This window comes from Leptinotarsa decemlineata, unplaced genomic scaffold (assembly GCF_025532065.1).
Source record: "Leptinotarsa decemlineata unplaced genomic scaffold, Ldec_3_MD MMD2_tig00000505_RagTag_RagTag, whole genome shotgun sequence".
Classification (NCBI taxonomy): domain Eukaryota; kingdom Metazoa; phylum Arthropoda; class Insecta; order Coleoptera; family Chrysomelidae; genus Leptinotarsa; species Leptinotarsa decemlineata.
In genome coordinates this window covers 3,098,063-3,242,241 of record NW_027412549.1, presented here as the reverse complement: position 1 = coordinate 3,242,241, position 144,179 = coordinate 3,098,063, and the positions used below count along the sequence as shown (strand labels likewise).

Below are 144,179 nucleotides of genomic sequence, written 5' to 3'. Positions count from 1 at the left end.
AGATCACTCTGTCAAGATGGTCGTTCTGATTGTTGGAGTCCTTGGTGGAATGATGTCTTCTCTACTCTCGAATCTAAAAATCATACTGGCTTGCCGCACTAAGGCAGAAATGTTAGCCGCACAGATGCAGAAGGCTGTCATTCTTGGCTCACTGCGTTTGCTCAGGGCACATGATTCTCGGACCCAATGATCACTTACTCCACGGTGTGGGGAGTGGTCATTGGTTGATTATGCTGGCGCGCCCTCCCGAATGTGTCGGGGCTTCGGGGGATAGGGCCTGACCAGCGCACACTACGGTGAAAAAAAAAATATTCCGCTCCTCTCCGACAACAGGGAGGCTGTGGACTTTTGAGTTTGGAGTATCTACATGACAGATTGGTACTGCATGGAGCCTGTGAAGTCGTCAGGAGTTCGGATACCCTTCTATGCATAGTCCGCGACCATGAGAGAGCAGCAATTGGATCATATCTCTTAAGAGCAGCTGTCCCAGCAGCTGGTGAACTTAGTGGCGAGATTAGTTTTCGACACTGAACGAGGTGTTCACAGCTCTGTCACCGAGTTGGAACCCATTCAGCAAAAGACCCATATAAAAGCCGCAGAGTCTTCTTCAACAAGATTGAAGACCTTGACTTATCAACGCGCCTGACCTTCGCTTTCCTCAGGTCGAGTGGGCTGAAGTCAGGAACTGAAGCTGGTGACTTTAACACCTTAGTCTACCACAGTCGCGTGATGGGTATATAGGTTCCTGACACAACGTGTAGGGCCTGCCGAGAGGCGTCTGAGACCCTAATGCACTTGCATGTCCAGCATATGCGGTCTTAGCCTAAATCCATAGATTAACGCAGCCCTGAGATTACTTCATTCCACCTACGCACTTTTACGGTATTGACGAGACAACGGGTTTGCCCTATGCTCCAGGAGATATTGAATCCGTTGTGAGGAACGAGAAGTCCAACATTTTTAGAAACTATTTATTTTCCACCCTCAGACTCATACAAGCTGATAAGCCTGATGTAGTCCTTCTCAACCACCAGAGCAAGACGATATTCTGGTGTGAAGAGGAGGAAAAACAGATAAAATATCGAGATTTTCTCTTCTAACTCCACGAACTCTATCCAGACCATTATGTAAAGATGGTTGTTCTGATTATTGGAGTCATTGATGAGAAGATGCTTTCTCTACTCTCGAATCTCAATATAATGCCGGCTTGCCGCACCAAGGACAAATGCAGAAGGCTGTTATTTTAGGCTCACTGTGCTCACTTGAAGCACATGATTCTCAGACCCAATGTCCACTTACTCCACGGTATGGACAGTGGTCGTTGGTTGATAATGCTGGCACGCCTCCTGAATGTATCGTGATTTCGGGTGATATGGCCTGACCAGCGCAAATTTAGATCATAAGAAATAATAATAATAATAATAAAATTTATATTGATGTTTATTAGCCAAATATAAGTAAACGGTATATATAATTCACAAATTCAAAAAAGTAGTCACTAAACAACGGCATCACAGAAGGATCATCGTTGTAGGCAGTTCCTTGTAGGCAGTACGTGATGTAGCCATTTCAATAAACGGTAAAAAAATTAGTACATATGAGGTAAGTCAAAATTCATGTAATATAAAATTCATTTCAAAAAATCATTGAAATACACGTAAGACTAAATTGTGAAATAATGCTTATGATTGGGATGATATTTACAGTAGTTCAGCGACAATAATTATTGACGGTTGACGGTTGAACGTTGACGGTTTGTATATGATGAAATAACTAAGTTTCGGAAAACAGTGTAAACTAGTATGAGAAGTGATAAAAGAGTATAGAATAATTAGAACAATAGGTTGAGTAAAGTTATTGTGTTACGTGGAAGGTTCTGAATATAGCCGCTATAATCTTTGTACATTAGCGATCTGTTTTATCCGTTTTTCCTCTCAAACAGTTGTGTTTGAAAAAATTGTATTTGCCGTATTTCTATATTTCCAAAACTTATATCATAGATATAAATAATGAGTAAACAATCTGCTTTTTCCTGTATTTGAAATTAAAAGTTTCTGTTATGAAAATTGCTCATTTGAATCTCAGGTCAATATTTATAGGTTTTAATGACCTCGTTGCACTTATACATGAGAACAAATTTGACATTGTAATGGTCTCTGAAATGTGGCTGACCGATCAATTTGACTCTCACTTGATTCAAATCTATGGTTACAAGTTGCTCCGTGAGGATAGAAAAGGGAGAGAAAATAACTTTTGATTTCGTGGTTGAAGGATCTCTTGAATTTATTTTCATTGAAGTGAAACTTGGATGTAGGAGTCTGGCCCTCCAAATACAAATTTTTTGAGCATACCTAATCTCCTACTCAACTGCTTTGAATGTTACAATTTAAAACAAATTCTAATGAGCCTACTAGAATCACCAACGTTTCTAGCATGCTCATTGACCGAATTTTTGTTAGTAATAATAATCATGTCATAAGATCATTCCAAGGTATTTTAGATCGCAGGCTAATTACGTTGAATATTTAACAAATACATTCAAAATAGAGCCCAAGTTTGTAACATACCGCTGTTTCGACAATTTCACTTTGCATACTTTTTCATCAGATTTATACCAGTTGTCGTGGTTCGAAATTATAAGTGAAAATGATATTGAAAATGAGTTATACAATTTCAATTCATTTTTAATCTCTACTTTTGACAGACATGCCCCTCTTGAAAATGTTAGAATCACCAAACCTCCCGCTCCTTGGCTCACTCAAAATCTCAGATTTCTAATTGTTTTGACTCACGATTGTTTTATCGTGAGTATGAATGCTCAATGCACACAAGAATTATCATAATTCTTGTGAAAAGATAGGATGAGCAAAATGAGTAGCTCGATGTACTGTAGACAAGACAAGATTTAATTCTAACTGTACTGTTACGAGGTTTGAAACGTAATGAATGAATTTTACACAAATGCAATGTTTCACATCGATAGTTAGAGAAGGGGTCAGATTGGTCTTTGGAGGGATAAACAAAGGTTTGGATTAACATAAGTAGGAGAGATCACAATAGCGGGTAATTCTCAAGATAAGGGATACAAGGAATAATTACGGAATTAAAAATGTACGGGTTGCTTGAGAAGAAATATTTGGGAATATTGAATTTTATGAGCATAAGTGGATTAGAAAGACCCGTAAATTTGAGACCAACTGGAAAACCCCGATTAAGAATAATGAAAAATTAAATAACATAAACAAGATTAGTTAACAATACATAAAATAAAAATAATTCCATAAAACAGTCTGTTTTGTTGTACAAATCATACTAAAAAATTAGGATTCTCTTGAAAAACATAATAATTTCGATAGTGAGATTTTGAGACCGAACACTAATGAAAGAACGTGATAAAGCCTTTCAAAAATTAAAAAAAAACAAAACCTGTTAATGATCGTATGAGGTACAAAGAATTGAGAAATTATACCTTGTCAATAGATAGAACTGAAAAAAGAACATATCTCAAGTCTGTCTATTCTGAAAAAATACCACGCAAAACCTGGAAAATTCTCTCTAACCTCAATGTTCGTTCAAAAAAACAATATTCACTACTCAATCACCTCTCGAATCCCGATGAAATGAACAACTATTTTGCCCAATTTGTACAAAATGTTTCTAATAATTGTAATGAAAATATTTAATTATTTTAATCAGGCAAGATAACTTCTCATTTCGATTCGCTACTGAAGAAGCTATTCATGAAATTCATGTTGAAATTTTGTAGCCCGTTTATAGATAAATATATCACACATATCATGAATTGTTGTTTTGAACGTTCATATTTTTCGGACCTGTGGAAAATTGCCGTTGGGAAACTCATTCATAAGAATAATGATCCAGCTAGTTATTCTGATTTCAGAATTATCAGTATACTCCCAACCATGAGTAAAACTTTTGAAAGAGGTATTTATTAATAAATCAATTAATATTTCAATATCAATAATCTGTTATCACCATGGCAATGTGGTTTTAGGCAGGGTTTCAGTACGGCTAAAGCTCTTGCTACTGTTACACAAGACATTGTTGAGGGATTTGATAAGGGAATGATTAGCATTCTGGTTCTACTAGATTTTTCGATAGCATTCGATACCATCAATCATGAAACTCAAATATTATGGTTTTGATGGTGCTGCTTTATTTCTCATCTGGTCTTATTTACTTGGTCGACCTCAAAAAGTTGTTGATAGTCATCACTCCTTATCTCTTGATTTTCCATCAGTAGTACCACAGGGTTCCTTTTTGGGACCTTTACGACATTAATACTACTGACATTATCTCGTCCATAAAGAAATGTAAAATACAGTTGTATGCTGATGACATACAATTATACAGGCACTTTAAATCAATGAGTATGCTGAGTCATAAAATCCCTTCAACACTGATCTTGATTTGATCAATGAAATATCAAGTGAACATGATTTGGAAGTTAATCCTAATAAAACAATGATGCATTTTGGATCACAGAAGAACCGTAGATTTGTAGAAAACAATTTCCATTTAGAACTAGGTCATACTCTCTTGACTCCTGTCAATACAGCTAAAAACTTATAGGTGATACTGATCTTAGATTTACTAGTCATGTTGAAAAATTAATGAAAAAAGCTTATAGTTATCCCTCTTCATGAAGGAGGAGATTTAGATAATCCCTCTAATCTTCGCCCTATTTCTCTAATACCAACTATATCGAAAGCCATCGAAAAACTAGTTAAGATTCGAATGAATGATTTCTTGTTTTTACATCATATCATAAGTAAAGATCAATTAGGGTTCCAGGCCGGAAAAAGCACTCATGATGCAATTTTTTCTTTTCTGTACGATCTTTATTCAGAAATAAATGCTGGTGATGCAGCCGCAGCAGTTTTCTTCGATCTCTCTAAAGCATTCGATTGCGTTAATCACAATATACTGCTTAGAAAACTCAATCGTTATGGGTTCAAGGGCACAACTTATCGATGGTTTGAATCATATCTCACAGGACGAGATTAAATGGTCCGAACAACAGAAATCTCAGAAAGAAGGGCAATCGATAGTGGTGTACCACAGGGATCCGTGCTGGGACCTGTTCTCTTTCTATTATATGTAAATGATTGAACGAAGATCAACATATCGGGCAGCTTGACACTTTTCGCGGATGACACCACCATCTTGTGGAAAGAGAAAAATGAAATCGAACTACATAAAATAATAACTTCTGACTTGGAAAAAATTGAAATGTGGTGTGACGCTAATTTGCTTTCTCTGAATGTTACTAAAACAAATATAATATCATTCAAATGCGTGCTTGACGAACTTCATATGAACGGTGGTGTCCTGCAAAATAAATCTAACACATAATTTTTGGGTGTATTGATTGATCATAGGCTTAAGTTTGATGATCACGTCCGACAGCTCATAAGTAAAATTTCCTCTGAGTGTCCTCCAACCCTCTTGTCTTCTATATTGATTATACAGAAAAGAGCTGTAAGATACCTCTGTAAGGTAAAACCAAGGGACTCTTGCAGAGAACTCTTTATTAATAATCAAATATTAACTGTCATTGCACTTCTCATCTTGGAGACAGTATGCTTGGTGAATAAACACAAATCAAGATATAATATAGCGACCTTACCCTATTCAATTCGAAATACGGAGTTTAGCCTTAGGCTTCCAATTTCCACCTCTAACTCAGTCAAGGATTCAATATTTTATAATGGTGCTAAAATTTGCAATCATCTGCCAGTCAATGTAAGGTCCTCTAATTTGACAGGCAAGCGTTTTAGAAAGGCTGTAAAGAAATTTTTAGTAGATGAGCCCTATTACAGCCTACAATAATACTTTGTAGATACCTTTTAGCATGTTTATTGTATATGTTATGGTTTGACCATGTATTGTGTGTGGATTTTAGTCGAAAAGTTATATTATAACTTGATTATTTTTCAAGTTTATTCGATAATTTTTTTTTATCATCTTTTTAACTTGATTTTTATTTATATTGATCAGTTATATTTAATTGTCCTCATTGCTTGAACTATTATCTACTATGACTTGCGATTTTACTTATATTAATAATTGAGTTATATGAATTGTCCTATTGCTCAAGCTTTGTCAAAAAGTTGCTCTTAAGACAATAAAGCATATTTATTATTATTATTGAAATTGGTATACTGTAATCGTTTTATTTTGAGCCAATCTCTATGAAGAATGATCTGTGATAGTTTGGTGCTAAGCCATTTCAACTACTGCGACTTCATATATGGTCCATACGTATATGATTCAGATAAAAAAGAACACAAAAAGTACAAAATTCTTGTTGCCGACTAATTTATGGACTTCGTGAGTATGATTCAATTTCTGAAGCCTTTAAAAACTCCCGCTGGCTCAGTATAAAAAACCGAATCATTCATCCTTTGGGTTGTTTTGTTAATAAATTGATTACCCCTCCTCATTCTCCCCTGAAACTGAAAACTCCATGACAAATATCGTCTTGCTCTGGTGGTCGAGAAGGACTACATCAGGCTTATCAGCTTGTATGAGCCTGAGGGTGTGGAACGAATAGTTCCAATAAATTCGGCACTTCTCGTTCCCCACAACGGATTCAATATCCTCCAGAGCGATATTATTATTAGTATTAAAATTTGTTTTCCTTTTTTTCTAGTTCATTGAGAGGTTTGGAAAGAGAAAATTCTGTTTATATTTTCAATAGCGTTGTCAGCCAATTTCCGGAAAATGGACCTTTGGGTAAGCAATATGCAATTCTTAACTTTTTTCATGGAACTTTTGTTATTATGATTGTCTTTGATTACATCGAGTATTATCTTATAAATTTGTGGTCCCTGATAAGAGGCATTTTCCTTTCCTTTTCTTACAATGAAGGGTGATCACAGAATTATTTCTGCTCCTTGTTCGATAGGGGTGCTCAGCTATGTTCAATTGAATATTTCATTTTTGAATAAATGCGTCATGTCAGATTTTAATTTTTTTTTTCACCAAATAACAATCTTTAACTCCTTTCCATTCTATTATCCCGTATGACAACTGGAAATGAACAAGTGCAGAATATAGGGTTTTCAAATATTCGATGTCTAGAAATTCTCTGAGATATTTGAGTTTAGAAGGTGTACCTCTCATCTTTTTTACTGTTTCCTTCATCAGTAAGTCCTAACGAAGGTGTCCATTAATCGTTATCAATCCTAAATATTCAATCGTATCACTTTCAGTTAGTATACAATAATTATTGTTAATATTAGGTTGTCCAATATCACGCAATCTGTTCGAAAGTGGTTAACAATGTTTCAGGGTGAATTTCATTAGTTCGGACTTCCATTGAAATCTCAAAAAGAACAAATATAATTGAAACTTAAAATGAATAGCTGACAATAACAATTATATTAAGCAAGAAACCCTGGAATGAAATTGCAGTGAAATAAATTACAAGCAGAAATTGAGAATTGAACAATTAAACAAAACAGGAAGTTACTGAGTAACTTCACGACGTTTCGATTGTTAGTATCTACAGTCATTTCCGGGTGATGACAATGGAATTCCGAACTTATGAAGTTCATCAGGCAATCTATTGAGGTATGACGTAAATGATAAGTATTTTGTTTTATCGAAGGTAACTGTAAGTTTGTTCTGTTTGGTCTGTCGAAACCATCTTTCGAGCATGAACACTGCATTGAATCAAATCCATCGCGAAGCTTTATTATAAGGACAAAAAACTGATGCACCTCACTATCGTTAAATCGATTGAGTCAAAACTGACCGACTCACGGTAGAGACGGAGTGAGAGCTAAAGAAATCCTTCGCCACAGTGTAACAGAAAAACAGTGATAAACATTTCCGATCGGATAAGTTTAGCATATCTCGCTATATCTCCAATTGAAGATACAGCGGCATAAGCTGGAAACGCTGAATCTGCAACCAAGGTACCCATAAGGATATCATTGTGAATGTGGAATCAGGTATTTGTACTTTGCTTGATGACATTGCTGAGGAGATTCGCATCTGAAAGTAGAATAACCCAAGACAAATACAAGGCTAGAAAGAGATGCGCTGGAAAATCTCAATATCGATAGTGGCATCACCGTCGTAATGAACACCAAGGATAACAAAGAGAAAATTTTTGTCTTTCATTATCCAGGGACTTTTAAAAGAATAAGTGGCGATCCTACCGTCAAGATGTTGAGAAAAATGAACTTTCTCAACCGATCAAGTCCAACAAAAACATGAAGAATGTGCCTCTGAGACTTATCGTGAATGCACTAGGTTCATCTATTCATGAAGTGACCAAATACTTGCGGATCCTATTATAGCCGCTCAAAGGAAAAACAGAATTATTTATCAAGGACTCGTGACATTTCATCGAGAAGATTGGAAGTATGAAGTCGAATCCAGAATACATACTAGTAACATTTGTTTGAAGGTAGTTGACAATGTTTCTTGGTGCGTTTCATTAGTTTGGACTTCCATTGTCTAATATGATATAAATTGATTTGAAATCCCTGAAAGAATATGTAAAAAATTAAAAAGTTAGCTGAAAAAACAATTGAATTGAGCAAAAAAAAAACAAAAATTACAATGAAATGAGTTACAAGCAACAACCAGAAACTTGAACTATGATGAAACACGAGATGAAAATTGGAAAATTATTTACAAGTAATGAAAAATAAAATTAAAAGTTTCCAAAACAAGTTACTACACGACATTTCGATTGTTAGTATCCACAATCGTCCGAAATCCACGTTTCCACAATAGAGTTATCACCCGAAGACGATTGTGCATACTAACAATCGAAACGTCGTGAATTAACTTGGTTTGGAACCTTTCCAATTTTTAATTTTCATCTCTTCTTGATAATTTTTACTTTTCGTCTCGTGTTGACTGTTTAATTTTTTTTGTATTTTTTGGTTGTTGCTTATATTTTATTTCATTGTAATTCCAGTTTTTCTGTTTGATATAATAGTTATTTTTCAGCTAACCTATTTTTTAATTCTATACAGATTCTTTCAGATATTTGAAATCAATTCATATCATATTACACAATCGAAGTCCGAACTAATGAAACTCATACTGGTTTTGACGTGGTCTTCTTGTACACGATGCTTCTGGTTGAAAACACTATACGTGTAATTGCCGAAGTATTTCCAACAGAAATAACAGCTCTGTTCGCTCATTTTTTATCATCGACGTTATTCCCTGCGGGCTATGAGAATTTACACTTTTTGAATAACATATTTGATATGATTGATATCGTAGTCGTCTAAATTGATTTTCAGTTATCACATTGTGTGTGACCTTTTTTCAGACAACGGGTATTGTAAGATAAACCATGCCATTGCCAGCTTTTCTGTTCGCATTTGAATCAGGCTATGAGGCAGACGCGGCAGGATAACTTAATTCTTTAATAATGATTATTAAAATAATAATGTGTTTCATTCCGAAATAAGTACAAGTAAATAAATAATATCAATCAAGGAGCCGGCATTCAACCAAGTTGCTCTTCTATGCAACCCCCAATGTTACTCAAAAATAAATTAACTTATACTATAACAATGTAGGTACGTAGAGAACAAGCATTCGCAAAAAAGTGTGAAACATCAAACAAATATGTTTGACATATCTTTCGAAAACAGTTATGCAGAGAGACACGCACATTCGCAGAATTGTATGAAAATAATTTTTCGAACGAAATATTTCGATGTGAGGAAACAGCATACATTTCTCTTTAGCTTTAAAAAAAATGTCGCATCTCATAAATGAAAGATGCAAATTGCAATATAAAACCACTTTTGAATTATAACCTTTTGAATTTCTCGAATCATTCACTAATATGATTAAATTTTCTAATATTGAAGAATATTCTAATGTAAAAGTTTTGAACTGCAATACTGTACCTTTCGAACCAGTCCAGTAGACTATTTTACAATGAGCAGGCAAAAATAAGTAATTAGCAAAATTTGAGGTTTATTTCAGTATTCAAAATATCGTTTTGCGTGTACTCTGTTTTCAATATCGCATAGTATTTGCGAAATAGGTTGTTCACGTGCTTGTTGATTTTTGAATCTTTTCAAAATGAACACCCAGGTTCTTACATTCACTTGATACCTCCAGTTTACTTTTACTATTTTATGTGTTCAAATGTGGATGTTTCATAGACTCATGCAGAAGGGGATTGTGCGATTGAAAAGTGAAAGATATAATTGGGATCAGAAATTATTGCTGCACAAATAAGTTTCAATTCAAAAGTTTAGAAATATTCATGAAGTTGATGTCTTCGACGTACTGATGACTCCTTTGAAAATATTTTCAAAAGTCTGCCGTATATGTCATAAATAGCCAAGAATGCTACCTTGTGCAACACTTTTGTGTTCTGACTCTTAGAGGCAATTCCAACATTCAGCGTTTTCTGCCGACGGTTTTTCAAATAACTCAACATGAATTTGAGTACCGATTCAATTTGACTACCAGTCCAAAAATTCAGTTTTGCCATAGTCTACCAAAATAATTTCCGTGATGTGCTTTTGATCCCAAGCTTTGAAAATATCACTTATTCCAGCAAATGCATTCGTGGTATTGAGTGGCAAGTAATACCAACTCAAAAGTATCTCTTTTTTGATAAATATTTTTGTAGTCATTATGTGCATGTTTTTATTTGGAAAACTGTATTTATTTGATAATATCTTTTAGTACCCACGAATGAAATAAATGTGTTAGTATAATCAAACTATTCATTTTATCTTCCATCAATCCATCTTTCACTTAAGACTTAAGTCAAAAGTTTCGAGTGGGATTTGAGAAACGAGTTAATGATGATTACTATCGATATCACTTTATCAGAAACATAAAAAAGTTTATCTCCTATTTTTATTGTGATGTAATTCATGAGGAGGTAATTTATTTGTTTCATTGAAAAACGGGAAATGAAGTATACTCGTATAATTCGAGGAAATTACTGATAAAAAGAACAATGTCAGAAAATCTTTATAGTGAGATTTTCACTAGAGAGTTTTTCGGGCGTGTCTTTACTAACTAAATTCTAAATATTCAATGCTTTATCTACCAAGTTTTACAATTTGAAGTAGGGTAGATTAGCCGGTAGTCAGCCATTTGAGCAACATCTCACTTCGAGATCAAGATAAAAAATAAAACTCGAAGGAAAGTTACCGAAAATTCTACATAGTAAAATATCTTGAGGTTTTCTTTGTTAGATAGATAATATAATTTTTATCAATTCGTTACATTAAAATTGATATTAAACTTTTTCTGAAGATACTCGAAAAATCCTATAGTCAGCCGTTAAGATTTTAATTTCAGCCACCACGCATCCAGTTGTCAGCCACAATTACTGAAGGGTGGAATGATATACCTATAGTAGGTATTTGGATGGAACATTTATATTTGTACATTTGCTTCGAAAAAGAATATATATAAAAACATCAACAAAAAATAAAATCCTAGATAACTCTCTGATACTTGAAAAAAAAACTTATTTTTAAAATGAAATCACTATTCTCAGTATACCTAACTGTAAATCTAAACATTTGCATTGAAAAAATATGCGACAGCATCAACACAAAATAAATAAAATCATAGATCACTATTTAAAACTTAGGAAAAAATCAACAATATTTACAAATGAAATCACTATTCTCAATATCACTGTAAATGGTACCTTGAAATGTGGTACATTTCAAATGGTACCATTTGGGGCATTTGTCACAGCCAACATGCCTTTCATTATTAATTTCAGTATTACTATCTAGTTCTGAATTGCAGTTCACACATACTTCTTTTCTTTTCCTTATTTTTGAATAATTCACTTTTCTACCCATCTCTTTAGCTGACTGTTTGTTATTGGCCTTTTTTTTTGGCTGGTTGGTTTGAACTGTTGTCCTTAATTCTTTTCCTTTTCAGAATTTGCTGCTTTTTTTCACTATTTTTCTTAATTCTTTCTTCTCTCCTCTTTTTCTTCTCATTTTCGAATTTTTCTTCTTTATCAATATTTTCTTGGAGATGCTTGCGAAATTTTTCCGACGAAATTGCAGCTGGTAATTTTTCTTTGGTCGACTTGGGTGTCCGTGTCTTCGTTGATGCTATGGCGCTGGGATAAAACAGGTGGGTTTTTATTGAATGAGATAATTCATTTGTAATCGGACTTGTATTTCGATTAGTTAATAGATTTGTGACATCTTTCAAAATATGATCATTTCCGGAAACAACATTTATATTATCTCTTAACTTGTCTTCAGCTTCGATAGTTTCACTACCATTTGTTTCAGCTGCTCTATCATCTTCTTCCACATATGTGTTGATTTCATTTAGGTCGTTCCCATTATGAAAATTACAACATTTCATTTTTATTGTTTTTGGCTGGTTGATTGGTACAGGCTTCTCAGTTCCTGAATTTGCTATCAGTTCATCAAAATCTGCTGAATTATGAACCATTACTGAAACAAGAATTTTCTGTGTAAAAGATACGTTGCTTGAAGCTTCAGTTGTACTGTTACTATGATCAGACTGTTCACATTCATTCTGATTAATTAATATTTCATTATTGTTTTCAGCCTGGATTTCATGTCCACCTATTTCAATAATCTCTTCCAGATTCTGAACCAGTGGCATTATAACAGATTCTTGCTCTCAGACTTGCTAGGTAATACTGTAATATTTTCTAAATTATTATTTTTGGAGCAACTTCATTCTCATTTGGCGCTTTCTCGTTAAGAAAATCGTTAGCCATAAATTCTTCAAAGTCGAAGATCATAAAATCATGCGTTGGGGTTGCCGAGGGCAAGGCAATTAAATCATTTGTTTTCGTGGGAGTTTTCTTCTGAGATGTTTTGGAATATTCCTCCTTTATAATTTTGATTGTTCGATAACGTTTATAATATTTTCTACACCCTTCTCGAACAGTTTATGTCTCATAGAAGAACATTTTCTGTAATGTTGATTTTGTCTTCTGTGACTACAAATTCCTGATCTGCTGTATCACTCAAATTTTCCAAGTGGTTCTGGACGCACTTCGAAAAGTCTACTGCTTCCGGATCGAATGGGAAAAGTCTACATTTTCTGAACCCGTTCTTGATAGTCTGTGGAAGAGATTTGTTATTAAGAACATCTCTCAACATCGGACAAAAAGTGGATTTAGTCAGCACACAATTGAGATTCTGGGGATTGCCATGGCCGTACTGTTTTTTCTAATTTGATTTCAGTGGCTTGAATAAGCTAACATCAGCGGGCTGCAGAATATGGGTAGTATTAGGAGGAAGCGCGTATACAATTATTTGATTATCACTACAAAACTGACTAAGTTCCAATGATAAGTGTGATTTATGGCCATCGACCAGAAGCAAAATTGTCTTCTTTACGTGGTTATCGATAACCCACTTGTTGAGCGCATTGGCAATATATTCAAAGAAAGTGTCACTCTTTATCCAACCACTCTCTGATCGACCTATGAACCATTCTGATGGAACACCATCCACTCTAGCTTTGTTAGGCCTCACAAATGGAAAGACAACCATTGGGGACACAGTTTTTCCGTCCGCGAGAAAACCAATAATACGGCGATGGTCTCTTTTTCACTACCTCTTCTGATTTCGTAAACAATTTTGTAGCCTTTCGGAGCTAAAACTTTCCCAGATTTTGGACACATCGCGAAGCTAGTTTCATCACCATTGAAAATGCGTGACCCATCCGTTAAAATATCAGATGCTTCAGCACTTTGGAGGTAAATTTCCAATTCCCGGAACCATTTTCTTATAGATTCTACAGTGATAATGGCCCTTGATTTTGAAAGTCCTTCAGCTTCCCGTAATGCTATATTTTTATTCCTCTTCAGGAAAAATTGGTACCACGTTTCTCCAGGTTTATTATTTTTGAAAGGGTTTTTTTTTTCTCATCTTTACTAACAATTTTCTCAACTGCATTAAGGAGATCTTGTTTCCTCTGTAGAAAACCACATTTTGGGAACTCTATTAGCCAGGTGACCAGTTCGTCTTCTTTACCAGTTAGAACCGTGCTGGGTCCCATTTTCCGTGGTCCCTCTTTAACCCTTCCATGCAGCCTATCTTGTATGGTACCACGGGGTACACCATATTTTCTACTGGCCTCTCTTATCCCCAAATTATTTACACGAATAGCATGTAGAGCGTTCTTGAGCGATTCTCCTGGATAGTTATGCACCTCGTGACTTCTGTACCTGTCCATTTTTCTGGTTAAGGAAAAATATAAAAATGAACACTTTGCAGTTTGTAGGTGTCAGGTGGCTGAGAACTGGAATATTGTGACCTGGAGTCAGCTATCAACTAACCTGTAGAAGTTTTATGGGGCTGAGTACTGGTAAAATTTGAAATAATCAATGATTTTGATACACACTATGCAAAGGGGAGACGCCTGTATTCTTATCATGCATAGGGTTCATATTTGAAATTTTCATCATCCTTCCTAAAGTCAGCCGCCTGGCTGTCTTTAGGAATTCTGCCAATTTTTTTAACCAGTTCTCAGCCACCAAGAAATTTCGATGAAAAACGCCTATTACAACCTCAAAAGCTTAAAAACGTGTTCAATATACATTTATACAATGATTAAATAAATAAACTTTTTTATATTCATTATTGTTCAAGCTTTGGAGCTTAATAATGAAGGATTCAACCACTGAGAAAATCTTAGGGTTTCTTACCCAATTGTCAGCCAACACAGCACACTATATTTCACATGCACGCCATTAATATATGTTTAAGGTTGTATTCGAATCATGTACGCGGTTACCGCCAAAAAGGTGGCTGAGTTCAAGAAGCTCATAATGTACTATTTTATGTTACTCATTCACCTATTATTTGAATAAGAATGCCTAGGTGGCTGACCACTGGAAGTGGCTGGGATTAGACGCATTTACCCTACCTAAATTTCAAGTACCTGGCCATTTAATGTTTTATGTATACCTTTTAGTTTGTAATGAATTGATACCTTTTTATTTTTCGCCTTTATTGTTGAGATGTCTGAAGCTGCTAACTCAAACTTGGAAAGTAGTACATAAGATCAGGTCATTTAATTCATAACAAACTCAGCTACAAATAAAACATTGAATGGACAGGGAAAATTCAGGTACTTAAAATTTAGGTACTTCAAATTGTGAAATGGTTCAGTGAAAATCTCACCAAAAAGTGTTTTGGGATTTTGTTAGTTATGAATTTTCATCAAGTATCGGCCAATTACATCGTATATAAGAACAATGTCGGCAGAATCCAACTTGGATGTTTACGATTTTGATTTCGTGTTTTCAATCCTCCAAAATGAAAAAAATCTTCATGCATGCATTGATGTGAAACTGATAAGAAGTATAGTTAGTGAGAGAAACTGTAAAATAAGGGTCAGTTGCCAACTGCGCCAGATTCCATTCAGCGAACATACGTCGTTGTCTATGCTCGTTTACCTTCAATTCCTGGTTCTCTTGAAATTTAGTACCGATGCAGGCTCAAGTCACTACGCGAAATTCGCCAAGTTGTGGGCTGCGAAAGGCCGAATTCTTTGGATTCTTCTGCACACTCTCATGGACAGCGACGATAAATTCGGCAGAACTTGCGTTTCGTCAACGGACGGGTGTTGCTCGATCATTTACTGAACTAGAGGATTCAAATTTATCCATCACATTGCGAATAGTCCTCTTGGTAGGACGATTATGGCGACCGTAAAGTGAGTGAAGCGCGCGGTACGTTGTCCGAACAGAACACTCATTTTTATAAAACAATTTTTTTTAATTGCACGTATTGTTGAATGCTATATTCATCCAAGGCGATTTGGCAGAACAGACTGAATGATTAACAAAAAATTTGACAGATGTAGCTTTAACAAGATGGCCATTATCATATATTTATCATTATATTTATATATATATATATATATATATATATATATATATATATATATATATATATATATATATATATATATATATATATATATATATATATATATATATATATATATATAAATTGCTATTAAAAATACAGCTCTCTTTCTCAAAGTAGAATTCTTGGAAAGGTTTAATGAATAAAATTTTGTATATCTGTGTTTTTGAAAATATAACTTTGTCTCAAAGTTTAAAAAAAATATAATGAATGTAAAATTTTGTAAATGTTTTGTCAAACCAAACTTAAATTACCCTAATTACCCTAATTATTATTTATACTCTGGCTCCTATTGATGGTTTCATATTGATAAGAACATGCAAAACGGCCTTTAATCTTTCTTTTCCCTTTTTATTTCAAACAGCTCTTCAAAAAAATTCGCGTCTGGACAATTCAAAAGCTTCTCTCCCCCTCTTTTCTTGATTCACTCCTGGCAACCAGACAAAATTTTCCTGCCTGCTACTCTTCATGACAATAATTTTGAAATTTCTTCAATTTTGACACTTTTCACTGTTCACACATATTATCTATGATTTCGGTTACCCAATTTTCACTAATACTAATAATGATTAATTTTGATTACATCACATTTAGTTTTGAATTTTTCTAATTTTGAATCCAAAATTCATCATTTTTCAGAAGTTAACACCTCCTTTTCAATTTATCAATCTGATTGGCTACTCTTCAGTTGCATCCAAATCATGTACTGAGTGTTCTTACCATTTTTCAGATAAAATTCCTAATGTCAGTGTTAATTGAATTTTTGTTATTAATTTGTAGTGTAAATCTGTTTTATTGTATGTTATTATGTTGTATTAATGTCTTTACTGTTTTCAGTGTATTTATCCCGATGATTAATGGTTTCTGGTTAGTTGTGCTGTTTGGAAATGATCTGAAATACTCTAATACTGATAAGTCACAACTTTGCCTGATCTGGGCATGAACATTACTCCAAATTATACAGATAAGAATTTGAATAAAGGTAAAGTATCTGGCTTTCTAATAAAATTAAACATCTAAGAATAACTTTTGATTTTCACAAACTTTCAACACTGAACTAACAAAATATGTGAACTTTTAACATCAAATTAATAGTAATATGAAAAACTTTTAATATCGAACTATCAAAATAAATACAAACTTTTAACTTTCAACTACTAAAATAAATGCAAACTTTTAACATTCAACTAATTAAAATATGAAAATCTTTAACTTTGAAAACAGAATAATCTTATAAAAAACTTATCATAACAATATATATATATATATATATATATATATATATATATATATATATATATTTATATTTCGATATTAAATTCTACGAAAAGGATTTATATAAAGAGGCAGACAACAGGATGACCAGTTCAGTTTGAGGAGTGTCTAGAAGATGACAGTACTACCAACTGTCGAAAGCGCTCGCAGATAATTAAGAGAAGATATATAGCTTCAAATCCTTTTTGTAGAATTTGATATTGAAATAATCAAAATAAAGGAAAATTAGTTGCGTCAAAAAAAATATTTATATATATATATATATATATATATATATATATATATATATAAATCGGTTCAATTTGTGAGGTTGCAGTCAATAGCTGGGCTGTTTATATACATATATATATATATATATATATATATATATATATATATATATATATATATATATATATATATATATATATATATATGAATGAATAGATGGTACTTTTTGATCATTCCCATTAAGAGCCACCGGTAAACAGCTGTTTCAGCCTATTGGGCATCGTCAGTACCAGACAGGCGGTCCTCGATTGAAGACAAAATGAGAAAAACCAAGAAAGTACTTGATAAAAATAGCTGCGTAAACGCAAGCGAAACAAGTGGAACCTCCTATTGGTGTGACCCCCAAGTCAACTTGCCAAGTTTTTATGTCAGTGTTGGTGGTTTGACCAATCAACCGACAACTGCGGTAGCAGAAATTTGGGAAGCTAATTATTTTCCAGCAGCGTGACTGCATTAACCTTTCTAGATTTCATATCATTTCTAGAAACATGTGGATTCGTTTTCCGATGGCATTTCAGGTTAGCTTCCCATTAACACGGTCTCTCAGTCAAAAAATCAAAAATCAAACTCTGCTTTACTTTGCCAAGCTTTCGCTTCTAATGGGAAGCTTCTTCAGGGCAGTAAAAATGAATGAAAAACAATAAATTGAAAATATAAATGGACGTAAAAGTTAACATGTAAGTTTTATCTTCCTCTTGAAGATGATCAATTGGTGATCGAAACACGTGTCGATGTGTAAAAATAACGATTTGGTGTTGGGAAAAAACTCCAGTAATATTCATTACTACACCAAAGGTTCCAAACAGTACATCATAAGAACATGTAAACATGTTTTACACAAAAAAATCGTACACATGTTAACTTTTACGTCAAGTTATATCTTCACTTTATTGTTTTTCACTCATTTTTACTGCCCTGAGAAGCTTCAGAACATGTTATACACAAAAAAATCGTATACATGTGACACAATAAACTCGCCAGAGTTTATTTTGTCTCACACTCAGATTCATGTTAGGCGAAGATCACTCCGTGTTAGGAATCACACGTTAAAAGGTAAAACCTCGTTAGTCCTTAGCTCGTACAAGTTTCTCAACTTCTGATAGTTGTCGTTCGTATGGGGGCGACAGTTGATTACCGGAAAAACAGATTTTCAACAGATTCAAACAGATTCAAGAAAAGGCAATAGGCTGAGCTTGCAACTTCAAATAACGATAGTGATACTACAAAATTTTCTTTGTAGTCTAACTGTGACAGAATTGAATCGGTTAAATAAATACGTCTTTAGTAAGAGTTGAATATATTTATATATTTGACATGTGCTTATGCAGAAACAATACAGAACAACGAACCAAAAGATATTTTCAAGGGAGTATAAGAATTCAAACCCAAAAATCACACTTCAACAAAACTTGAAAGCAGTATTATCAAAAAGGCTGCTTCGACAGTTTCGAGCTCGTAAAACTTTTTTAATTAATACTCTAGGTTGTTTACATACGTTGAAGTGTCCAGCAATGGCGTAGCGCTGCGAAAAGAGGGCTAAGATAAACACGCTGAACGTGACAAAAAGTAATTGCATGCATAGACTTGGTGAAAAATGAAGTGATATTGCAACAAGAACTGGTATTTTATGTTCAATTGGGTCAAGTTTGTTTCTTGATAATTGAGCACTTTCCAATCAAGATACTAATTATTTCCGAAGCACCCTTCGCGAGAATGAAGACGATGGAACTTGAATTTTGTCGAATGGTAAATTTTGGTGGATTTTATAGGAATGATTCAATTTCTAAAGTACACAAAGTGACAATTTTGAATGATCGCAGTTTGATCCAACAAGTATTTATGCTTCTGATAAAGGCATCGAATGTTTGGATGGATAGGGAATAAATCTGCTCCTGCTCGAAAATAAAAATTAAAATGTTAGTCCGATTTCAACCTTCGATACTCACTATACAGTCCATTCTAGTAAGAACAACCCACCCCGAGAATAAGTCATTCAATATTTGATATCGAGAATGTGAAATAACCGTGAAACATGCCGAACTAAGGTTTCAAGAGGACACATTTCTAAGGAAAACATCAAGCCCTTGTCAGCCATCCCTTCGTATAACAATCATCACGTCAAACATTTCAAATGACAATAATGACTGAGTGATACCCTATTTGGAAGCTCTTTCAATTCTGTATCCAACACTGTGAAATATTTAATAATACAACGACGTGCAAAGTTGAAAAAACATAATATTTTTCAAATTTGTACTCAGTTTCGAACCAGAAACTAGATTCAACAGAAAAATGTACTGGGTCGAATGTTTGACCTGAGCACCGTCAAATTACATACAATGTTATGAATGAACGACCATTTTCTTCTTTATATATGCAGAAGAATATGAGGAGCTACAGCACCTGGTAATTTTTTCCGTAAATTATCTGAACTTTCAAAAAAGTTCAGTGAAGTCAAATAGAAGAATCTGGGTGGCCATTCTGTAGAACCTCTTCTTTCAATTTAATGCTTCGTATAACTTGATTATTCGGCAATTTGAAATCCTGCTCCAGAGCTCTTAGGAAGAGACAGTTAGAGTCTCTCATAAGTACGTCTATGTAATACCTTCTCTGAAGTCCGGAAAATAATTGTCAAGAACCTCCAGATATTGTTTATGATGAGATATAATCTTTTTTTTTTTCGTTAAAGACTTCAGCCGTTCTTTCTATCAAGCCTAGAATTGCTTTCTTTCAACTCGATTTTTTCTTAAATCCAAATTGACTTTCAGGTATTATATTCCACTTATCAAAAAATTGTCTTTCGATTTTTGATTGCATGTTCGAATATTTTGTCAAAGTTTCCGTAGATGTTCCCGACACAAGATGCAGGGCCTACCGCGACTCGTAGAATGAAAGGTGGAATATTGATTAAAACTATTCATTTCCTATCCCCACTTCAATTCAAGCCAATAATAATACTCCTTGAACATCAGTAAGACAATATTGGCTATGGGTTTTCAGCTCCGGGTGAGGCGAATAACTTCCAAAAAGAAGGAAAAAATGGAATATCGCGATCTTCTCTTCGAGCCCGGAGACTCTGACTTGAAATGTTTTTCCTCATTGTTGGAGTAGTCCTTGATGGAACGATATCCTCTTTACTCTCAAATCTCATGATCATGCCGGCTTGTCGTACTAAGGCAGAAATCTTAGGCGGACAAATGCAGGATCTGTCATCTTTGGCTCATTGCATCTGCTTAGAGCACATGCTTCTCGTACCCGATGATCACTCACCCCACGGTGTGGGGAGTGGTCATTAGTTGATGATGTTGGCGCGTCTCTCAGAGCTTCAGCGACAGGCAAGACCAGCTTAACCTTCGGTAAAAAAATATCTTCATCGATTCAAATTCAACACAATAGAGTGTAACAAATAGAAGAACTCGAAAGATGTTCAGATTGTGTGTCAATATTATCATACTGTCCCACGTTTGCTCTTCCACCTAAAGTTTTCTATTAACAATATGCCGTTGAGAAAGTTTTAAAATTCCGAGTATATCCGGAGATATCCGGAAAAAACAGATATTTCTGAAAATGGTTTTTATTTTTTCTGGCTTTATTTTTCGACAAATTTAGAAATAAATTGCACTTACACATTACCACTTTTCTCCTGCTATATAATAGTGTTTTCAGATTTGTTATCCGACGTTTCGTCTTTCGACCACCATCATTAGCTTTATTTTTTCTTATAGGCGCTACATTGGATTCTTTCTGTTTTCAATAGAACCAGATTTCACCTTTTCAATAATGTATCATAAGTTAACGTTCTTTTCCGAAAAATTGGGGATCTTGAAAAAAATTAATTCTTATCATAATAGGCTTTGACTTTGATGTTTCTAAATTTGACTTTCAATTTTATACCCAATGACATTTTGTAATTGTACAAGTCATTGAATTTTTGGCGAAAAATGGCTTTCACGAATGAAGCAAAAAAAGATATGATACAAATTTATTACATATACGATAGAAACAGTGTTAGGACATCGAAAATGTATTTAAACTTGTAATCCGAAAGACGAAACCACATCGAACTATGTTCAAGTTATTGGATCTCACCAAGTTTGGTGCGTTTGAAAAGTCAGAATCAACAATCAAAATTTGATAAATGAGGTGTGTGTGTGTATGAGGTGAATTAGACATTGTGCCCTTTTCAATGAAAATAAAACTTTGAACAAATAACAATAATTAACTAAAATGTAGAGACAAAAGTAAATCACAGCAAATGCTCAAAATGTTGGCCTTGTTCATGGTAACACAACTGATAACCGTCCTCCTCAATCTTCCAAACTCTCTAACAACGCTGTGTTGAAGGTCCTCAATATTTTGATATTCCCTCTGACCATAAACTCTATTTTTCAGTGTACCCCATAAGAATGTATCCATAACACTTAAGTCTGGAGACCTAGCTGGCCACCTCACCGGCCCATTATTCCCTATCCATTTATCACTAAACCTTTCATTCAGGTAATTAGATACTCGTCTGGTGATGTGCAGCACCATCATGTTGAAATCAGATGTTGTTATAGTTAGCCAAAGGTAGATCATCCAAATAGTCTTCGAAAATTGACATTAAAAACTGGTGATGGGTTCCTCCATACAGAATTCCGTCAATTGAATGAGGACCCAAAATTCTATCTATTCACACGTTAATACTAAATCGCACTTTGAGGTCGAATTTCTCGGAACTGCCTGGGGTTGTTTATACCCCAAACGTGTTATAGGAAAATCGGGTTTTCTTATTAGACAAATACAAAATTCCAATCGCCTTTCGGGATCACCCGGATGCAATTTTTAAGATATGTGTATTTTGTAACATCTCAAACCGCTATTTTGAGATGTCTCCAAGCACTTGTATGACAAATTTTAATTTCGGAAGAAATTTGCCGTGTAGATTTTCCTGGGATCATGTTAATCTAAAAATTATTAATTTTTATTGAATAGGACACAATGTCTAACTAACCTCATACATTACTCATTTTTCAAATTTTCATCAGTTTCCTGGTCCATTCTGTCTCCGTATTTTTTCTTCGGCTATTCAAATGAACCGAATTCGATGAGATTTTGATCCAATAACTTGAACATAGTTGTATTCGGTTGTCGTCTTCCGGGATACAAGTTTAAATACATTTCCGATGTCCTAACACTGTCTATCGTATTTGTAATAAATTTTTATCATATCTCTTTTTTATTCATTCGTGAAAGCCACTTTTTGCTATAAATTCAATGACTTCTACAATAACAAAATATCATTGAGTGTAACAATTTTTCGATAACTTATGATACATCATTGAAAAGATTAAATCTGATTCTATTCAAAACAGAAAGAATCAAAGGTAGCCCCCTTAAATAATAAAATTGATGATGGTGGCCGGAGGACGAAACGTCGGATATTATATCTGAAAACACCATTATGTAGCAGAGAAAAAGTGACAATGTTAAAGTGCAATTTATTTTCGAATCCTTCGAAAAATAAAGCCAAAAAAACTAAAACCATTTTCCGAAATTTCTGTTTTTTCGGTATATCTCCGGATATACTCGGAATTTCAGAATTATTTCAACGGCATATTATTAGTCAGGTGAAGGCGCAACTTTGCTCTTCGTATCTCTCATAGTTTCCGAGATCCCAATGGTGAGGATCGAATTTGAGACACTTTGTCTGTTAACATTGATCCATTATGTTTCGAACGACCTTCCGTACGTTTCAAAAGTCAGCTCTCTTCTAACAACATCAAAACCTCAAATGCGCATGCAGACGATAAATTAGCAGTTACCACAAATCCTCCATAATGAAATTGTCTACTGCCAACTCAAAATTGATAAACTTTTTTCCCCAGCCGCCAAGTTTCCGTGAATGTGAACTTGATGAACTTTCTAATTAGAATTTATTTTCATCTAGTACGAAATTAAACTTAAGAAAGAAAAAACAATATAATCATTCCATCATTGGCTTCTTGATAAATACGAACAAAGTCCCTTTATTACTTTGAGATATTACAGTTTGAAGCGTTTCATATTGTTTTTTGTTAAATATTAAGGTGAAGCGATATAGCACTCATAAATCACAGTATGCGAAGCAATGCTGGGCTTTGAACTATTTAATTACATTCCCGTATTGAATTCTTTATCAACCCTCGAAATAATTTTCTTCCAGAAGGTCTCGGAGAATACCTATTAGAAATGCGAATGGAGCTTGCTTTTAAAACTGATATTTGGTTAGAATTTTGTTTTTCGAAAACAATGGAATGACCTTCACAATTCGAGCAAGTCTGTGGTTGATTTGGTTTGGTATTTTACCATGAACCATCTCATGTCTTAAAAAAGGTTGCAAATTGCGTACATTCGTTTCGAAAATCATAACTAAATTCGCTCAACTTAACATTTTGCGACCCAATCGGTCATCAGAGTATCGGAGCATCGAATACCAATCCTCATCTTCAGAGAAGACGTAACGAAGAGTTTTTAGTCCGGTCAATTTAGACATTTGAAGCTACCTAAATTCTCACCAAACTGAAAATCAGTAGAATTGTTTGAAATATGATTAAAAATAAAAATCGAAAGTTCCCCATCTTTCCCCTCTGTGAAAAAAAATTGATTCAAGGTCAAATGTCAAAAAAATAAGTTTTTTGCGATTTTACCATAAAAATACTCCAGACAAAAATTACAGACTATAAAATTATCTACAAAAAATGAATCAATACTTTTTTTCCTACAAGCCACCGTTTTTGAGATATTACCCTCCAAAAAGTTATAATCCTTATAATATGCACACCTATGAGGTATCACGGAAAAAAAAGATTTGTTACTTCAAAGAAATTTATTTAGTCTAATTTATTTCATCACTTTGATTAAATATCATTCATTTCAAACGACGTGTGTATTGTATCGATTAGATGATAATTTTGCGGAGACAAAATGAAATTCTCATTTTAATTTCTCTAATATTTCAATTCAAGAGGTCTTTTACTTAGTCAAATGAAATGTGGATCATTTCAAGAATAACATTTATTGAGTTCTCAAAATAATTCGGTTGAGTCAAACAATATAATTTCTTCAAATCAAAAGTACGTCTGTTGAATGAAAACTTTCCAATTCAGTTTAACACTATGGGGTGCTGTTTTGACACTAATATATAATTGAATCAACTGAATATTTATTTTCACTTCAATAATACATATCAATACCTTTAACTAATTTTGGAAATAATTTCAAGATTATTGAAATTCCATTTCAATATTTTTATTATTTGTTGGTTTGAAAAATTGAATTGTTTTCTTTAAAGAGATAATATAGTTGAAATACTTCTAAGGAATAGAGTGCCGGTCGGCACCATTTGCATTTTCGCAAGAACCGTAAACTAATCACGAATGGAATAAGAATTAAAAATGTGTTTTGTGTTTTTCAAGGAAATGACGAAGAGGTTTACAGTTTCTTTTTGATTATACGTGGATTGAAGTTTTTCAGTGTTTTCACAGGTATGTTGATAATATACTTTGTTTCATTCCATATTTTGAAATAATTATGAATAGCATGTATTGGATAAACGGACATCGTTTTTTTCAAGCACGTGCCCATACATTTTTCTCGACAGCTATCTATAAAAGTGGCTTGAAATTCTTATTGTTTAATGTAATGACTGAAAGAAAGCTTCCATGTTTTCAATTCTGTTTTTAAGAAAGTAGAAGTTGTCGAGTGAAATGATTATCATTGAGAGGTAGGTAGGTATGCATACACTGGGTACCTAGTTGACCTTTGATCTTTGGATACGAAGGAATTGGACATTTTCAGAGTAAATACAATTGAGGTGTTTGCCACAAAAATAGGTGTAGATATACAATGTCGGCGAAGAGCTGTACCTTTATTTTGAATTGTAAATTTCTTACATCATAAATAATTGAATGGTGCCGTAAACAATGATTTCATTTTCATCATGATAGTATATACTGAATCCTTGAAGGAACCTCTTTTTAAGATTTTTCTTTCAAAGAACATTGTGAAATAATCACAGTTTTCTCTTGTATTACTTTATTAAAATCAGTAATACCGAAAAAGGAAAGTTATTTGTAACATATTTACAGAAATGATGACATCCAACAACACTGCACGAACTCAAAACATGCAATATAAGCTCTTTTATTTTTAGACATGGAAGAATTTCTTAATAACTTGGGATTAAATGACCTAATTGGCATTTTTAAAGGTAAAAAAATACATATATTATTTATCTCCTAATAATATACTTAAAACACATACTTTTCAGACAGAAAATGATGTAACCTTAGACATAGCTAAAAGGCTCACTGATGAAGAAATGACTCCCCCAATTGGCGAAAGAAAAATATTCAATCAAGGAAGCAATTGATGGAATAAATTAAGAATCATATATAACAGAGGTATGTCTTTTATTCATAACTTTAATAATGAATATGTATACCATTACAATTAAAAACATATTCAGTTTTCTCAAATAACTATATATTTTTGCGATTTGCTGTAGATACTTATTATTATTCAGGTCTATACCTAAGTAAATAAATGCTAGAATTCTCAAATCTAATAGATTTGAAGGCCTGGAAGTTATGATTGGAGACCTAGGTAAATTTTGTCATCACAGTCATATTTCTAATCAAATTTTTCTGTGATGAAGTACGTCATTGTTTTTTCCTATTATCAAAAAATAAGGGTATCTCCTTTTGTTAAATTGGATGTGTACAAAAAAAAATAATCATATTTTTATATTTCTATGGGATAATATCTAAGCTAGTTAGTAGAAATTGATCCAATAGTATTATTGCGAAAATGTAGACTATCACTAATCTCTGTTCTCTTTCATTTTAGATCATTACTTCAGTGATAGGTTTCGGAATCAACTCTAATTATTTTTTAGTAGATATCACCAATAATAATAATAGATAATAAAATATGTTAATGTTTTATATTAGGATTAACCATTTGTGAAAAATTTATATTTTCATTTAAATATTTGTAGAAGTCTATTATAATTTATTAATTGTTTGAATAAATTTGGTACTAAAATTTCTCGATTTTTATTTATATTTTGCTCATTCTCACGTTGAACAATTTTCCATGGCATTTACATAATCAGTATTGAATATGAAATATTATCCGCAAGACTCCCATCAGCAGCTGATTGAAAAATCGTGATACGTAAGTAGATCAATCATCCAGTTGAGAAAATGATACAAAGTGTATTTAATGTATTGAGAAATCGGGTTGTTGAACAAACTATAATATATTCTCACAATTATTCAATAACTTGATCTATTTTGATTAGAGATTCATGTAAATTCAATCACTGACTCAGTATTTCTGATTCTGCCGAAAAGTAATTTTCTCAATATACTAAAACTATACGTAATGCCTTTTATCTACAAACCTAAAAAACATATTGAAGTTTTGGAGAAGAGAAAAGTAATTTTCAGTAGAACTGAAAATTACTACCAACAAGATGCTGGTACTCAGATTAGTATAATATTTGGTTAATTGAATCCAATAACCAAATTCAAACAAGAGAGAAGGATTTTGATTTGTATAACTATATTTCATTTGGTACATCATTATTCATACTTATTTTGAACTTTCGAAATTCTTTACTCTATCAGAAAGATACTCACAATGAGGTATAAACATTGTTCGTTCAACTACTATTCATTATTTGTTCAGCAAAATCATTACTTTAGTGGAAATTTTCCCATTATCAAAACAAGCAAAGTTCTCCATCATCCTGCAGATATATTATGTTTCTTCAACATAACTTTTACTCAAATAGAAAATACATTTGATTATTTCAATTAGATCCACTATTTCACCCATCTTTAAATTTTGTTTGTTCAATAGAATATTCGAATTACTCTAAATCATTCTCGCTATCAATTAGACAAAATATTACTTGAATTCAATTCTTCTTTGAATTGAAATAACTAATGGATGCGATTGTTTCAATGAAATATTTGTTTGATACAATGAACATATGCTTGAAGAAATAGTTAGGAGTCAAAAATTCTTTTTACTTGCATCAACAAAATATTTTGTCGTGCATATATGACACTTTTATTTCTTTGAATGAAGTGAATTTTATTTCATTCAACAAATCTTTTTTTTCCGTGAGTGTACTTAGCGCGTGTTTTTACATGGTTTCCCCAGTAGGTTATTATATGGGTCAGTTGTGATCATGTTCAATTTGAAACTACTGCAAAATAATGGATATTAGCGAAGATTCAAAAGATAAAAGCAATTTGAGTTGAAAAAATTAAATTTAATCGTCCCAGTCGTAACTTTCAAACCCTTATTTTTGTTCTTCTTCTTGTTCTTCTTCTTGTTCTTGTTCTTCTTTTTCTTCTTCATCTTCATCCTGAGTACATGTAAACTGCGTTAATATCGATGTATCGCATGTCGCCTCGTTGGATTCAAATGGAACCTCCACTGTTGGTGATTCAATATTAGAGCACGACCGGCCTTGACAATGTGTACAGTTACAGAAAATTGTGTTCAGCAGTTTTTCCGGAGCAAGTGAAAGAAAGTTTGGACTGGTTCTAATGACTGGACTGGTTCTAATGAACTCACAACCCCAGTCTGTAGGGTCTAGCTGATAACCAAGCAACACTTGTACTTGGTAATATACCAGAGAAAATGTTGATGAGCAGCAACTGAGCTTGAAGGAAGACAAGGTAATTGTACATGTTTTTTACTTTTGGTATTTTTAACGAAACATGCATATCTATACTTATCTAAGCAGGTAGTTTTTTAAGGAGCTGCGTACGTAGAAAGAAGAAAGCGAATGCCGTTAGTGATAATTTTTTGTCGAGTCGAATTACTATAGTTATAACTTATCTATGTTTTATATTATAAATGTAAGTTACAGTGACCGATAGAAAAATATTTTAACATGTATTACAACTAGAGAGATGTATATACGTGGCGTACTCATGCATATAATGACTATTACAAAATTTACAACTTTTTGAATCGCTTGAGGATAGATTGAATTCAAACGAACCAATTATATTCCTTCGAATCAATTATTTTCTTTCTTTCCGTCAAAAACGGTGACTCCTAGGAAAAAAAGAGTCGATACAGTTTTTGTAGATATATTTATGATCTACAATTTTTGTCTGAAGTATTTTTATGATAAAACTCACCAGTTTGCTGAAAATCGCGAAAAACTAATTTTTTTCTTTAGTGTTGAGAAGAATCCGAATAGGTTGATTTGCCATCGTGCAATCATAGTTGTGTTCATCTACGTTATGGGAAATTTCGGGGAGAAATCTTGGTTGGAAACTCCACGAGATTCAGCTCGTACAAGGATTGAAGCCGTTGGACCATCACATGCATCGTACGTTTTGAAGAATAAACCAAAAACGCGATATGTAGTTATCCTGAGTTTCACTATAAAATGTTGTTCAGTGACGACGCATATTTTTTATCAAGTGGTTACGTGAATGAACAGAATTGCCGCATGATGGAAATTTCTAGCACATAAACTACTTAGAAAAAATTCATGGTTTGTGCTTTAAGGTGGCTATACACCTTCCTGCAGGCTTGACAAGTATGCATCAATATTTTTTGTAGGAGCATGCATGGACGTCTGTAAGATTATTTTCAAATTCAAACAATTATACTCGTAAAAGCAGCTTGAGGATAGATTGAATTCAATCGAACCAATTCCTTCGAATCAATTATTTTCTTTCTTTCCGAAATTTTTATCGAAAAGTAAACATAATAGTCGGTTAATGAATAAATTCGCATAGTGATGAAAATTTATGAATAATGGTGTCAGGAAAAAACCTCACAAATAGAGAAATTTGTTGAAAATTCATTATTTCATTAAATAAATCCCATCAATCTGATGACCATGAAAGTAATTATTAAACATTATTTTCCATTTTCCGCAAAACTTATTTATATTTTGACGATGTCATACATGATTTGTCGACACATTCATATCAATATAAAGTAGGAGCACATGGTAGAATTATTCACAAACTGTTAAGTATTACACTTTCAGAAAATGATTTTTAAAGAGAAATGAGTCATGAAACAAATCGCTATAAAACTGGTTCACCCGATTTCAAGAAATTAAGATGAACCTTGAAGGGATTAATTTTTATTAGGGAAGGTTTTGACTTTCTTGTTCGCCACCTTTATACAACGAAACGTGGGAATCTACCAACAAAAGGAAGGAAGCAACCAATTTCAAAAAATTAACTCCGTTCAAAGATGTGTGCAAAAAAGTAACTTTCAAATTGATTTTCCAATAACTCTCTTGTGCTGAATGTGTTCTATGTTCTTCGCTAATTTCGCACAGAGCGGTGCCTGTGCGAAAGTAGCGACTCACATTGGATTTGAATCGCTGAAGATTGAATCCATTTATTCCACATAAACGCAGTTATCCAGATCAAAGAACACTTAAATAGTGAAGTTTGAGGTGTACTGAGTTGAACCTCAAATCGATGAGCACCCACAGTCCGTTCTTGGTGGAATCAATGTGCCAAGTCACTTGAATGCTTTCCGTGAAAATATCTATAGAAGAGAGACAAATCTTTACCCTTTCTTAAATTTTCCAGGCTATTAAATTTGCACTAGCAACCTTAATAGCTTGGAATAGCCTGGTCTCCAATCAGGCGGATGGTTTTTTCTTAATGAAATCCCGCAACTTCCGGGTATGAGCTCCTTACACCTTACAAAGAAAGTCTGATATGAGCCATATATTGGATTCTCAATTTTTTCCAATTGGTCGTTGATATAGGTACAATAAAACGAGGGTTGGGAACAATTTGGATACCTGGGGAATATCAGCGTTGATGGTGAAAGTATTTGAGGGACATCCATCGACTGACACTTGCAGGGAACATTCTTCCAGGAAGCTGAAGAGCCATACACAAAAATGATCTGACAAGCCATAGTATCGAAGTTCGGCCAGCAAACCCCCATGCTACACACATTCAAAGACCTTAGAAATATCAAGCGCAACATCTCTTGATTCTCCATGTTTCTCGATTGCGTTATTTCAAATATGGGTGAGATACGACAGAAGGTCGCCTGTTGATCTTTGTTTCCGAAAGCCATATTGATGATCGCTCAAGACATTGAAACCTTTGGAATATTTGAGGATATGGTGGTTCGCGACTTTCTTCATGAATTTTGGTATCACTGATAGCAAAGCGACTTGTCTATAGTTATATGGAAGATTTTTCTTGCCTTTTTTGGGAAAAAACTCAACGCCAGGTTGAAAAGTCTGCAGAATACTGGTGCCTGTTCATTTGTGCACTTTTTAAATACGGTGACGTGCACTTCATCAGGACCAGACGCTTTGATATTGAGCTGTTTCAAAATTCGCCTAACTAGATCTTATCGCATAGTAATTCATGGCATTGTGGATCCTATTGTGAGGATAGTTGGTGTTGCCTTTCCCAGAAAATCCACTGTGGAGTGGGACGCAAATTGTTCAGCTAGTAGATATGTTTTTTCTATGGCTGTTGTTGCAATTGAACCATTCGCTTGTGTTAGTGGTGCCCTTGCCTTTTTTTTGGGAATGGGCTGAACGCGAGCAATCTTTCCCTTTCTCATTAGATAGGTTGAAAAGTCTGCAAAGTACTAGTGCGAGATCATTTACCCTTCTTCAAATACGATAACGGGCACTTCATCACCTTATTGATATTGACTTATTTCAAAATTAGCCTGACAAGACGCTGTCGAAAAGTGATCTCTGGAATTGTGGATTCTAGTTTGGGAATAGTGGTTGGTGCCTTTCCCAGAAAATCGACTGTGGATATTCATATATTCCAAACCTGCCTTTGTGAAAATGGTAACTTTTTACACATTCAGCAATCAGAGTAATGAAGAATGAACAATTTACAAAACTAAAACCTTTTCTGGATTCCTGGATTTCAAGCTGGTTTCACTGTACCAGTATATATTGAAAAGTCTGCTTAGAATTTCCAATTCTCTTTGTGAATTCTGAGAACAGAAATACATTTTTCGTAGAATATCAGTTATTCGTCAAAAGCTGATAGTAAATGAAATGTATGAAATATGTCGTAATTGCTTTAAAAATTGCCTGTGAGAAATAGATACACTCAGATAGCGTAATGAAGTTTGATTAATTCTTTTATGGAAAAATCACTAATGATTTCTGTAGTTTCATATTGGCATAGATATTTTAAAGAAAAATTGCATTCTCAGATAATTTGCCATCAACAGAACTGTTCATCTCTGTATTTTTGTCGTGTTACCTAAATTTTACGATATTTAAAAAACATAATTATGTTGGCATATTGCGAACGGCATCTCTCCGAATTTTTTCAAATACATATTCAAAGCATGCAAAAAAAACATAGAAACCGTTACCACAATAGGAAACTGAAGTCAAAGAAAAGTGGAAAAATCAATGAATTGAAAAATTCTTGATATCTAATTAGTAATCATATTGATTTCAATAACTCTTCTGTGCTGAATGTGTCTAAGTATGACTACCTGTCTTACTTAGACCCTCTAAAATAATCAATATGCAATAATTATCAATTTCTTGAACTGTTTTCGCCTATTTTTACTAGTAAATTAAGAATTATATCAATATTTTCAGATATAGTTGAATCTAGCCAAAAATTCATCATCTGAATTGACTGCAAGGTAGTAGATAATAAAAGTGTCCGGTGTTTTTTCGGTAATTCCATTCCCCAATTGAAATTCATGTCTTTTTTCTTCAAAGCATGCAAATGAAAACTTATTTTTCAAAATGTTTATTTTAGTATCAATCGTTTTCAAATATTTTGGTTACCACATTCCTTATTTTGTTCATTTTAGTCAATGTATCATGGCAGCAAATCATTAGATACTCCCATAATGGAAAAGCATTCCGCCAATTTGGGTGGTCCGCCATACTGAATTCAAAACTCTAGTTTTTGTATTTCGCTCATCAACCCTTTCGTTTAATAATCACACCTCATGAGTTACTATGGATATGAAAAATCACCATTTTGTTACATCCGCCATATTGGATTAAAATGGCGGCATATAGAGAATCGTGCTTCGCCTGGAGAACAAAACATATGTGCCAAATTCTGTCTCGACCAGACACTGGAAGGTGAGTCAAATTTAACTTGCAAGATTAGATTACAGATACCGGGGTAGGTGGAAATAAATAAATAAAAGTTTGCAAGTGAATACAAAAACTTAGCAGTGATTGTGCAACACTATAAACGAAAATTATTTCATTCAAATTGATGAAATTGCATCATGAAGCTCAAAATTTCAAAAAGCAGTTGTCTGTTACTCCAAAGAAGTGTAACACTGCTACAAAATGGATTTCAACCTCCTCGCAGATCTTGAACAAAAGAGCATACGACGCAACTCTGCTTTGAGGAAGTTCCCAAAGGATAGCAACCCGATCCTGTCTTTTGGTTACCATGGAATCTTACTTAAATCTCACTCGTTTGGGAGAGCCAATTTCTGGCGTCATATAAATATAACATAACCTGAATCGTATTTACGTCTCGTACAATACATAAAAGATGTGATGTAAATTTCAAGTATTTCAAAAGTGATAATAATAATGAAAGTAATAATAATAGCCTTCATTACCCAACAGTTAAAAACCATTAACAGGGTTAACTAAGTATGTTAGAAAAGTAATATGGGACCTTGTAATCACAAAGTTACAATTTGAGGAAATAAATAACAAAATTATAATATAATAAAATAAAATCAAGTAAAACTATACCAGAAAATTGAAAATTCTCCATGAAATACTGAGATGCAGTGTCAAAAATATATTCTAGGAAATTTAAATTATTGCAAATGCTAAAGATAGGTGACTTGAGGTACAAGTTGGATCCGGCCAGTCGGTTGTAAAAAGTTGTACTTCTAGTTCTGAAATGAGGCACACAGAAATTCATACGAGATAACACCTCCATAGCATCCACATTGTTGTGCAGTAATTTATACAGAAAAATTATTCCAGTAAGTTTTCTGCGTGCTTCAAGGATTTCAATATCGGATGTTATCGTAAGAGATTCATATGGAATACCTCTATCAGGATAGATGCCATAAGATTTGAAGTGAATGAACTTTAGGAAACGACGTTGAACGTTTTCAATTAATGTATTATAGCAATTATAGAATGGAGATCATATAATAAAGCCATATTCCAATTTTGACCTTACGTAGGCTACATAAAGAGTAAATATTTTTGAAAAAGATCTACAGTGAAGTATGAAGCCATAAGCTCCCAATGCTTCACTTAATTTTGATCTGATGTGGTTGGATAAAGACAAATTTTGATCAAAATATACACCAAGATCTTCAATTGACTTACTTCGTGATAGTGAAATGGTATCTACTCGATAATTGTACTTGATGACTGACATTTTCCTACTATAAGATACTACTTTACATTAGGATGCATTGAGATATAGTTTGTTAACTTCACATCATGTCTGTATATTTTCTAACTGTCATTGCAATGTATAACAGTCTTCGATAGTTTCGACAGGCAAAAAATAACTTATCACAATCGATATAATTACTGGAATCAATGAAGTCGCCCCGGAGCGCCAATTAATTTTTATTGTTGTTTTTATTTTATTTTTATCGTTGTTTCATTAATAAAATATTCAATATAAAAATATAAAAAAAAAATTACTGAAGTCATCAATAAATAATAAGAATAGAAGAGGCCCAAGATTCGACCCTCCAGATGAAGGATTGTAATAAAAAGAATCAAACAAACATACAAACTGTTTGCGTTGAAGTAAATAGGATTTAATGAAAAGTATTGCTGAATTATGGAAACCACATTGGTCAAATTTTTGTAGAAGGACCATGTAATCAAGTCGATCAAATATGCTTTACCAAAATCAGTTTTTATCACATCAACGACCATTATTATCTAAAACATCAGTAACATTTTGGGTCAATACAATTTAATTTGTTATGGAGAATCTGTTTGACATAAATCCATGTTGTTGCGGAGATATGATATTACGAAATGAGGACTGAACGCGATTGTAGATGACAATTTCTAGAAGTTTAGCAAAGTTCGATAGGATTGAGATAGGATGATAATTCCTAATATCAGATGGATCTCCAGACTCCAAAATGGGACAAACACCTGATATCTTCCATAATTCAGGAAAATTATCATTTTTAACTGCAAGATTGAAACGTGTCACTAAGGGATAGACCAATACACCGATGCAATCTTTTATAAAAAAGGATGGTATCTTATCAGGACCAGCAGTGAATTTATGTTTAAAATTGCGTGCTGCAATCACGATCTCCTGTTCGCTGATGTTTTCAAAGTTTATATTTTTATAAAAACAATTTGAATTTGATAAGCATGGATGCAAAGTATTTTCATCAACTGCAGAGTGTGAATATATATTTAAAAAAAAAATTTGCAAAACTATTTACAATTTCATCTGGAGAATCAATAGTGAAGTCATCATATTTCATCCTATCTGGAATATGGGAGGTTATATTCTTGGAATTTACGTATATGACCACAATAATTCGGGATTAGATACTACAGATTGCTGTATAGAATTTAAATGAATATCATATGCAGCTTTGATTTGGTTTTTGATGACAAGTCTACGGCTCTTGAATTCATAAGTGTACATACATGTCACCACTCTTCACTATTTTTATATTTTAACGAAACTTTTCAATGTGAATAACCGATGGACATTATCTGAAAAATAAACTCCACTGTGCTGAACAACCTTAATAACTGGGGAAAGCATCCAGAATGGAAATAGCATCGAGAAAGGGGGAAGCACTTACTCAACCAATGCTTAGGTTTATTAAAACGTATACCAAAGTTTTTCAGTTTTCTCCTTCATTTTCTTCTTCATCATTTAAAAAAATACGGTAATTCAATGTTTACATGATAGTAAATGAATAGCAAAAAAATGTATTCTCGGGAACCCAGAAGTTTCAATCGTGATTGAAATTAATGGATTTTTTGCGGATAAAATACCTCGTTTCAAGAAGTTTAAAGTCACACATAGGCTCTGTAGATATTAACACTCTGATAAATGGCATGAATATAACGATTCACATGTGTCACCAATTTAATCACCATTTAATCACCAATTTAGCAGATGTAAATTGAGAACGCCGACTTTGCAGAAAACCTTTCGATAACTGGTAGAATCTTCTGGAATTTCCCTTTCTCATATTATTTAAGTACAATAAAAATTACAGTAGTTTTTCTTGAAGGCTACATTCAGTTGCATGCAATTTCGCAATCATCAGACCATTTGCAAACAATAGACAAATGAACCAACGGCCATCCCTCTCTACCGTGGGATTCGCTTCATACCCTCCAATTCTAAAACAACAATTACACTCGGAATTGATTTCGAATCCAGATGCCAAATGAGCAATTTTAATTCCAATTACCAAGAAATCTTATTTGTTTGCGGTTTGCATAATCCTCTGTGCGCTACGGCATACAGTGGATTAATTTCTGATTCTAATTTGTTAAATTGGAATCATTCGGCAGAATGCGGAGGGTGCAGGGTAATTGAGCACGTAGAGCTGAGTGGATGTTTGTTGCATCGTAGATTTTTTAGGAATGTAATTGCTATTTGTTGAAATCAGACACGGTTGTTATGAAATATTGAAAATTTTTCAATGACCTCTGCGATTTTTCAGCTTCCACAATCCGAAAAAAGAAACAATTTCTAATATGAAACTCCCTACGGTTGTATAAAGGGCTTCAACCTCACTTTGGTAAGTTATTGCATAAATCCAGTTTCCCATAAACAAAAATGTTCTGTTTATCAGTAACTTGTCGTATTTGATAATCCTAAAAACGAACTGGGACATTTCTGAGACCGAAACATGAAATCGTTCCATCCTGAGTTCTCCTGTTCGTTTCCAAGTCATTTTCATATCGATATCACGTTAGTGAGTGTTCTACAGGGTGTTTCATCATTGAATGCTGATCCTGATGGGCGATAATCTTTGGCTGCTTTCGAAATAAAAAAAAAATATGATGGACGTAGGTCCGCAACCGCTCCATTTCTAAGATAAGTACAGAATTTCGGAATTTAACAAAAAAGTAATTTTTTTCCTGATACCCCTAAAACTTTTTTCACAATTTTGGTACATGCAAAGTGAGCATAAAAATACATTCCTAAATGGTAGAGGTTTTTCTTGATCAGTGGCATCCCTGTTAACATGCCCTGCCATATTTTTTAATCAAAATAATGATACGCCACTGTCGTGCTCCAAAATAAATATCATTTTTTTAATGGCCCTCTATCTTTTCATATATTTTTTGCGTTCGACTAACGGGTTTTGAGGTTGAAAATTAAATGCATTCATTTACTTGTCCCTATTGAATTTTACAACTGTGGTAACCAAAGAATATGGACAAAATAAATGGAATTTGTTCAGTGTCACCAACATATTAAACAAACTGTTTTGAGGTAGCTTCTTTGAGGTAGCAACTCTTCATTCCAGTTACCGAATTTTATATCTAGTTTTCAATTACTTTTTCATGCGGAAATTTTTTGAAATGAAGTTTTTTGGGGTATAATTTCCTGTTCCCTAACAAAATCATTATATAATTACTGTCTAATCATAGTGAAATCAATACTCATTTTCTGCACTGGTTTGTTTTTGTGAAACGACATTTATGCATCCATATATTTCAAATATTCCTAAACAGCTTGACTACTGTTTTTGGAATGCTCTTTTTATTAACATATTTTCATTAGCTTGACCTGTATCTATGTATGTATATTTGTTTGTTTGCTTGTAACTCTCAAACTCGGGATCTGTATTTGACAGACTTATCAACATTATTGCTTCATCCATTCGCAGGCAGATGACGCTGTACGGAACCTACTTGATATATCGACATTATTGCCTGATATATTCGCGAGCAAATAGCGCTGTACGCAACCTCCTTGATGTAATCGAATCACTTAACATGCATTCCAGTGGAGTTGGCCGCGGTGGTAGTTCGCCCGACTCACGATCGGTAGACCGTGGGTTCGATTCCTTCCTCGATCAGATATTTTTCTCGAGAGAATTCATCTGGTTGAAGCTGGGATGATTCTGCAACCGTGTTAGGAATCACACGTTGAAAGGTAAGACCTCGTTAGTCCTTAGCTCGCACAAGTTTCTCAACTTCTGAGAGTTGCCGTTCGTATGGGGGCCACAGCTGATTAACGGAAAAACAGATTTTAAACATATTTTTAAAACAATTCAAACAGATTTCTTCATTTGAAAAAAGTATTTTTTTTATTAGGACTCGCGCCTGCTGCCTCATTTGTAACCCTCCTTTGCGCGCCTGCTGCCTTGGGCTTGGTAGCTGATTTTCAGGCTCTCCCTCTTCGGAATCGGAAAATTTCTAAACAATATACGGCTGATCGATTCCAAAGTTTACATAAAATAAATATGGTTCAAAAAGACTGAAAAACACGTTTTTATAGCATACGAAACTAAAAAATGAAAAATAAATATAGTCTAAAAAAATAAAAAGCACGCTTTTAAAGAACGTTGAACTAAAATTGATTTTTTTTTAAATATGCTCGAAACAATAACGAACGAAAAATACTGATATTATTGTGAAAAAATTGTGGGCGCTTCGTGCCATATTTTTTGTATATCAAGCGCCCATCGCTTTTTTCACAATAATACTAGTATTCTCCGTTCGTTATTATTTTAAGCTTATTAAAAACATATTTTTAACTTTTCAGTTCGATGTTCTTTAAAAGCGTGTTTTCAAGTTTTTTAAACTATATGTATTCATTCTGAATAATAATTTAGTGACAACCAGCAAAATGATAAAGACAAAATATAAAATTTGAAGTTTAGACTCGTTGCATTCTTTTTTATTTCGGTAACAAGTTTATTGTAACTAAAGAGTGGTCCCCGAAAGTACCCAGCCCAACAGAGAAAACACAGATAGTTTGGAAAAAATATATTTATAATTTTCAACACAGGTACTCTCTTTGCAGCTCTATACACTTTTCCAATAATTTCTAAACTGTTTTTATAATAAGAACTGTCTTGCTTCTCAAAATCATTTCTTCATCGTTGGAAAATGTTTGACCACTGACCCATTTTCCCAAATTTGGCAACAGAACATGATCCAAGAGGGCTAAATCTGTCGAATAGGGTGCTGAGGTAGCAATTCAAAGTTCACTTCGTTGATTTCAGTCATTGTGATTATGAATTTGTGAGCTGGTGCAATGCCTTGATGAAACAACATTTTGTTTTCAGCCAAATGCGGCTGTTTTTGCTTGATTTCTTCACTCAAACGTTGCAATATTTTCGCATTATACTTGCCGTTCATAGTTTTACTTTTTTCAAGATGGCCAATGAAAATTATCTCAAACGCATCCCAAAAATCTGATTTCATGACCTTGCCTGCAGATAAAAACGGTCTTCGCCTTCTTTGGAGCCGGTTCTCATTTGAGTCCACTGTATTGATTTTTTTTATCCTGAGTGTGAAGTGATGGACTCATGTTTCTTCCATGGTTATGAAACGATGGAAGAATTCTACTTTGTTGCTGTGAAACTTCTCTCAACACTCAATTGAAACATCTCGAGTGTGAGCAAACGCGGCACACATCTTGCACACATCTTTCTCATGTCCGGATTTTCAGATAATACATGTACCGCACTTTTTGAGATGCCTACTAAGTCCTCTAGTCCGAGCACTTTCAGTCGACGATCATTCAGTACCGCTTTGTTGATTTTTTTCACCGTTTCTGAAGTCGTCTCCTCATTTGGTCGACCACTGCGATGCTCATCTTGGTAGACCGTATGACCTCGCTTAAACTCTGCTACCCAATATTTTACTGTTGTAAAGGAAAGTAGAATCCAGTTCAACTTATATTGGCTGGGCTGAGTTCTTCGAAATGAAAGTATGATACCACATAACGGTGACCGATTTCTTTCATTTTCACAAATTGAATGAAAACTTTCGTTATTGATGGCTAGAACCACCGTCCTATAGTTTGAGTGATAGAATAAAAAAATTATCTCCTACTCTAGCTAATTATTGCTTGGATATCTGTTAAATCTGTTTTTCTGTTAAACAGACATATTTGAATCGAAGTCATTTCATTAATCGTACTCCAAATGTACGGAAAAACTGGGTTAACGAAATTGGAAAAGTCAATATACCGTATTTTAAATAACACCAAAAGTAAACCTAAAATTATCCCTAAAGTTCACTCAATCACTATTTGAGAATTATTTTCCGAAGGTGATATTTACCAATGGACATCCATCACAACAAAAAAAATACTTGTAACTTCAGAGCTTGTAAAACTATTTGTTCCATTCTCCATGTTTGGCATTTGGAATAAGGAATAGTGTTAAGTTGATGCATTTATTATTCAGTCCTTTCAGTGTCACTGTTTTTTGAGTTTGCAAGCCGTCGATTTTTGTAATTTCTTCCAAAAATCCACGGCTTTCAAACTCGAAAAACAGTGAGACAGAAAACCTCAACCGCGAAAGTCTAAACCATTTTGTCATTCAGTCCATTATCGGCAAAGTATTTCCAACATCTTGAATAGCTTCAATTCCACAAGCATAGATAACATGTATTCCCCCTATTTAGTGGAATGATACTGTTGAAGTATGGAAGCCACAAGGAAAATTCCAGTGCATAGCACGTTCCGCTGTTGAGCTGTAATTATCTCTTCAACCCTTATTATATCGACTCAGAAATTCAGGTACAGGGTAGAATTGGTTCAAATTCTAATGTAACTGATGGTATTGATCCGAAGCATTTGACTGGAAATGACAGAATTCGAAAAACTTATTGAAATGAACTTTGCGATTGCAAACAACTACTTTCCTCAATAGAAAGAAAATCACTTATCTTCGAACGAAAAGCCATCCCAAGCAGCAAACCTAAGTTGAATGAACGTTTTATAAACAAAATTTTGATGAAGAAAAGCTTTAGTTATGAATTTCAAACGTATATTTCAATCAAACAATAGATGTTTCAACGAAAAAACTTATTATAAACATTTTCATCTTCGTATTCTTTCAACGTTTATTTTGTTAATCATTCAAAATGTTAAGTTCATATTTATTTCTTTCATGTAATTGAGTGTCGTGTGAAACGGGACTTATGTTGAATACATTGACTAACACTGAGTTTACTGTGTTGAATAAACGTGAAAAAATACGCGAACAATATGTTTTATATTGCGGTTTTAGATTTGTCGTCTTCATTTCTGAGTTTATGTTTTTATTTTTATAGACGGTAATGACAAAACTGTTCATCCCATACGTAAGGTGCGGCCAGACTGGATCATTTCTAAGATTCTACGCCTATCTCTGGCTTCGATTGTAACCATAAAGGATAAGTGCAGGTACCTGTATTGAGGTTTCTCTAGTTCTTGTGAAATGAAGTGTTTGCTGAGTGTAAAACATTCTGAGATATTTCTGAATGATTTGATATAATGATTTTCCTTCATTGTCACCATCACCGTGTTAGGAATCACACGTTAAAAGGTAAGACCTCGTTGGTCCTTAGCTCGCACAAGTTTCTCAACTTCTGAGAGTTGTCGTTCGTTAGGAGGCGACAGCTGATTAACGGAAAAACAGATTCTAGACAGATTTTTAAACAGAAACAGTAGTAGGGGTTTATCTAATTAGAACATACGAAATGGGGGGTTTGACAGAGTTCGGCACGACGGACTTCTACCCAAAATCAGCAATTTTGGCTACTCGAAACAAATGATAAGACTAATCGAATATTTTCTAGCAGACCGACCATGACGTTGCAGAGTAGGACACGAACTCTCTACCGTGCGACTTCTGAAACAGGAGTCCCATAAGAAGCAGTTTTTTCCCACACCTCTTCTCGGTATATATAGCAGACGTGCCCAAGCCAGAGAACAACTACAACAAGTTGGCATTCTACGCTGACGACACATCCCTACTGGCGTGATCTACCAGCCACGCGCAAATAACCACATATTTGCAACAGCAAGCGGACATATTAGAGAAATGTCCTAACCTTTGAAAAGTCAGTATGAACCCTAACAAGAGTCTGGCAATACTGTTCACCCTGACGCTGGTACACTCGAAAGGATCTTCAAAGGTCAAAAGATTCCGTGGACCAACGAAGCAAAATATCTGAGAGTCACTCTCGACAGGAGACTGACGTTCAGGTCCCACATACGGCAGAGACTAGGGCTGGCAAGAGCCGCCCGACAAAACATATACCCAATCATAGGCCGCAGGAGTAGCCTGGGTCTCCATGTGAAACTGCTTCTCTTCAAGACCGAACTACTTCCCGCATCATTCTGTATGCCTCCACTGCCTGGGCCAATGCCAGCGACATATAGACGCAATTTCCAGACGTTCAAGAACACTTGCTCACGAACGGTTGTGAACGCTCCAAGATACATGCCGGGACCTGGACCTCAACATCCACAACGTATATGCTCACATGAGAGAGCACGCCGAAAACGTATTCGAAAGAATGCGAACACACGCCAGCCCAGCGCTCCGTGACTCACATGAAACACTCAACAGGGACGACCCCGGATTTCGCGAAAGGGATAAACAACATGAGGCCCACGAAGCAAAACCGACGACCACCTCCGAGAGTCGCTGTCAGGCGGCTCCGGTAAGTTGAAACTTATACACAGATACATACGCACAAACATAATTCTCGACCGAAAGACACTTGTCTCCGATAAGGTTAAGAGGACCCTAATGCATACATTACTTGTCACATCCATTCATACATCACGACAAATAAATTCAATAGATCACTAAAGTTGAAGCACCTAAAGGCTGAGTTTCGACGGCAGGAGGTCAGATGTCAATCTTGCTGAAGTGGCCATCAGCAGGTTGAGGTCCACTAAGAGATAAGTGGGGGTGGATGGACGAGATTTTAGCTTCTGCACACAGTAACCTTGTGGGGGAACTCAACCCCGGACAGGCATGGGGTGAATATGTCCAGTCATCACCCGAAGACTATTGCGGATACTAACAATCGAAATGTCGTGAAGTAATTTGGTTTGGAATTTTTTTGAAACTTTTTGATTTCATTTGTAAGAGTTTGATTTTCAATGTTTTGCTCAATTCTAGTTTATTGTGACAACTTTTCAATTTTATCAGACAATGGAAGTCCAAACCTATAAAATTTACCATGAAACATTGTCAACTATTTTCAAATACTGAGTATGACATTCAAAAATTGATATGCTGGTTTGTCAAGAAATCAAATTATTGCGTCTTTGAATGAAACACTACAAAATAATAAAAGAATATTCCGAATCAAACTATTTCTCATCCGTTTGGTTGTCAGTATCGATTTTTTTTTTGGTAGCAAATTGTCTTAGAAAGTTTTGTACTGCCGTCAGGCAGTACAAAACTTTCCTGCTCTTGAATATATAAACTTTGACAGCTAGTAACTTTTTCTTCAACAAATAAATTCCGCATTTCCTTGATAACGAATATAATCCAATTATTATATGATCTAATAATAAAACCATATCAAAATATGTGCAATTTTTTGTTTCAAGCCAACGCTTTCGTATATGAATTTTTCGTTATTTTTTTTTCAGATATACCGATCGTATTTGATTAAACTTGGGATATATTTGGAATATTATTAAGGATATAATCCTACAGAGAACTTTCCCTCCTGAAATTTTCTGGTAAACATTGCTAATTTTTTTCAGGATTCCAACCCTGTCCTATATAACTCATGCATCCTATCAACAAAGAGATCATGCAGAGAATGTCAGGTGAAGAGGGTGTCTGTGCGAGACTGAAGTGGATTCATGAATGGAAAAAAACGCTGCTGTTCTGAGGGTTTATTACTTTTTTCAGGTTGACTTCTCGGCATATTTTATGAAAGTATTTTGATAGCGAGAGAGGCGCGTTTAAGTTGCTTTCTGGGAATTGTGACGATGATTTTGGTTGTGGATTATGAAACTATTTACATGATATGGAGTTTCTTTTTTGAGCTGGAATTCAGTTCCATACTTCAATAATCACTTAAAATGCTTATTTGCTTATGACATATTTCAATTTTGAAGATGATTATTTAGAAGTGGTTTTTTGTAATTTGAAATGCAGATATATGTTTGATTTTGTTTTGGGGTAGATAACCTGTGTCCTTTTTCACTTCGTTTTCTATCGTAACTAATAAGCTAGATTATGGATAATATTTGATATGCGGCCTGTTTGAAAATAGATTAGTAACACAATACAAGATTGAGTAACATTTATCATTTAAACGAAAAAAAAGTACTTATAGTGTCTACAAAACCTGATCTTTAATAAAACCACACTGTAACTGAAATTCCTTCGACATTGTTTCTCTGATTATTGCAATATTGGGCAATGCAGTTTTTGCGTCACTGTCGATAAACTTACTCGCATTTTTCATTTAGCATGATTGGAAAATTACTTCATTGAGAAATGAAAACATGCAACAATGTCTCATCGAATAACAGGAAACTTCTGAAGCATGTGAAAAATTATTCAAGTTGGAATAATCTAGCCATACCGTCTCTAGTTCTCTCCGTAACTCACTATTCACATGTTTGTATAGTTTAATTCAGCTCTTTATAGATGATCGCTCTGGTCGCCATAGGAAACAAAATATTTTTTCTTTTATTTTTTTCTAGTTCAATCGATTCATTATTCGCTTGTCTCTAACGGCTAGGCCACGGGGATCGGCGGTGCGAACGACGAAGCCGGGAGAGAGGCGACCATTCGCGCGACACCGTTTGCAGGCCACGGGCAGTCACGTTCGCCGTCGCGACCAATAGTCCGACAGCGAAATGTCTTTATCGAATTCATCTCGATATTGCTTGGAAAATAATAGTTTTTTGGTTCAAGACCTAATATTTGTAAGAGATTGTGGATTACATGATTTGAATAAGAATCGGGGTGTAAATGGAGAATTCCACAAGAAGTACGAGAAATCCAGATTATATCCAGAAAAATGTTTGGAGTATACCAAGATGAGTACTGAAACCTTCGATTATATTCTTATGAATATTCAACCAGAATTGGAGAAAAAACTTAATGCAAATAGAATTTTTTAAGTGCCGCTGAGAAATTGACATTGAGGTATGTACTCACCTATCTATACATATCCATCTTTATCCATCTTTATCAATCTACATTACGTATTCATCTATATACCTATGTATAGAGGTAATATTTAATTATCTGATCATATTTTGGTGAATTACCTATAATAGTATCTTTTGACTTTTACCAAGAAAGTAATGGTCGCAAACGGATTTTTTTTATAACTTAATTTATTTGGAACTCTCTTTGCCCAAAATATCATCAGCTAATTAAATGTTACCCAGTATATTAATATTTCATGAAATAAAAAAACTTTCAGATTATCATGTAATTTATTGCAAAATTCTAAATTGAATGACAGTAATTTTTCGTAAAACTAAAACAAAAAACAACTTCTAACTTGTAATTGACGATAGAATGAATAATGAATTTGTAACTTGTTGATCAGTCTTTCAAATAGATGGTCTAGCTAGTATTTCAGCAATAAAAGTCTCGGTGTTAATTTTTCGCGGCGAAAACAACTGAACTCGTTTGATCACTGCACTATTCGCCGCTACTGCCGCTCGACTTCGTGGCTCGCGCCGTACTGATTCATGTATTTGTTTTACTCGCCCGTCGCGAAGCAAGTCGCCCACGCGATTTGCTTGGTACATTTCGCCGGTCGCTTCGCCGGTCACCGTTGCGCGTGGCTTCATAAGTACATTGTTATGTGTTTGTTTCAGTCTCTAGACGCTTCGCCGTTCGCACCGCGCGAATATTCGCATCGGCGAGTGTCCCGTGGCCAGGCTGTAATTGTTCTTTTAACGATAGATCTGACACTCTCATAAGTTCCTTCACTTTGTCACTACAATGTATAATTTCGAAATTTAAATATAATTGGATTCTAAACAGTTTCTTGAACATATTCAGTGTGTAAAAGCCAAATGGAATAAATTTATTATTTCGGTCACTGTACATATTTTAAAAAACATGTCCATCATTTGCTCACAAAAATAAGTTCTAGCAAAATCGTCTACCATATCCTCCTGAGTAGGTATCACTTTATAGGGATGCATTTTATTTTCTTTTAATATGTTTACTATCGATGTATGGTTAACATTGAATGTAGTGGATGCCTGTCTACTCGATGTATGTGGGTTTTCCTCAAACTCAAGCATCACATCTAATATGAGTTAATCACTCATTGCATTGACAGCTACTTTTTTATTTGCTCCACATGACCAAGCTCGCGAAATTGCTTCTATATTTTGCTCATTGTTCCTTGAGATATGGGCGGTAAATTAGAAAATTTCTCTTGAAATAGGCGAGTTACTTCCTGTTGTGTTCGGGTTTCCTCTCCATAACCAATCATTGATAAAACTGTTATTATATGCATTTCTGATCACCTCACCATTTGTCAGACTTGATGTTAACGAACTTTAAAAACCTCAATTAAAATACTGGCAAGTAATGTTGTAAAATACAAAACAAGTTGACAAGGCGTTTTAAACTAACGTTGCCACGGAAATTATTTACAGGTTTTTGAAGAATACCATCTGAACAGAATATGACTATGGTTTCTGCTTACTTATCATCAATACCTCAACATGAAATAAGTTTTGAGTATATTACAATTAGTTTTGAGTGTATCTACTTTATCGAATTTCGGTAAACACATGATCTCAATTTATGTTATCCTAATTGTTGCAAGGAACTCGATAGTGATAACATTTTTGAATAGAGAATAAACAGACCTTTCAAACAATATATCACAAGCCTATACTTCCTGTTTAAAAAATTTAAGGTTGGACCTGTCATTCGACGGTAGTTGAAGGTAGTGGTAGTGGTAGTGAAGTATGTCGAATTATAATTTAAATTTGACGTATTTCGGGATTTTGTTAAAATATGTACCGTATTATACATATTTTATTGTATTTAATTAGGTCATAGTAATGTTACACATAACGTTATCATTCTAGCACCCTCCTGCCCAACTAACTGACTAATTCTGAACGGTTTAGATAAAATCACATGGCCAACTAATTAAACAGTTCGATATCACTGATGAAGCACAATTTTATCTGTGTTTTTCTGAAATTCATCTCATCTGTAGAAGGTGATCAAGTTCATAGATTTATTCTAGCAGTTCCACTCTCATCTTGTGCATTATACGGCCTACTATTCACAAAATGAACATGAAATTTTTATGGGAACCTAAGAATATTTTTTAAAAATTACTTGATTCTGTCTGAAAAAAGCTTCAGGGAAACAATTATTTTTTCTTCAATGTGCAAAACAACTCCCTGTCATCTGCTGTATTTACTTCATCCAACCTAGAAATTTTGAACATTTTTGCCTTGGCACATTTTGACACGTTCAGACAAAATCAGTTTTTTTTTTCAAAAAATCTGTATTTTGAAAGTAAAATTCTATTTGTTGCCAGGATGTGTTTCAAGTGTTGTATTGGAAGTTGTGGGATTGAAATATCAGACTAACAAATACTAAGTCAGTAGTTCATTCATGCAAATACCATGATTATAACGAAAACGAGTTGACACCAAAACACTTCATTACAATATACAACGATATCAAATCTACTAGTGAATATCTATGAACAGCGCAAACCAATAGTTCCTCGCACGTCATAATCAATAGACCATATATCAAAATTAAAATAAGTAAATACGAATTGTCAAAACTGATGGAATTACATTCAACCGAATTTCCCCGAGGTGAATGAATAAAATATCCAGCAATACATTGAACTTTTTCGCTAAGAGACGAGAAAATATATGAAAGAGGGAAGGGGCGGGAGGAATAAGGGGTAAGTAAGGAGAGGAGCGGATATATCGCGAACAATGGAGATTGGTCGTAAGTAATAAATCATTTAGCAGTGAGTGGATATATTTTAACATGATTAAGTTCGGTTGAACCAGATTATTTCTAAATGCACCCATTGCTCTTCCATTCAAATACATTCAGAAGTATTCAGATCATGACTTCTGCTACAATTCGTTGCTTTTGCAATATCTTTCTTGTTTTCAGGACAACCAATTGATTGCCTGACAGGTAATACGATATTGCATTCATGTTCTTGTGACTATGACTAAGATTTCATTACCCTATCTTACTTGCCTTTAACATTTTGCCCAACTGTGTGTGTCTCACTTCTCATGGAAACGCCCCCGTATCTTCCGTAATATTCGAGGTAGAACGATGAAACTCTCAGGACTGATCTATATGCTCAAAGTGCACCTACCACCTGAATGGAGTTGGCCAAAGTGATATACACTGTCCGCCACTCGCGATGGAACACCCCATTCACGGTAAAACATATTAGGGGGCAAAATAGGCCCAAAATTCCTTCAAATTCGTAATCAGGACTACCAACTTACTATGAATACACTTTTTTTTCCTGAAAAAATTTCTGTCCTGAAAAATCCGAATTTGTCTCACTTCTTATGGAAACACCCCCGTATCTTCCGTAATATATGAGGTGGAATGATGAAACTCTGTGGACTGATGGAAATGCTCAAAATGCACCTACCATCTGAATGGAATAGGCCAAAATGATATACACTGTCCGCCACTCGCGATGGAACACCCCATTTTTACGGTAAAACATATTAGGGGACAGAATAGGCTCAAAATTTCTTCACATTCGTGATTAGGACTACCAACTTACTACGAATACAATGTTTTCCTGAAAAAATTTCAGTCCTGAAAAATCCGAATTTGTCTCACTTCTTATGGAAACACCCCCGTATCTTCCGTAATATTCGAGGTGGAACAATGAAACTCTCAGGACTGATAACAGTTGAATCTGGAGATCCTGCTGGCCATCTCACCTGCCCATTATTTCCTATCTATTTATCAACAAACCTTTCAGTCAGGTAATTAGATACTCGTCTGGCGATGTGCGATGGAGCATCATCAAGTTGAAACCAGATGTTGTTATAGTTAGCCAAAGATAGATCATCCAAATAGTCTTCCAAAATCGACATCAAAAACTGGTGATAGGTTCCTCCATTCAGAATTCCGTCAAATAAATGAAGACCCAAAATACTATGTTTGTAAATTTCTGCCCACACGTTAATACTAAATCGTACTTGGCTTTTCAAGTGAACCAAACCCGGTGAGATTCTGATCCAATAACTTGAACATAGTTTGATGTGTTTGTCGTCTTTCGGGATACAAGTTTAAATACATTTCCGATGTCCTAACAATGTTTCTATCGTATTTGTAATAAATTTATATCATATCTCTTTTTTCTTCAGTCGTGAAAGCAATTTTTTGCCAAAAATTCAATGACTTGTACAATAACAAAATGTCATTTAGTGTAACAATTCGAAAGTCAGATTTAGAAACATTAGAGTCAAAGCTTATTATGATAAGAATAATTTTTTTCAATATCTCCAATTTTTCGAAAAAGAACGATAACTTAAAATATATTATTGAAGAGGTGAAATCTGGTTCTATTCAAAACAGAAAAAATCCAATATAGCGCCTATAAGAAAAGTAGTTGATGATGGTGGTCGGTAGGGAAACGAAGTTAAGTTTTCATCTTCTACATTCAAGACACCCTGTAGGAACATTCTATTTTTTGATGTTTTATAAAGCTCAGGTCAGGACAGACAATTTCGCTTTCTGCTTCGATAAGTTTGTTGGGTTTTAAAATGGACATCAATATGTCTTGGCAAGGCTGCTTCTCAAAAGCTCAGAACACTGTTCCGAACCAGAAGACTGTACACAGCTCAGCAATTTTTGGTGCTTCATAAAGCTCAGATGAGACCTTCTTTGGACAATTGTTCACATTTATAGAGCTCCGTCCGTCCCTAAACATACTTGAAGATACTTCGTTAAATCCAAAAAAGAGGCATCCACCTGATTGGAGTCACGAACATCACTTGCAACCTTGATAGTCTGGGATATCGCAAAAAGGTTGGGAATTTCTTTCTATTTCTTAGATACTTTCACGGAAAATGTTCAAGTGACTTGGAACATTTGATTCCACCAAGAGCGGTACATATCAGAAATACGCGACGGACTCTGTCTGCTCATCGTTTTGTGGTTCAACTCAATCACCTCGAACTGCGTTCATATGGAATAAACTTCCTGAGAACGTTGTTTCAAAATGATTTAATCTCTAGCAATTCAAATCCAACGTCAATCTGTAATGCTTGTGTCTTATCCTTGAAAAAAAAACCAGAATTCAAGCTTGCTACATTTTCTATTCATTTTGACATAATTTCAAATTCATGAATCATTGAATAAAGTATTGTTTTTTCTCTGCATGTTCTTCATTCCTTACAATGATTATCATAAAATTGACAATCAAACGATAGCATAAGTAGCGATCGGTTGGAAAAGAAAACAATTTACCAATTATTCATTATCGCGTGTTGCCTCCTTTGCCTTGGTCGATAGCTTTCATTCTCCAAGTTATTCCACGTATTATAATTCAAGTATACTCCTGGGGCATGCTATTCGCGACTCATCAAACGTCTACCTAGATAGTCCTAGAAATAATCGTAGCATTTAACGAATACTTAGAGATGATCATTGCAAATAGTTTATTCGATATTGTTTTATTCAATAATTCATACAATCGCGATATCAAAATAAGTGAAGAATCAATATATAGGGAATGAAGCAAACTTGCACACAAGATAGTTGTGAAGGTCATCCTAGAGCTGTATTCACCACCTGAACCTGAACGATTGAACATAACTTTGTTATCCCTCGTATAATTTTTATAAGATGGGTCTTATTGGAAAGCATGCTGAATGTGCATTAATCTGGGTACAGAAAAAAAATCTAAATCGTGCTAAAACTAAAAATGCACATTACCAGAAGCACAAATCAATTCAATGCAGTATGCAACAGACTGTTGGTCGACATTGGAAGTCACAGCATTCTGGAAATGACCTCTAACTTTATGCCTCCGACTGTCAACTACGAACTGTCTTATAAATTACTGTTTCCGAGTTGAGAGGACTGGATCCTCTGGGAGAAGGAAATATTGAGGACAGATAGTTGTTGGTTCACAGATGGATCAAAAACACCTTCAGGTTCTGGTGTAGGTGTTTTTAGACGGAGGACAGAGATATCTACCTGCCTAGAAACATATGCGACTGTATTTCAAGCAGAAATTTACTCTTTCGAATTGTGTGCGGAGAGAATGGAAGAATCCCACCTCATACACAAGTCAATAATAATATTTCTGGACTGTCAAGCGGCGTTGGAAGCACTTGGCTCTCACCGAGCAACGTCTGAATTGGTAGCAAATTGCCAGGAACGACTTTCCTCGATAGGAAGCCTTAACAGATTGTCTCTGGTCTGGATTCCTGGCCATACTGGCCTGGAAGGCAATGAGGCTGCTGACTCCTTTGCAAAGGAGGGTGCTGCAGGCAGCTTCATCGGACCAGAACCTGTCAATGGCATTACTTTAGGCTTTGCCAAACAAACATTGAACACCTGGATGGCAAGATGGTTTATGAACTTCTGGCAGAATCTTTCAGGATTGACTCACCTCAAGGCGTTCATTCACCCTTCGAAGCTTGATACCAAACAGTTTTTGGACTACAGTAGGGATGAACTACGATGTCTAACAGGCCTTCTTACAGGTCACTGTCATTTGAATCATCATATGCAGAGACTCGAACTGTTGGAAGACAGTATGTGTCGCCTCTGTTTGGAAACTGATGAAACAGCAGAGTATATACTTTGTGCCTGCCCCGCTGGGGTTTGAATCAGGTTTTTACAGTTCGGCAGAGCCGTACTATTATCATCTGACCTGATGGAGCACTCACCATACAAACTGATCGACTTCGTTAAGAAGCTGGGTTTGAATAGGTGTGAGCCACAATAAACCCTTATGGGTAGTGGTGGAGGGTCGTATAGACCCACTCACTTTGAACCTAACCTAATGCAACCTAAACCTGAGAAAGTTTTTTTCCAAATCAAATTTTGTTTGGTTTTGAGAGTGTTCATACTGTACTGACAAGAAGTAATGAAAACTTTTTCCTGTTAAAGTATATCTTGTGAGTATATAATTGATTATGAACATAACAACGTTACTGTCGTAATAAGCATTGCCTGACATCAGTACGATTCATTATAGCTCACAACGAAATCAATTGTACTAATGAAGATCTATTAACAGCGCAAACCAACAGTTCTCCACACGTAATAATCAACCGACCACATATCGATATATCGCGACCAAAAACCTGCAATAAAACGCAAAGTGTTGATTTGTTTTCACAATAGCCCGTGGTTGTGAACTGCGAATTTATGGCAACGCAATGCATTCTCATTTATGTTCGATGGAAATACTAATGGAGTTTCCGGACGCCGTTTCGATTTTTTGATAAGACCGTTAATTCAAATTTTGTGTTTCGTCGTGGTTCGTTCAACTGATATTGTTATTGCGTATACAATGCACTGGCAACTTTCAATGAAAATTTCTCCTCTAGACTTGTTCGAAGTCGACATATCATGGGATGAAATAAAAATGACATTATTGTTGAAAGTTCCTGAACAAGAAAAATTTAGACATTCCACAAGTTTCAAGAAAAGTAAAGGATTTTAAAACCGAAGAATAAAGCGTTAGTGCTATTGAAATATATTTTATTAAATCTGAAATAAATGGGTGTTTCGGTTTCGAAACACTTGTTTCGGTTTCGTCAACTGATGCGAAATGATACTAAAATATATACCTACAACTAATGTTTTTTTGGATACTCATTTCTTAAGACTTTCAATTTTGTTGTGATGAATAATTACAGCAAATACTAAAATGCAATAGCAATTCGCAAAACTCAAAACGAAAGTCTTTTGTTTTTCGATGTTTTCACTACACTATTGAAATTTTTCAATGCACATTGAAAAATTCGAAACCATCAACTGAGAGAACTTTAAAAATGGATAAATTCAAGTTTGCGGTGACTTTGAAAAAAACCGTGAACGGTTTTCAATGATTATGTACTTGTTTCCAGGGTAGAAGTCAGTACTTCTGCAACTACCATGTTGATGCTCTATTCACTAAGCAATACGAGGGTGGTCCAAGAAGTACCCGACCTAGAGATGGCAGTAGTTGTTTGAAAACTATCACTATATTAGAAAGTACACAATCTACGAAGCATGCTTTGTTCAGTATTTGTTTGGCAGCCATCAATAGCGAACGTTTTCGCTGAAGTTGTGAAAATACAGAAAATTAGTAATCGTTATGTGATGACAATACTTTTATTCGAAAGGCCTCACCTCAACCAATATACAAGTTAAACTGAATTCTACCTTCGTTTACAACAGTAAAATATTGGGTTTAAACGAGGCCGTACGAGCTGCCAAGATGAATATCGCAGTGGTCGACAAAATGAGGTGACGACTCCGGAAACAGTGAAGAAAATCCATAAAAAGAGACTGAATGATCGTTAACTGAAAATATACGAGCTAGCAGACTTAGTAGGCATTTGCAAATGTGTAGTACATAGTGTATTATCTGAAAATTTGGACAGGGGAAATCTGTGAGCAAGATGAGTGCCGCGTTTGCTCACACTTGAGCAAAAACAGTGTCGTGAGCGGAGTTCTACAGCAACATATCAGAATTCTTGCGGCGTTTCATAACCATGGGTGAAACATGGGTCCATCACTTCACACCCTAAACAAAAAAACAATCGTAACAGAGGACTCAGCAGGGAGAACCGGTTCCAAAGAAAATGAATTCCGTTCCATCTGCAGGCAAGGTCATGGCGTGAAATAACTTTCATTGAATATCTTAAAAAAGGTCAAACAATCATAGACAAGTATTTGCAACGTTTGAGAAAAGAAATCAAGCAAAAACGGCCTCATATGGCTAAGAGAAAAGTGTTGTTCCATCAAGATAATGCAGCAGCTCACAAATCCAATATCGCAATTACCAAAATCAACGAATGAAATTTTGAATTGCTACCTCATGCACCTTATTCACCAGATCATACTCTGACTGGTTCGAAACCGATGATGTATTGGTGAACAGTGCTTTGATATGATAGTTAGGGAAGATTCAACATACTCTTCTTGCAGCCATCTATAAAACAAACTAGATTACTGATGGTGTTCGTTTCTATTTTATTATAATTTTGTTTACATTGAATATATCATATTTCACAATCATATGATTTTTTTATTTATTTCAACATTATTCTATAACTTTGGTTGATTGTTTTCAATTTGAGGTAAATGGTTTTGACACAATGTAACACAGGGATGACGAAAATAGTTTATTGACAAAAGGAGTTCGATATTCAGATCAGGAAAAAGTAATAATTTTCGACTGGCTTAACTGTAAACAGGAATGACTTTTTTCCATTTTTGAAAGTTTCAGCGAAATCAGTTATATCCTTTGTTATAAATTTTTCAGGCCTGTTCATAAAAAGGATGAAATGGTTTTTTTTCAAATGTTTTTGGTATTTTACTTTTCCATCGAATAATCGTTTTTATTGGATAATGTAGGCATTCATGAATATGAATTTTGTATACATGGAAGTTTTTGATGTTCTTCATATTTTGTTGTTGATAAGGCCACAAACACACTGAGCCCCCTGCGATTTTTTTTGGAAATAAACCATGATCTATTGTATTATTTACCTTATCTCTTGATTCCATTTGGATTCGAGGACATTGGCTACGAAGGCACATCTTCACCGGCAGCAGGAAGGTGTATATCTTAATAAGGATCTAGAAGTGATTTCGAATTGGGATGAAAGTAACCAGGTTCCATTCAATGCAACAACGGTTTTTTCCAAGGAGATAAATATCTCCGAACCGAAAATAATAATGTCAGGTCAGACAATTCCGCTTTCTGTTTCGATAAGTTTGTTGGGGATGGAAATGGACCCCAAAGTCTTGGCACAATCATGTCGCTCGAATTGCAAAGGCTGCTTCTCAAAAGCTTGGAACACTGTTCCGAACCAGAAAACTGAACACACCTCAGCAACTTTTGGTTGGAGACGCGAGCGTCACGTGCAACCTTGATAGCCTGGAATATCGAAAAAGGGTTGGAGATTTATCTCTCTTCCATAGATAATTTCACGGAAACTCTTCTCTTACTATTTCATTTATTTATTTATTTCTATTTTTATATTTTCATTTTATTTTAACTTTTCTTTTTTTGTAATTTCTCGTTCACCAAATGAATTATCTAAGAATACAAACAGTTTTGCTCCTTTCGTTTTATTTTATTTTTTTCCATCTTTTTTCCCTTCTTTCTGTTTTTCTCCAGATTTCACTATAGAAACGGATTTACATTCATTTTGAACGTGACAGAACGCGACTTATAAGCAAGCTGATAATCCTGTTAGTTTTTTCCACAATATATAGAGTATACAAACTCACTAAAAACTGAAATTATATTTATGAATTTATATTTTTGGTATATTCGAAAAGAATGTTGAAAAGATTTGTTTTGTTTATATTGATTACAAGTTCATCCAAGCTCATTGGGTACGTCATATTTTCATTTTTCAGATCTTTGTATAGTTTGTATAGGTTATCAATATGTTCTTCATCTTCAACACACTCTAGAATTGAATGATCTAACGTTTTTCCACACGATTCTCAGCTACTCCTATTTTGAATGTATGTTCTGGGTACATTGCATATCTAGTTTGCATTCTGCAGATTGATCTGATGAACTTTTTATTAATTTCATATATGTTCCACAGAGATCTTTGCGGAATCTCTTGAATTATCCTATATCTCTGACCAGAAGTGGATCCAGAGTATAATTTCTGCCAGTGATATAGCATTTATTCCCTAAACACATTCATGAGATCAGTGTTTGTTATTTTCATTTCAGAAATATCTTTCCCACCTGCTTTCTTCGCCATTTCATCTACAATTTCATTTTCCTAAATTTCTGCATGACCCTTAATCCACACAATTCCTGGGGCTATGTTACTTTCTAGAATTTATTTGTTCAAATTCATTTTATTCGAAATCCTTTTTTTGTCTGGTATCGAAGTTATAACTGAAGAATTAATATCATTAGTATTTATCAGTGTCCAATGAGATTTCTTCAGATCTCCTTCAGTTGAAAACGTGACATGAAAACTGATAAGCAGTTCAAAAAATGGAGAAGGTTAAAATCGAATCTCCGTGAGCTACACAATATCTTCAGTTCATCACTACACATTCAAATATACGACTTCAACTTGCAAATTTGTCAATTTGGCTCTTTTTTATGAGACGGCAATAATCATAACATAAAAATCACACCGCGTTGGCGAAATATGACAATTTTCTCTGCTCTAAAATATACTCCAAGTCCGTTGAGAATGTGCGTGAATGAACTTGCATAGACGTACAAATACATTGTTTTTCTGATGTTGATACATCTATAACCACACGTAATAACGATTGCTGGCGTAGCGCCGACTGTCCAAGCTCATCTTCAGTTCAATTTGGAGCCTAGCTCCCTTACCCATGCAGCTGATTTTTGTCAGAAGGACACATGAGTTCATGACTAAGAGGTGGCGGCGGTATGAAAGGCATCAGGCATCAGTGCCGCCCTTCACGGGGTACCCCTACCTGGATGGGGTGGGATACATGAAAAATGTGTTCATCCGCTTAACGGAGGACATGAGGGCCTCATCCGACAGAGTGTCGGGGCCTTCTATATCGGGAGGGGTTGCCTACAGCATAATCAATAGCTTCCCTAACTAATGGGTTTCCGTGAGTTTCCGCGCTATCAATAAACTCGCCGATTCCTATACTGAATAGACTGCTGAATGGAAAACAGCTGCAAATCTGTGCGGATGGCTTTATTCCGCACGAACCACGAAGCATTCACAATCATCCGTATCAGCTTATTTTGTAATCTCTCCAGGATGGAGATGTTAGACGGAGCCGCTTGTCCCCAGACGCCTGAAGCATACATGATGACACGCTTGAACATCTTGTTGTAAATGGTAATTTTGTTTTTAAGGCTCACTTTTGATCCTCTGTTTATCACATGGTACAGACTAGCTATCCGGCCCTCGATCCTTGATTTAACGTATATAATGTGCAGGTTCCAGGTGAGCCTACGGTCTATTACATGACCGAGGTACTTTACCCGCGCTTGCCAGTCGATCTCCTTCCCAGAGATTTTCACTTTTCTGGCAGGAGAAGATATTGATCTTCCCAATGTTCTGTCTTTCGTGCAATACACGGTCGAAGGCCTTCGAGATGTCTAACAAAACGACATGGACTTTTCGATTTTGATTCAGTTCCGCGATGGTGTTTTCTAACAGTCTCAGAGCCTGTAACTCAGTAGAGTGTTCCCTCCTGAAGCTAAACTGTTCGTCAGGCAGAACATTTCGGTCCTCGACTTCTTCGTTGAGTCTTTGCAGAACGACTCTTTCAGCCAGCTTAGCCGCCGACGACAGCAGACTGATCGGGAGATAATTCTGTATCGCCGAATGTCGTGGCGAAGGCCAATAGTGTACCTACACATGGACAGTTGTGTCTACTACATTAAACATTGTTTATGTTGAACTGAATAAAAAATTATTAAAAATAATTAAAAATGAAATATGTCTGACTGCGATAATCTAAAAAACGAAATGAGCAACCTCCTGCAAAGAGAGCAAAATCACACTAGGACACACTATCAAGTCATCAGTAATTTGATTACGTTTTTAAATTTTATAATTGAAGTGTACATTCATCTGTAAGTCCGCGTATATTTGGTCTGTCTCAAGGGTCAGTAAAGTAAAAACTACCCTCTCTGTTGATCAATTCATTCAAAGGGTGAAACACAAGTACTACAGGAAAATCCTTAAGGCGCTTTTAGATCGGTGCTTGTGCGAAAGTAGTGATTCACATTGGAAATGAATCGCTGGAAATCAAATCCATTTGGAAAAACGTTTTCAGGAAGTTCATTCCATATAAACGCCATTCTACAAATGAAAGAGTTTTCAAACCGGGAAGTTCGAAGTGTAGTAAGTTGAACCTCAAAACGATGAGCAACCAGAGTTGAAGCCTTCCAAATATTTGAGAACATGGTGGTTTGCGGCTTTCTCCATAAATATGAAATATTCATTATGCTCAGTTTGAGATGAAAGGCAGGCAATTCTTTTTTACACATTATTTCCATTCTTCTGTCTCACTAAATATTCATCATGTTTTCTCAAATTATTATGTTTACCCAAACTGTTCATTATCATCTTTGTTGAAGTTTTACTTTCCTTAGCATTAAAAAGTATGCTTCACAGAATATTTCACATTCGCAAAGTAATTTTTGTAACAAAAAATACTGTCAATAATCATTCCGAAGTGAATGTTGTGGATTCCATTATTTTCAAAAACCAACCAAAACAAACTGATGGACTACCCCTTCCCAACATTAACGAACTATGGTCTAGTTTTGCGAATCGCCCAAAAATATCTTAAAGTTTTGAAAAAGAAATACTTAGCCGTAGCTTATAGAACGAAAATTATTTTGAGAAAATCCATTGAAAACAATAAAGAAAGAGCTTCAACTTAGGATTGATCAAAATTATTCTATCAAAAAATGGCTATGTTTTCTCCTCTCACGGGATTGACACAGAATTCAAAGGTTGAATTTTAAAGAAAAATTAAAACTAGGCTGTGTTGAAAAACCGAGCTTCTATTGCAGAATGTGATTAACGTATCTTTCTCAGCATCTTTCCTTACAAATAGGTAACTATACTCTGTCCATCTAAGCAACAGAGTGTTCCAAAACATCATCATGAATAGTGCAAGTGATCTCCCAGACAAGACTGCTTATACAGAGTCGGACTGATAGAAGACCGATTTTTTTAATCAATATGCGGCTTAGGTAAAATGTAGAGACACAAATTAGCAGTTTCTTCAGCCGTATCAGTACTTGACATTTCGAAAATTTCAAACTTCAATATACCGTATATGTACACATCACAGGCGTTAAAACATAACTCACCACTCCGACCCTGTAGCGATTTCCCTGAATGAATACCGCCAGTCGATTGCAGTTAAATCTGATTGGCCAGCGTAAGGAGGCTTGTTTATTTCATCCAATAGATGCAAATGTGTGTGGTGATTACGCACTTTGATTGTTTTTGGGTTACTTTATTTGTTGGATGGACAAAGTTTGATTGATGTTGTTATTACTGCTATAGATCTCAATAACGGTACTGATTAGGTCATGAATGCAATGTTCCAACTTTTTTATTCTCAACAAGAATATCAGTAGGAAAAGACGATACGATTCTCTGTTATGAAGACCCCATCTGTGGGATCAATAAAAAACTCAAACAAAACTCAACGAAGTCATAAATAATCCGTACTGGTTTGTCAAAATGCTAAATCATTTAAAATATTTTCGTAGGCAAAAAATGACAGGATACGCCGCTGTCTTCCTACCGCAATCTGTTCTATACAAATTCAGAGATTTCCTTGAAGGAGCACCCATTCTTGACAAGGACGCACTAAACACGCTCTTCCTGTTTTGCGTACGAACCGGGAAAGTTGGAAGTTGAATTCATTTCGAGGAAATGAGATGAGGATCGAATATCTCGTAATTGGGTGTACACATTTCCTAATTGCAAATTGTGTCAGATGTCTTATTCGATTACCGCTCACAAACGATTCGTTGAAGTACTAGGGTTGTTTTGTTTCTGAATCGTAAACAATGAGATTAATCCGTTCGGGACCCTCAAGACATTTTATCTCAATGGATGGCATTATCGAAACGACGCCTGGAGAAATTCCGATTTAGAAAAAGAAACATTGAATTGCTAATGCAATTGATAGCATTATTAGCATTGATTATGCTAAGAAAATCCTCGTATGTAAGTTATTGAGAGTCATAGTAGATATTTCTTGGAACAATATCGTTACTGGTTGCTTCAAAAAAATTCAAACACAAATTGAAACAAGAGAGTTGTATAATATAGATCTTCTTCGAAGTATTGCTCAGATTCGGAGATTCGTACCTAGGCATGACACCATGAGAGGAATTCTTCGAATGGATTACCTCATTCAGAATTACCAAAACAGAACCAATGGATCAACAATTGACGCATGGTAGTAAACGGATGGAGAACCTTGCGGAGACCAGCGACGAGCCCTAGAGAGCAGGACGACATGAAACAAACATGTCGTTTTGTGTTGTTTCGGAAATTTGGTTTTTGCAATTTTTTTATATGTATCTGATATGTCTGGTGGTTTTCAAAATAGTAATGTTATCAACACAAAAATACTACTTTTCGAGCCCTGAAGAAGAATTTAATAAAATTCGAAACGTCGGCAAAAATTATATAATATATATATATATATATATATATATATATATATATATATATATATATATATATATATATATATATATATATATATATATATATATATATATATATATATATATATATATATATATATATATATATAATATATAATAGTAATGTTATCAACACAAAAATACTACTTTTCGAGCCCTGAAGAAGAATTTAATAAAATTCGAAACGTCGGCAAAAATTATATATATATATATATATATATATATATATATATATATATATATATATATATATATATATATATATATATATATATATATATACACATCGGAAAAGTCTAGGGATATTTTTATAACATACTAAATATCATAAAAATAAATGCATGAGGTCGTTTAATTTCGATTAAATTGGTACACTCGACCACCCTGTAGATTTCTATGGGTTGAACAAAGCCTTCAAAAACTGTAACTAATCTTTTATCAAGTTACAAACTGTAGGTTTTCGGGTAAAATGAATAATCTGAAAGTGTCGAGTTTATACATTCTATGCAGTTCTTGCTCAGCAATTAAACTGGAAATATTGTGCTTTAACATGGAACGCCATCACTTACCATTGGCTGAGATGAATAGAGCTGTAGGGCTTCTTCAAGGTGGCATGCGACAAAATGATGTAGCTCTTCGTTTGGGGGGTCTCCCAAAGTGTTATCAGTCGATTGTGGCGGCGTTTCCGTGAAACTGGCAGTCCAGCCGAACAACATCCAGGGCGAGGACGCGCTACAATTGCAGTTCAAGACCAATTTTTGGTCTTAAGACGCAAGAAGACAACCGACAATCACAGCACCTGAGTTGGTTAACGTGTCGCTGCAGACGCACCAGGTCGTGGACGTGATACTGTCAGAAATCGACTGCATGAAGCAGATCTCCACAACAGAAGGCCACTTTGATGTCCACCTTTGTCGAGAGGCAATCGCGGTAGATTAGAGTGGTGTCAAGAACATCAAAACTGGGATGTACATGATTGGGCCACAGTTTTGTTTACAGACGAATCCAGATTCTCGTGGAGTAAGACTGTGGAGACGACCTGGAAATAATGAATATTTCAGACACGTCCAGGATGTCCACATACAGAGGTGGTACAGTAATGCTATGGGGCGGAATCATGATCGGCGGCAGAACCGATCTCGTTTTTCCAAATCGCTCCCTCACAGCTCGACAGTACCTCGACACCATTCTTCTACCTATCGTCCGTCCGTTTGCTGGTGCTGTTGGTGAAAACTTCCACCTAATGTACGATAATGCTCGTCCACATGTCGCGCGTCTAGTGACTGACTGGCTCACCAACGAAGGAGTTGATGTATTGCCATGGCCATGTATTGCCACCGGACCTGAATCCCATCGAGCATGTGTGGGACATGCTTCAACGAAGAATTACTCCGCATATGTGGAACATTCACACAACGTTTCAATTGAGAGAGCTTTTAATCGCTGAATGGGCGAATGTACCTCAACAAAACATTGACAATCTCATTTTGTCGATGCACGATAGATGTAGGGCCGTAATAAACCAGCGTGGAGGCCATACTTTATACTGATTCCAATTTTTTTTGTATTATGATTTTCTTCTTTCAACTAGACTAGTTGAAAAAAACCAGACATCACCAGAAGATGGCAAATGAGACTCTGCCGAAACGTTGTGAAAATAATCCTTATGGGGAGAAAGTGGAGAAAATACACAGAACACGGAGCGAAACCCGAGAAAACAGCTCACTATATATATATATATATATATATATATATATATATATATATATATATATGAATAAATGAGTACTCTTTGATCACTCCCATATTGATTTCAATTTAAAAGCCACCGGTAGACAGGCATCGTCAGTACCGGTGCGTTTACGCAGCTATTTTTATCAAGTACTTTCTTGGTTTTTCTCATCTTATCTTCAATCGAGGACCGCCTGCCCGATATATATATATATATATATATATATATATATATATATATATATATATATATATATATATATATATATTTATATATATCCTCAAACTGACAGTTTGAGGAGTGCCTAGAAGATGACAGTACTACCAACTGTCGAAAGCGCTCGCAGATAATCAATAGAAGATATAAAGCTTCAAATCCTTTTTGTAGAATTTAACATTGAAATATATATATAGATATATATATATATATATATATATATATATATATATATATATATATATATATATATATATATATATATATCAAAAGGGGGAAATTCGTGGACAGAACACTCAAGAAGAAAGAAGAAATATATATATATATATATATATATATATATATATATATATATATATATATATACATATATATATATATATATATATATACATATATATATATATATATATATATATATATATATATATATATATATATATATATATATATATATATATATATGTATATTTATATGTATTTATGTTATTTCATAAAATTTTAACTTTGATTTTTCATATCCAAATATCAATGGTATTCAAGAACTATCGAAAAAAATTAAGGAGAATAAATCTCCAGCACACCTGTATCTCAAAATTGAAGCTGCTCCAGGGATTTATAATCATATAAAATTTCCTCAAAAACACCTAGGGAATGAAACATCGAACACTTAATAAGAACATCCTCAATGACTTGATTAATTGTTTCATACATTATGTTAGCAACTCCGTTAATATTTATTACCTTCTCTAAAACTCCTACTTTTATATAATCCTAAGAAAACAAACTTGTTCTCCAGCCGCTTCACACAATTCTATAATTTCAAGAAGTTTTCAAAGTACACCGGAGTCCCAGGTATATTCACTAGTGTTGGGATATTGTTTTCAACTTTTTTGCACGGAAACTTCTGTAGAAATGGCAAAACCTGTTAGGTGCAGACACATGTTTATCATCAAAATTTCAAGCTACAAGGATATACTATTTCTCAGGAAAACTACATTTGTTGTTTTGGAATTCTCGATTTGAGTAGCACATTAAAGTTATTCATTAGTCCAGTCAAAGATCCCTTTCGGCACCAATATGTATAACAATTCAGAGGTGAACAATTTGAAAATAACTTTGAGAATGGACATTGTCAATTTTTCAACCAATGAACCCACGTTTTCATTCGGTTTTTCAAAAAGTATTTCAAAATAATCATCACAATGGGAAAGGTAACTTATAAGAAAACAAACAGAATGGTGAATTTATGTTATCTATGGACCCAATAGAAATGGGATAAAAATTTGTTCATATTTGTTTCTTATTCTTCAAACGCCAAAATTGAAAATGTCAACGTGAAGTAGCTATTAAACGATGCTTTTCTTTGAAGAAACTTATGAACCTTTCCAAAAGTATTCAAAACCCTTATTTCTGCTTCTTTGTAAAAGTCCGTTACATCAAATAAGTTATGACGAAAACAATATTGGTCACATTTTAGGGTTACAAAAATTGTGGAAATCAACTTTCAATTACCACCATAATTCAGAATGACCATTTGTGTCTGAAAGTAACTTATTTGCATGATCTACACATCTCTGTATACAGTTGATTTTTAAAATCGATTATTTTCTTCCTTTCTTCGGAAGATTTCCACATTTTTTGTATGAAGATGAAGAAGTAGTACCTAAGCCAAAACCTTTGTTTGCCAAAAAAAAATAAATCGTAAATACTTCATTTACTTTGAGTTCTTGCAATATGCTCTAGTTTGACCGGTTAAATGTGCTTAGTTTTGAAAAAATTGAGTTCAAAGTGTAACGATCTTTTTTGTAATTTGGCAAAAATTGCATTTTCCTTGAAATAACTCAAAAAATATTATTGATATGCAAAATATAGTTATGAAGTGTATTCATCAATGCTGCAGTTGAAAGTTTTTCAGTCAATTTGAAAAAATTAGTACCCTCTTTTCCCGAATGTTTTTAAAACTTATAAATTCAAAACTGTCAAACTTTCAGTGCATATCACCAGTATTGAAGATGGTTATGATTATTTGCATTTGGAGTGATGATTAGAAGATGATTTTCAGTTTTTTCTATCTATTATTTCTGGATAAGAGTGATTATTTTTTTGTAAACAAGGGCGTCAGTCTTCAAAAAGAAACAAGGAATGTACAAAACAATAATAGAAACAGAATATATTCAAACATAATGTGCTTATTACTAAAGTTAGAAGCTGGGTGAGCTTGTACGGAATTTATTGAATGAATGATTAATAATGAAAAATTTTATCAATTCGGACTTCCATTGTCTAATATGATATAAATTGATTAGCTGAAAAATAAAAATTATATTGAGCAAAAAAAACTAGAATTTACAATGAAATAACATAAAAGCATCAACCAAACAAAAAATTGAATTAATAACATGAGATGAAAATTAAAGAGTGAGAGACTATCACCGTGGATCAGAGTGGTACTTACAGAACATCAATAAAAAAATTATTGTACGTATTTCTCAGATTCCACAAAATACCATTTCCCTAACGAGTTTATTTTCCACTGTCGAGTAGCATTGACAATCTCTATTACACAAGTAATTATCCATCCAGTTCCATCAATCAAATGTTTTTTTCTGAATACTGTTTGTCTCTAGCAATGAATTACCATGAGCTAATAATGGTCATAAACAGCATCAAATATATTTGGGAAATATAAGAAAAAACGGCACAAAGCCTAAAATGATTCTTCTTTCAGAATCGTAATACAAAATTCTCAGAATTGAAATACTTCAAGATCTAGTTTGTATAAAAAATATCGTACTCAAATCGATTTCATTTTCAGAATTTCTCCGTATGGCGGCAGGCAGATATCTCGAGAATCCAAAAATAAACTGTGGTTACATATTTTGTTAAATTAAAAAAAAAACAATCGAATGAGATAGTTGGTCTTGATATTTGATGTTTCCAATAGGAAATATAATTTTCAGTTTTATTTGAATTCGGAGGCTCTAAACTATGAATTTGAAGAGAATTTCAATTATCATCAATAGGAATGTGGAGAGTGCTTGACATCAAAATATGATTGATAAATTTACGGGATAATTAACCTCTGGTGAAAGTGAACCGCAACAAACTTCACGTTGAAACTTTCTATTCTGGCGTTGGACGAAAAAAAAACAATATTCAACAAGCTATCACTCTGTTTGTATTGGGTCCATAGACATTATAAATTGACTAGTTTTTTTTTTATAAGCGACATTTCCACTAAGGATTATTTATTCGTTCTTCGCGAGTGACCGTCTGAAAATATGGGTAGGTATATAATTCAAAAAATTGGCACTATCACTTGCGAATGAGTCGAAAAACATTGAATTGTAGAAAAAACGTTATGAAACTGAAGTTGTTTAGATAGTCTTTCCATTCCCACAATACTGAAATATTTTTCATCGTCCCCGAGAAGAGGTACTCCCAGGGTTGAAACAACCCCCAGTATAGAGTCTACTTTAAAGTACAGAGTGAAGAAAACCTAAACCGAAGTTTTCGTATGAAGCTGTGCTGTTTGGCAACATTATACAGTACCACCGCCCATTGGCTGGGCAAAATATGCAGTCCAACTACATAAAGTGATACTTTCAGTTGACAAATTCGTCGACGTTCCAAGCAAGAAATTATACTTCCACGTGCCCATTATTTGTCTATCGTGAAGCCCCACAATTTCAGTTTCAGTTTGATGAAATGTAGATCAATACTGTTGAAGTAATCAGTTAAGATATCCATAGTTCCCTTATCATTCAAACATAACAATATCAATATAAGATATCCATAGTACCCTTATTAAGTTTCGTTACAGACCATTTCAAACAAATAGTTACAAATTCAAATACAATACGAAATTCAATACAATCTTTGAACCTCTATCTTTCTCTCTTGGGGGAGGAAATTCGTAATTCCCTTTGTTGATGTATATTTACGCTATACAAAGGCCCTTCCTGCATATTTGAAACGGCGGGGAACAGCTAGTATTATATAAGTGGGTAGCTGCTGATTGACTGACACTCTTATATTAACGTACAGCCAAAGCTATTGAACCTAGAATTTCAAAATATGAAGGTAGGTTCTTCGTATAGCGTAAATAAGCATCAAGAAAGGAAATCTGCAACTTCCACCCCCAAGGGGAAAAATAGGAGTTCGAAAGTTGTATTGAATTTCGTCAGTCTTGAAGTAGGAAACCGGAAGATTTGGGCTAATAAAGAAATATTGTACAACTTTTGAACGATTCCAAATTACTTGGTGTGAAAGACTAAGTTTTCTGTATTGAATACTTGAAACGACAATTATATCTATTTCCATGAGAATTTGTATATAATGGCTACCACATAACAGGTATATATACTATCGCGGATTTTTATTACAGTAAATCATCTTCATATAACTCCAACGGTATAATAATAATAATAATAATACTGTTTATTCCTTTCAGATCATACAATTATGATGTAGAAAACGTCAAATACAAGTATATTAAAACAACAATATGCAGATTGAAATATAACGGAGTAACATCAAGTGAAAAACAATTATTATATACAATATACATTCAAATACATATAAATAATACACACATTATGTACAGTCATTTTTATAGAAGTCTTCCACTGAATAAATAGTCCGATCAATTAAAAACTCTTTGAGGTTCATTTTAAACTTTTTGATATCGGAGAATTTTTTTAGAGTAGAAGATAGACAATTGAAAAGTCTTGCTCCAGCCAAAAAGCGAGACTTTTCATTAGGTTGAAGTCCTATGTTGTTTAATTTTAATTAAATTTACCGATCTTGTGGGATATCGATGGCACTGAGAATTGGACTTGTAGTTATTCATATTTTTCCACGTATAGACTAAACAACCATAGATATAGATTGTTGGGAAAGTCAAAATTTTATTTTGTTTGAATGAGGGTCTACATGATTCGGTTCCATCTAGATTGAAAATTAGGCGAAGAATTTTTTCTGAGCTATAAAAACCCGATTCGCTCCTGTACAATCTCCCCACAAGATGACATTGTATGACAATGTAGGTTGAACCATAGAAAGATTCCACATCCAAAACCTAACGTACGACAAGCTTATTATCATGACACCATGTCGTAAAATTATTGCTGATAAAATTCAGCCTCTCTTCGAGCTCTTTAGGACTATCTGCTGCTACAGAAATCGATGTGTCATCAGCATAAAGTACAATCGAGGATGTTCCAATATACTCTGGCAGGTCATTAATGTATAGCAGAAATATAAGCGGCCCCAAAATGGATCCCTGGGGAACTCCAAGTGAAGTGTCAAACATGTCCAAATCAACACCATTCCATCTAACGTATACCTTTCTGTACCTTACATATGACAATATCCAGTTTGAAAATATTCCACGAATTCCTATAGTACATAACTTTTTCGATAGAATATCAAATGCCTTAGATAAATCGAAGAAGAGCGCACCGACATACTTTCCCTTGTCAACATTGTAGTAAATGCGTTCCATGAAAGCAGCAGTCGCTTCTGTCGATCCATTCGGACAAAACCCGTACTGAAACTTGCTCAAAATATTATTACTCAACAAAAAATCAAGCAATTTATTATGAATATATTTTTCGATGATTTTACTTGTAGTACTTGGAATCGTGATGGGTCGATAATTGTTCAGGGTCAGCGGATCATTTTTCTTAAATATGAGAATGATTTTTTCTTTTTTTAAAGTATCTGGAAATGTTTCTTCTTCAACAGAGTTATTTATTACGTAACTAAGTGGTTCCGAAATAGACGAGGCGACAAACTTAATAATATTAGTAGGTAAGTGGTCGAAATCTACAGATATTTTATTTCTCATGAAAATGATAACATTATACACCTCTACTGCAGTGACTGGTTGGAAATAGAAACGGTTCAGTACAGGATGCCCTACCGTGACACTAGAAAAAATATTTGAGCGATAACTGTCAATGACTGAGCGATAACTGGTCAATGACTGAGGTTACAAAATGTTCTGCAAAAGAATTCGCAATGGTTAATTGATCATTTTCTATCTTATCATTAATACACATTTGTTTCGGTATATCTTTCCTGGACTTACCCGTATATTTATTTACGACTTTCCAAACCTGGTTGGGTTTTTGTTGGTTTGTTCCACAAGAGTTGATTTTTTTCGCGTAGTAATCCCTCTTAGTTCTATTAATATTTAGTTTATGTGCTTGCTTCATGTTATTGTATAACAATGATATGTTCTCGTTTCCTGTGTTTTTGTTAACCAGAATAAGTCTTTCAATCGTCTACTTTCCTCTTTAATTTCATCTGTTACCCATCCATTACTGTTACATTCTAGGTTAATTCTAATTTTAACTGGTGGACAGTGAAGGTCCAAAGCGTATATTACGATATTGACACAATTTTTGTAACATTCATTGATGTCAAGGTCACCTTCATATATAGACTGGTAATCCTCGGTGCTTAGAAACTGTTTCAATCCCAACAAAACAGTGTAATGTATAACTCGTTTCATGAAGAATTTTCTTTCTAATCTTTCATTCTGGGTACTTTCATTATTGATATTCTTAATTTTCATATAAATATCAATCCAAAATGATCACTGACGTTGAGATGCTCAACATAAACGTTACATATGGATTATTCCAAATTTGATGCAAAATAGTCAATTTGAGTGCTAGAGGTTTTCCCAGTTTTGTCAGTTGACACCCTGGTTGGCTGATCATTTTTAAAATGTAATTTGTAGCTTTCCAGAACATCCTTGAAAAGTGATTTGTCTCTTTCAGTTTGAACACAATTGTTTAAATTTAAATTATCAATGTTTATATCACCACAAATAATTATGTTTTTATAGCGTTTACTATATTTATTCAATATTTGGGATAGTCTATATATGAAGGTACGCATTTGGCTTTTAGGAGGCCTGTATATATTTAGACAGTAATTCTCATTGGAGAATGCAAAAGAAGTGCCCAAGCATTCTATATGCTTTTCGTCATCTAGGTCCATAGCAATGTGTAGGTCGTTACAGGAAATATTTTTTCTAATATATATTAATACACCACCATGGATATGGCTTTGTCGGTTGAAATTATCCATTGATACTGATTGTATGCTATCATTAGAACACCATGATTCCGAAATGCATATTATCATTGATATAATATGCATTTGAGAGTTTCGGCAATTACTTCTAATCTACTAATTTTATTAATCATTGAGCAAGCACCAAAATTTTCGAATTCAAACAGCTGGGGGCTTGAGATATTATGGATCTGTTCATTATAATTCATTGTCATTGGTATGGGTCCGTGAAACGAATTGCGAAAGGAGTTCGGAAATTTAAACCTTTTGACAATTACATATGCTGGCCAATATGACATCTTTTAAATCAATATTAGCCCCTACTCGAAATGCTGACTATCTTTCAACGGTATTCAACTTGGTTACTTCAAATTTTTGCCCAGGCGATTTCTTTCTCATGTATGCTTGTATTTTCTCGGGTGCAGTATGTTTCTTGCAACGACCAACGTAAAGCCATATCATTAGCTGCTCTCCAAAAAATTATCCGTCTATATCACTTGAATTTGTACTTGTACCCACAATAGGCTTGATCTGAGAAAATGTATTTCTGTCGCGTAGTAGTTGACGTGTAGTGTTTTCTCGTTGTGATTTGATGTTTTCTGTCGGTTTGCATTTACCTTTTTTTATTTGTGTTTTTTCTGAACCTCTATCTATCCACCTGTCGGCTTTTGAATGGGTTGGGTGACCTTGTCAACTGATATAACGGACAGGAAAGAATGATCTATGTTCCCAACAATATTTGATTTACGTTCGAGATTTGGGTGGTTAGATGTTAATAGTCTCACCAATTCAATATTGCTTCCTTTCAAAGCTTGCATTTCGTTTCGGAGACTTACCATCTCTTCGACGAGTGCCTTGGTATGATTTTCAATTGCTTCGTTCAAAATCTGTATTATGTGAGGTGATAGAGTACACTTACTTTGTCCACAACTTTCCATTACATGTCGATGATCACCTGTTCCTCTGGTATTCAACCTATTGTCCAAGTTTATATGTAGGACACTTAAAACTTCACAAGCACTACTTCAAACACGTCTCACTCAGTCAGTATAGGCAGCGCACGCCGATAGCTCTCAGGGAGCAAAAATTTTTCTGACTTACTCAATACTTATCGATATGGTATTATCAAAATCACACAGAACCTTTGTGAATTGTAGCCTATACATTATTCTGATGTATAGGCTGTATTTATGTAAAAGTTTCATCTAAATCTATTCAGTTGTTTAGGCATGAAAAAGCTACAAACATATTTACCTATGAATATTACTGGAGTTCTTTCCCAACACCAAATCGTTATTTTTAACACCTAGACACGTGTTTCGATCACCAAGTTATAATCTTCAAGAAGAATATTAAACTGATCACTTGGTGATCAAAACACGTGTCGAGGTGTTGAAAATAACGATTTTGTGTTGGGAAAGAACTCCAGTAATACTCATTACTACACCAAAGGTTCCAAACAGTGCATCATTAATATATACCTACATTTATCCATCCTAACAAACTTTCACATTTATAATATTAGTATAGTATTAGTATAGGTTAACGGAAAAACAGATTTTGAACACATTTTTATTTTAATCTGTTTCACACTGACTTATCGGAAGAAAAAAAACAGAAATCCACTGAAGTACATTTTCAGATTTTTATCAGTTTATTATTGAATTATAAATGTGAAACGGCCTTATATTTCATAGAACTCCAAAACAACTTTTAAGTTTTACTACATGACAATCAATCAACAGTGATCGATCACACACACCCCAAACATGTCTTTCGAGAAAGATACATCGGAAACTAAAAACAATAGTCTTCAACACCCTCATTCCCCAAATGATGTCCCTGCTAACGTCGACACCTCTCGGGAATCTGAAATAGATGAGCTATCACCAATTTATTTACGTAGCTCGAGAAGTGAAAACAACGGCAGAACTGTCAAAGTTTTCCTGGAAATATTTGAACGTTTCAGTGGCTGAGCGCAAAGAATAACATCGAAATGCCTTTGAGATTTGACTAAAACAGCAGCCTAACGAAATTTTCGAGGAACGAGAATGACTTCGAAGGTGCGAACATACAAACAGGGGGTGATCGCTGGGGAAAGAGAAACGATAATAAGTTTGTTGAACTCTTGCACACGAGTTTTTAAATTAGTTGTCTGTTTGGAGATTCTGTCAGTTTTTTGTATAAGCGTATCTTCACTGCTAGGAACAGCAAGTGGAAACTTTCATTCATTTTTCTCACCATTTCTAATTTTCATTAAAATATAATGAGAAATACCTTCCTACTCAGACCGGTAGATGAGCATCATACGAATAAACATATTTCAGGACAGATTTTTTTTCTAGATGAATATATTATATCATGTACATAAAATAATGAATTGTTCCTTGTGATGAAACATTCTATAGGAATTTTGCAATTCTGAACAATAATCATAATTTAGCAATGTAGGCATTCACGGCTGTCGTTAATGATTTGGATGATTTCCAGGTTGTGCTGTGGTCTTCTTTGGTTATCATCTCCAACCGTTTCGACTGCTACAGCGGCAGTAATCTTCAGTAGCGTGGTTGAAGTACTCTTGTCGACATGTCAACTGGAACTGAAGCTCTCATTTCTGCCGTGTCATGTATAGTGCTGATTTTTCGCGCAATTTCTGTAATGGCATGTACTTCCCTCGCCTATTTGATTGACTTGGCTTCGTTTTGGCGCTTTTCAATACCATGTGACAGATCTTTGGTAGATATGTGGAGTTGTTGAATTGGCCGCGGTGGTATTGCGTCCGACTCACGATCGGAAGACCGTGGGTTCGATTCCTACCTCGACCAGATATTTTTCTCGAGAGAATTTATCTGGTTGAAGCTGGGATGATTCTGCAACCGTGTTAGAAATCACGTTGAAAGGTAAGACCTCGTTAGTCCTTAGCTCGCACAAGTTCCTCAACTTCTGAGAGTTGTTCGTATGGGGACGACAGCTGATTAACGGAAAAACAGATTTGAAACAGATTTTTTATGATGTTTCTTCTTTTCCGTTGGAGTTCTCTTGTTGTTTGTGTATTTATATGGCTTCTGAATACATTCTTGTTGAATAATTATTCGACGTTACTAGCCTTTTGGTTTTCTCGAAAAGTATCTTGTATTCCTCGTTGGAAAGTGCCCCCCATTCCCCCTCTGGGTTGAGTGCCCTGAGATTGAATCTTCCCCACACGGGGTGCAGTAGCAGAAATCTCGTCCATCCACCCCTCACTGTGGTCGAAATTCAGCCTTTTAGTACTTTATTTAACGTGACTTTACTGAATGTAATTAATGCATGGGGCCCCTTAAACTAACTGAAGACAAGTGTCTTTTGATCGTGCTGATGGTATCTGATTGAAACTGACATAGGTATTCATCGCTGTAGCTATCGAATGTATTGCTTTTCCTTATCCAAGTCGTAAAGTTATTCAAGATGACTTTTTTTCGTTGTATATTCTGCTACATTTCAGCAGATGAAAAATATTTTTTTCACATCAACAAAGAAATATGGCTGCTCTACAGTCACTTCGAGATCTTTTCTGGCAAGTTTATAAAAATTAGAACCTAAATCTGAAATGATACCCCTAACTCTCAATCCGATTTTTGATAATTGCCTAACAGCTTCAATCACAATACTTTTCATATCCAGTATTGATGTGGATGAATTGGTAAAAAAGTATGCAACATTTTGTTTTGGATCGTTTTTCCAAAATATTTTTTTTATTATTGGTTTGGTTGTTGTAAATCAAAACTTCAATATAAAATACAGATTTCTTAGTTTTGGGTTGCCTAGTTTGCTGATTATGAAGTGTGTCAATTGAATGAAATTTTAATGTTTTTTTTATTGATGACAGAATTTAAAAAAGACATATTTGCTATTTATAGTAGATTATCTGGAACATATAAATGGAAAGTAGGCTCCAAAAGAGGTTATTTGAATATACATCTGATACTTTGGTTTTGCAAAGATATCAGTGAAAGTAATTGTTTTCCTACAGATACATTTCATAACTTGATGTGGTTCAACAATTATTTTCCTTTGTGGATTTCCAGTGGAACTGGAGGCATCAACTATTCGTAAAGTTCAATTCCATCAAATTAATTTCATAAAAAAAGTCTGCATATTAATGACTTCACTATATATGGTCTATAACAATTTATTTTATGATTTTCGTTATATGTTCATTACTTCAATCTTACATAATAAATAATAGCAAAACATACTTTTTCTCGTCAATTGGAAATCGAAAAAAATGAATGCCGACATCACCCTGCAAATTATAGCAACCCACAGCTTGACACTTGCTCATTTTGAAACTAGACACACATTTTTCACAAATACAAAACCACCACTTAGATTCTCCAAAGGTTGGCACATTCCTCTAATCTGCCCGCTATCTGTTGCAAGTATCTGCTAACTTGCGCATGGCTAGTTGATCTCGTCAGTAGCGACTGCAGACTTCTCGGTCTGCCCAATCGCCAATTCCACTTGTACTCAACTAGACGAGTATCAATGCTTCTTCGTCTGACCGATATTGACTTTACCACAGTATCAGAGAATCCTACATACTTCCTCTGATTTGAGTGGATCTCTGCTGTCTTGGCTGTTCTCAGATACTCCAATATTTTTTTCGTTGGTTTGAAGATGGTGTTTATTTTCTCCTTCTTAAGAATTTTTACGATTCAGTTAGTGAAACCTTCTATGTTTCGCAGATAGACAGTGCCTTGAGATTAATCTTCACTGGTGTTTGTCTCCTGCTCCCTTAGACACGTAGCGCGGATGATCGATTACCGACATTAAAAAAACATCTATTTCTCAATTTATTTTTCATAAACAATGGGAAAAATTATTTGTGGAGTGAATTTGAAACAAAATCGCCAAGTTCGGAATATCATCCAAAATTGCCAACTGCCAACCTAGTTTGAATTTCAGATAAAATAGTTGAATTCAAGTATAGAAATATATTGTTATCGAGGGGAGCTTATCATCGTCACACAAGGAACTAATAGTTTTATTATTATTTTTTGAAAACAAAATTTCAACACTGAGACACTCATTCGGTATATTTATCTCAAACCTAAGTCTCCCAATTTATTTTGCACACACGTAATCAGTGAAAAAATAACTAGGTTTTACGTGATTTCTCCGAAGAACCTCGTGTCTTTGGCGCATTGAAACATATACAAGAGAAGATATGAGATATGGCTTGTGAATTATGGAACAACAAAAATTAATTGGCGCTCCGGAGCAACTTCATTGATTCCACTGGCGCATTTGCTTTTTCAGCTGCAGGAAATCCCGGAAATACCTCAGCACCTCATTATGTGAAGATTTTGATATGCCAATTCCTCTCTTTCATAAAACAACATGTAGGGTATCTCCAGAGACTCCAATGAATTCAAGACATCGCCTGAACACTTAGTGACATGACTAACGTCAAACTTGAACCAGTCCGTTTCGTCTTTGACCAATGCGTAATAATGACCAGATTCAACGCCAGAACCACAGTGAACAATGACTGCATGGAAATTCAAATAGTGGTCTACTAGACTGAAGTATTCATCTATTTCGAATCTTCGTAAGAGTTTGGTACTTCCGTCAGAGGTTGAGTCATCTGAATTCTGGCATGAATTCATTCAAATGAATCAAATTTGAGAAAAAATATTCACAAGTCACGATTCACCAAAAAAGACCGTATTAACTCACATTTAGCAAATTCCAAAATGAATTGGACCCAATTTTTAATGTTTTTAATGTATTTATCTCGGTTTTACATCACATCTCAGTTCCATACCACTAATATACGGGGAACTTTTGGGAAGTCCGAAAGACAAAGTCGAGAATTCGGAAAGTCTGGAATTTACGAAATTGAATGTAAGGACAGCGATGCAAAATATTATGGACAGGCAAAAAGATCTATTGAAGTAAGATATAAGGAACACATAGCACACTTAAAATATGGAAGACCTGAAAAATCATTGGCGGTAGATTCGGATACATTTCATTGAACTTTCTACATGTTCTGCTGATCATTTTGTCACACTGTCCAAAAATAATAAACAAATTCATAAGAACTTCGTTTGAATAGTTTTGTTCCATCGTTTTGAAGGTATTTGCAACTTCTGAAGTGACGAAAATGTCGATATTATTAGGAGAATGTCACAACGCTACTGTCAAATAGTAATCATGGCCTGCTTACCAAATACCGAATGGAAATACCATTCTGAAGGAACATTTTCACAAATAAATGTTCATAAGTCCGAAACTTGACTAGTTAGGTATAGGTATGATATACATAGAAAGAAAGCAAATTTCAGCAGCTTTCCGAATTTTCAATAATATACAGAGTGTTCCATTTAAAATAATCAAATTTCAGCAACTTTTTCAAGCAAACGAAAAAACTGTATTTTTTCACCACCCTGTATTGAAGTAACGGAGATTAGGCTGACGTGTGGGAAGTGTCCAAGTATCACCAAACTCCAAACCGAATTTCGATATCAGAGTACTTCTTAACTAAAAGATATCGGCATTTTTAGAAGTCATGATTTTCGAAGAAAAAAATTGAAATTAATTTTTATTTCGAAAACGGTAACAGATAGGTATAGGGAAATATCAAGAAAAGTTGTCGGGCAATTGTTGGAGATTCCAAAAATAATATTATATACAGTGTTCCATTTGAAAATTCAAAGTTGCTACTGCTTTCTAATAGAAGCGGCAACACCGCATTGTCGAAAATATTTTGGTTGGCTAGAGAATGTCCGAATATGCCCTCCATTGAATTTTCAAAGTGATCCGTTGTCTGGTTCACCAGAAACGTCTAATGTGCCATCCAACGTGAATCAGCCTGTATAGCTTGTTGAAAATAAAATAAAATAATGTTGGATTTACTGATTACTACATAAGGACACATTGCAAAAATGAATTTGGATAGGCTATATTGTGAAATTTATTTTTATATAGCTGAAAGTTGTTTTATATAAACATATATTGTAAAATAATAGATAAGGCAAAATTTTAAAATGAATTTAGGTTGGTATATCTGCATGATTGGTACGTCTGGATGGTTTACCTGTATGGGTTTTCTTTATAGCATAAATAGGGTTAGCTCGCATCAGTTTCTAGTTTTAATCTTCCTCTTTGAAGATGATCACTTGGTGATCGAAACACGTGTCGAGGTGTTAAAAATAACGATTTGGTGTTGGGAAAAAACTCCAGTAATATTCATTACTGAATCAAAGGTTCCAAATAGTGCATCATAAGTACCGATTCCAGCCTTGCTTCCACTACCGGCTCGCCCCACCACATGCCCAGGGACTCGAATACAATAGTACCCTGAGTCCTTGCTTGAAAGTAGGCATATGAGACCCTTGCGAAGATCAGAGACGAAACCTGGGAAGTTGACAGATTGAGACACTGGCGTTAAGTCACAAAACCCTTGAAACGTGTCAAATGGATTAAAGCCAAAATGTCAAAAAACGGACTATCACTTGAAAGACAAGTTGGATAAACTGCAGAAACGTGTTTCTGGCTAGTGGCTAGTGGGGTTGTCAATGCAGTGATGTCCCTCTTTCCTTGGTAACCAAAATGAAGCTCCAGCCAACCTATTCACCCACAGTAGCCAACCGCTACTCAGTCAGAACTAACAATTCTACGAAGGCAGCAATAATTACTTACGTGGCATCCAAGTCCTGGAAATAATACATCAAGATATTGTTAATGAGTAATAAATACAACATAAGAGAGAAATCAAGGACTTCGGTCAAATAAGAAGTCTGGTAAGCTACTCGAACGGAATAGGTATCTAATTACGATATAAGAGAACAAAATCCGGGCTGGTAGGACATGGTGGAATAGAATCTGAAGTATCAAACGTTTCGTCTGCTACTGCCGCAGACGTCATAAGATCTAGAACCACATTATATGACCATTATTTCAAATGTTTGAAGGGGTGTAATTTGAGAGATAGATGTATTTTTATTTAGATCCATAAAATGAGAATAATTTGAGGTGAATTATTTCTTTATATTTCAAAGCGATATAACCTATATGGATAATATCGTCTAATTTTACTGAAAACTGTATGGACAAATCGTTCGATATCTCTTGAGTTTATCACGTTCCAACAGAATCGACGGGAAAAAATATATCCTGAAATTATACCCCTTTCAAGTTATATTATGTTTATTGATATCAGTTCCGTGTTAGGAATCACACGTTAAAAGGTAAGACCTCGTTAATCCTTAGCTTGCACAAGTTTCGACTTTTGAGGGTTGTCGTTCGTAGGGGTGCGACAGCTGGTTAACGTAAAAACAGATTTTAAACAGACAGACAGTTCTAAAACCGTACAATTAGTATTTCAACGTTTCATACGGTTTTACTTGTTTCTTAAGTTACTTTGTGCCGTTGAAGGTCCTCTAACCGGGTTAGTTATTCTGCAACAAATGAAATAAAAAACAATTCAAAAGCAACAGCTAGCTGAATACACTAATGCAATTCCTCTCATTTCATGGTGATTATTATCATTATAATAAAACGGTTCGATTGAGATCATTAGCTTCAAAGAAACTAACTAGAAATCTTCAAATATTTTGTGTAAAAAGAAAATGAATTGTGATTATTTATTTCTAATTTGTTCAAATTGATATAATGCTTTGTATGGAAATTGTCATAGATCCCGCATTATTTATAGCGATCGTATACCATTTATACCAATTTGGGAAAAGCCGGCTTTGGAAATAATGATGGATGTTTCATGTTGTTTTATCAAAGCGGTCTTATAATGAGTGCAAATTTTATGTTCGGCTCAGAACCAGTATGAAACTTGTTTTGATTTCAACGTAGGTTTGATGATTTTGTATGAGTGACATTTAAAACTATTCTCATGTTGATATCCACAATGATGAAGGAAATGACTAAAAAGACGTATTGACTGTATTCATTGAGGATATTTTTCAAAAATAGAACTGAATACTCTCACGTAGACTGAAAATGTAAAGAAAATGAGTTTTTACTAATTGTTCACGAGACATACACATACAGTTACATATGTGACCTGGAAAAAAGTTTTGGCTTTCTATTTCTCCATCATCTTACGTCCAAAGAAAGAGAAAGTATATGAATTCAATCGAAATTTTTTACAAACATGAATAAATCATGCACAAAAGTGTTTTTAGATACTGGAAGAAAAAGCCCCACTTTCAATTAACATATATATGTATTCTTCAGTTTCACTGTAAATATTAATGATGAAATTGAAACATATATTCACAACGTATTTTACAAAGTTTCGGGACAAGCCTTCATCAGCACCATTTTGGAAAACGTCAAATGGCATATCATATCTTTACGACTTTATGTTACAGAAGAGACAATTCTTCTCTTGTCACGATAACAGTTTGTATAAACAGTCATTCGTTTAATTAATTCAGTGTTAGCCATATGAATTCAATTTGAATTATAAATTGGAGTTGATTGATTCTCTCCTTCATTCCGAAGTTTTTCACATTTTTGTTTGATGATGGAGAAGTAGGAAAACAGAAAACTTGTTTCTTAAAAACTAATCTCTGCTAGAAATAATCCTTTTTCAATTTACATACGACCAATTTTAGAAGACCTTCTCTAAAAGTTTATGTTTATGAGCGGTTGTTAGTTATTTCAAAAATAATTTCAACAATCATAATTGAATTCCTGAATGATATGAATTATGACAAATTTCTCACCTTCATCGAATCCACTGGGGATATAAACAGAAGGTAAGTTTCAAACTCAGAACAAAGTAGTCTTGAAGGTTTTTGTACTGATATGAAATTATATTTGTTCGGTTGCCGTAACATTCAATTTATTCTTAGAATTTATTGAATGCTTTATGAATTTTTCATAAGGGATTGAATATTCATAAATGATAGGTGTCAAACATTATCAATAACAAATGTTATGCAATTTTGTCAGCCCAAAATACACTTTTTATTTTCAAAAACTACACCTCACGATTTGATCTCCACAAACTTTATATGAAAAAATATATAATCACACCATGTTTCGCTAGCACACTAGGTGTACGTGCACGTGAGGTGTAGTTTTTGAAATTACTATGGAGCTTCATCAAATAACGGCCGAATCAATCATAGGATCATATACTTGCACTTCCCTACATCAGAGGACTATCGCAAAGGATACAAATAATTGGTTCCAAGTACAACATCAGAACCTGCTTTAGATCCGGAAATACTATCCGTCGCAGCCTCACGAAAACCGGGCCACCAAACGCGGACTACGATTCCAAGAATTGCATTTACCTACCGGATACCCTGTGAGTGCGGAAAATCCTATGTCAGTGAAACTAAGAGGCCATTGAATGTTCGCATTGCCGAGCACAAGAAACACATACAGCGAGGGGAAACCAGCAAATCAGGAATAACAGAGCATGTTTGGATCAGTGACAGCTGATTAACTGAAAAACAGATTTTAAACAGATCAACATAACATCGAGTAGTCCCAAGCTGAGATCATACACAGAGAGGAACATTGGTTTAGGAGGAAATTCAAAGAAGCTACCGTAGAGATACGCAACATATGGAATCATCAAGCGAGAAATGGCCAACTTCCACCAAACGGTCATCTCCCACTAAACCAGTGAAGTGGAAAAAAGAAAGCTGAGATGAGTGAAAGTACACGAGTGATCCATAAATAGTCATCTCTCGGAGAAATCAGTTCAGTCATCACCCGAAGACGACTGTGGATACCAACAATCGAAACGTCGTGAAGTAACTTGGCTTGGAATATCTTAACTTTTCATTTTCACTTGTATTTTATTTCACTTCAAGTTTTTCTGCCTTATATAATTGTTATTTTCAACTATTCATTTTTAATTATTTTTTTTTAGTTTTTTCAGGGATTTTAAATCATTTTATATAATATCAGACAATGGAAGTCCGAATTAATGAAATTCATCATGAAACATTGTCAATCACCTTCAAACAAACAGGATCATATAGTTGGTACCTCTGTAATACAAAAACCATAATGTATTAGTATGAAATGTTTCATTTGAGAAAAAAATATTGCACTATTGTTTAATTACAACTCAATAACAATTATCTTCACCAATTGAATATTCTTCAAGGAAGAGGAACTTTCCAATATATGTTACAAGTGGTTTTAAGAAGTTTCAAAACTAAGGAGAAAAAATTTAATAAAATTGTATCAAATGGTTAAATCATTGAATTGAACCAAAATATTTAGTTGAGTCAGTTAAAAATGTAAGTAATGTCAAAAAGATTAGTGAAAAGAAATAGTAAAAATTGTATGAACGCTAATTTATAAAGACAGCAAACTATTGTGTCCCTAAATAAAAAAGATTTTAAAATTGGTTGAACAATAAGTGAATAGAACTGGCCGATACTTGATGAAAATCCATATTTAAAAAACTTTTTTCTACACCCGTACTCTAACAATACACTTATATGACCATAATCCGTTTCATAATGATATCCATTGTGATACAGATTTTTCATAACGATACAGATTATCAACCAATAGAAACCCATAATTTTTCAATCAAGAATCCTGTTCCTTTGTTTGTCCTAGATTCTAACCTAAGTAACTAATTGCTTTATTTGTCAAAATCAGTTTTTATATTACCTACCTATATTATCAAAATGTCTGAAAACAGCGATATAGAAGGAATACCATCGACTCCAATATTTTTAAAAGATCAGATTAATTACAGTTGTTATATTCAATATAAATATAATTAGAATCTTTATAGTTTTCATATATCCATGATAATACCATTAAGTTTGTGTTTTTTTTTAAAAAATATGAGTTAATTACTGTAAATGTGTTCAATACAAATATAATATTTATAGTTTTTCATTATGTATCGGGTTTAGAAAAAATAGCGTATGCAACTCTCATGTAATGGTTATTAATACACTCGCATATACCATACAAAACTCGCCTTCGGCTCGTTTCGTATCCCGGTTAATGCTCGTGTCTTAATAACCATCATTACATGATCGTTGCATAATATACTATTTTTGAACAATAAGTGAAATATCAATCATATATAATCAATGACGAGATGAAATAAACATACAGTGAAATAACACAATCAAAATAAATGATGAAAAAATACCAAAAAAGTTATTTAATCGAAGTAAGAAAAAGATTTCGTACCAAGTTACTCTTTGTTGATGTTTTTGGATAATCTTGACATGTTCTTACAATTTTTCATTTAATTCGTTCTTTTATAGATTTCGAACCTGTTAACACCATTTTAGAAACCTTGTTTACTACTTTCAAAGTTCATTTTGTGCTCTAGATTGAAAGGGGTACATTTTCAGGAGTGAATAGTTTTTCAATGTTTATTCGCCATTGGGTATGATAGTGATCCATATTAGTAAAATTTTATCTCTTTAATATACTATGTATCAAGAAGTACAAAGAGAGTAGGAAAACGTTTCCTTTTTATATAATTAAATTTTCATATGGAAGTATTTTAGGGAAAAAAGCTTTAGACTTTCTACTGATATATCTTGATGCAAAAAAATGTGGGAATCTTCCAAAGAGAGGAAGGAAGCAATCAATTTTAAAAGAAGTTACTTTTTACGTAGATATGTGAAAGATGTTTCTTTCGAAACAATTACTTCTATATGAACACTGAATTATACGAAAAACACTTTTCCCTATTGTCTTTATTTCAAACATTCATTATAGAATTAATATTAATCAGATATCATCCACAAAATTTTCACTTACATGGCACACTGTCATCCTCGCTTAGGGCTCTTTAGTACCAATCTGGATAACATTATTAGAAAAAATACACAATTCATTAATAAATTATGATTTTTATGTCACGGAATAAGTTTGATTTACTTATGTCATCGATGACATCGTAATGACATTCATTCACTCATTTGATTACATCGACATTACGATGTCATCGATGACATAAGTAAATTAAACTTATTCGGTGACATGAAAATCGTAATTTATGAAGGAATTGTTTGTTTTTTCTTATGTTAATCTGATTGCTACTGAAGAGCCCTAAGGCAAGTGCCTTATGGCGAAACATCGATGTCTACCAGTGAGGATGACAGTGCTCTATGTAAGTGAAAATTTTACCTTCAATTCAGTATATTGTGTAGAAATCCTGTGAAAGATATCTGATTTAATTCCATAACTAAAATTTGGAATATAAACTGAGTAGACAAAAATGTTTTTTGTATAATTCACTATTCATATAAAAGTATTTGTTTCACAAGAATTTTTATTTCGTATAATGCAATATTTATATGGAAGTAGCTGTTTGAGTAGGGATTTTTTTCCAGTTTGTGTCGGAAAGTTCTTTCTTTGCATGATCTACACATCTATGTATGGAGTTATTCATTTTAAAACTGATTGCTTCCTTTCTCTCTTTGGAAGATTTTCACATTTTTTCCATCAAGATGGAATGGAAGAAAGCCAAAAACTTTCTTTCTCAAAAATTTGTGACTTCTAAAAATGGAACCCTTTCAACTTAAACATATAAAAGTGCTCTTTCTTTCGTGTAATTCAATGTTTTTAATGGAAGTAGTTATTTTGAAAGGTATTTTTCTTCTAGTTCGTGTCTGAAAGTTACTCCTTCACATGATCTACACCTCTTTGTAAATAGATTGTTTTGAAATAGTCTGCTTACTTTCTTCGTTTGGAGGTTTCCAAATTTTTTTTCCTACAAAGATGGAGAAACCTTTTTCTTTTCAGTATTTTTGTACTTTCCATTTAAAGTTCTGATGTAAACTCAATATGCCAGTATTTTTTGGTGGTCCACAAATTTTCTAAAAACACGAACGTGCTTACAATATATTGCTTCACCCTAATTATAACTTGTGAAGGCCGCGCTTCTTTGCAGAGTATTTATCGCACCCCATACTTTTTATTCGAAAATCGATCCCTTCAAGTAAATTTCAGTTTCTTTTCTAAATACAGAATGTGGTGTGAGTGAAAACTCATTTTCTAATTAAAATTCACGAAGCAAAAGGCAAAGAAAACGACAACGAATACCTCCCCCATTCCAAATAACTTTGAACAGGTTTCCTCCATGGAGCAGGATCGAAAACTTTGGAATTAAAGAAGTCATTGAAAAGTATCCCGAATGAAAAGAAAAAGTTTTTAAATTGATCTGAGAGAAGCACGTTGAAATGCTCCAATTGCGACACCGATAATGCATTAAAATAATATTTGTTTGCATCTTTGGCGATAGAAAACTGATTCAATTTGAATTTGTAGGCGAGAAAAATTAAAGCAGTGATTCAATATTGGTATGATCTTCAACTTCGTGGGGTAGAAAACAAGGAATTTCCATTTATATGTCTTAAATGACTTATTACTTCAAATGATATAGATGGTAAAAGACTACTAATGAAAATATTTCAAGAGTTTGGAAAGTAGGTACCCCTTCCGTAACTTTGAAATAAAACTTTTTTTAATGAAAATAATTATGAATATTCAAGACTTGATATAACTGAAAGAAAAAATATCTTTTACCTCTCATCAGAAAATGTATCCAAACTGATGATGGATAAATTCAAAAACTACTTTACCATGTTTCAAAAGTTATTTCACTTTTAGAAAAGAGCAAGTAACATGTGGTGTATTTCATTTTCACAAAAATAGAGATCTTTATATAAATGGAAATAATGTAATATGCCGTGTTATCCCTCAAACGCCGCATTACCGCCCGGCTCTATGCGAAGAGAGTAGTCCATACGTAATAAAATATCCGGTTGATTCAGTACCCGCATAGCTCAGTCGCAAGCGGTATCGAATAATTTTCTGAAAAAATCTTCCGAATGGAGGGTGAAATATGAAAGCACTAAAGTTCAAAATAAGCTCTTCAAAAAAACTGTTGATCATGCATAGATCTTACTTTCGGATACAAACTGGGAAAAAAGCCTCCTCAAAAGAATTATTTCCATATGGACATAATATTTCCGAAAAACTAGAAACAACCAAGAACAGAATATATTGCTTTGTTGGCGACAGCACACTCGTCTCGTTACTCCATTTGGATTTCAGGACATCGGCTATGAAGGCACATCTTCACCGGCAGCAGGAGGTTGCAAATCTTAATGAGGATCTAGAAGTGATTTTGAATTGGAGTGAAAGAAATCAGGTTCAATTCAATACCACAAAAACCTAGGCATCGGTTTTCTCCGAAGATGAATGTCTCCGAACCGGATATATCAATGTCAGGTCAGACAATTCTGCTTTCTGCTTCGATAAGTTTCTTGGGGGTTAAAATGGACAATAATACGTCTTGGCACAATGATGTTGCTGCAATTGCAAAGGCTACTTCTCAAAAGGTTGGAATACTATACCAGACTAGGAAACTGTACACACCTCAGCAACTTTTGATGCTTTTTAAAGTTCAGATCACACCTTCTTTGGAGTATTGTTCTCATGTTTGGAGCCTAAGCATACCCTGAAGCTGCTGGATTCCATCCAGAAAAGGGGCTTTCGCCTGATTGGAGATGCGAACATCACTTGTAACCTTGATAGTCTGAAACATCGAAGGAAGGTTGGGGATTTGTCACTCCTTTATAAATACTTTCTCGAGAAGTGTTCAAGAGACTTGGCACGTTTGATTCCACCAAGAGCGGTACATATCAGAAATACGGTCATCGTTTTGAGATTCACTCAGTGAACCTCGAATTTCACTGTCTAAGAACTCTACCATCTGGAGAACTGCGTATATAACTTCCTGATAACGTTTCTTCAGTCATTCAAATCCAATGTGAATCACTACTTCCGCACAGGCACCGCTCTCAGAGCTCCTTAAGGATGTTCCTGTAGTGCTTGTGTTTTGTCTTTAAAAAAATTCATATTCACCAAATATATAGCATAAATCACAAAAATTGGTCGAGCTGATTCGGAAGAGTGCGTGACATAAGATGTCATATAAGTACGAGTATTAGATAAATTAGTACTTCATTCGAACAAATAGATCATAACACTTGAGTTTTTCGTAGCGACCATTTCCACCGCTGTCCACTGTCCAGACGAGATGAGGTTATTTCACCATATTTGTGGAAACATAAGCTACTAACGTTGAGTGGTTTGTAAACAATATTTGACATCGTTTCATTTTGTGGCAGCAAAATAGATTGATATTTGCGACTCTTAGTCTAGCGGCCTACCGATTTTCTATAAACAATAAAGATAATAACAAATAACAATGCGAAAACAATAATTTATTTTCGTGATCATCGACCTGCGAAAGACAAATTTAAAAAACAGTAAAACAATTTTTGTCTACGTTGATGAAAACTACTAAATCGAAGGTTAAGCTAGTTATTTAACATAAAATTCAATAATGCTGTTTCTGATATTTTGGCACAGAAAACGAAAGTAGACTTGTGTTTGAGAATTGGGGATTGATGACAATGATACGGCAAAAATCTGTTTTCGAATACTATATTTCATTCGTCTCTGACTGATGAATATTTATATCACTTGAAGAAAATGTCAGGGCAGAGATGAACCGAAACTTTGATTATGTTGACTCAAAATGAAATGAGAGAACTATGTTTGTGTATAAATATCTACCTAAATACTGGATAACATGATCCCATGAGCAACTTTTTTATAATTGTCTATTGCCCCTCACCGGCCACGCCGCCTCTGACTATATTTATTTACCGTTATTAGTTTTTGTGGTTGTGTGATCCTTATGAGAATTCCTGAAAACTTGAGAATCCAAAGCACCATAAATATAGCTTATTGAAAATTAATCTCCAGAAATTGATAAAAATAGTGCCACAGAAAACTGTTGATATATCTCCAATATATTTGGGAAAAAAAATTTTTGACTCTCTACTACTCCATATATATAGGAGTAACTATATACATAGATGTGTAGATCATGCAAAGAAATAACTTTCAGACTCAAACTGGAGGAAAAAGCCCTCCTGAAACAAATAATTTCATATGAACACTGAATTATACAAAAAACACTTCCATCTACTCAGTTTGTATTCCAAATATTCGTTTCGGAATTGAGTCAAATATCATTCACAGGATTCCTACATAATATAGTAAATACCTCAGCCAACCTCAGAGAGTTAAAAAAAGTCTGCAGACAAAAGCAAAGAGAAGCCTGGAGAGCCTATTGACACCATAAGAGTGTCGGCATTCTGACGAGGGAAAATGGCGACAAAGCCGTCAAACTCCAGGAGAGTGTTGAGATTCTTATGGCAACTCACTTCCCAGGTTCTGTCTTTCCTGGAACGACGAACTAGACGGATGTATCAACAACACCCTCACAATACGACTGGCAATCTGCTAGTGCAGTAATTGATGAGCACTAAATACGATGGGCTATATCGGGCTTTTCCCCCTTCAAGTCACCAGGACCTTACGGTATGAGACCAGCCCTACTTCAGTGAGGACTGGACACTCTTATGCCGCACCTGATTGGAATATTCAGAGCCTATCTAGCTCTGAGGTATATTTCCAGTAAGTGAAGAGAAGTAAGAGTAGTATTTATACCCTAACCAGATAGGATGAACTACACCCTACCAAAAGCATTCCGACCAATTAGTCTCACATCGTTTTTGTTGAAAACCATGGATAGGCTATGTGAGCGGTACATAAAAGATGAAGTACTAGTTCACAACCCACTTCATCCAAATCAGCATGCATATACTCAGGGAAGGTCTCCTGATTCGGCCCTTCACCATGTGGTTGGCAGAATCGAGAGATCATTGGACAATAAAGAATCCACCCTGGGTATATTCATAGACATCGAGGGAGCGTTTGATAAAACAATTTTTTTTACCAATTACCCAGCAATTACACTACAGGAATGTACCCCTGGTAGTAGGAAAATGGATACTCAATATGCTCTCTCGTAGAGCAATAAGTATTAATATATAGAAGACATCACAGTGAAAGGGGGATGTCCACAGGGAGGGGTCTTGTCACTCCTTCTCTGGAACACAGTTCTGATCACCCTGAATAATCACCTTAACAAAATGGATTCTACACAATTGCATAAGCAGATGACATAGTTATCTTGCAGACCGGCAAATTTGTAAACACACTGTGCGATAAAGCGCAAGATGGGCTCAAATTGATAGAAACATGGTGTAAGGAACACTCACTGTCAATCGATCCCAAGAAGACTGGGATGATTCTTTTCACCAGGAAAAGAACTTTAACGGGCTTAAAACCTCCCGAAATCTTCGAAAGCAAACTAAACTCCGCTGAAGAGGTGAAATACCTTGGTACTATCCTCGACAGGAAGCTAACATGGAACTCTCATCTACAGAGTACAGCAAAAAGGGCATACGTGGCTTATGAGCAATGTTGGAGGACAGAGGGATGCGCATGGGGTCATTCACCCCATGTGCTCACCTGAATCTACACTGCAATGATAACAGATATGTTAACATATGGAGCCATTGCATGGGGACCGAAAGTTCTACAAGCAACGGCCATCCAAAAATTATATCAAATACAGCGACTGGCTTGTTTAAACACCACAGGAGCCATGAGAACAAGACCAACCGCGGCAATGGAATTAATCACGGGTTTGATACCTCTGGATCTGTACGTTAAGGAGGTTGCGTTAATGGCCATGGTATGATTGCGCACGGCTGGTGTAAACCTCAAAGTAGGACTCAGTCAATTGAGGCTGGGCCTATGGCGAGGAGCGCTTACTGCGCAACTTCTGCTGCAGACAAAAAGTGATGCAATTGAACCCAGGTTTGTGTTTAATACACTCTACGAAATACAAATTGAGCAGAACACAGAGTCAGACGCTACAAATGCAATACGGATTTATACAGACGGCTCAAAAACAAAAGAAGGCTCAGGATATGGAGTGTACTCCAGATCATTAAGCCTAAAGATTAAGTGGGGAATGGGAAGAAATACCAAACAGAACTGTCTGGTATTTCATTCGCCATAAAAGAAATAACCAAGAAAGGAATTTCGTAACAACGCGTAACCTCAGAGCTAGTACTAGAGTGTCACCAAGATTTATCCAAAGCCTTGATAGATAATAACATTATCCTGAGGTGGGTTGAAGGGCATTGCCAACTCTTTAGCCAAGGAAGCGGCTGGACTAGGAATTTTAGGACCCAGTGGCACCTACGGCCTGATTACTTCGACAATTGCGGAACTATCAAATGTTACACCCATGCTCAATCTTTAAAGAGATGGGATGATATCGAAGGATGTAATTTTGCCAGGATCACTTTGGGCGACCCTGCGAAGCTGGCGCCGAAGAAATATCTGGCGATGACCAGGAAAAATCTACGCCTTACAGTAGGATTTCTGACTGGCCACTGTCAGCTAAGGAAACACCTACATAATATGGGGCTAGTGGACACACCTCTATGCAGGATATGTGAACAGGAAGATGAGACTGTCAGACATGTCCTGTGTGAATGCCCGGAGTTATCGTCAATAAGAGAGTGTGTGTTCGGCGGGTCTTGGCCTACACTTGCTGATATAAAGGAGATGTCTCCTAGTGACCTGTCCACCTTCTTGGAAAGCACAGGATGGACGACTACCTAGGAGGACAACTTCTCGGGAGGATGTACAATGGGTTAAATGTGGCCTAAGTTCTGTGAGCTTACACTCACCCTCCCTACTCTACAGATACAGATATACTAAATAAAAGGTAAAAATCTCAATTACATGGAACACGTCCTGGATAACATTGTTTTCCTTGAATGTTATTCAGATTGGTATTGAAAAGCCCCAATGCAAGTGTCTTACGGCGAAACATCGACGTCTATCAGTGAGGATAACAGTGTTCCATGTAAGTGAAATTAATACCTTTCATTTGGTATATTGTGTAGTAATACTTTGAGTGACATCTGACTCAATTCTATAACGAATGTTTGAAATAGAAAATTAGTACCTGAAAGTAGCTGTTTTAGGAGGTTTTTTCCAGTTTGTGTCTGAAAGTTAATTCGTTGCATGATCTACACATCTATGTATAGAGTTTCTGTTTGTTTAAAAAAATTTGTTTTTCCGTTAACCAGCTGTCGCACCCCTACGAACGACAACCCTCAGAAGTCGAAACTTGTGCGAGCTAAGGATTAACGAGGTCTTACCTTTTAACGTGTGATTCCTAACACGGTTTGGACGATAGCAAGTGAAGATCGATCGTTCAGACTAGGGCTTGAACCACCGACCAACACGGCAGTCAATTCGAGTGAGTGAACAAAGCACCCATGCCGAACCGCTTGGCTATCGACCGACCACAGGATTACTTCTTTCAAAATTAATTGCTTCCTTCCTTCCTTTGGAAGATTCCCACATTTTTTGTATCAAGATGGAGAGGTAGAAAGCCAAAAATTCTCTTTCCTAAAAATTAATCGTTCCTAAAAATATAACCCTTTCAATCTCCAATATGGTTTCGTTATGCATTTTCTATACTATATGAAATATTAGAAAACTTCTGTGAATATGATAAATCATTACTCTGGCATAATGTAGATCTTTTTCATTTGATATACAAGCATCTCAGGTAAATTATTATAATGGAGTAAAAGAAAACCCATCGTGTCTATTTATATATGTAGAAAGTCATTTATTCAGTTTTTTCTGTTTAGTCTTGAATCACACAAAAAAAAGACAGCTGAAAAATGTTATTTCATACCACTACAACCACATTGACCGCAATTTATAACCCAAATTCCATGTATGATGCCCTAAAGAAAAATTTCGAATTATATTGAACAAAAAATTCGACACCTGTACTTCCATAATCACATGTACCCACGCTTCGCCCTCTATAATTTACATTTTTAGGCAACACGAAGACCCTGAATCACGAACGGCATATTTAAGATTCCCACCCTCCAATGCTTCATACCAGATTGTTCAATAATATTTCTCAGTCGTCTTTCTGAAATAGTTTGAATTATTCATACCAAGCTTGGAAAGATTTAGGTAACTTATTAAAAATACACGTGTACGACTATATCTACTGAACTATGAGGTGAAAAAATGTTTTTGTAAGTAGGTAATACAACATTTCAAAATGAATGATTCAGTAGTGTGAAGAAAAATAGAAAAGTGAGCAGGTATCTGAGAACATTATATAAGAAGAACAATATATAATATGTTAGGTTATTCGAGTACTCAAACACAATTTTTTAATTCAATTATGATTTACCACAGCTTTTTCAAGCTGGTTTATGATACTTTACCGGTCCACCGTATTTTTGTATTGCAAACAAAAGCTTTCATGTGTGTTCGAGTCGATTTCTACCTGCAGTGGCGTGCGTTTTCGTATTCTAACAAACATACTTGTTTAAACTAATAATTATGTTTATATATTTACAACTTTCGATACATTTACAATTATTGTGGAAACATTCATATTCGAAATATCCACTTAATGATAAATAAGTAAACTTAGTTGAGAAGATATTTGCCAGATTTATGGTGTTATCATCCGATACATTAGATTAATCTGCGTCGAATGTTCGAAGGTTCTACAATTTCCTCAACTGAATAGTCTACTTTCCACATGTCATATTATTTCATAACATTTCAGATGCCTTTCCACCATTTTTCAAAATAGACATTTTTCAAAGACTAAATACTTTGACATTTTTTTTTTCTTGCAACGAAACCCATTAATTGTGGCCAAACAAATTCAATAGGAGTAAGTTCACAATGATAAGGGCACAGACACAAAATAATAATATTTCGTTGTTTCTATGGTCAATAGTCTATAGAAACAACGGACAATAGATTTTTTAAACCATACTTTCATCAATGATATTCGTTTTTCTCCACGCATGAGTTGATAATCTCTCAACTTTTCTGAAAACTTGTATTATTCATCACAATCACAGATTTAGGTGGAATAAGGTCTGGGAGTACTGAGCGGAAAAGATTGAAAAAGGTAAATCGCTTTGTCTCAGCGCGTGAAAATCAATCATTTGGTGGAATTGTGAATAATTTTTTCAATGTGAATAATTTTTAAATTTGAAATGATGCCGGTTGATGGAAAACAATAGATTTCAGCACCAAATATCAAAATAAAAACCACAAAGACCATACTATGCTCGAAACGATTTATCACAGTTCACTTCCCAAGCACGTAATAATCATCAATTAAACATCGATATCATCAATTAAACAACCCTACAATGGGTCCAGATAAACTAGTTTTAGGGCCAAAGGGCAGACCTTTTCAACCGCAGATTCGTTTGATGGTCGTCTAAATCCACACGCTCTGACAATACCTGACCAATGTTTTCTATGGCGGTGCATTCACGATAAGATGAATAGATAGCGGGTACTTGGCAAGATACCGGGTGGGCCAAATATTTTTTATTGACATATTTTGCTGATTTTTAATTTACAAACATGTATGTAATTGAGTAAGTAGTATAAAGGTGACAACCAGGTTATTATTTTCAATACTGTAATCGTGAATAAAATGGTATTTTACGTTATAAGTCCGGTTTGTGATAGTACGAGTTGTAATAACACATGTACCTACATGTATCGTATGATATTTCATTTCACTCTGTCTTTATAATATTTTTATGGATGAATCATATTACAAATTTCATTTGTCAATTTAAAACTATAGTACCAATTTTAGTTCAGTGAAATATACAAAAAAAATATATAGATATAGTGTAGATTTCAGTGGAATTTTTAATTATCATTTTTGAATGAGAACTGGTAAATAGTCGGAACTAAAACGTCATTCATCCCTACCAACTTTCAAATAGGTAACATTCTTGTTTCTCTTAAATTTATATTTTCTTCTTCGTTCAGTGGAACTCAATTGCATTAAATTGTATGTAAAAAAATAAATGGAGTGCTTTAAAGCACTTGGAATATTGACAGTGGCATATAGTGTTGAACTGTGAGTCAACAAAATGTTCATAAGTGGTACAAACTTTTCACAGAAGGTCGAGAAGATGACACTGACGACGCTCGCCCTGGACGCCCCACCACAGCAACAACCGATGAATATCTCGAGAAAGTGAAAAGAAGGTGTAATGAAGAATCGTTGAATCACTATTAGAGAAGTTGCTGAGGATATCAGAATATCGATTTGTGGATGCCATGTTTTTTTGGAAATTTTGGCCATAAAGCTTGTGGCAGCAAAGTTCGTTCCAAAATTGCTGAATTTTGACCAAAAAAACGTCGCATAAGCATCGCTCAGGAATGGTTGAATGAGATCAATGGCGATTCAGATTTGCTTGAACGGGACATAACTGATACCGAATCATGGATAAATGGTTATGACATCAAAATCGAAGTCCAATCGTCCCAATGAAAGATCCCGAATGGTGAAGACGATAAATTCCATCAAATCCCAAGATTTTTCTCACTTTTTTTCGATTGCCCTAGTGAAATGCATCAAGAGTTATTTAAACATGGCAGTAGTTTTAATAAGGGTATCACCTTGAAGTTATGCCCAGCTTGCGAGAAGCAATACGGTATGGTTGAAAACAATTCAAGATTCTGCATCAGAATAATTCACCTGGTCCCTTGTCGTTGCTTTCTCGTGATTTTTTGACCAAAAACAACACCGCAATCATGCTTCGACCACCTTATTCAACAGATTTAGCCCCCTGTGACTTTTTCCTGTCACAAAATTGAAGAGACCCATGAAAGTACGTCGTTGTGCGTCGATTCAAGAGATAAAAACCGCTGAAAGAGATCAAGGACATAACAAAAATTATATTATTGATAATAATAATAAATTCTTCTATTGAGAGGTTACTTGGTACAACAGATACTAACCGAACCTAACAAATGGCAGAATTCAACATCTGCACGTGATAAATCAAGGAACCTGCTATGGAACCTTGTCTTGGACCACAATGGGTATAAAGCACTGGGCTATGCAGATGACTTATAGTCATCTTTGTCCAGGATAAATACAATAATGTAGTGAAGAAATGCATGCAGCAGGCCCTAAATATTATAACAAGATGAACCGAAGAAGAAGGGCTCAACATAAGCCCATCCAAATCGACCATAGTAGCATTCACTAAGAGGACTGAAACGGAGGGTCTCAGACCTCTGTAACTTCGAGGTGAAAAAATACAAATGTCGGGGAAGGTTGAATATCTGGGAGTAATTCTAGATTCCATTCCAAATCTGGAACCAACACTTGGGCAGGATAAAAAGGAAAGCGGAGGTAGCACTGATGCTCGCCAGACGCACCTATGGAAAAACATGGGGGCTAATATCAGACATGGTATATTGGCTATACATGATGGTGGTTGAACACATACTCATCTCTGGCCTGGTGGCCAAAGATGAAGCAGGCGACCGCCATCAACAAACAAGGCAAGGTGCAAAGACTTGCATGTTTGGGAATGACGGGAGCAATGAGAACTACCTCAACAGCTGCATTGGAGACACTCCTAAATCTACCTCCTTTGCACTTTGTGATAATGGGGGAGGCCAGGATGGGACAATTCAGACTTGAAAACTCACCGAACTGCAAAATATCGGACCGAACAGAAATTTCGGAACATGCGGAGGAGCACATATTAAATATGCGCACGGACCACATGACACCAAAGTACACCTTTAACACAAACTTCACGGCCAAAATGGTAAGCCGTGAAGATTGGACGACTATTAGTCATCCCGAAAACATGTTTGGAAAAAACACCTGGTATACAGATGGATCGAAGACCAAACATGGATCGAGAGCTATAATATGCCGAGCGGATAGAAATTTAAACTACAGTTATCCGCTAGGACTATACACATCCGTCTTTCTGACGGAAGTGTATACTATCTTGCAGTGTGCCAGGCTTATCAAATTAAGACCTCAAAGAAATGAGTGGATCAATATTTTAACAGATAGCAAGAGCGCACTAGAGGCTCTGACAAACCCGAAGATGACATTAAAACAGGTCTGGGAATGCCATGAAGAACTGAATGAACTTGCAAACAGGAACAAATTACCTTCGTGTTGGGTGCTAGGAATCACAGGTAATGATAAAGCTGATGAATGCGCTAGCCACGGATCATCAACTTCATATATAGGTCCTGAACCAGCTCTGGGGGTACCAAAATCATTGGTACGGAACCAGATTAGGACATGGACCAATAAGAAGCACACAGAGTACTGGGCAAAATTACCTGGCAACAAACACAGTAGAACCTTCATTACGAAACCGTCCAAGAAAAGAACCGAAAAACTACTTCAATATAGTAGGGATGGGCTCAGAATAATTACAGGGTTATTAACCGGTCATTGTCTAACACCTGAATAAAAAGTAACTGTACAACGGAGACCTCAGTTGCAGATTATGCAACGAAGAGATTGAAACAGCTCTACACATCTTATTCGAATGTGAGGCACTGAATCACAGCAGGCAGGCAATATATGGACGTACAAAATTACGTCCAGAAGAATATGACGAGAATCCAACACGGAACCTGTACAAACTAGTACAGGAAACGAGACTGATGGAATGGGTGTCATGCAATAAGCCCAAGAGGCTGCAGTGTTTTCTGGAGACTTGTACTAAATGGTCCAAACAGACAAAAAAAAAACGTCGTTGTGCGTCGATTCAGGAGATAAAAACCGAATCGCTGAAAGAGATCAAGGACAAAAATTATATTAATGATAATAATAATAAATCTTTTTATTGAGAGGTTACTTGGTACAAGAAATACTAAGCGAACCTAACAAATGGCAGAATTCCACATCTGCACATGAGAAATCAAGGCAGATATTGCTCTTCCATACTACCAGGAAACCAAACAATGCAAAAATACCAAACATACTAAAAATTGCATATTTGAACTGCTTAGAGGTTTGGGAAAAAAAGATGGCACAATTGTATTATATCTGAGGGTTACTACTTCGAATGGAAAAAAATGAAATTGATGAATAAATAAATATTTCTGAAGAAAAATGAAAATTCACCTTAATTTTTGAACAGACAGCGTATATTGAGGATATTACTAATACAATTTTAATATGTGATTATCTCGAGGGCGTAAAATAACTCAAGAGGCATCATTCAAATTTTTTTAAGTCATGCACCTATTCGCTCGATTCACTGAAATTAGTGATCATCAGCATTTATTTTGTTTCAGCTGACTCGAATAGCGTGCCGCGAGGTAAAACAGTCGAACTTCGAACCCACATCACGCCGATAACGATCCATATTCTTAGGCCTTTTTAGCCCTGGGGGACGTCCAATGTACCCCCTATAAATGGGGCTTTCGTGGGCGGTTATTGTTCTTAACGGAGCAAAGGAAATGTGAGCAAACTATTTTAAATGAGTAAATGAAGTACCATATATTACAGTGATTTATAAATGAAAAACGTTTTAATTAGGAGTTTCAACGAGCGAGAAATTTGGCGCTGGGGATGAAGTTTCTAGTAAATAATTCGAGCAAGTACTGACAATTCCTCACGAATAGATTACTATACTTTCTCTATAACTTATATTAGAAATATTTCAATATGAGATTCCTTTGTGAAAGATTCTCTCAATGAAAGTGTTTGGAAAAATTAGAAAAGTTCCGTCCGTAATTGCATTCAAACTCAAATATATGTTATACAAGTTGCGAGTTTTACAAATATACATATTTGTTTGAAATGAAACTATTTGAGTTTCCAACTATTTCCATTTTTTATTGAGTGATGAACTTTTGACATCTATCAGTTTTGTCACCCCACTACAATTTTTGGTTGAGAACAGTTTCCAAATCGATGTTTTCATACTAGTTTTTCGTTACGAACGAATATATTTCGAAACGAACTGATAGTTCAGTGTGTACGTATGACTGAAGATTCAGAATAATGTTATGAATTTGTTCATCTGTAAATGGCCTAGAAGGTAATAAGTTATGAGTTTGGTCAACTATGATTGGTTCGAAAGTGTGTATTGACGAATTATTGCCTAATTTCCCAACAGAAAATGGTAACATAATTGACGAATGCTTCAATAGTCATAGATAAAATATTTCCATTTCCATGTAACATGCAGCATCGTCAGAGATCTGGAGGACAATGATATAAAATATGAAAAAACTAATGACCCAATACAGAGAGAAAGGAAGAAAAACAATACAAAAACAACAAATAAACTGTGAAATCATAAAAAAAGCTGGCCATAAATCAAAATCACAAACTTTAGTATTGAAAGCTAGCGTTGGGTCCCAAAGCAGATACTTGTATATGACGTCATTTAGCTGCATTCCCAATCCAGATAGTTCTACTGAAGAGATGTGATGACACTCAGTTGATCGCTGTTACTTGATGTGATTAGTTTACGATTTAGACGTTCTTATATTTTGACACAGTTCAATTGCGTTCTATTGCGTCTTTATGGATACTCTTGTACAAGGTATGTACTCTATGTTGAAGCAAATTTTAATGATTTCAATTCGTATTTTTTTCTGGTTTCGCATTCTAATGACTCTATTGAATTTGAATGCCTTTTGCAGAATTTCAAATATAAACATGTTTATTTTAACTTTGTACTCATTTGTACTGTACTAAATCTATTATAATAGGTTGAATTGTCAATTTTGATATGATTTAATAGAAGTTTTCCTGAAGTTTCACTAAAATTTTAAAAAAACCTAAGAAAAATTTCATATTTTTTCCGCGAATATCCCTTTTTTATTTTCAGGATCTAAAAATAAAATTATATCACGCTGCACCCCCAATGTCCTGCTAAAAACAACGAAAGATTTCAACGATTTGACATTGCAAAGTACGAAAGATCCAGAGACATTGAATTTCAGACTATCGATTTAACACGCAAGAAATCAATTTTTTTAATTTCTCTTACATTTGTCCCATAAGATAAGAGCTGGAGTTCTTGAAGGTCGTGTCACAGTAAAAAGTGATAAGTATAAAATAAATTCAGCCAAGAAAAAAATTCAGAGGAAATTCAGGGAAAAAATGGGATTGCTGGTTATACCAATGACGGGAATATGTCTTGTCAATTTTTCATGGACAAGAATGCAGCAGCTGCTATAACGGGAATCAATCTAGAAGAAATTCTTAGGTTTAAAATAATATCAGCGGTGATATCTTCGGAATTTGATATACATATCGAAAAATTTGAGACACACTATGGATATGTTGAATTATATGCCTGGTAATCTATGTCGGCAACTATTCAGAAAATATCAATTCATGCTCCCAAAATAATATCGCATACGTTGTTGCCGATTGATCAATTATCGGAAGAGGCTGCAGAAGCGTGTAACGAGCATTTTCGCAAATACAGAGAAATTTTTGACAGGAAATTTGTCAGCACAGCGTACAATGAGGGTGTGATAAATAGGCTTTTATTATTGGATCTATTTTTGAATAGTCTTAGACATACTAGAAGAAACAGAAAGCCAATTCCGAAAGAAGGCTTGGATTGTTTTAGATCAACCGGATTTCTGGGCAGTGACCCAGAATCCGTCTGTTGGTTATTTGTTATTCTACTTATATGGGATAAGTTTCATGTATTACTAACACAAATGAGTCTTGCTACCTCAATAAATATTATTAAGATATTATTATTTAATAAATAAATGTAATAATTATATTAAATGTTTCTATTTCATATTATACAGTGCTAGTCAAAAGTCCCCTCCCCCCCTCGTATCTTTTGAACGGGTATACTTATAATAATGAAATTTGGAGTGTGGAAATAAACGGATGTAGGCTTCTTAATTGGTCATAACAGGTGACGCAATAGTCATAAATGACGTCACAAGGCCACTGTGACCAAAAATTTTAAATGGGACCCTATGGCAAGTGACAGCTCGTTTGAAAGGTATTGAAAATACCTATTCAGTCATACCAATTTTGTTTGGGTTTCGGCTGATTTTGATTGATGAATTGAAGAAATACGAAAATTATAGTTAGATACCAGTTAGATACCAGTTACCAGGAAATTGGAATATACCAACATTCAGAATTTGAATAATTTTTGTCTGAATATATTTTTGAAAAAGTCTATATATTTCATTACGCATAATAATTCACAGATGATTTTCACGTTTGAATATTTTGTGTTGAAAAATTACGAACAAAAAATGACTCTTGTACTCGTATAGTTCTATATCCATTACAAAAATGAAAATGAATTCAACCTGAACATATTATCTTAGGTTTTCAAAGTTCAACATGTACAATGAATTTATAGCAAAATACAAATGTTTGTATTTATATTTTGCCAGAATCCCTTCAAAACGAGAAATTGTGATATGAGTGCATCTCAGATCATCGTGGAGCATTCCAGAACCGTCTCGACTGCTGTGGAATATTCACAATATCTGTGGATCATTCGAAGCTTTGCGTATGTATTGGAATACCCATCAGTAGGGGTATATAAAGCAAGATCCATCATTTTTTTATTAAAAAAATATGTTGAAATATGTTTTTCCGTTAACTAGCTGTCGCACCCCTTCGAACGACAACCCTCAGAAATCGAAACTTGTGCGAGCTAAGGACTAACGAGGTCTTACCTTTCAACGTGTGATTCCTAAATTGGTAGGTAAAATCGTCAAAAATAATGTGTTGGAATAGTATCCATTTGAAACACTGGGACTATTTCGATACAATGGAGAAAACTGTCTTTTCATTGCCGTTTTGGCTCCATAGCCTTTTCAAAATTTCAGAGTTCCAAGAACTTTATCATTTTGCGGAGTATCGAATTCAAATCCGTCTGAAATTTGACATGAATATATCTTAACTCACAAAAAAAAATATATAAAACAAGTATTTTTTCACGAAATATTACGAATGTTCCCAAATCAAGAGCGGAGTGTATTGTTAATTGTGTCGTCCTAAACACATCCCACGGGAAATTTTTTTTAGTGAATTTTCTACGTCGAGCAAGTTTCTTGCATGTAACTTCACGAATATTGAAGATTTCAATTCGCCACCACATTAGTCTTATAACTAGTAAAAAAATACACATTTCGAAAGAAGGTCCTAACTCAATCAGGAGCCGAGACTTTTTTTTCAAAAATTTGCCACCATTTGTTATGAACATTAAGGGGTAGTGAACATTAAGCGTTGAACTTTCTGGAGCACTGCGTGAGCCCTGGGGTACAAAAATTGATACTTGTTGTAACGAATGCAGGTACAAAAATGACTTTAAAAACTCAGAAAACAAATAACCACCAAAAATTCTTATTCAAAACTTTGCATAGAGCTCAGAAAATAAAATTTGACGTTGAAGTTGAAAGGAGTCCTTAATTACAAATCGAGGTTTCGATTCAGAAATCACGGTTCCGACGAAATAACTCATTACTTCTGACCCAATTTACGAAATTCCTTTCTGAAACTTGCATACAGCATTCTGTGTACTCAAACTAAACAACTACGTCGATATAAAATATATTATTGATTATGAATCAATAGGGCAGCTAATTACCAGTAATATCGACCGTAAAGTACGGTTCGAACTCTACAGTTTACCTAGATTACTCACAAACTTTGTTGGCAACATTAAATACTTCTTGAAAAAAAGTGATACTACTATCTTCAAAACATAATTATTAATCGATGGAGAAAAACTCGACAAGTTTATGTATATATTATTATAGGAGTGGAGAATCTTTGAAATTATCTTGCCACGGGATTGAACATTCTGTTTTTCATCTGTACTTTTTGCCAACTACAAGCATAGGTATGTTCATCAATCTTGAATGTTTTACCATTCGTGAAATTTAAGTTTCGACGAAAAAATATCCTTCAATATATATCCCTTCTTGTTATCTGTTCAGGACGTCATTTCTTACGATTAATTTTTCTCCTTATTTGCAAACATTTGCATTATCTCAAAAAAACATTTTTTTTCAAATATTTCTGAAGGTGAAACGCCGTGAAAAAGGCATGACTGAAAGGCAAGAAAGTGCCTTTCAGTCCAATGTGTTCAATTTTGGCGAAATGGAAAACCTCTGAAATTTCCGCAATTTTGAATTTTCGATTACTCATATCTGGCCAAGTTCCATTCGGATTTGATTTTGATACTTCGCAGAATGATCATTTTTTGAAAAGTTCCACAAAACCTAGGATTTTGATAAAGCTATCTACAAAGGGACCAAACTAATATATTTTGCTTTATGGATAGCAGTTTTGATCGATCATGATTAACAATAAATCCAAATGAAAAACAATGAAATGAATGAAATGTTATTGTCAAATATTATTTACTGAACATTCCATAATATCTTAGTGATTATTGTCTTCTTACTATTTTTTGGATATATAACCTTCCACAATCTGAAGAATAAACAATCAGTAGAGAATCTGCTGAAGTGTAATAAAGACCTAACTGAAAAGTTCAACCCAAAAATTTATTGTGTCATATAAACCATGGGAAGTCCAATTAGTCAGAAACTTGTCGTATTCATAAATTTTGACATATGTCAAATCAAGGCGAAAGTTTTAAAGTAAATTTCAGATTTTGACAACAAAAATACGGAAAAAGATTGTTTTCTGAAACTTCGACCACTGAAAGGAGATAAGTATGGATATTAAATGTTTTCAATTGATTTTTTGAATTTCTAGTCAAAACTTTTTAATACAACTTATTCTTCAGCGGTTTATATTAGGCAGTAACTTTTCGGGGTGAACTTTTCAATTTACCCTTCATTTTCAATACAAATCATGAAATTATAAAACAACTACAAAAATTAATTGGCGCTCCGGGTCCACTTCATTGATTCCAGTGGCGCATTTTCTTTTTCAGCTGCAGAAAAACCCCGGAAAAACCGGTAGCACCACATCATCTGAAGATCTTGATCTGCCAATGCCCTGGCTCTCATCAAACAAAATGTAGGGTATCTCCCGAGGCTCCAATGAATTCAAGACATCGCCAGAATACTTAGTGACACAACTATCGTCAAATTTAATCCAGTCTGTTCATCCAGTGTTCATCTATTTCGAACCTTCGTAAGAATTTGGTGCTTTCGTCATAGGTTGAGTCATGTTTGAAGATCATCCCTGTTATTATTAGATTGACTGGTGCCTCAGCTATATTTGTTTTCTTATAACAGTTAGTTAATTTGGCGCATGTTTGGCAATACAGTCGATCATTACCATTTAAAATTTTAATTTTCTGATTATTTAACAATAGGCTTTGCATGGATTGGTTATTAGTCATATTAGGAAACGCTAGTTGAAGTTCCAGAAATTCACATACGTTTTTGCTACCTCTTGAACATTTACTACAAAGTAAACAGGTGAGGTTTTTTCCAGCAACAGATTTACAAACATAAGACGAGACAGACTGTTCGGAATAATTCAATCCAGAGCGGTCACGCTCACGAAGAGTATTCAACAAGATCCCCAAGAAATCGGAACAATCCTCTTGTCCTAACGAGTATCTAGTGGACTTCAAAGACTCCAAAATAATCAGTTGGTGGAAAAGATGATACATTCTCACGAAACTGCAGCTGCATGAACAGATGTTTGCGTTTGGAGAATTAGTGGGAAACATTCTCGTTCTCATTCATCGTTAAAACCTCGTTCTTGAAATTCTTTGTCATGAACCAAACTTGTTAAATGCTATTCATGTAGCAAGTGTTGCCTAAATTATCTAATCCAATTGTATTCCCAAGATTTTCAGGACACCTCTCTTCTGTTTCGTAAGAAATGACATATTTCACAGAATCTGCATGAGACCCATCTCTCAAGTTGCAATCAATCCTTCCAAGTGATGCAGGGTTTCGTAGAGAGATCGATTCGGCTCTTGCTTCATAAAGCTCTTTCACTAAAAGGGAACTAAAACCACGACTCATATTTGGGGGGCAAAAATGACCCAAATCCATTGACCGCACTGAGAAAGAAAAAGGTGGATCAATCACTTTCGAATTAACGTTGATAGCAAATTCTTTATTGATTCAACTTTTTCAAGTATTCAGAGTGTGGAAAGTTATATAGCACGAAAACAGTAAGAAATGCTAACACTTTTGTACATTCTGAAAAACCCATAGAAATGTTCACCAATATAATGCTTACCCTGCTGCTACCAATATTATTGTTATTATTTTCATCATAATCTTTTGAATCATAATCTCGAGTTTATTTAGCACCCAACTGTTTCATGTACAAGCTGTACTCTCGCTCTTCTGCAATTAACATGTTTCTTCGTTTATTTTACATCTCATCTTATACTGTTTCATATTGTTTCCTAATCTATCAAATTTATAAAAGTGAGTTGTGTCCCTGAAGCACAGACTGCAATATAATAGGAACAGCAAGTATGTTGACCCAGGCAGAGCATTACTATCATCTAACCTAGAAGTCAAATCTAGAAGAAGTTCAAATCTGACTGACTGATCATTGACAGATTTGTTATTGTAGACTCTACAAATATCTAGACTCAAAGCAGAGCGCTAGGTCAGCGAAACAAACAAAGGAGCTAAGAGTGGATTCAAAAGATGAAATAATACGGTGTGCAAGTTTGTGAAACACTGTTTCAAAACGAATTTCTGATATTTTACTGAGCGTTATCTATCTACCTATCCACGAAAGCTCAACTACTGGTGTTAAAAAAGAAGGATGAGTGACTGTTGAAACGGGAATGTGAGTGAGCCTACAATCAGATGAATGACGACGCCAGATGTAGACACAGAGTCAACTCAAGTAAGTTGACAAGAAGATCCTGAGAAAATGCAATAAAATAAAAAAATACTCAATATACCCAAATTGCATCGGCATTTATATTGAATCAGAACCAGTGTACCTAGTATCTGATAGTTGGGTGAACAAACCTCCCAAAATCCTGATCTATTTATCGAAATTGCTGAGATGATAATACTTCCGAATGCTTATGGAGATAATTATCCAGAAATTCGTATAGTGTGATACGAAATGTAGACCTTGATCAAGTATCCCAGATGATAACACCATTCATTGAAGAATATCATCCTATGTGGTCTGAAACTCAAATATCGTTTTGGTACTTGAGGAATTATTCACAATCACCAGTCACAAATGAAAAAGTAGATGGCGTTTTAGGTAAACCAAAGCTGACTCAAAAGAACTCTTCGAAAATATGAAATGGAACAAATATATATTTCAGTCATGGCAGAAACAGGCCATTGTCACAAGACTATAGAATCTGTAACAGATATATGGGGAGAAGCAAGTAGCATATTCATTCGTCCATTTTGATTACCTAGGTTTAAGATATCAACAGTGAGATTCACTGCTAAGATGTAAGCTAAGTTGAGATTTTTAAGCACCAAGAGGTCGCTATTTATCAGAAGATAGTAAACTTCAAGGATTTTTTGTTCAGAATATAGACAATATATTGGAGTAAATCAAAACGAGAAATTATATATCGATTATTAGGAGCAAATAACTAGAGAAAGGAACGAAGTAGTACTATACCGTGTGACACAGACTTATGGTACACCCACTTTTTCTCCTTTATTTCTCCAGCGATATTTCTGAAACTTGGAACATTGAATATGCTCACGAGACGGCACTTTTTGAAATATTTGTAAAACAAATTTAACTTCCGGCTTTTCCGGAAATGAGAACAACTTTTGATTTTTTATATATTACCGCAAGAACGGTTAGGGAAGACCATGAGGAATCCAACGATACCAGCTTTGATGTTGTTATCTCTAATAACTACGGAGATATCGCCATTTATTTCATACATAAGCTCAATGAGTAGGACAGAAAAACTATTTCTGGAGGGTCCATCCAACTGTCTCTCTCACACACTCATTGAGCTTATGGATAAAATAAATGGCGATATCTCCGTAGTCATTAAAGATAACACCATCAAACCTGATATCGTTGGATTTTTCATGATCATCCCTAACCGACCATTTAGTAATATACTGGTTGTATCAGTTGAGAATAAAAATTGCTGTCATTTTCGGAAAAATCGCAAGTTGAATTTGTCTTACATATATGTCAGAAAGGGCCGTTTAGTGAGCATATTCATTGTTCCTAGAAATATAGCCAGAGAAACAAATGAGAAAAGGGGGTTTTACCATGAATATGTGTCACATGGTATATGTCTCAATCTAACTTGGAAGTCACAGCCAATTACGATTGAGATTTCTCTGACCTACCTCACATACACATTAGTTCGTTATTGTACTGTCTTCCTGACGGTCTTAGAAATAGCCTTCGTGGGGTTTTGAAAAACTGTCTAGACTGAAATCAGAGAGAGATTTCAAAGGTTTAGTTATTTGTTAGTTCTACACGTAAAACATTTTTGGTAAATTTGCGAACTATTATTTCATTTGAAACTTCTATTGAATTATTGTAGCAACAGTGTCTTTATGGAATATGCTATTCCTGTCGAAATGATAGTCTGGTATTTGAATGTGATACAAGATTCTTTAACAAGCACAGATTACCATGTTCAGGAAGTGTGTTGTCTATCGGAACCTATAGAATACTAACAATATTCTCCAACAGTGCATTTCTTCAATGTTTTCCTCCCCTTTTATTTTTGAACGGGTCAACTCAAAAAATTGAAATTTGGGATTATGAAATTAATGCATGAATAATTTATTTTGAAGTGAAACTAACACATGAAACTTTCAAGATGGCGACTGGGCACCATCTGGGAAAATAGGGGTCTTATGACTTCACAACCCTAGAATATGAAGTAATATCTTCACCTACCACGAAATGGCGGAATATTCAATAATTTCCTGAAGACAAACACATTAATATCGATATTTCTAGAAATATTCCTTTTTATCCTCCATATGGCAATTCCAACAATCCGATAAGGTTTGTAGAGTTATTTTTTGTTTATAAAAACAACAAATAATGTCAGTACGACAATGAACATCATTTTTCAGTTACAATATTCTCATTTAGTTTTTGGTTTTACTAGTAGAAAGGTACCTCGTCAACGTGTGACGCGTAACTTTGGCCGTCAGGAGCTTCGAAAAGATGTGTCACAAGCCCCCCCATTTAGATCACGCCCAGTCGCCATTTCGAAAGTTTCATCTGTCAGTTTCATTTCAAAATAAAGTATTAATGCATCAATTTCATTATCCCAAATTTCAATTTTTTGAGTTGACCCGTTCAAGAATAAAAGGTGGGGGCAACATGGAAGAAAGGCACTGTATACTCAAGTCTACAATGAAATAAACCACAGGAAAACAAGAAAATAGGTCACTCTCTATTGAAATAACGATAGTCTTCAACAAAAGTATTTCGCTTTCCGTAAGCAATTTCGTTGATGACAGTGCTGAAAATCGATTTCCATCTATGTACTCATTTCATTATTCAAATTTTCATTATTCTCTGTAGGAAATTTGCAGTAAGCATAACAAAAAACAGACTACTAGCTAACTCTCAAATTATCCTTCTCCCCAACAAAACCAAGTAATAATGAAGATCAATCCAAATGAAAATGACATCAAGACTGTTTCAACAAGAATTGAATATACAGAAAAGAATGAGACGAATACGGGAAAAGTTAATATTTTTTCAATGAGGAGATACCCTGGACTATGAACAGTGAAAAATGGTATATTGATTATGTCCACAAACATTAAATCAAATGCAATTATTATCTAAACTTCAAATGAACCTACCCTACGTGTTTCAGACATGAAAATCAAAGCTGTATTTATTCGTAAATATAAAATGCTTTGATGTTATTCAAATTCGAAAGGTCGAGTGTTTGAGTAGATTCAGTTAACATTTACTCAGCTGAAATGTCATCTTCAATAATTTTGAATAGTTAACAATATAAAATTTTTTGATTACCGTTCGTGAAACAAGTACATCACCAAATGGTGATTTTCATATTTCTCAAATTATTGATTTTCACTAGAGATCTGACAGAAATGTTTTTTCATTTCATTTGTTCATTCAATGACTCATTAACTCCATTTATTTTGTAGTCCTCAAATCAATGTTGTTAGCAATGTTCAATGGAAATTTTATGATTATTCTGATGAGAAACTGCCTTTCAATTATTTATCAATAAGCTCTCATTTAATATTCCTTTGTTTCATTCGTAGAAAATCAATTGAAACTAAGTAAGCCTCAATTTTGTTATCATGACCTGAATCACTATCCCAGAATCATATAAGCACTTTATATGGATTTCTAATACGCAAGTCAATAGTGTATATTGAGAATTCAATTCGAATGTATTGTTTCGAGAGGTGGATAAAGATTTATTTCAAATACCTTTTGGCACATGAAATGGAGATTACCCCCGAATTAATACTGAAAAGTACTTGACTGAATTCCATATTGGAACTAATATGTCGTATAATTGCTAAATCCCACTCAGTCAAACAAATAGAACTGCATGTGGTGTTATATGATTGAGTGTTCGTTTCATAATATTTTTTCTCCATTCATAGAGCTGAGTTTTGTTTGGTGATATCATTGGAATCGATAAATTCCACTCTCTCATATCATTAGTTATATCTCGAAGGAATTCTAAAGTCATTGTGAACAAATGTCAAAATAGTTGTTGAAAAGTTCTTTCAGTTTTTCGTCAGAAAATTTTTCAATGTCAAAATAGTTGTTGAAAAGTTCTTTCAGTTTTTCGTCAGAAAATTTTTCAAAATTCCTATTCCCATTCATTATTCCATCTTTTCATATTCTTCTTCGAGGTACGAATACCGTTGGCACCACTCTTCCACGTCATAGTCCTATTAGATCTGGTAGTACCTTTATTAAACTCATGCTAGAGACCTCTTGATGATTCTCGTCTCCTGTGGAGTAGATCCAACCTATCTCCGATGTATACTCTTGGTACTTTTGTTTTGAGTATTGTTTTTTCCATATCGTATTCACAAAGCTTTCGAAATATTTTGAAAAATTGACTACCTCTTTCGATATACGAGGACTGACTTCTTTGTACATTTCATAGATAGTTTCATAGTGAGGGGAGATGTCATCGCTTGTCCTCTATGTACTCTTAAGCCTAAAATGCACAACACCACCAATGAGACACATATCAGATTGGAACAGCGTAAAAGTAAATAAGATAGCCTTCTCTCAATGTTAGTGACAGAACCTTCGAGCCCACTCGCCCAGTCATCGTAGAAAGCCTTGTCATTGCTTTCTTCATCACGATGAATCTCCTTTTCCATTCTTAGTCTGAGGAAAATGATGTGTCGAATGAATAACCAAAACTATCCTTTCTGTAACAGTAGGCCAAGAGCACCAGGATCTCAGTTCTTCAACTCTTGATCTTTTTAACGAATCTAGAATCAGTAAGCGAATCATTATCTCCTCTAGACTAGTACATTGTTTTAAACATGCCTTGCAATAAGTTTTCGGGCATCAGTATAGAAGTATATTCTGCATCAGTGAAGGAAACAAACTTTTCCTGAGAAGGTCAGCAAATACCTATTCAGCCAAACAAAATCCCCGCATGACAGAATTTAATAACTTGCCAGGTATACCTAACAGGAAACTTGTTGCGGTCGTCAAGGTGGTGCTAGCCCTGAAATTATAGTGACAAAGACACCTCTACACCGGACAGTTAAAGTAGATACACGGTAATGCCAGAGTCTTCGTGATCTAGACAAAATTGATAGCCAGAAAATCAGATTTTATTTGAGCTAACAACTGCAGAGATGTTTTACTATCTTAAGGAAAGACACATATTGATCGGTTTTGAGTTATGTTAAATTTGAGTTAACAACTGCAGATATATTTTACTATCCTAAGGAAAGACACATACTGATCGGTTTTGAATGTTTATTCAAACCAATCCGCTATCAAGCATATTCAATTTACTATCTATACAATAGGGACAAAAAGAGTGAGAAACGAATCTAGTCAAATCTAACTAAGCGCTACTAAGTGTTGTAAGCTGGCTGAATCAAACGCGGTTGGTACAGCCAGCCACGGGGTTTGAAACTCTACGGAATCAACTTCAAAATTTTTGTGTGTCCTCAGCTAACCTGAGCTAACAATTTCGATAAAAATGGTATACGAGCAAACGGCTTCGAGTCTACGGACTATACACGGGTGAGAGAGAGCGAGTGAGAGAGAGCAGCAGGCTCAAATAATAAGTTCAACCAAAGTTCCCAAAGTAGAAATGATAATAACTCAGTGGTCAAAGTTCCCTAAGATAAGTGGAAGTAAGCTGAACAGGATCATGTTGTAAGACAAGGTAAGTAGGCCCGGAACCGCAATAAAATACGCAAACTCCTACTTATGCAAAAAAACACCGAAAGGGCGAATATCATACGAGTGAACGACTTTAAAAGTTATACGTGTTCACTGGTGAGAGAAAAAGAGAGAGTATGCGTGATACAGAGAGAAAGAGCATGGACAAATGGCTAGCTGATTCAGTTGGTTCTCAGTATGAGTATGATTCAGTTGATCTTTCAGTATATTCATCAGTTTGTTGAATTTTTTTTGTGGCATGTATCATCATAATCCATCTGAAACATTCATTCTTCCTTTGAATGTATACATTTGATTTCAGACTTTCCCCACTTCATTCTGAACATTTTATCTTATATCTGTTATTAATGGTCACTGTTTTTCGTAGGTCTTTTTAATTTGTTTGATTGCCGGAGTTTCTTGTGGTCGTATTTTCTCTGTGCTTCTGGCTGCGAAAGATGTTTTAGCAACTCATAGATCAGATCGACCAAGTCTATTTGGACTTATGTCTTCAGTTGTATTTGTTTGGCCCGTTTTTCTTTTTTCAATTTTTACTTTCTTGTTCTTCCAATACTCTTCATTTCTCAGGAAATTCGTAGTAATTAATTCCTGCTGCGACATCTCTTCGCAATCATTCGTTCCTGTATTCATTATATATCCGCTTCAAAGTTTGTTGATATTTCAGATCCCTAATTTCATATACTTAATTTGATAATTCAATATCACCATTTGTCACGATTTCGATTGCTTCGCAAGGTGGTCAGCTAGCTAGAGATATATATTCAACCTATCCTACATTAAAGTAAATTCAATACTCGTTTCTATAATGAAGTTCATTCAATGCCTGTAAAAGATGAAGCCATCTTTGAAAAAGAAATTACCCAGTTTCTCTAAAATCTCTGATATCAAAAATTATTTAAATAACTCCAATATTCAACTTCTCAAGTGCACATCAGTATATTTTCTGCAAGCCAAAATTAACAGGGATCTGGATTCAGATATTTTTTCTCTGGAATAATATACACAAGAAACACAAATCAACTGATATTTGTGAAATATTAGACATCATTTGATACAAAGAATCTTAATTTCATAATTTGCATGGTGGGGTATCATACCAATCTGTAAGAGAATCAATACCTCGCAAGTTGTCATCTCTGAAGTTGTTCAAAAAATAACGTTCCTTCTACGTTATCTTTACTTCTACACGTCGAAAACGTATTGGGACGAAGAACTATTTGACATGTATATTTTCTAAAGCTCTTTCACTCATCTTGTCTTTCACCGTTTATGAATTCTACACTGACCCTTTAGTTAATGAAGTTAGTGACAATATTCATGATACTGATTATAAAATTTTCACACTACCAACAATATTCAATCAATGAAAAAAATTCCTGAATATTTTCTACTTTTGGATTTTCTTTTCGCTTTGCTATTCATTCTCCGTTCAAGTATATAAAATGAAAAAAATACCTAAAGTTTATCTGCCATACCATTACGACGGACTCTAAATCTGCAGCCGCTGACATATACATTCACCTACCTGTATAAACACAGCATCAGCTTAAAGGGCTTATGTCTCCGCTATAGCTGATGGAATTAGTTCATCCACGAAATCTCCAGATTATTTTTTTAAATCTGCCATCCTTTATGCGTATAAAAATCCACCAACATTCGGTAATCCGCAAGGATCTAACTTAACCGCTGTAACTGAAAATTTAATCATTGGAAGGGATTACTAAAATTTCACGCTACATATAACTTCTTAAGTAGTTTTTGCCACGGATCGTCACTTTTGGTGAATTAAAGTGTCGGTAAATATGAACTTGAAGTTGTCAGTGAAAGCCATAAAATTTGATTGATATTCTGGGGATACATAAAACTGTATTTTTTTCTGATGGATTTTTCCATTTGCATCATTTCTTCGGTGAAAATGTATAGAATAACTTTTATGACTCATGATATTTCAATATTATTCCAATATTGAACTATTTTATATTCACTAATTATTTACTTTTAAGGCATTGTTTGGAACCTTTGGTGTAGTAATGAATATTACTGGATCAAAATAAAGATCAAACTGTTTAATCTTTATCTTGAAGATGACTAGAATAGAAAAAAACTTTATTTGTGACAATTGATTTATTGTTATCCTGAATACTGTTATTATTATTCATCAAGTAAAGGGTCAGTATATTTATAACTTTCATGAAAATGGTCTGTTATAACCCGAAATTTAGTTCATTGTCATAAGTCGTGTATATCAGAAATCGTTCAATGTATCGAATTTGAATTTGCATCAGTAACTATTGTGTCACCAAGTTGCTGTCATAAGAAAAACCGTTGTTATTATGTATTATCAGTTCTGAATAAATAATTTTGATAGAGTTAGTCGTTTCAAACGCAAAGATTTACGTGCCTATCCTCCAGCCAGATCAAATGGAATTGTTTCTGGTTTGTATGGAACTAATAACATATCCACGAAATAAACTTCATTCTCTACTGCAATACATTCCAGTACAAAATTAGATCGGTCTTATCCCAAAAATGAGATTTAGAATAGAAAGTCATAGGTTACTTCAGCAAAAATTTTAGCAGAGCCTATCAAAAGTATTGCGTTACTACGAATGAGTTTTTAGCTATAGCAAAATTCATGCAACACTTCCCCACCTAGGCTTCGGGACGTCGTTTCACTTTTCAAGTCAAGTGTTTATTCAAAATTTTTGTTGAATGATATTTGTGTCAGTGTATTTTGAGAGGGGCCCTGCTATGGTCCTATGCCTCTTCAGGGTTAGGAGATTGTGTGTGTGTAGTTTCATGATGTGATGTCTTATGCTGTGTTGTGTTGTGCTATCATATGTTCCGTTGTTCCGTTGGAGTGGTCCAGGTCTGTTGCAGTGGTTAGTAGAAAAATATGGGTCTAGGTTGTAAGGCTGGGGGTGGGTGTCATTCGATTTCAGCTCCTTCCAGGACGTAGCTATCCGCTATCTGATTCCCAGTAGGTATCCCTCTAAGATATCTTGGATCTGCTCCGGCGGATCTTCCATTGCTCCCAGGAGTCTTGCTGAGGAAAACGGGAGCTTCTTTCTAGGTATTTATCTGGGTCCTTCACGTGGAGTCCAAGGTGTTGTCAGCGTGTTGATGGCATCAGCGTTATTACTGCTCATCGTTCTTGTCACATATAGTTCTTGAAGTTCCTGAAATTGTAGGTTGATTGGTGTAGTATTTACTAGGTTGTATAAGGTTTGATATGGATAGCGGTGTATGTTGTGTATGTTGCGTCGATTTCTTCTCTCGGTTGTTAGGATACGGACTGGTCTGATGAAGGTTTTATAAGTATGTAGGAGAGTTTTACTGTCGACACTCCCGAACTTGCCTCTTAGTGCTTTTAGTAGATTTGCACTTTTCGGGACTCTGTCCAGAGTTTCTCTCAGGTCAAGATTCCAGTTGAGGGTCCTCGTGAAGGTGACCCCCCAAGTAGGACACCGAGTCTTGGAGTATGAGGTTTTCTCCTAAAAGTCTGAAGTTCAAGTTGTCAGGATTCAATTTAGGGCGGGTAGTGGTATAAGGATGCCTGAATAGTATGGTTTGGATTTTGATGGGATTTATATAGATATGCCACTTGTTGAACCGCTGCTCGAAGTGGTCGATCATGATTTGTGCTTGAATTTGCAAGCTGCGGGTGTTGGGAGCGGAAGAGTAGAGGATAGTATCGTCGGCATACTGGAGGATTTTTTGGGTCGTAAATTAGAAATAAGGAGGTAGCGAGAACTGAGCTCTGGGGAACCCCGGATTTGGGGGTGAAGGGGGAGGATAAGGCGTCGCCGACTTCACCGCGGATATGGTTTCACTGTAACAATAAGTAGATTATAAACTTCAGGAAGGTGAGACAAGTGGCAAGGTTACTAGAAAGACTTCAGCGATATAATTTCTAGAAAGTTCACCGCATGCTAGAACTGTAAGATAATAATAATAATAATAGGTCTTTATTCCCATAATGGTACAATAAATAACCGGGAAAGGCTGAAGATCAGTTGGTTGCACCAAAAGATCACGAAGAATCTGACCTAGAGGCCACGTATGACGTGAAAATAAGACAGGAGGAATGTAATGACCTGGAGCTGGAGCTAAACTGACTCAACACTTGTTCTCTCTGATTCTCTTCAAATATGATGCAATTAAAATGGTTGCTGAGTTCAACGGGATGGTCATATCTGTAAAATGGTTCATTGTATCGCGAATGAATGATATCTTACCCAGAGCACTTCGTGATAGTCTAGTAGAAGAATGTTTTTCATTAAAATACCCCTGGCCTGAATTGAAGAAAGGTTATACTGTTTCTGTGATGATGAGGATGGCACTTTATGGTAGTAATGACTTATCTAAACGGCCTGAGATTGTTCCTATTCGAAAAAAAATATTTGTACAGTTGCAGATACTTTTCACGACGATCGGAAAAGGCATTTCGAGTCGAGATTGTGGCAACACCAGATGTTTTGAAGCCATAATGAAAAAACCTAAAAATCCTGTTAATACCAATATTTTTTTGATGTATGGGAATAGCATATGAAGCATATATTCTCCATCTACTTTCGTAACGGGAATTAAAATGAGATACTATTTAGTTTTATACTCTGTAACACCAACCAAAACAAAGCAGACCGAATTCATCGAGTGAATTAGGAAACTGCGAGAGACATTTCATAAATTAGCGAGACTACATCCACATATAACCAAGCCTTGGATGAAAAAGCGAATAGGCATGAAAGTCATGTAAACCGAGTTGAAAAGAAGTAATGCTGCCTACTTGTACAAATTCCATAAAAAAGTTTTTCCAAACTGCAGAAAAAATAGAGGGCATTTATTCAATAGCAATAAAACCTCAAACTCTACAGAAGTGGATGTAGTTGTAGTCATTGGCTGAAGTCATAGCTATAATTATTAAATTTAAGTGTCTCCATTTAGAAAACCTTTCATAGTGAAAATCTCACAGTGAACAGTAGTACATAGCAATATGGAAGTTCATCAAGTATTCATTAGTTCCATTTAGATATAATAAATTGATGAAATGAATAAGATATTGAAATTTGTGAATCAAATCGACCATTTGTCCATTTATAAAAACGAACACGTTCATGTGGAAGTTTCAAATGCAGAAAGTAACTCAATAACAAACCACAACTCCAAATCAGTGACCGAATAAATTTTACTAATGGACAATAGGAACATTTGCTATCAGGCCTTATAATCAAACATTATTTGACACTACAATAGATAATGGAGTGTCATCATCTGTATCATTTATTGAAGTGATTTCACTTCCCTAGAGGAATATCCCAATTCAACATATATGAATCGAATCTGGCCACATCAAACAATAACTTGATCAACTCTGAAATTCTGGCATTATTCAATAATGAAAATGGTGCAGGTATACATTTTCATTACTTCGAAATAGAGAAGTAACGAATACAATGAGAACTTGAGCTCCAGTATTTGATTATAATTATTCATACTATAGGAACTCCAAGGTAATAATTTGGTGATAGTGAAAACATAGAAACGTTTTCTTTGTAATTAGATGAACTACTGATGTTTTTAAAATAATTTCAGATTTGTGATAAGGTCGGTAAAGCGTTTGGGGTAGAGTTTTAGAATATTTGTCATTAAACTAGTCCATCTGAAGTTAAAAGCGTATTGGAAATTAAGTTGAGTAGTTCAGTGATCCAATAATTTTTCTGAAGAAAGGTTGGTTGGGTAACAGGATTAATTTTTTCTTAAAAAAAATATTTTCTTGCCGACGTTTTGAAATTAATTGAATTATTCTTCAGGGCTCTGTAACAATGAATTTTCATAAACATATCTCCCACAAAACTCATAAGGTTATTATCGTTTCAATTTTACAAGAAATAATGAGTTCTTAATTACTCACAGAAAAGTAGTTTCTCGTTGTTGATAATAGTACTATTTTAAAAACGATCAGACATATGCCTATTAGATACATAGTGAAAAAAATAAAAAACATTGCAACAGACAAACACCAACATTCTTGTGATAAGATGGTGGCTGTTTTTTAATCAGTGACAGAAAGAAAAAACGCACATTGAACTCATTTTTAAGTTTGAGTGATCAAAACAGTAAAAATACCGAACCAAAAATAAACATCTCATTCTTCCCAATTCACTTCAGAATTCATTAATACTCGTAGTAATCGTTGAGATACATTCTCAGACAGAAAGAACCTCTACAGCTTCAAAAACAAAAATGAATGCTTCGAATAGGTTTCGTAGGGATTCAACTATTTCATTGTCTATTTTTAAGGTGTTGACAAACTGCTGCATCAGATAATGGAAAACATCGATCTACGGAACTTTTTTGATAGCAGTTAACCTTACTCTCACAATTGTGACATAACTAGACGTTTTAATAGTTCCGTGAGAGTTTCCTGAGTTTTCCATAGTTAACGACTTCATTAGCGTGCCAAGATTCATTACAGATTGCGTAAAGGGATTCGCTAAAGTAGTATTTTCGATTCGAAACCGATATTTTTTGGTGATTACAAAATAATCTCCCCACCCAAGACCTATCACTGTTATCAATGAGTTGTTTGTAGTCTTTCACTGTCTTCTGACGTCAAATAAAAGTTGAACACATTTTATTTTATAACTGAATGTTTCTACCCGTTAAGGTAAGTAAGTATTCGTCGCAAACAAAAACTTCCAAAGATTTTCCGAGACTTTGGAGGTTATTTGTCAACTGTAAATAATAGTGTTCTTACTTCTGTTCTAGAATTTAATAAATCTCTCAAACCTAGAAATTGTTCTATGGGAAGGAAATGAATTGAAGTAGAGAATATACGTATACCTTATTTCTGTCACCAAAATTAAGCTTCACGTTTTCTAGTCACTTTCAGTGTAGTTGACCAAAATCTAACAGTAATAATATAATCATTCATTATTGCATTCAACTTTTCTTGATCAGATTCTAGTGCTTGTTATAATTATTCCATAGTCCAAAAGGTCTTGAATCTCCCACAAGGACTAAAATGTTGCATATTGAAACACCAAAAAAATGGAGAAGGAGCGGAAATGAGTGTGATGTTGGATTTTGTGTTTCATGTTTCAAAACATTTCATGATAAATGAGCGAGATTTATGTATGAACAAAACGGTTTTTGCTGAACTTCACAAGAGGTCGTCATTATAACCATTGAATTCTATGACATTTTATGCCATGTGATATTTTTTAGATGGTGGTCACTATTAGGACTATCAACATTTCTATAGAAAATATAATGTTGATATGTTCATTCAACACCTAACAAACTATATCAAACCAAACATTCGTAATTTCAGAAAAATACCTCTCAAGAGTGAAAAATTATCAGGGAATTTTTTATTTACGGAACTGGCAACATCGCAGGCGGTGGTTCCAAGACACCAGTACAAACTTATCGTGAAAATACAGTATTAACTAATCACTATAAAGACCATAGTAATCCAACAGTCAATACATCATCTATGGAAACTTAACAAAATGGTTTCCCAAAAGTGGGTTATCGCAAAACCACCCTGATACGCCCACCTCCAAAAGAGTCTTTCTTCTTCTCAACAACTTCACTGCAACCCGGCAACAAGATAATTCCTTGGGAATCATTGATATTCGTGGGTTTGAGTTACCATATATGGCGTTTATGTGAAAGAATATATCATGACTCTGTTTTAAAATAAAACCGTTCAAAATATCCGAGTTTTTTGTTCCTTTCATATGATTATGAAGTGGAAAGATAGTTCTACTTCCGGTAAAATATTAAACGTCAAATCGCCAAAACATGCTAATCTGTTAAATATTCTGTATATCTATACAGACAAAAAAGATTGAATCTGGTTTATAACAGAAATAATTTAACCAAATAAGCTTTTATAGCAATACATGTGTTAGGTTATGTAGAGTTTTGGCATAAATGATATCTATTTGAATGACATTTGTGTGCATAACATTAGATATGCCTTAAAAAGTTATTGAATAGTGAAATATGTGTTGCAGTTTTGTAAACTAATCATGAGAACATATGGGTATCTTTATGGAAACCGCTTTGTAACTTGTTGATATTATGTTAATTATACAATTATGTGAATGGCAATTAATTTATAACCTCAAAACAAGATTTGTCAAAATAGCATCCAGAGAAGCGTTTCAAGGAAAAATAAAATAGCCATTGGATGAACAATAAATATTGTTATAGAAGTTTGTTAGTTTTTCTATTCTTCTCCCATGGGCCTTTAATTTTTTTATTTGTTGGAGTACTTTCAATCAACATTTCATAATCTACTCACGAACTTCTCATTTCACAAACGATAAGAAGCTCAAGAATTATCATTCAACGAAGTAGCATCGCTCAGTTTCATCTAGTTGCCAGTTTTGCAGTGAGAGAAAAAGAGACAAGAAATGATTCCGTATTAATCCAGTTTATATCAAAGATTTGTTTTTTTAACTGATCAATCTGAACTCCTCTTTATCTTGGATAATTAGCGTTGGAGTTTTTGCATAATACCATGTAGTGCTTACGTGAGGAAAGATACCATCCTCATGCAGGAGGACAACCTTGATTGGTTTTAGCAATAAACTCTGATACATCTGGAATGGTCTTCAAAAATGAATAAATATTCACAAAAGCTGATGAAACAGATATCAATAAATGAGAAAGAGAAGTAGTATGAACAATTCAAAATAAATTCATGATGATGACGATGAAAAGTTTATCATGCTGAAAGTATGGAAGCCTGATTCACAGTAACCTCACTCACGGAAACCAAATATAAACAGTTAATTCTCGAAATGTTTTCATCATTTATTTTCAATGAAACAAGTAATAACTCAAAACATGTGTTATTAATTATGAAACATCGAAGAAACAGGTTACAATGGAAACGAGCTGGTCTCTATGGGAGGCAGATCTAAATTATAGTGGAGTTCATCTTCACACAAATATGATATAGTCCTTTCAGTCCTGAAAGACCACTTACCATACAAACTTATCGGTTTTGTTAAAAAGCTGGGTTTATTTGGTCAAGTGTGAATAGGTGTGAGCCACAATAAACTCTTTCGGATTGCGGTGAAGGGTCGAATGGACCTATAACCTTTCGGTCTTGTCTTCGACAACAGTAGATTGAGTACTCTGACGATCCCATTGATGACACTTTCGTACGGGTAGATATCATCGCCTTTTCTGAAATAGCCCTAATTAGCATCGAAGTGTTCGATCCTAGATCTCTCAGATATTGATACTTGATCCCATACACTTATGGCGAATCAATTTAACATAACCTTGACTATTTTGCAAATTATTCATTCATCAGTTTACAGTCGGATATAAGTTTCATTTAGTTCAATAGGAATGGCTTTTCTCATCCAACTACTATATTTCGTTTCATCTCAGAAAGTAATATACTTCGTGAGGGCTTTTCTTGGAAAATTCACTAATTATGAACAAGAGCTTCATTATTCGCCTCTGATGAATCTGTTTCAATAGAAACATTTCAAAAGAAGATTGAATGCTTTGCATTTACAGTCGTACTTCCACACAAAAGAAGTTAATGAGGAAAAAAGTCCGGGGAAATTTGCAATTCCCTCATATTTCTAGATACAAATGCGATTCGATGACTTTTTCCAAGATTACATTGAAATGAATGCCATTGACTTTGTTCGAAAAATCTTCTCGAAATGAAAATGTGTACTGCATATGTACACCTATCGGGAGAGTGAAACATTTTGTTAGTCAGTGTGATTGTGAGAAGTGCAAATCAACATTACTCTGCTCTGAACATTATGCTTGGTATTTCTCTATTCGTAAAAATAATTCATTTTGGAAGTACAAAGTTTAGGTAATGTACATTCCAAATTAGTGATCTGAATATTATAAAGTTCATCAATGTTATCTTGAATTCTTTCTGAAATAACCTCAAATAGTCTACAGTCTATCTCAGGATTGATGTTACAAAAGATGTGATGGAGTGGAAAATTTTTTCCATTTCCATATTTCGGGCAGCTCTTCTCGGCAGGAAATGAATTATAAGAATATTTTCAGTTTTTGAAAAACAAGTTGGTAATGTATCAGGTAGGTAATGTATATTTTTCGTTGAAGATATGTCAGATATTCACTCGAAAAAAGTGTTCAGAAGGAGCAATTATGACTGTTTGTAAAATAAACAGAAATTATTTCTACTCACGAATAAAATTCACAGTGTAAATAAATATCATTCCTCTACATATGATACATTCATTCCAAACGACTAAACTGAATTCTTGGACCCGTGCTTTAAGCAGACGTAGCAAGCCAAGATTGACAGAGTTCAGCAATTTTCCACTTCGGTTTTCTGCTATTTTGAAGCAAACAGGAATGATCCTGAGATCAGAGAGTACTAAAGGCATCATTCCACTAAGTCTTCTATAATCAGAACAACTATTTCATTGAAGAGAATAAAATCCGGGCTTGCAGGCCGTGGTCGTAGATGAAACCTGGAATACCGAACATTTCGTGTGCTACGGCGGAAGAGAGATTGACTCTGCCGAAAAAGCCTTTGCACCCTCCCGATATATTTGGGAGGGCGCACCATCATTATCAGACAACGACCATCCTCACACCGTGGGTTAAGTGATCATTGGGTTTGAAAATCATGTGCCATGAGCAAGCGCAGAAAGCCAAGTATAATAGTCTGTCCATCTGTCCTTGGTGCGGCAAGCTGGCATTATTTTGAGATTCGAGAGCAGAGGACCACAATAATAAGAACAACCATCTTGACAACGTCGTCTGGATAGAGTCTGTGGAGTTCGAAGAGAAAATCTTGATATTTCATCCGTTTTTCTTCCTCTTTTCGGATAATATTCGTCTCACGACAAATATCGTCTGGCTCCGGTGGTCGAAAAACACTTCATGAGGCCTATTAGCTTGTATGAGGCTGGGGGCGAGGAACAAATAGTTCAATTGAATTAGACACTTTTCGTTCCATACACCGGTGTCTCGTCAATACCGTAAGAGTGTCGTGGGTGGTGATGAAGGTATTTAATTGATACCACTTTTAATAATATCTTCATTTTTATTATCATTACCTGAAAAGTTGTTCTGGTCAAACCTCATTCCGAATCTCCGACACACCGTAGAGTGAATGATCAGGCATCGGTTTTCTCGAAATAGATAAACGTCTCCAAACCGGATTCAATTATGTCAAGACAGATAATTCCGCTATCTGCTTCGATAAATTTGTTGGGGGTCAAAAGCTTGGAACACTGTTCCGAACCAGAAAACTGTACATACCCCAGCAACTTTTGATCCTTCATAAAACCAAGGTCAGACATTCTTCGGAATATTGTTCTCATGTATGGAGCTTTGCCCCTAGGCATACCCTGCAACTGCTGGATTCCATCCAGAAAGGAGTAATCCGCCTGATTGGAGACGCGAACATCACTCGCAACCTTGATAGTCTAGAACATCGAAGGAAGATTAGGGATTTGTCTCTCTTCTATAGATACTTTCACAGGAAGTGTTCAAGTGACTTGGCACATTTCATTCCACCAAGAGCGGCACACAGTACAGCTCGAACTTCACTGTTTGAGAACTCATTCATTTGAAGAACTACGTTTATGTGGAATAAACTTTTTGAAAACGTTTTTCCTAATGTATTTAATCTCCAGCAATTCCAATCCAATGTGAATTGCTACATTCACACAGGTACCACTCTTAGAGAGCCATGAGGATTTTCCGTAGTGCTTGTATTTTGTCCTTGAAATGAAAAAAAAACTGAGTATGAAATGCCCTAAGAAAAGGCATTGACAGCCTTCTGCATTTGTCCGGCCAAGATGTCTGCTTTGTGTGCCTGCCTCATTTTATGTAATGCATAGCGTTAGGTATCGCATGTAAAACCTCGTTGATTTTTTCCTTGCGCAAGTTTCTTGAATAATTCTGAAATTTTCGTTCATGAGAGGACGACATCACGTTAACAGAACATTTATTTTCGCACCCCTTTCCTAACAGCATATTGTCTTTGTAGATGAAAAGTATATTTCATTTAGATAATAATAGTTTGAAATACTGTGCAGCAATTTTAACGCGTCGAATTAAAATTTCAAACATACTGTTGATAAATCAAAACTCTCATCAACATAGGTAATTATAATTCAGATATCATTCAGTTCAATAAATATCAGTAGTTGAATATTGCGAATTGGAAAGAAATAGAAAAATCTTTGGGATTCCTGAATTCCATTGAATTATAAAACATCTCACATCAATTATAAAAATTATAGACTCAATAATTTTCAATTCACCTAATATTTTCATTCACGAACAGCTTTATAGAAAGCTGAGGGTCTTCACTCAAAGTATCCCAAATGACAGAAAATTCTCCAGTAACACAGGATTTTCCAGTTTTCTCATATCTCTTGTTTTCCGTGGACGCACTTGAGTAAAAATCCAATATTTCCAAATCCATTCTCTTTTTGTACTCACTTTCTTCAGGAGTGTACTGGTCCAAAGGGTTAATTTATTTTATACAGTAACCGCAATTTTTATATGTTTTTGAATAGAAATTTTTTTTCTTGACAAACATTCATTTTTTCGCAATTTTTTTTTTCAACTTCGATTACAGTTACATTTATCGCTTATCACTATCCACTATAGTTTTTGACGATGTACGATGTATGGTGTTTCTTGCTAGTTGGATATTTATTCATCGCTTCGTCAAATTTTTGAATTGACATAAGCCATTTTTGCTTAACGTCGTTAAAATGAATTACTTTTAAATATGCATCCATGTCTAAATGTATATGCTTTCATACTAGGCTGATGTTACAGACGTATCTGATATGAAAAAGTGAAAAGTGTGCCCGTTCCAATAATTGAAAATCATTTCCGGCAGATGTTTCGCCAAAAACATTAGGAATTACTTCTGTGAAGAATCATGCACTGACACCTGTCGGATATATTCCAACGCCCTTCGTGCCATTAGCCAGGAGAGTAGCTTTTTCTGATAGGTGTATCTCTGCTGTGTAGGTAAGGCACAGTTTTCAAGTATGCCCACTTACTATAGATGAAATCGATGTCATTTTTGTAATTTTCTCCAGTTTTTCATTTAAAATCCTATTCCAATAACTTTCAGCATTAGATTATCATATATCATATCACTTTTGTTTGAGATGATTGACGATGTTTCATGACGAATTCCACTAGTTCGGACTTCCATTGTCTAATATATAAAATGATTTGAAATCCCTAAAGCAACTAAAAAAGAAGAATTAAAAATGAATAGCTGAAACTAACAATCATATTGAGCAAAAATAACATGAAATGAAATAATAGTGAAATAAAATACAAGTAAAAATAGAACGATTGAACAAAAAATAATAAAAATAAAAATATAAAGAAATAAAAATGAAAATAAAAATAACAAGTTAAGCGATTCCAAGCCACGTTAGTTCACGACGTTTCGATTGTTTGTATCTACAATCGTCTTCGGGTGATGACTGGACTGATTCCTCCGAGAGATGACTATTTATGGGTCGTTCGAGTACTTTCACTTATCCCCGGTTTCCATTTTTTCCGCTTCACTGGTGAGTTTCCATATGTTGCGTATCTTAACGCTAGCTTGGCTGAATACGTTGTTGGATAACATGTATGCGGCTTACTTGAATTTTCTTCTGAACCAATGTTCCTCTCTGTGTATGATCTCAGTTTGGGACCACTCGATGTTGTGTTGATGGGTCCAAACATGGTCTGCTATTCCTGATTTGCTGGTGTCCCCTCGCTGTGTGTGTTTCTTGCGCTTGGCAATGCAAACATTCAATGGCCTCTTAATTTCACCAATGTAGGATTTTCCGCACTCACAGGATAACCGGTAAATACAATTCTTGGAATCGCAGTCCGCGTTTGGTGGCCTGGTTTTCGTGAGGCTGCTACGGATAGTGTTACCGGATCTGAAGCAGGTTCTGCTGTTATACTTGGAACCAATTCTTCTTAACCTCTCCGATAATCCTCTGATGTAGGGAAGTGTAAGCACTGGTTGTGACGGCTTCTCTTCCTTGCGAGGCTCCTGCTTTCTTTTAGCCAAAGTCTTTTCTACCATCGCTTTGGAGTAGCCATTTCGTTGAAGATCATTTTTGATGATGTCTAATAGTTCTTTCTCGAGACCTTCCTTCGTATTACAGAGCCCGAAAGCACGGTTCAATAATTGTTATTTTCAGCTATTCATTTTTAATTCATCTTTTTTAGTTTATTCAGGGATTCCAAATCATTTCATATATTTGACAATGGAAGACCGAACTAGTGAAATTCATATCATATCACTGTTTTCAGCAACGCTATTTTTCAAAAATAATTCCTTCATTTGAATAAGGCGATATTAAATTAGTGGACAACTATCGTCCTATTAAAAAAATTATTGCAATAGTACACCTCACGATGTGATCCCCACAAACTTCATATGAAAAATATATCACAACATGTTTCACTACCACAGTATCTTTATCATGCTTTTATACAGCTTTATCAATGGAGATCAAATCGTGAGGTGTAGTTTTTTAAATTTGTTTTCATACTTCTAGGAAAACAATTTCTTTAATAGATCCCAGTTTGGGTTTAGACTAAATCGTTCAACACTTGATGCTATGTTAAAAATTGTAACTGAAGTAGTTAAGTGCATTGATATAGGAAATCCCAAGGCAATCTAATTATATTATCTCTCGAACGCGTTTGATTCTGTCTCTCACGATATGGAGTACGCGGAAAACCTCTGAATCTCATTCAATATTTCGTATAATATCGATTTCATGCAGTTTTATCAAACGATATCACATCGGAATTGAAACCTGTCACTCACGGTGTTCCTCAAAGATCGGTGTTAGGACCTTTATTTTTCATTATATATGTCAATGATCTTGATAAATATATGAACAACTGCAATTGGCAAGTTACGCAATTATTATTTTCAGACTACAGGAAAGGGTTATACGTCTTGTAGCCTATGTGAGTTAAACTGGGGGCCACACTAGCGGCTAACGTCAATGCCCATTATTGCGATTATTATCGCGATAATTTTTAACACGCTAAAGTTAGTGGCTACACTAAATACGGTCAACGTTAATGTCTATGATTGGCGATAAAAACGGCGTTAATTTTACTTGGAAGATGGACGTCTGACGTAGTGTGGCCGCTTTATCGCAATAATTCTCGCGTTAATCTCTTTGATGTACCGCCAATTGAGCTATCGCCTAACGCCAAATGACAATGATACTGCCGTTGTCAAATTATCGCGTTGAGTCGTGGCTACACCTACGGTTAACGTCCATTATCGCGATAATTAATGGCATAGTGTGGCCCCAACATTATAGACACGCCATTGACAACATTTATTTCGGAAACTGAGAATTTTGCCTTTTATGTCCTTTTTCAAATCCACAATTTTTTGTTGAAACATTCGGAATGCGAACAATATAGGTATGCTGTTTTCATCTGACCAAATCTCAAAAAAAATCTTTAGATTAAATTCTTTATGATATTTCATCTAAGGATTTGAAAAAACTGAGTATTGTGAAAGTCAAGAAACACTGAAGGAATTCCTTTTGAGTCACTGCTTTTACTCGGTCAATGATTACGTTCAAAATGTTTCAAATCGGGCACATGCTCGCTCCGACACGTACATATTTTAAATTGTCTTTTTTTCATTTCAAGTATTATAAATATGGGATCATATCTCTGTGTATATGTCATATTTTATATGACTTGCTAAAAACATTCTTTTGAAATGTAATATTAAATAAATTTATGTCTATGTCTTGTGTTTGACATCAGCGGATTGAGTATTCTGGTGGTCCCAAAGATGATATTTTCGTAAGGGTAAATATCATCGTTTTTTCTGAAGTAGCCCTACTACTAGGAGAGTAGTTATTTTGTGATAGGTGTCAGACCATAAACCTACTTTCCGGCAGACTGGCCTGAAAGAATTGTTCCTTTAGATAATTTGATCCAGAGCCAGTTTTCAAGTATGTCCACTTATTTAAGGTGAAATTTCAGCTTTGGTATTTTCTTTAGTTTTTCATTTCAAATCATATTCCGAAAACTTTCAGAATTAGATTCTGAAAAATATCATGATAATTATTCGCTGAATGCGGTTCTATTTCTCAGACAGACAGAGGTCTCGTACCTGTCACAACTCATTCAATCACTATCACAGCAGAAGGTAGTAAAAAAAATCAACAATAAGTGCAAACACACCGTGTTTTGCCGGCATATCATCCTCATAATATCACAAAGGTCTTTGTTATGCCGTGAAACAACATATTGATTTTAACGTATCGGGGTTTTTTATTCTGGTCGAGCGATTGCGGCGAATATTTTCGGAAAAGCAACAATGAAATAATAGAAAAGGGCTCCTTTGAAATGAATTTTCGAGCGTATATAATCCAGTTAGGCAGTCACGCAGAAAATTCACTTTTTCCGATGCCTACCAGGTCTTTTGTGTCTCGGAGTACGGTTTTCGTTAATTGAGAGTTTCGGCTATGTCTGCACAGAGAGTTCTCCAATCCAATGAGAGTCAAATAGCCGCGACGGGTGAGGATGAAAGCTGCGAATTTTTTTATCAGCAATTATCAGAATATTTAATCAATACGTCAATATATTCTGTCTGGAATATATTTTTGTATATGAAGCAAACATTTAGTCATAATCCAAATCTTGGTTGACGCAACACGGGTTTAGTGAAATTGACCTGGTTTTGGTTTGCTATTTTATTAATCAAGTATTACTCATCCAATATATTCATCCACAATATTTTTCTATGGAATATATTTCCTGAGAATCCCAGTCAAAAAAAGGGGTTTTCATAACATTTTACAATCTCAATAGCATCCCTACCTAACAAACATAATACCCAATAAAATATTCGGAAGAAATAACTATACTATAGCTGTCAACCTTGTATTCTGGGTAGGTCATGTTAGTAACTCTCCCAGCTCCAAAAAGCATCATGGCTATTCAGTGTCCCGTCACTCATCTAATGAAGTACTAGGTAAATTAGTGAAGAGAGCAAGATCATGAAACTAAGAGAGTTGAGAAAGAATATCAACAAGGCACAGTGAGAGAAAGAACAAAATAGCAACGAGACTACAAGAGTATGAACTGAATTTCCTGCCTGAATTGTCAGCAGTATGTCTTTCACCAGAGAACCCGTTAACATATGAAGAAGCCGTTACGGATACATTGAGTAAAGATGCAACTTAGGACAAATACTCTAGAATTGAACAAAATGAAACATGAAAAGTCATCCTAACTTCTGATGGACAAAAAATAATTATAGATTCCAGATGGGTTTTCACCCAGGAAGAAGTACGAGGTAAATTAGTGAAGAGAGCAAGACTTGTTGCAAGGGGATATCAACAAGGTCCTGTAATAGAAGAAGAAATTTACCTGTTGCGCGAATGGTAACACTACACGTTAGATAGATAGATGTCAAGTCAGCATTTTTGAATGGGGAGATGAAGGTACCAGTTTACATGTGTCTGCCACAAGGCCTAGAGACATATCCGGAACAATACGTGTCCAAATTGAGGAAGACTCTTCACAAACTACGTCAAAGTCCTAGATCTCAGGTAGACCCTTGTTTATAAGTGAAATACAAAACATACTCGTTAGTATGGGTTGATGATTTAATTATTCTTTCAAATGATTTAGAGGATTCATCTACTGTAAAATACAACTCATTAGGGGAATACAAAATGAAAAAATTGTCAAGTGAGAAAATTATGTGTTTAGGTTTAGAAATAGAAAAATCTGGAGAAAATTTATACATTCCACAGAAAAAGTAATGAAACATTTCAACATGCACGAGTGCAAGGAATTGGAACTCCTTAAATTTATGTGTAGAAAATAATTATTACTTATAAAGAACTTATCGGAAGTTCAATGTACATAACGTTAGGAACTAGACCAGATTTATGTCACTCTGTTATATACTTTAGTTAATTTCAGAGTAACTATGGTAAGAATATTACTGGAGTTTTTTCCCAACACCAAACCGTTATTTTAACATCTCTTGAAAATGATCACTTGGTGATCGAAACACGTATCGAGGTTTGGTGTTGGGAAAAAACTCCAGTAATATTAATTACTACACCAAAGGCTCCAAACAGTTCATCACAACTATGGTATGATACATTGAAAACATTTCAACTTGAAACACACTCAGAACTATGAACTGATATATTCAAAGTCTCAGAATTCAAATTCAACCCTGGGTGCATATGTTGATTCAGATTTGGCGAATAATATAAATGATAGAAATAATAAATATGTTAATAATGATAATGTTTTCTGGAAATCGGGGAAACAACCAATTGTAGCTTTATTGAGCTCTGAATGTGAATATGTTGCTCTTTCTAGTTGCGTATCTGAATGTCTATTCATCAAACAATTTTTACAACAAATGACCGATTTAAAGAAAGTTGGGAGGGAAAAGCCTTTGAGCTGGATGTTCTGCTCTCTAATGTGAATTAAATAATTTGTTAATATGTTTTGAGTTTTCAGTATGCCAAATAATCTGAATTGATTTATAAAGACAAAAAATGTGATCGTATATTATATCTAAAATGAGGGGCTATTCAAGTCAAAGTAGACCATATCACTTTCTTTGAAGTTTTAACAGTTTTCGATGTGTGCCTGAATAAGAGCTATACCTACAGTTCAACAATAAATGTTATAAACAGAATTCGGGTTTACCAATGGGCTCACCCCTCAGTCCACTTTAAGCAGACATATTTATGAACAGCTTGGAGACCTGGGTAAAAAACATATTCATTTTTGGTACAGATATGTAGACGATATTCTCGCCTGTTTCAGAGGTACTACACGACAGCTGAACCAATTTATGACATTCATGAATAATCTCAATAGCAACATTCAGTTCACACTCGAAACAGATATAGAGAAACAGATAAATTTCTTAGACCTGACCATTACACACAATCAGAATAAATTTGAGTTCAATGTTTTCAGAAAACCTAGCCATTACCATCCCAAGCGATTATTTCCATCCAGACAGTCATAAATTAGCAGCCCACAATTGAATGTTGCACAGAGCCTTCTAACTGCCTTTGTCTGCTAACAATCTGGCTAGAAAAATTGATATAATTACACAGATAGGTCATAATATTGGTTTCAACGCAGATACTATCCAGAAGTTACTCAGAAAACAAAGCCGTAAATTCACTTACAGATTAATATACCCTCAGGTCAAACAACCAGAAATCAAGAAGTGGGTAAGAACAGAGATAATTGGGGGTTTCTTCAGAAAAAACAATGTGGAAGTGGCATTCAGACCACATGCCAGGTTATCTCATTTCCTTTTCAATGCCAAAGATATAGTGGACAAGTTGGGGGAATCTGGAGTTTATAGGCTTAACTGTCCGGAGTGTGATAGTGTTTATGTGGGACAATGTGATCGAAATTTCCAAAAACGGTATGCTGAATATGAAAGGTCTTTCAGACTGAGAAAAAATGATTCGACGTTTTCAAACCATTCCGTGGTATGCAACCACAAGTTCCCGAATCTAAACGATACGAAAATTTTGCACTTTGTAAGGAAGGGATAAAGCATAAACATTGCGGGTGCAACCTGTTGAATGATCAAATCGATTTAGTTCACTCACCAGTTTCCAATTTAGCATATCCGCATTGTAACTGGTAAACAAAATTCAGGTACTCAATCAAGCCAAGTACCTCTATTAGTACCTACAGGAGTACTATATAAAGGCTAATGTAATCAGCCATTGTTGGTTTAATGTGTAAGTTTGAAAATGTCCTTATAGGACGAAACTGCAGTAACATTAGTTACAAATTAAAGTGGTAAAAAACAGAAAATTTAAATTCTATTTTCTTCATTATGATCTCCGACCACATAGTAACGGCAACATCCATCAACTTATTGAAATTGATTGCAGTTTTGGTACATAGGTGCAGAGTTTATGTTCAATAGTCTCTATACCAGCTGGGACTTTTGGCATATGACAAAATAAAAATATTTAAAAATATAACCTTTTTGAATTTATCTCATCAAATTGTACAAGAAGGAAAGTGCGAAAACACTCAGAGTATATTCATGTATTTCAACATAGAAATCGTATCAATTTCAATTACCGATCTTGTAATGACAGAAATACAAAAATCATATAGTCATATGATCTGATATAATCTTTCGATAGTTGAAATTCCAATATGTATATTTACTGATGATGCCAATTCATTTGGCAAGATATATTTCGCCAAATTTTCAATTGTAACGACTGTTTCACTTTTCATATGTGGGAAAAATATATAAGTTACATTATAGTATTATCAGTCATGTCATAAATTATCGTCTGACCTATATCGCTTTCGAGTTGCTGCTGTACGATTACACATGCCGCAACTAACTGACCTAAAGACCCAACAGGCAAATATTTGCCAAACATCAACTATACATTTCATAAAGTAGCTACAACTAGCAAATTTGCAAGTGAAATACTACGCAAACATCCATTTTAATGAAAACATGATACATTGACGTATATAATTTGGTACCACAAAATGAGTAATCACTTTTAGAATAAAGTGGCTATATAGATCGCAAGACCATACTGAATTTTTTCTGAAGTGAAAAATGCCTTCAGTTGCAACTGGAGAAAAGTGAAAACAACAACCCAAGTGAATATAGTAAACAACTCAGACTGAACTACGTAGATGCTTTTAGGAGATTTTATAAAAACGCAGTCAAAGAGAAAATGCAAAATTTTTGGGAGAAATTTGTACAAACGTATCTATGATAAACAGATAATAGCAGCATTTCTTTATATGGTGAAAAGAAACTTTGATAGGAATGGTAAAGAGGCTAATATCACATGACAAAAAAAGAACAAATACCGATAAAAATCGTGAAATCAAATTTTCCACTTGAAATTCTAGCGGCCTGAACACACAAATGAATGTCTACATACTCACATTTCAATAGGCTCGTATAAAAAATATATGTTCTTGTGTTGAAAACTTTTCCAAAGGTAGGTAGGAATTGTAAGACTGAATATTGATATTTTCTATTGGAGAAAACAATGAAATCCTGAGAATTAAAATGAATTGGAATCCTATTTTATTTCATATCATTATAATGATTGAATTCCTGAGAGATCTGAATCACTGCTGCTATCATCGTTAATATCACCTCATATATAATTACACTCCTAATAGCAGAACCAGGAGCAGGTTAATTGGGTGATAGGAAACTCTTCGAAACTTCAGCGTGTTCATTTTTCCATTCTTCCTCAGAAAACGACGTGAAGAATTATCCGCAAAAGCCTTCAGGACACTTAAAATTATCAGCTGAATATTTCTTCAGCTATGCCCATACTGATTCGATAGGATTTGAATCCTGATGATGAGGAGGCAATCTTACTGAGGTATATCCATTATTTTCCATTATTATATCGATCTAGCATATTTCACATTATGTTTCATAGAGATGCCTATTTCCACTACTTATGAATACACAGACCCGTTACTCGATGGAAATTATTGAAACTTTCCATGACAATAGTTCTTTGTGTTAAAATTGTATGAGTGTCATCACATATAGTATAATAAATACGTTGACATAAGCAAATAACATTTATAATCATAGCAATCGAGGTTCTAATGTCACTGTCCGAAAAGTTGATTTGGAATATGAGCTGGCAGAAAGTTGAGGTTTTTTTACTGGAAAATGGAAAACTGTGAGAACGTATCTTTCGTGATTGTCGAAATAGTTCATTTTGGGACCGTATCATTTGATTCACGGTTCCTGAATTTGGTATATGAGCTGTAAGAGTGATGAGGTTTTTTACTATAAAATGCATAACTTTGAGAAAGTATCTTTTATGATGGGGAAAATACTTTCTTTCTGGAATCATATCATTTCATTCTTTGTCGCAATATATTCAAGAGAAAAAATTAAATGACCCAAGAATTCCTAATTTGCCTTTTCTCAAATGAAATAATGATAGTTTGTATATCGAATATATAGGTAACTTGAATCCTAAATGTAGTATACAAATAATAATTTCTTGAATTGGTTTCAATGAACATGAATGTTTTCTCGTTATCTCCATCCACCACGTGTCTTTTATTGTCCGAAGACTTGCATCTTATTGACAAAGTACAAGAAAAAACAATGTAGATATAGAAAAAGTTCTGAAAAAGTATGAATATAGATAAAAAAAAAGTTCAAAAATATATAAATGTAAATATAGAAAAAAATTTATCTATTTTTACAATAATTGAGGATGTTATTGAAACGAAGATAAAAATAAAATAAAAACAACAATAGAAATTAATTGGCGCTCCGGGGCGACTTCATTGATTCCAGTGGCGCATTTGCTTTTTCAGCTGCAGGAAAACCCGGAAAAACCTGCAGCTGCATGAACAGTTGTTTGAGTTTGATGAATAAGTAGGAAACATTCCCGTTCTCGTTCATCATTAAAACTTCGTTCTTGAAATTCTTCGTCATGAACAACACTTGTAAAATGCTATTCATGTAGCAAGTGTTTCCTAAAAAAGTTATAATAAATGTATAGATGAAACCCCACCATGTTTAAAGTGATAGTACAAAAAATAAATCGTTAATTTATTGTTAAATGGATTCGCTAAAACACTCTTCCAAACTATAGTAGGGTCTATCAACAAGTAGGTTCTTCACCGCCTTTTTGGAATGAACGTTGCTTAGATTTGCATATCTCATTCTTAATGGTGAATGATTGAACATTATATTATATGGAATTCTTGATTGAATTCAAAGTTGGGACGGGAAGTCTAAAGGTATAATTGCTATTACGTGTAGCATAATGAGTTGAAGCAAAGTTGAACTTCGATTTATGTTTATAAATAAGGGGCAAACCCACTAGGATGAAAAGTGCGATAACTGTTAAAATTTTATTGGCACTGAACAAGTTCCTGCACGATTCTCTGTGTTTGACTTCACAGAGACACATAAGTGCCCTCTTCTGTAATATCAATACAGAACAGAGAAGGGATGAATTGCATGCTCCCCAAAAAGATATTCCATATCATAGTCGAGATTCAATAAGTGCATGATAACCCGTCTTTGCGATATGGAAACCCAACTCATTTGAAACCACTCTAACTGCATACTATCCAGAGAAGATGTTACTCTTGAATTGTTTAAGGTGTTTATCAAATTTCAGCCTATTATCAATGAATACACCGAAAAATTTTGTGTATGATCTATTTTGTAATATGGCAGCATCTTTTGAAATTTCATCAAGCGAACGTTTGAATGATATTATATTCGTATTGGATGCATTGAGAGATTGTGTATTTGCATCGTACAAGCTCTTTATCTTCTTCAAGTCGGATGATGTAATTTTATTTAGTTCCACTGAGTTTTTTATTCCACAATATTGTAGTATCATCCACGAATAGAGTGAAACTACCATATATGTCAATCATAGAGATATCTTTCATATATAGCAACACGTGTTATGTCTCTTCAGTCTACTCTACTGAGTAGAATAAAGAGACATAACAATCCTCCTATTTCCAATAGAATCAACTAATTACCAAATCGAAATTATTAATAGGATTTTCATCGAAAGTTCAACTGGCTAAATCCTCTCCGGATTTACTAACAAGCAAAATTATGCATATTTTCGCCCAAATCTGCATTCAATATTCTTCAAGGACTATGCAATAGTATTGTTCCCGTTTCTATACCGCCACGTCACTAACGTTCTTCATGAAATAAATACTCCAATCGTGATACTGAAGCGACTGAAAGGTTAACAATGAGCCTGTATAATAAGACTCCGCAACATGTATTCAATATGTATAGCCCGACAGACGAGCTCATTGGATATGTAGCGAATGAGTGATGGACGGCAGAAAGTCCTGAAAACAGCGAAACGTTGAGGATCGATCGTAGGTGGATACTGAAAATTTGTGTTTTGGAATTTGGCAGCGAACTCACAAAAGCTTTGACATGTTTTTGCTCAGTGTTATCAATAAAATTCACTGGAATCGTGATGGTCACCCGGCTCTAACAACTTCATTCGGGTAACAGAATTTAATTGGAGTGGTGTTGGGGAAACTCTAAAATTTGAACTTTTTTTATGTGAACTCTTTTGACGATTGTATTTTTCTCTGAGCTTGCATCAAATATCAAAGTATCTATGTGTAACTTTGATATGGCTCATTCAACGTTGTTGCTATTTATTGTAGTGTATAGGTCATCATCCTCATGATATATACTTGAAATCAGAAGAATATAGCCAGAAGAACCTGCGGTAGTCACAATATTTTTTCTCACAGGAAGTCAACAGTTTTATACAATGTGAAAATGCTATTTACCTTTCGAAAATTTAAGATTCTTTCAACATCCGAGGAAACACATCATACAAATTTGGTCCACGTTTATTCATATTTGAGGTATTGTTAACTAATTTTGTTCAGATTTTCCTTATTCTCAGGGGTTTCCCAATCTGAGTTTTCCAGTTGGTCATTCCAATGTATGGATCTTTTTTAATCCACTTATCGTCATGAAATTGTAAATTTTCGAGTATCTTCACCCGAGCAGCCCGTATATTTAGGCCCATTTCCACGGAAATATTGTAAACTACCTATTAGTTAATTCGGTCATCTTTCCTCTCCCTATAATGACCAATCTGACCCCTTCTTCAACTAGCTAGACAGTATATTGTTTTGTAAAAGTATATACATTACGTTTTGAACCATGTATAACCTACCTTGGTATTTATGTGATTACCAAAAGATAGTTCGGCCCAGGCTAGTCGATTATTTATTGTGGTGGCTGGACGTGGGTAAGGAAGTCGGAATAGATGGAAAAAAGTAAGCCCTGGGGCGCCAATTGAACGGACCAATTGAACGGATTCAACAGGAATGGGGTGGAGAAATAACCAAAAAGTCAACAACGAAGCTCCAAGCTTGAAATTTATATTAAATTGATATATAGAAGGAAATATTCACAAGCTTTACTACCAACTGTGTAATAACTCAAAAATTGATTTTCATATGTTATTTGCAACAAACTAATGTAAAAAAACAGACAAATATATATACATCAAGTTTAAAGAACCAATACTTAATACAAAAAAAAACGTTCACAGTAAAGATATTAATACGCCGCTATAGGCCGTTTTGATCACGATATTACAACTGGAGAACTCTTACTTCGGAACAATATCGAATCAAAAGATTCGAGTATTGAACTGACAGAGATAGACCTTTACGTAAATTGAAAATGAGGGAACAAATGAGCAGTTAAAAGTAACTGCCTGAATCTTAATTTATCCAGAATCTACTTTTCGATTAACTTCAATCAAACTCGATAATCATTACCCCCGTCAACAGCTGTCTTGGGTGCACAGAGAAAAGGAATATGCTTAAAACTATCCTATAATGTCAGGAATGAACTGTAGACTTTAGAACTCAGACCGCTCCAAAATATATCAACAATATCAGGGCTTCTACTCACGAGTTATCGTCATTTTTGATATGTTTTCTTATATACTTGCTACGGCTCTCCGTTGGTACTTTATAGAGTGTCTCATCATATCTCAAAGAATGATATGTAAGATGTAACTATAACTTTTCCGAAGAATTTCTACCATTACCAGATAAATATGCCTTGAAAGCTTTTTTTACCACAAAAAAATTAATAAAAGTTCTGACAGTGCTCGACGTGAATCTTTCATAGGTGATCTTATTAATCTTGTCCAAAAACCTGGAAACATATGTTATGGAATTCTCTACCGATATTTCAAGAATAGAAAATGCAAATATCGAATTGATTAATTTGACTGACCTTAGATGTGTTTAGGTTTCGGATAGTTCCTTGCTAGAACCTTGCTTTTGTGTTGGCTTTACGATAGATATTAATCTGAATCGTTTTTAAATCCTGACCGTGAAAATCTCCTCGGTTTTATTTACTCCTGCTTACTACACAACCCATCATCCCAGCAATATGCTGATAAAACAACGAACCTACAGGGCGGCTCTACTGATTCTTCTGAATTCAGAAATTTAAACCGTTACACATGTAAAAGTACAGTCAGATTAAACTTTGTCTTTTCTACAGTAGGTACAACTTGCTAATTATTTATTTTAACTTACTTTTCCACAAGATTTGATATAATTCTTGGGTGTACTAATTATTTATACTCACGATAAAAAAATATTCGTGGGTCGAAATATTTTATGTATCTGGGTCAAAAAATCTAAATTTTTGAATTTTCAGAGATTGTTGTATTCTGTTTGTAGAAATGGAAAGCTCTCCTGATGTTGTGTTAAAACTATTTTCCGTTAGTTGGCCGTGGTTTTTATGTCCAACGTTTCGTCTACTACTACGGTGGACTTCAATTAAAGGCGATGAGGAAACGAACAAAGTGCTCGAGTTGTCCACATAGACAAAACGTCAAGGATGAAAACTGGCAGACCATGGACCAGAAAATAGATCTAACAGAGTTATCTGAAGCTATGAAAGTTAACACTCTCAATTTAACTAGATTTGTGATGAATCTGGTGACCTGACATATATACCTGACATGAGTTGATAGGTTGAAATGAGTAATTCTGTTGAGCAACTGTCGTTTCTATTGGAGCAAAAAACCTCTAAGGTCAAAACTCAATCACTGTCTTGAAAAACAGTATAAATTGTATAAACTGCCATAATGTCGAGGGTATCTGAAATTTCATAGTAGTAGTACTGATATATTATTTGCCTGAGTATGATGAGTAACACGATTCTATATTTATAACTGGAATTCAATTGAGAGTTTTAGAATTTTGTTATGTTGAAACTCGAACCCAGTAAATTGGTATTCAATGTATTTTTGTCATACAGAGAACATTATTTCAGTAACTAGCCGTGGTAAAACAAAAATGGTAACACTGTCAAGGATCCTATGTTATGAAAGCCATGTTAATATCAGTGAGAGGTAAAATAATTTTTATAGTTTCACACGTTTCTTATTGCTTATATATGAGTTTGGAAGATATTTGAAAGTATGCTTCGACTAAATATTTGAGTTCAGTGTTGATGAGGTTTCTTAAAAACGGCAATAATTTGAAATGTAAAGTGGAGAACCAATCAATATTCATTCTGAATTTTAAAGGTAATTTCGAAATTCTATAAACAAATATGCCTCTCTAAACTACCGGTTTTTGAATATATACACTCCAGCAAGAGAACTAGGAATACCAGTTAACAAGTTGTACAATAATATTGCCAATTTCGTTCCACGTCAGAGTATTAAAGATTCGCTCATTTCAGCAGAAAAAAATAAGTAACCAAACCATGCCACATAACTCAATTTTGAGCTATATTAAATGTGAAGAGTATGTTCTCTAACATACCGTACAGTGAATGTAACTCTCATTTCAAACACCTATATTAAATCAGTCCAAAGTAGACCATATTACTTCTTTTGGAATTTCGATTGTTTTCGATGTATGCCTGAATCAGAATGACTTACTTACAGTTCAATAACATATTTCATAAACAGGATTCAGGTTTATCAATGGGTTCATCCCTCAGTCCAGACATTATAATGAACAGCTTGGAGACCACTATAGTAAATTTCGACTTGGGTAAAAAACGTATTTATTTTTGGTACAAATATGTAGACGATATTCTCGCCTGTTTCAGAGGTACTGTACGACAGCTCAACCAACTCATAATATTTATGAATAATCTCAATAGAAACATACAGTCCACAGTCGAAACAGAGATACAGAAACAGAATAATGTTATAGACCTGACCATCATACAATATCATAATACATTTGAGTTCAATGTATTCGGAAAACCGAGCTACAGACATTACAATCCCAAGTGATTCTTTTCATCTCGACAGTCATAAATCAGCAGTAGGGTTAGGAAGTCATTTTTTATAATCCATGGGAATTCATAAACATAAGCAAATTGACCTGGTCTACTCGACGGTTTTCAGATTTGCGTACGCACATTGTCACCGGTTAAAAAAAGTCAGGTAATACAGTGTATTACCTACTGTAGTTCTGTAGGTATGTGAGGGTGTACATTGTTAATTATTTCAGTTTATTGTATTCGTATGAAAATGTCATTCTAAGACGAAACTGCAGTAACGTTAGTTATAAATGAAGGTGGTATGAAAACATGGGAAATTTCATTTATTCTTAATTTTATAAGTTTTTACATTTCGTTAGTGAGATACCCTATCAGACAATAAGGTATATTCAATCAATAATCCTAATAACAATTTTCAGGAGATCATCTAGAAATATAGATTTTTGAAACTGCAATTTTAAAAATTCATTTCATCAAAATGAAAAACGTTTATGATTTCATTGCTTCAGTGATCTGACATAGAATAAAATATTCAACCCCTGGTATCATTCAGTCTGTTCATAAATAGAGTTAAACATTTCGCGTTTTGTGACAAAAGGGTATGAAAAGCATGAAGGGTGCATTAAACCGTGGTTCGACGACAAACATAATCCCAGGCAGAACGGCCCTCAGCACAACGCCAAAAAGTAAAAAATAATCACCGAACCGCTTTAATTCAATGTTTACTTAGCGTGAAAACTTTTTTGTCGTGGTTTGTTTTAATAAAAACAATCTCAAATAATACTTTATTGCTTGCTGCTCTCCTGCCAACTTCACCGAAGTGAAACTAAATTGACCTCTTAGACCAATAAATTGAGGATTATACAAACATGAATATTATAGAACTGACCGATACTTGATGAAAATCCATTATAACGTATTTGAAAAACACTCCAATGAGAGATTTCCACTAGACAGTTTACAAAACCACGACACGTGTTTTGCTATAAAATAGCATGTTCAGGAGTCATAATATTCATTCATATTACTACGCCTGAAGATGCCATTGTATAGCGAAACAGGTGAAATGTTCAGTTATGTGAGTTCGAAACATTCATATGATACAAATCTGCTTCAGAGAGGCTGCATATACAGTGTCATTCCCAAAATATGCACCATATGGGAAACTTATTTATTAAGGGTTTTTCAACAAAAAGTTATTCCTGATGAAAGTTTGTGCATCCCCTTAAACTAAACATGCAACAAGAAAATACAGGAGAACACACGTACAATACGAGGAGCCTTCAAATATTTGATTTTGTGACAAGAGTAAAGTACTCTTATTTTGAAAAATTTCGGGAAATGTTATTTAAAAGAGTTGTTATTCAGCATTGCAAAAAATACATCTAGATTCAAAATCATGGCCATCTAAGTGATGTTTTATTTTTTATCCATTTTTTTTAAATGGGAACTGCGAAAAAAAGCTTTGCTGAAACGATAAATAGACAGCATCCTGTATACGACGGTTCATTTTTAAAGTCTGTAATATTACAAATTACACAACGATTTTGTTAACCACAGTTTTTTTGAAAAGTAAATTAATTTTCAAAGTTTTGGTGCAAAGTTATTTTTATTTTTTGTTAACATCGAAAATTACTCAAACTTGTATAGTATTGTAACAAGAACTTGATATTCAATAATATCAAATCACAAAACATCAAAATTATATAGATATTTCGGAACAAACTCATTGATTTCCTGGATATTTTCTTGTCCAAAATAAGTGTTTTGAGTTGAATATCCATAAAATCAATGAGTTTGTTCCGAAATATCTATTTTATTTTGATGTTTTGTGATTTGATATTATTGAATATTAGGTTCTTGTTACAATACTGTACAATTTTGAATAATTTTCGGTGTTAACAAAAAATAAAAATAACTTTGCACCAAAAACTTTGAAAATTAATTTACTTTTCAAAAAATTGACTCTGGGTAACACCATAGTTGCGTAATTTGTAATATTACAGGCTTTTCAAATGAACCGTCGTATACAGGATGCTGTTTATTTATTGTTTCAGTAATTTTTTTTTTGTGGCAGTCGCCATTCAAAAAAATGGGTAAAAAAATAAAACTTCACTTAGATGGCCATGACTTCAAATCTAAATGTATTTTCTCATGTTGAACAACTTGTTTGAATAACATTTGCTGAGGTTTTCCAAAATAAGAGTACTTTACTCTTGTCACAAAATCAGATATTTGAAGGCTCCTCGTATATTACGCGTGTTGTCCTGTATTTTGTTGGTGCAGGTTTTGTTTTAGGGAATGCAAAAACTTTTATCAAAAATAACTTTTTGTCGAAAAACCCTTAATAAATAAGTTTCTCATATGAATCATATTGAACAATCAGTTTCAAAAATTCTCGGTTAGACTCAAACAGATTTCTGGAAAACTGTCAACAGCCTCAAATGCGAAGTTGCTCCAGATATGGATGATATTTCCTCAATCAACCGACAAATCAAATGAATCGATGACGTTTTTTAAATCGAAAGCATAATATGTCAGTGGTAAATGATGTTCAACATTCTCCGTAAACGTTATCATGGCCTTCATCCTCTTCAAAAACCCTCTTCTTCCAACCTTACTTGAACTGTCTAAGCGATAGAATTTGATTATGTTCATAACGGATTATTACTATCAATCTGAGGAGGGTTATCCACCGTGATAGCTGATGCAAGTTCATTATATTATTGCAAGTGTATTTTGTCTGAATTATGAAGTTGCAGATCTTTCCACCATTACTATCGTCTTGAGAATCATAATACAGAAATTATCGCCCTCCACTGAATATAAAATAAAATTATGGTAGACAAATCATCTTCAACTCTGAACTTTATGATGTTGCCTTTTATCCATTGATTAAGTGGACTTCAAATTATATATCTTCAAGTGAAACTTCCTCATTATCCATTTTTCATCGATCTTCTCAAAGAGCCTATTGTATCACTAGATGACAAAACAACAGTGATGTCATTGTTCAAGTGTTCAAGATAAAGCGATTCTAGTTTTCTCAAAGTTTAACCAGTTTGCTCCTGGTTTCTGAATGTATTTATAAAGTCCAACACCGGTAAAAAATTTTACCACTATATGTAAGGCATTCCCAAGATTTTCAGTAGAAGAAAACTCTTCCTCAATGAAGATTCAGTTGAATGATTTTCGGTGAATGAAATCAACCATTTCTACATCCGCCAATAGGTCTATATGTTTCTCTTGGGTGTAATTATTTGGATATAGTAATGGAACCAAATTCAAAAACGTTTCCCTTGCCAAAGTGAGGTTGGGATATTTCAGAATGGGAGACAAAAGTCTCATCTTATCAACGAGGAAGTACCTATATAGTTTGGTCAATTTAAAACTATCAAAGCCATAGAGCAAGCAGCTCACTTAGAATGCATTTAGTAGTTTGCAACATATTAATGTAATGGACCGGTGTTGAATAGTTTTTGATAATTTGAACGATCGAAAATATCAATTTTCTCGACAATCTTCACAAACACTAGAAAACATACCACTTACTATTATTTTTTTCAATAGATAACTTCGTGTGAAACCATAAAAATATAAATCTGTAGTGACTTATTTCCTTCTATTTCAATTGAATGTGAAACAGGACACTATGATGAATGTGCAGAATAAAACTTATCAACAAACATCGGAGATATTTGTCTCTATTCACCATTACGAAATATAACTCACACTTGGGTTATCCTTCGAACTTGCGGTAAAAATAACCGTTTTGTTGTTCAAGAAGATTTCTGTTCCCAACCACTTGAGAGGACATGAAACATCAATCAAGTGACATTTACACGGTAGAAGATTTATATTTCATTGCAAGTTGTAAATGAAAGATCGTCTGTATTCTCCAGTGCCGACCACCCAATCGAAGACATAAAATATCAACAAATGAAAAAGTGATTTATTATAATCGAAAATGATCAACAATCGATTCAGTGATTGGTATCCATTATTTGAAATTTATTCCACATATTTTTGCGTCTGTGATCTCTGATGCTGAATGAAAACCAAAATGAAAATAGTGTGTAGTATGTCAACTATTTAACATTTTTTGGAAAAAATATTCTACATATCCCCCAAAATGGACTTTTATAAACCGGATAACAAAATCATATTGCAAAACTCACAATTCTGCTGGATATTGATGTCACTTTTCATATGAATGCCAACCACCCTTATATAGGGGTACTTTACTCCTATGAATTGTTGCCATCCATGAGAAGAGATGAGTCTACCTCCTTCGTTGTGATTTTTCCTAATATCCTAATATTTTGCTTGGCAAAATCTTCCTATTGGAATATCATCTTCGTTATTTTGTTATAGTGTATTTTGTGACTTTCTTTATGAAAAAAATTGCTGAGACCACATCTCTCGATTACTTTAGTGAAAAAGAATCCTATCTTTGAGTAGTCTTGAAGTTTAATCAATATACTCACTTCTACAATTGATACAAGGAGAATTGAAACTAGTTGTAACTGAAAGTTGACCGGAGTTTTATCTTTAAGTTTATAAAACAAATTGTTGATGGTTAAATTGGTTCTGAAAGATATTTTTACATTCAGATCTTCAAAAATTCTACACAACTTAGGTGCCACATCTACAATGTAAGGTGAAGAAGAGAATGATATATGATCAAATATACTGACCTGAATCATATTTTTTTCAATGACTTCAATATTCTAAACTGAATTCGATACTGAAAAGGAGTTCGTCAGAAAAATATTTCCATTCAATAAGACATTATATGACTTCGAATTTGAAAACAGTCCAAAATATTTCTCTTATACCACTCATTTTCTATTCATTCATCTTTCATTATCTGATATTGATTTTGTTTTTCATATTATATCAAATTGACATCCAAATAAATCAGTTTTCAATTATCGTCAATTTGAATTGGACACAAAACACCCTCTCTTCAAATATTTAAATTATTGTAGTTTGATAAATGCTTTAATTGATAAAAAATGTATTTGCAATAAACATGAACATTTCGCGAATTATCAGAGCCACCATAATCGAAATGCCTGGTTTGAAAAAAATTCTCAAAAACAATCTGCAGTAGTTCGTAATATCATTATTACTCCATACTATTACTATATAACTTCTACTTATGACTCAAGTTTTTGTAGAAATATCCACAATTCAATACTTAATCAACACCATATAACTAAAATATGATACAAATGAACGATTTTTTAGTTTGCATTTAATCGCAGGAAGCCAATATTATAAATGAGAAAACAGTACAGTAGAAATCATGAATGAATACCATTGTTTATTCATTACGTCATATTGATTATTTAGTCAAAATTTGTTCAGATTGCGCTTTTGAATTAGTCATTCACAATTGATGCACTCCCTCACCTTTTCTCCACAAAGCATGATTCATTCACTCTGAAACATTGTTTTTCAATTAGGTTCTCAAGTTTGAGATGGCACTCATCCGGCATTCCATTCCCTCTGTTTCGTCTAGACAAATGACAGAAACACTGATCTTTCAGAGATAATGAATTGGTACTTTATTGCCACATTTTGCAGTCATTGTTCACTATTTGGAAGAAATTCAGACGGTCTTCCGTTGAAAATGTTTACTTTTTCAATACATTTGAGTTTGAAAATATATTTTTCTTTATAGGAGGCACTTGAGTTAATGAAGTGTGTATGATCAACAACCAAGGCAAATACTCCATTCGGAATATTAACACAATTCTCACAGCAGAACTCAAATACTATTTCTCGATGCGTGTTTCGGTAGCGTATCATCAGGAGATGTTTTATTTATTCATTATGATTATTATCCAAACGAGCCATTACATGGATGAGAAAATAAAAGTTCTTATAACCCTTGAAATACTTATGAACATATCAAACTAGTAAACGATTCGATGTTAATATGGTTAGCGAAACGCTCGTCAAAAGTATTTTTAGAACAAGGTAGATAATTTTTGAAACTAACAAAATAACAGTCGGATGAAACCCATCAGAAAAGGAGGTGATAAAATGAAAGGAAAAATAAGTTAGGGGCGATCTGAATTCGGAAAGTGGGAGGGGGTGAATTTGCAAGGGTAAAAAATGGTTTATCTCGATTTCCAGAAAAACTACAAGTCATATGGAAAAAGTTTAAGAGACAAAGTTGTAGTCAATAAAAAGATCCACACCTTTCGTATCTAGAATTTTTTTACATTACCTCAAACTTCATGTGAAAAATTCAAATAACCAAGTTTTTAGTTTTTTACTTTTATCTTTTTCGAAAAAAAAATTCTAAAAACTTTGATGAAAACATCCTTTTTTATGTCCCAGATACACTGTAATTTATTTGATTCGAAATATCTATTTTTTCACCTTATTTTGACTTGATACCAAAAAAGCAACCTAATTTTCAATCAAAAATTCTCGCGTCAAAATATCAGCTTTTTTCAAAAAGTCGGTGTGATTTTTGTTCGTTGAAATCTTTACTTTCTCATGGTGTGAAAGAAATATTCATCACTGCAGTAAATGTTCTCATAAAATGCAAAATATATAAAACACTCGAATTCGAAAATATTTTTTCAATCAGAGGAATCATGAAATACAGATCAATTGACAGAATTCAGTTTATTGAAAGAGAGAAGGAAAAAACATCTCAAAAGTGCTGCTTTGTTTCCTCCTGTTCATAAAAGAAGACATATGGTTCCTCACTCACAAGCGATTTTGGTGAAATTGGGGACACGTGTGAATCGTTGTATTCATTCCACGTGCCACTATGAGGATGTCTGCAATATGATGTGTAATGCCCGTTGTAAGTAGTCCCACTGTGATTCGAAAGTGCATATAGATGGAACGACAAGGAGCCACATTGTCTGCTGCATAATTGCTCATATATAATCGTTCTAAAGAAAACTCAATGGCAACATTCAATTCGCCTCTGAATCTTTCCGTTGGAGAGAATTTAATTAAATGAATTACTGAAATACGGGGAAACTTATGGATCGATATGGACTCCGTGCATTTTTTTCTTTCCTTGCACCTCGAACAAGTTGGTTTTTCATCACCATCCAGGGTTTCCTCTTTTGTGAAGAAATCCAAGTATTGTGACAAACTCAATTGGCCAGTTTTTTGTGGAATAGGGAGAGACAAATCCCAGAAAGGATCGAAGGTTACTGATGAGAATCCACAGAACCTGGTTTGAGAAAATGAATGTCTGATTATTTGAATTTAATTGATTTAAAAGGACCGAAAGATCAATATTTCGACCCACCACAATGACAGTTTCATTAGAATCTCTGGCAATTCCTATCGAGGTCTTAATTAAATCAACATCAATTCTTCTATTTGTTTACAGGAAAACTCTTTGTGACTGTAATCTTTTGATTAAAGTTTTTATTATGTTGTCCTTGTTTTTCTCGTTAGATACATTTTTTTGCAAAAATGGTATTTTTGTATGGTTTTGACAGTCAAACTCAATTCTGGAATATTATCTGAGATTTTTCTACGACTATGTTCTTGTCTTTTAGTTGAAGTAGTTGCTGGTGCTGTTGTGACAGAAACTGATTTTTCAATTTCGAGGTACCCATCAAAGACAATATAGCTGCTTGCTGCGTAATGTTTTTCACATAGTGCAAACATTTATTCATGATCTATTCCACCGTTTCATTTTTCTGTCAAATTACTTTGTGCAGTAAAAATCCACCGTCGACGACATGCACTATGCCGTCAGAATGCTTTGGTCCATTAACACTCACAAATAATTCGTAGAGTTGAGATTTTAATGGATAAAATTTTTCGTAGATCACTCAGGTATATAAATTATTTCCAAACAGCAATAAACAGACATTCACAAATCGTATTTAAAGAAGACTCTACAACCTTCTGAAAATATTTTATAGATATCTTATTGAATATTAAATTTATTAACTTATTTGTTTGTTAATTATAGAAGTATATTTCGATTTGCAGTTTTTTCGTTTATCAATGTAACATAGAATCTTACTTTTTTTGAGTAATTGAAGTGTGAATTTTAAAAAACAGCTCAAAATTGTACATAATGAAAAAAAAAATAATTCGAATTTGAGTTTTTTTCGATTTTTTGCATTTTCTGAGAAACGTATATTTTTTACACCATCAGAAAGTAGAAATTTCAGCAAACAGAAAGCACACCGTTTTTTTGGAAAGAGCTGATATTTTGATGCGAGAACTTTCGATTGAAAATTGGAGTGCATTTT

General features: G+C 34.5%; 1 long non-coding RNA gene across 1 annotated transcript; it reads left to right on the top strand.

Annotated features, from left to right (window-relative positions):
* The first annotated feature begins 24,764 nt into the window (after positions 1-24,764).
* LOC141481725 (uncharacterized) lies at positions 24,765-26,078 on the top strand. Its single transcript, XR_012465129.1, has 3 exons — positions 24,765-24,979; positions 25,648-25,704; positions 25,765-26,078. It is a non-coding gene; the product is annotated as an uncharacterized lncRNA (long non-coding RNA).
* Positions 26,079-144,179: the final 118,101 nt, after the last annotated feature.